This window comes from Molothrus ater, chromosome 6, assembly GCF_012460135.2.
Source record: "Molothrus ater isolate BHLD 08-10-18 breed brown headed cowbird chromosome 6, BPBGC_Mater_1.1, whole genome shotgun sequence".
Lineage (NCBI taxonomy): Eukaryota > Metazoa > Chordata > Aves > Passeriformes > Icteridae > Molothrus > Molothrus ater.
Window position 1 is genome coordinate 58349677 of NC_050483.2, and position 139887 is coordinate 58489563.

General features: G+C 45.4%; 2 protein-coding genes across 4 annotated transcripts; both read left to right on the top strand.

Moving 5' to 3' along the window:
• Nucleotides 1-3057: 3057 nt before the first annotated feature.
• Nucleotides 3058-121224, top strand: SLC35F4 (solute carrier family 35 member F4). 3 transcript variants are annotated; one of them, XM_036385001.2, is made up of 8 exons: nucleotides 3058-3259; nucleotides 97165-97353; nucleotides 101960-102257; nucleotides 109265-109484; nucleotides 116521-116646; nucleotides 117756-117948; nucleotides 119239-119328; nucleotides 120776-121224. In XM_036385001.2, exons 1-8 carry the CDS (start codon nucleotides 3157-3159, stop codon nucleotides 121015-121017), a joined length of 1461 nt encoding a protein of 486 aa, XP_036240894.1. In that variant the 5' UTR covers nucleotides 3058-3156; the 3' UTR covers nucleotides 121018-121224. The 3 variants fall into 3 exon arrangements, with proteins under 3 accessions (XP_036240894.1, XP_036240897.1, XP_036240895.1); XM_036385002.2 differs by lacking the exon at nucleotides 3058-3259 and adding an exon at nucleotides 85802-85937; XM_036385004.2 differs by lacking the exon at nucleotides 97165-97353 and having other exon boundaries at nucleotides 3061-3259.
• Nucleotides 121225-127162: 5938 nt separating this feature from the next.
• Nucleotides 127163-138997, top strand: CCDC198 (coiled-coil domain containing 198). Its single transcript, XM_036384290.1, has 6 exons — nucleotides 127163-127346; nucleotides 130946-131022; nucleotides 136297-136383; nucleotides 137409-137507; nucleotides 137922-138087; nucleotides 138789-138997. The coding sequence occupies exons 1-6, from the start codon at nucleotides 127163-127165 to the stop codon at nucleotides 138995-138997; spliced, it is 822 nt and encodes a 273-aa protein (XP_036240183.1).
• Nucleotides 138998-139887: the final 890 nt, after the last annotated feature.

The following is a 139887-nucleotide window of genomic DNA, read 5'->3' on the forward strand; positions in this document are numbered from 1 at the left end:
TTTTGAAAACACTGTGGCCAGTAATGGTATAAGGCTTTTTTTTTTTCTTTTAGAGAAAGACACTTCTTTGTGAAATCTGGTGGAAATTCACCCTGTACAATAAGCTACAGGTTAAATTGATTCTTTTAAAGCTCTTTTCTGGATCAACACTCAAATGTAAGTCAGAAAATGGTAAATACACAAACCTCTCTGCAAAATCACTTCAGCATATTTATGCAAATAGTGACTTTGATGGCCTTGTTAACTTGAAGAGAGGAAACAAATCCCCGTGTGCCCCTCACCATGTGTCTCTTTCTTGGTAATAAATGTAGTTAATACATCTTGCTCAGCAAGGTTTCCTCTGCACACCTTTAACTGTAACTTGCAGAAAGCCCAATTGCAGAGAAAGTAATTTGCTTGATCTTTCTGAAAAGAAAAATAGCATAGTATGAATTCAGAAACAATACAGAGCTGCAATTCATTATAATCTTTCAACCAGACAGAAGGTATCACTGTGCATCCATTGCACTGAGTGATGTTGGAAGGGAACCACAGGCAGGAGCAATTTCAAGAATGGCTTTGCTTGTATTATCATCTAGTGATGTTTAAACATGCACAGCATGTCCTTGAAAACCTAGGGATAAGAGGAGGAGAGGAGATGAAAAATTAAGCCTGAACTAAGGTGTTTGAAAAGCTTGAAGCTTAGAGTTGTTTCTGGGTGCATCAGTTTAACCTTCAAATGAACCAGCCATCTCTTTCCTTCTCTTCAAAGTAACACTTTTAAGTCCCAAAATTTGACTTTGAAGCTGAGATCAATGCTGGTAATGTTCTCATAACACCAACTCCCACTGGAGGTGAAATTGGGAAGGGGGGGACTTGTGGTTTGTTCAGAGATTCCACACAACACACCAGGCAAGTGATTTTTGCATCAACTGTGCTTCCCTAAGTAGGACAGGGAATTTTAATCCTGCAGAAGAGCTTAGAGCCTCACCAGCTCCAACTGACCCAGCACCTCTCAAAGCCAACTAATATCTGGTCTGGGTCTCAGTTGCTCTGTCCCATGGTCTGGGAAATTCTGGAGGGGTGAGGGCTGCTTATGGCACTCCACAGATTAGAAGTAAAAGCAAATATCAATTGGTGTAAATTTGCCATGCAGGGGTCTGTGCTTCTGTTGGACAAATACAAAAAAAAACTATACATTGAAAAGCATGAAAAGTCGCTGATCTTGTTTCATAGCTAGCTTAAAAGGGGATGGGGAAACTGTGAAATGAGCTGTGCCTTGAATTCCTGAGTTATTTTGGTGGTTTGATTTATGGCTGATTTGTAACTGCCCTTAGTATTAGCCAGCACCAGGGCAAGAGACAAGAAATCAAGATCAAAAGGGTATTTAATATTGCAAGTGCATTTTCATATCTGCATCCACACACCAGAAAACCTTGATCTTCAAAGCACTGTACAAACACTAACCAGCTAATGACTCCCTGAGCAAAGCCACAGCAAGGGCTATTTTTAATACATCTATTATTTGTTTGTGCTCATAAAAGGCAGTTTTGTGCCATCAGCTTATTTAGCCAAGCACAGAACAGAGAAAAACAAATGTGAGCAGAGGAAGAAGCAGAGGATATGGAATGTCTTCACTGGGTTCCTCATGTACCAGTTAATGAAAATGACTGGATGGAAAAGGAGTAAGTGAAGGTAAGTATGACACAGCCACTAAAAAAAAAAAAAGAAAAAGTGAGGTGATTTTTGGATAGAAATACATTTTAAAGGAAGAAAGGCTGGTTGCTAATGGTCCTTTCAGTCTAGCAGAGAGAAATGTGGCAAGGACCAGTGGCATGAAAAGTCAAGTAATTCAAAGCCTAATTGTAGCCAGAGACAGAATTAGCTTCTGGAATGAGTACCAAACCCAAATGGTGAATTTGTCACCTCTTTTTTTTTCCAAATGCAGGCAAGGATTTTGTGACGTTGCATGGAGAGATGTTAAAGCAGGTGTACAGCCTCTCTGGGTAGCTGAGGGCAGATATCCCTTTTCTTCTTGAGCTCTTCTGGTGTGGGATAGCAGAGCTGCCACCACTGAGGCAGCGTTTCCAAGTGACACAGAGAGAGATGGGCTCCTCTGGAGGGATGTGATAAAGGTGTCAGAGCAGAGGGCTGCAGCTCCTCTGACTTGGGGACAGGCTGGGAGAGCTGGAGCTGTCCAGCTTGGAGAAATGAAGCCTGGAACGACCTCAGAGCCCCTTCCAGGGCTAAAGGGACTCCAAGAGCGCTTGGCAGGGACTTTGGGCAAAGGCATGGACTGGCAGGACAAGGGGGAATGGCTTCAAACTGCCAGAGGGCTGGGCTAAATGGGATATTGGGAAGGAATTCCTCCCTGTGAGGGTGGGGAGGCCCTGGCACAAGGTGCCCAGAGAAGCTGTGGCTGCCCCTGGATCCCTGGAAATGTTCCAGGCCAGGTGGGACAGGGCTTGGAGCACCTTGGGATAGTGAAGGTGTCCCTGCCGTGGCAGGGGGTGGAACTGGATGAACTTGGAGCTCCTTCCCAACCCAAAGCATTCTGTGACACGCACAGCATGGAGTGGTGAAACCTCGTCCCCTCAGAGTCCGAATTAAAGGACTCTCTCCTTCCTCTGACACCTGTGTACAGCCCTCGGGGGGTCAGATCTGAGGGTCTGATCCTGCAGGAGCACTTCAGGACACCCTCGTGTCCCTCACAACCCGCAGCTCCCTGGGCAGCGCCGCCCGTGCCGGGGTGAGCCCGCTCAGCCCCCGGGGCTCTGGGGAATGACGGGGTGACAGCGGCGCTCACACAGCCACAGCGACCCAGCCGGGGCACCAGAGACCCCTGAGCGTGCCGGGGGCAGGATCCGACCCTCCGGCCCGCATCCCGCCCTGCCTGAGGCCCGGCGGAGCCGCTCGCTGCCTTCCGTGCCCTCAGCGGAGGGCGGGGGCCGCGCTGCGGAGCCCGTCCTGCACCAGGCGGCGGAGGCAGAGCGAGCGCCCCGCCGGCACCGCGAGCTGCGGCGGCCGCGCTCCTCCTCCCCCTCCTCCTCCTCCTCCTCCTCCTCCTGCTGCTCTCCTCCTCTCCTTCCTCCCCCTCCTCCTGCTCCTGCTGCTGCTCCTGCCCTCCCGGCTGCGCTCGCCGTCCCGCCCGGCCGCCCCGCGCGGCTCCTTCCCTCTATGGATGGGAAGGCAGCACCCAACGGCGTGGCCACCATCGAGGACAGGATCCTGCGCATCACCGGCTACTATGGATATTACCCGGGATACTCCAGCCAGAAAAGTAAGGCTCCCTCCAGCCTCTCCCGGCCCTTTAGGGGGGGTGTGTGTGTCGGCAGAGCCCTGAGGGTGCCATGCCCCCCCTAAGTGCTGCCCCATCCCTCGGGGTGAGTGTGGGGCACAGGACGCGGGGTGCCCGCGGTGCCCCGAGGGGACGCGGCGGCTCTGCGGCTGGAGACGGGGGCGGCGGCGCTTGGCCGCGGAACTTCGCGGCTCCCAGCCTCTCAGGGCTGGCGTTTTAGGGTTTATTTTTTATTTCTACCCCTCCCACCCTCATCCCCGCCGGGCTGGGGGGGGTTCGCTCTCCGCCTGCTCCGCGCCCGCCGCACCGGGAAAGTTTCGGTCCCGGTGGGTCCCCCCGGGCGGGCGCTTCGGCTCCTGAATTATTCATCTTCCTCTCGAAACGAGTGAGATTTTTCCAGAAAAGTGGGGAGTTACCGACCATGGGGTGCTCCTTCGTCCTTTATTGCCAGACACTTGTGGTTTAGGGGCTTGGTGTTGGTTCGGGGTCTTTCCTTTCTATGGAGCGCATTCTATTTATTTATTTCCCTTCAACGAAGAAGCAGAAAATAAAGCAGGTGGCCCTTGCAGAAATTCTCTAGTTTTTTTTTCTTTTGAAGTTTTTAATTAGGATCAGCAGGTTTCTAGCAGCTGGGAGAGCCTGAGAGGGTTTCTCTGGAATTCTGGCAGTCCCAGCGCTCTGTTTGATGGGGAAAGTTTGGCTAATGAAAGAAATCATTCATTTTTACCACCAAGGAAATGTGTGCAATCAGGTTTTATTGTATTAGTAGTTGCTTTGCAGTTGGCAAAACTATAACATGCCATAGTTTAATGAACAGAAGAGGAATTAAGGAATTAAGGCGAAGTGAGAGGCAAAATAAAGGAAAGGCAAGGAGCCCACTTGGGTGAGGTGAGCACTAAGGAGCAGACTTTGTTCTGCATATTCCCCTTGGAATACTCAGCTTTCCAGAACAGTGCAGTATTCTCCAGCTCCAATGCAATAATAAACCAAAACACTATTAATAAACTGCTAATATCAGAAAAACACATCTGCAGGCTTTTTATGGTGGAGGAAAGGCATGCATTGGAGCCACTTAATAAATAAAAATTTCTCTGTGCAATAATCAGCTGAAAAATCCAAGTCAAGCCCAGTGGTTTCATCCATCTGTTATCTGTGGCATGCTAACAGCTTGACAGGTGTTATGGGCATTTATCTGTTGAGGTCACTTGGTTTCTCTGCAGTCAGAGGAGTGGGGAAGAAGCTCTAAACAATCTGGAGGCACGGCTAAATGTCAGTCCAGGGATTAGTTAAGTCTGAGCCAGGTGGGACCTGTGTCCCAAATTCTGTAGTGGCTCCACAGTATCTCTACAGTGTGATTTACCAGAGAAGGGTGAGGATTCTGGCTTAATAGTTTGCTGCAAGTTTGCTTGGGTGGCAGAATGCAATTTTTCAGTCTGCAGCAACACTCCCAGTCTGCATCAAGTTAGAGATCTGAATCCAGCGTTGTCAATCCAAGTGCTCTGTGTGGTGCAGTGGGAATGGCAGCAGAGTGCTGCCTGGACAGAGAAAAGCTCTCTTAGACCAGGTTCTGCAGATGCTACAAACTGCATCTGCTTAAAAACTAGAAAAAGCATGCCAGGAGAGGCCAAGGCTTTCAGAAGTGCTGAGTCTTGGGATTTTACTGCAGGTCTCTTGGCCTTTTGTGCCTTTCTGGCTGGGTGCTGAGGCAAAACAAAATGATCAGTAGCTCATGTTTTGCTGTTTGAAGAAAATAAGCAACATTTGTGGTTGTCATGTTTAAAGAGGAAATCTGCAAGTGTGTAAATCAGAGGTATTCCAATACTTCAGTGCCTTTGGGTAAATGAAATACGTGAACCCCTTCTAAGTTGTGAGTGCTTTTTAAAGCAATCTCCTAAGTTTTGGAACCGTCATCATAATTTTTGGAGTGCTTGCAGTTGGCAGATGACTGCTTTATCCTTGTGGCTGTGTGGTTTGGGTTTATGAATGCCTCTACAAAGATGTTCTGGCCTTACCCAAGGTAGAACCAGGCATCATGAGCATACCTCCCCTGGCACTCAAGCAAGAGTCATTCTTGGAGTCCTGGCTTGGAGTTCTTACTCTGTTCCTGTGTCTTGGCCAACTTACTGCCTTTAAGAGGTGCTCTAAAGCTCTGTTGACTGACAGTTCTTGTGGTGGCTAATTGTTCACACAGATGCAGCACTGTAAACATGCAAGGTGGGCAGTTTGTAGCCCTAATTATGAATGGATTTGATATCTCAGTTTATTTCGGTGAGGGCGCAATTTTTGTCACCACTATCCAAACTCAGTTTTAGCTCAGGTGGACAATGTTGGTGGCACTCAGCATGCTCAGAATTCCAGGCAGGTTGTGTCCATACCCTCCCCAGAGCCAGAGGGGCCCTTTTCCTGTCAGTGCACGTGCAGTCACCTGCTTGTGCTTTGTCACCTTTGTCCTGGAGCCTGCCTGAGGAAGAGCTGTTGTCCCCAGGATGGCTTTGTGCTCTCTGCTTCTGAGCAGGGAGCTGGCCAGGCACCAGAGGGACAGGGGGACATGATTTGGGTGGTGACAGCCTGCTGATGGTCAGCACCTTCCCTGAGGCTCCTCTTTGTCCCCAGCAGGGGACAGAAGGATGCACTGAGGGAAGCTGAAGGCAGCAGTGGGTGGCTGCTGTTCTGCTCACTCTTGGGAGGTACCTGGAAGATGACAAGGAAAGCCCAAGGCTCTGTGAAATGTGCTGGTGATTTGCATCCCTCCTTCAGTGCATTCTGTTCCATGGTCTAACAGGAGATCATGCCATGGTTTCTGGCAGGGAAGGCTGAGGGCTGCTCACAAATGGCCATGAAATCTAAAGTTAAAGCACTGTGGTGTTCAAGAGCTGTTATCACAAAGAACTGCAGTATTTTCTAGTGACTTGTGCCTCATCATCCATATTTGAGTGCATTAACCTACTTCAGACTTGGGGTGTGCATGTGGTGATTCTTTTATTAATTTTAAGTCAGGCACTTTTATCATTTTATCTATCCTTTAAAAAGTTGCTCGAGAAGGAAAATACCTGTTTTATTTCTCTGTAAATCATCTGAATGAGCAGAAAAATGTATTTTGGTCTGGTATTGACATCTATGCCTATTGCAAAAATCCTATATCCTGCCTAACAAGAAAAAGATACAATTTTTTTCCTCCCCTCCACTCTGTGCTGAGATGGAAAGGGCTCTTCCTGATCCCATTCAACTTGTGCCTTGGGATTCATGGCTTGATCCCTCACTTCTTGCATTTTAAATGTGCAGACTCTGTATGAGGTATCTGGCTTTTGTGGGAAGGGAGCAGGGCTGTGTCTCTCTTCCATCCAATTTCTTTGGAATTCATCATTTCCAGGGCATGGTGCTGTTGTAGCTCAGATGCTCCATCCTCTGACCTGGGGCTGCAGGTGGTGCTCCCATGTGAGCTCCCCTTGTCTCCACGTTTCCATGTGTGCAACTTCATTTGGTCTGATGGAACTTTATCATCTACACAAACAGTGGGAGACTCTGTTCCCTCTCCTGACCTTTGCTGTGACTTCTCATTCTTCTCTGACTTTTCTGCTGGCAATAAAATATTGTTTAGAGTCTCCAGGGTCAAGAGTACGTATGGGGTTTGTTTTTTGTGGGTTTTGAGTTTTATTTTTTTGTTTTTCTTTCCTTTTTCTCCCATTCTTTCCAACTGCCACCCCATGTGCCTTTCATCTCAGTACTGAAACCTTTTTTACTTTCACACTACAAAGTTCCTCTCCTTCAAGTCTGTCCTAACACCTCTTCTGTGCCGTCCACTGAATTAAAACTGCTGCAGTCAAAGTTTCTCATCTCTGATCTTCATCAGCTTCACCAAATCAAGTTTCTGCCTGTGTTGTCTTTCTGATGGAGCCCTTTCCACAAAGCCTGATGTCTTGCAGGATGCTCTGCATTTCTGTAATGCTGCTTTCTCAGGAGCTGAGCAAGCACAGCACAACTTTACTGAAAATGCAGTGGTTCCTCACATGGACCATCACCTCCTCCTTTTCATCCTGCTTGGAGAGCTTCTCTTAACTTGTGGCTGGAGGCTTTGATTCCCACCCCTGCAGATTATGAACACCCACCTCCTTCAGGCACTTGCTGGACTTTTAAACGAGTTCTTTTGGACATTATCCCCTGCTGATTGGATCTCCCCTTCTCCTCTCCTTCAGGCCTGACCTGGGACCATGGAGTTGTGTAAGCTGCTGGGAGCAGAAGGTGCTGTCACGAGGCTGTGCAGCAGCAGGGCTGTGACACTGGGCTCACAGTGGGAGCCTGGGTGACACTGGGCTCACGGTGAGAGCCTGGGTGACACTGGGCTCACGGTGAGAGCCTGGGTGACACTGGGCTCACGGTGGGACACTGGGTGACACTGGGCTCACAGTGGGACACTGGGTGACACTGGGCTCACGGTGAGAGCCTGGGTGACACTGGGCTCACGGTGGGAGCCTGGGTGACACTGGGCTCACGGTGGGACACTGGGTGACACTGGGCTCACGGTGAGAGCCTGGGTGACACTGGGCTCACGGTGGGAGCCTGGGTGACACTGGGCTCCCAGTGAGAGCCTGGGTGACACTGGGCTCACGGTGAGAGCCTGGGTGGCACTGGGCTCATGGTGGGACACTGGGTGACACTGGGCTCACGGTGGGACACTGGGTGACACTGGGCTCACAGTGGGAGCCTGGGTGACACTGGGCTCACAGTGGGAGCCTGGGTGACACTGGGCTCACGGTGGGACACTGGGTGACACTGGGCTCACGGTGGGACACTGGGTGACACTGGGCTCACGGTGGGAGCCTGGGTGACACCGGGCTCACAGTGGGACACTGGGTGACACTGGGCTCACGGTGGGAGCCTGGGTGACACCGGGCTCACGGTGGGACACTGGGTGACCATGCCTCTGCTGGTGTCTGTCAGGGAGCTGGAGAGCCCTTCCAGCAGCGTGTGACCTTAGCAGTGCCTGGGGAGATGCTGGACCTGTCCTTGCCATGAGCACAGTGGCTGTCAGGAGCAAGCTGTGTGTTTTCCTGCTCCCTGCAGAACAGCTCTAGCAAAGGTCTGTGGTTTAATTTGGCAAGTTCAGCCTCAAGTCAGCAGTCTGAGCTTAAGCACCTACTTAAGTCTGAGCTTGCTCTAAGCCACGGGGCTTTGAGAATGCCTTCAAAGTTAAGTCCCTGCTTAATTGCTTTGCCTTAATAAGGCTGGGATTAAGGCATGCTGAGCCAGCATCGGTGGCTTGACAATTCAGCTCTTGCTCCCTGTGTGGAGGAAAAGGCTGTGGAGGGAAAAGCTACCTCTGAAGCATTGGAGAGAATTTTCTCCTGGTTATCACAGCAGCTGTGCCAGCAGCTCTGCTGCAGTACAAATCACATGGCAAACCCAGATCATCTCTCTGTGCTTACTGAGCACCCTGCCCTCCTGGTGCCTTGTCACTTCCAGCCAGAGGAACAAAGTCTCCCTCTGTTCACTGGAGGCACCCAGCTGCTCCTCCAGCATTCCCAGAGCCCTTGGTCAGGCACAGTGGGAGGCTGGGAAAGGGGAACTCCAGGAAAGGTGCTTGGAAATTTCTGCTGGATGAGGCTGGTTTTGTTGAGCTGAGTTTGAGGGGTCTGGGAGGGAGGAAGCAGTGTCTGAATCTCTGTGTGAGTTGGAGCCTCGGGGCTGTGTTGGCTTGTACCACTTGTGGCAGTGTCCCTGTGCCACCTGGTACCATTTGGGCTGCAGGGGCTCCAGATGCAAAGCTAGCCTGGAATGAGCTTTATTTCAAAGCCTTCCCTTTCCCCACTGGACAGGGGTTTTCCATAGGAGGGCTGTTCCCTGGGGGGTGTGCAGCAGTGAGGGCTGGATTGCAAATTTCCAATTTAACAATTTCCCCTCCCCAGCTCTGGGGCACAAGTGGGTATCATGGCACAGGATGCAGTCCTGTCATAGCTGCTTTTTCTCACAGACTTGTCTCTCTGGGTGAAAAAAAAAAGTATGGCTGTGTATCAGCACTGGTAGCAGTAACTTATGAAGTAATTTCTTTCATCAAAATAGATTTTATAAATACTCCTTTGCCGACTAATATTGGCAAGACCAGGTTTGTTTTCTTCAGTGGAATAGGGCCAGGCTTTGTGTGGGTTTCTGTTTGTGCTGGAAGGGGGTGGCCTGGCAGCCTTGCACTGGTAGCTGGAATAGGGGACCTCCCCCTCACCTGGGAACATCATTTGTTGTGGAAGTTGAGGGGTCTCATCACCTGGGAGGAAAGGAAACTGCTTCAGCCCTTCCCTCAGGGGCTGATTCATCCCCTTGGGGGCAAATCCCTGAGGAGCTCAGCTGTGAAACTGGGCATGGACACAGTTCTGGACATCTGTGGGCAGAAGGGATGAAGCCAAATTGGGAAGGACACTGTGATGAGCAGGGCAGTGAAGAGCACATCCTTGCAAGGGGAGCTGATAGAGCTGGGCCTTCCCACGCCAGGATGGGAACAGGGCCTGCTGCTCCAAACACATCTTGGGAGGATGAACAAGGAAATGTAGGAAAGAAGAGTTATTTAAACTGAAATTGCATGTTGGCACACAGGCAAATGGGTAGGAACAGGCCATGAATAAATTAAGGCTGGAAATTAGCAGAAGGTTGAGAGTAATGGCCAAAAATCTTGCACGGTCTTATGTATTTAAGTAAGAATTATTTCCCAAGCTCTAAAGATGCCTCATAAAGACATCTGCCAAGATTTTGAGAAAAATTACCCCTCTTTGGCAGGGAAAATTGAGACAGTAGGATGGGGGGAGTGATGCTAATTTGCCAGAGGTTGTTCAGAACAAGCCATAAGTTTGATGGAGTGATCTCTGCCTCCACTGGTGACTGCACAGCAAGCCTGGTGCTGTAGCTGGCCTGGTGCTAAAGGTGGAGGATGTGCTCTCTATAACTTGGTAGCTTTCTACATGTGCTCTCTGCCTGCTTTTGAGCTCTCCTGCCCTTCTGTGCTCATTCTGGGTCACCAGTGGTGATCCCAGGGCTCAGTGTTGGGCCCACTCCTGTTTAATGACTTTACTGATGATCTGGTTGAGGAGTCCAGTGTCCCTTCAGTTTAATAACTTTATTGATGATCTGGTTGAGGGGTCAGGTGTCCCTTCAGTTTAATAACTTCATTGATGATCTGGATGAGGAGTCCAGTGTCCCTTCAGTTTAATGACTTTACTGATGATCTGGATGAGGAGTCCAGTGTCCCTTCAGGTTAATAACTTTATTGATGACCTGGTTGAGGAGTCCAGTGTCCCTTCAGTTTAATGACTTTACTGATGATCTGGTTGAGGAGTCCAGTGTCCTTCAGTGAGTTTGTGGATGACACCAAGCTCTGTGGGAGTGTGGATCTGCTGGAGGGCAGGAGGGCTCTGCAGGGGGATCTGGCCAGGTGGATCCATGGGCTGAGGACAATTGTGAGAGTTTCAGGAAGAGCAGTTGCCAGGTCATGCACTCTGGCCACATGCACATGGGCCTCTGCAGCCCATGCAGAGCTACAGGCCGGGGCAGAGTGTTTGGAAAGTTGGAAGAGGAACTGATGCTGATAACAGAGGCTGGACATGAACCCAGGTGTGCCCAGGTGGACAAGAGGCCAGTGGCACCTGGCCTGGGTCAGCAGTAGTGTCCAGCAGGACCAGGGCAGTGACCATTCCCTGTGCTGGGCACTGCTGAGCCACACCTCGAGTGCTGTGTCCAGTTCTGGGACTCTCATGACAAGAAGGGCATTGAGGGGCTGGAGCATGTCCAGGGAAGGGAGCAGAACTGGGGAAGGGTATAAAGAATAAGTCATGTAAAGAGTGGCTGAGAAAGCTTGGGGGACTTGGCCTGGATAAAGGAGGCTCAGGGGAAAACTTCTCATTCTCAGAACTCCCTGACAGGACGATGCAGCTGAGGGGGGTCAGACTCTGACCAGGGATCAAGGGACAGGATGAGAGGAAATGGCCTGAAGCTGCACCATGGGAGGTTCAGGCTGGACAGCAGGAGGAATTTCTTCATGGAAAGGGTTGTTGAGCAATGGGATGGGCTGACCGTGGAGGTGGTGAAGTCGTGTGTCCAAGAAACAGCTGGAGGTGGCACTCAGTGCTCTGGTCTGGTTGACAAGATGGTGATTGCTCACAGGTTTGACTTGATCTCAGATGTCTTTTCCAGCCTCAGTGATTCTGTGATTGTCACAGAAAGTCTTCCTGGCTGCCTGGCCCTCTGAGTGTTGGCCAGGATGGTGGCACAGCTCCCACCCCCCTCCTGCCTCACCTGGTTCACCTGGGGTGGCTTTAACCTTGCTCAACATCATCATGGCTGCATGGAGCTGCACTTCCTTTTCTTGCTTTGCCTAAAAGTGTGGCTGCAGCTCACAGACCAGGGGGACATGACCTGGAGCTGCCATGAGCTCTTCTGGAGTGCACAGAAGGGATACCCCTCATTTTGATTGTCCTTCCAGCACTGTCTCCTTGACATTGCCTTCCCCATCTACTCAGGCAGGCAGCAGCATGTTTGGTCCTGGTTGAATGTGGTAAAATGATCCTGCCAAGTGGCAGATGGCTCTGGCAGACTTTTATCCCCCCAGTGCTTACATTCCTGTTTTTTAATAGCAGCTCTAAAGGTTTGCAATTATTTCTTCTGCACATTTGGAAATTGATGGGCTTTTGCTCAACTGCCTGCATGGGAATTCACCCATGAAAGTGCACTTACTGTTTGTGGAAGGATTGGTGGCAGGAATTTTTTCACATAAACCTGCTGCTGAATGATCACAGCAATGAATAATGAAAATACTTGCAAAAAAAAAGTCAGTGTCTCTTTGTGGCAAATGTGAGAGTAGGGTGGGGGGAACAAAAAGCAAAGTGCTTAACTGAGCGGTTAAATTATTTACCAAGTGGACCAGCTCTTACTTAGTGAGACTGAAAATTGTTTTTTCTTGTGGTGAGGTGAAGTGAGACTCCCTGGTGGCCAAAAGTTTGGGCTGTCCCTGTGCAGAGTGGCAGATTTCACTGTAGGGAGGTGGGAGCTGTGAGGTTTTGCTGAGCTAATGCCCAGGGTATGGCTTTCACAGAGCTGTAAGTGAGAGCAGTGAATTTATTCCAAGGCATGCAGGATGTGCTCAAGTGACAGGATTTGGTGTGTCTGCCACACAAAGACATTCCTGTTAGTCCTTTAAAAACATATTGATTCTTCCTAGACCTCCCTTGCAAATACTTTTGGTAAAATGGACTTGCCCTTTCCTGCATTCAGCTGGGCTGGATCAGGGGTAGTGAATGAGACAGTGAAAAAGGAGCCTCTGCTGTGCCTTTTGTGGAGAAAAGGAAAAAGAAGATGATTTGCTCCTGTCCTGGGGCAGAGGAGGAGGTTTTGGCTCCAGGGTGGAATATGATGTTTCCTGCTGTTTCTGGCAATCTGAAATCTGTTCCTTGTCTCAGAGCTGTCCAGTCTCTTTTGTCTGATAACAGAAGAGCTCCCATGCCTGTTTTGATTCTTGTTTAAGTTTCCAACTATGTTTTGGGGGGAGAGGAAGGGAGAGGCAAGCACCAGCATGGCAGCTCATGAGTCAGTAAAACTCCACTAAAACAGGTCTCCCAGATCCACTTTCAGACCAGTTTTAGTCCTGGCAGTGAACTCTCCATCCAGAGTCAGAAAGACATTGTAACTTGAGGCCAACTTGGTGACTCTTCCAGTTTTATTCCTTTTTGCTGCTTATGGCACTGAACGGCTTGAGCAATTTCCTGCTGAAGCAATATCCAGTACAGCTCCCCCTTTTCCAGTGGAGGCTGAGCCTTCTGGGGCATTTCTAGGGCTAACACACCTCTATTATTAATGGGGTAGTTGGCAACCTAATGAAAAGATATACTTTCCTGCTGGGGGCTGATTTTCCTAGGATTCCTGGGAACACAACTCTGCAGAGTCTTTCCAGGTAATGGGCATCATATCCCTGAAGGACAGCACTGGAATTACCTGTGCCTGTGTAAGATAAGCATGAAGCAGGGCTGGAACACACGTTCTCTGTCAGGGGAGAGAAAATTATTCCTCATGGTGTGATTTATATTCTGCATCTTGAAGTGAGATGGCAGAGTTGTTACGAAGCAGTGGACAAGTGCAGTCATTGCAACCCTTTTCTTTTGCATATCTGAATCCTGGAACTTTAAAATCTTTTCTTAGATGAATCTTGGCATGTGGAGTGTGCAGCCCAGGAATTGTGTGGGTGCAGATTGGGGTTTTTCTCTGCAGTGCCAGAAATAACCTGTTGTGTGATACGTTACAGGGGCTAGGATTTGTAGCAGCTTGTGTGCAAGTGGGATGCTTCAAAGTGCTTCACCAGAGGAAATTCTTCAGTGCTGACAGCATGGATAGAAGGAAGGTGAACTTTCTGTGGTGTTTCTGTACCATGGTTTGGACTTTTACCTGAGGGGGGTTGGTTCTGTGTGTGAGAAAGCTTTTGCCCAGTACTCAGAGGGGCTGCTAACACAAAGACCAGGTGGAAAATGATTGAACTTAGCATTTACCAGAGACATATTTGATGAAGTTTCCCAATTTCCTATCAATTTTTTCTTCTTTCCAGGCTAGGATGGAATGGAAAAAAAAAAAAAAAAAGTGAGGAATTAGATAAGAACACGAAATATTTCAAGAACATTTCTGCTGAGGAAAAAGAATCGAGGTCTGAAATGTAACTAAAGAAGTGCCACATTTCCCATGCATTGGAAAACAAGCCTTGGAGGAAGGAACAAAAGGCATTTTTCAGCTGAAAGACTGAGCTGAGCTGTTGTTGGTGTGCCAAGCCATATGTGTCCTGTCGAGGTGATTCATCCCTACAAGCCCTGCCTTCTGTCCCTCTTCTTGGGGGGCCCTGTGGCAGCAGGCACGGGCTTGGCTGTGCTTGTGCTCCACAAGGCAGGGAGCACTGGGCTGATCTCAGTGTGCAGGGGAGTGCTCAGCTATCCTCTGACCTCCTCATGGAGCTGTGTGTCCAGGAATACAAATTCCTATGTCCTTCTGCTCTAGGATGCAGCCCTGACTGGTTGTTCAAAGAGTCAGGAGTTGTCCCCCCTGCAGCAGGGGAAAGTGGTGAGGAGGCTGCTGAACTGGGTTTTCCAAGGCATCCTGTTTGTTTCAGTGCTGGAAAGGAGGTTAATTAGATGATATTAGGGCAACTTTATTTCTAGCTGGGGCTTGTGTAGTGTTTTTGTTCACTTCTGCTTTGAAGTGAATTCAGAGACTGTTTTGAGCATCCTGGTGGAGACAGGCGACCCCAGCTGTGGGTTCAGAGAAGGCAGCCAGCAGAAAAGGTGTCTGCATTTGGGCAGAATCAAGAGAGCTTCCTTAACCTTAGATATTCACACTGTGCACAGGTACAGCAGTGACTCCTCTGAGAACCAGAGGCTCTTGGGCAGACCTGGAATTACCACTGGAGTGTGAGTGTGAAGCTGCAGTGCTGTCAGATTTTGTGTGCCTGACTTGTATGCCTTGAAAATGTGCACCTTAATTATTATTGGTATAAAATATTTGTGCAGTTTAGTGAAGTTTTGAAGCACTTTGTGGAGGTAAGAGATTCATTCTATTTTGTTGCTTTAAGCAGGCAAAGAAAAGTGGGTGGTGCAGCTCCCAGATTTGCCCTTGGGTAGGGGAAGGGAGGGTAGAAGAAACCTGTCACTGTTGTTTTGCACATTATTAACAGATGTTGGCTCTGGTCTCTTATTTTAGCTGGATCTCAGGTTTTCTGTAGGAACAGGAGCTCAGCTGGCTGGGTTCAGATTTACTTTAGTTCCAAGGCTGCTCCCAGATGTGGGATGTTCACAGCTGGTGGTTTTGGTTTAGTTGCAGACAAAACTTAAGACCTTTTAAACAAGATTTTCTGACTTTGGAGAACAACATCAAGGTTCTGATCATTTTCAATGTCTTTCTTCTTCCTTTCCATGGTGAAGCAGTGTGACACCTGGAAAATGATCACCTTAGGGCAGGAGAATCCTCTGGTGCTTTAATGACTGTTGCCCTTCACGTCTTCCCTGTGGATGATGGATGGTGTGGGGCTGCCTAAAGCAAGTAATCCCATTCTGTTCATGATCCCCAAGTTTTTCTGTTTCCCTGCTTGGTACTGTGGACAGAAATTGTAGTTTAGAGCAGCCTGAGTTGCCAAATATCCTCCTTGCACACAAAGACAAGATTCATAGGACTTCATTTGAGGGTTACAGCCATCCTCTGTCATGTTCAGGTGTCTCTGAAAGCCAGCTGGAATTGCACAGTGCAGTTTGAACTGGCTGTGTAGACACTGGGTCTCCTGCTGTATTTATGCTTTCTCTGTGTATTTTGGTGACTTTAGCCACTCTCCATGGTCCTGATTTTCCTTTTCCTCTTAGCAGCCTCTCTTCTCTCCCTGTCTGTGGTGTTAGACTGGGCTGGTGGAAGGGATGATCTGAAAGGAAATGTATTTGGTGCCTTTGATGTGCAGAGCCTTTTATTTTTTCTTTATAGGCTATGAACAAAAATTGTGTCTGTGTATTCCCAAACTGAAGAATACATGATTGCTGTTCCAGCCTTCCTCAGAGAACAGGCTTTGACATCATTCATACTCTATAATTCATGGTATTTTTCTAGCAGTCTGTTAAGGTCTGCAGGAGAGTGAAAGGGATGATTTAGAAAGGCAAGAATTGTCCTGTGCCTTCGGGTAGGTCTGTGACCGAGCAGGCTCCTGCTCTTTGGAGTTGTCACTGGGTCTCTTTTATCATGGAATAATTTCTCCTTCTCTTTGGAGCTGCTACTGGGTCTCTCTTTTATCACAGAACCATTTTTTTAAGGATGATGTTGTTTTCCTTAATGTGAGCACTTGCTCCTTGTCAAACACATCCTCGTATGTCCCGTTAGGACTTTGCGCCTCGTTCCGGGGTGTTTTAAAAGCAGATTACAGAACGTCTTGTAACTCCTCAGCTGTTGGTTTTTTTAACCTGGTTTCTTAAGGAAACAAGGCTTATGTGAACACCATCTCTCCTTCCTACCCCTTTTTTCATCTAATTTTTGAATCTGTTGGTCAAATCCAAGTAAAATTACCAGGAATTAGAGAGCACAAAAGGCATGAAGCCCTGATGGACCTTATAAAAACACAGCTAGAAATAGGGAGCTCTTGGTTCTCAGTTCTAAATCTGTAGGATTACCTCCTTCCTGGAGATGAGATATGCTGCATACAATTTTTGGGGATCTTATTAAAGACACAATTTTTGGGGATCTTATTAAAGATCTAGTTAACATCCAGCTTCAGGCAGTGATCAACAGGAGAGGTTCAGGGAAGAAAATAATGGAGGTTCTTGGTGTGTTTCCATCCACCATTGATCTGTGCTTTGGGAAGTTCTTGGTGTTTGTCTATTTTAGTAGCTTTTGATTTTTGGCTGTTTCTTCCATGAGTTTGTAGGGATGTGGCTTTGTCCATTTTGCTGTTCTAGGATTTCTTTTCTCTGCTGCTGCTGGCTCTTTGGGTGTGGCCCTTCTGCCACACCCAAAGAGGAATGAGGGTGACTCCCATGAAATCTTGGAGGCAGATCCTTCCCACCCCTGATTCTGTGGAGAGAGGGGAGGGGAAAGAGAACAAAATGTTGGCCTGTTTACTGTGAATAAACATCCTGTGGAGCTAACACATGTTTTATTTCATAATTCCTCCCAGCACTGAGATAAGATACTATCCTGGGAGGAGAGAAATTTGCTTTGGACTCTTTGGCTGCTTCCTCAGGCTGTAGTGGGATGCCAGGAGCCTCACAGGGTACACCTGCCTTTGTTTGGGACTTTCAGGTGATGCAATGATGCCACAGGACAGTTTCAGGTTTTGATCTGAAATTCAGTGAATGAAAGATTATTTTGCAGAACCAAAGCTATTGGTAAAGATCTGTAGAGCAACACAGGCAATGGTTGTGAACACTTGGCAGTTTTAAAAAATGGAGAGAATAGAGTTGTTTTATCATGGTTACAGAAAATGTTATCAAATATTCATGATGATCATCTCCTCTTATTTGAAATAATAAATCCAAGGTCAGTTTTGCACTTGTAGAAAACTGGTGGCTGACTATTGGCTCCTTATTTCTTTGCTGGTGTAATGTAATGATAGTATTTAATATTTTATCTACTTTGCAAGGATGTTATTAGGCTCACAAGTATGTCATGGTGCCCAGAGAAGGAAAAGCTTCTGCCTCTTTCTCCTGCAGGTTAGGGATGGCTTCTGCAGACATTTCAGAGCCCAGGGAAAGAAAACATTGTGCTCAAGAGGGCTCATATAAGGCATAAAAGTTTGTTGATGAATATAATGTTCAGTGTAATGATGAGGTTTAAAACAGGCAATAAAGAAATGCCACCAGTTCTGTTTATTTTAAAGGGTAAGCCCTTAAGAATTGTTTTTACCACTCATGCCATCCATCGTGTTGCCAGTTGTGGCATTTGTGACCTGTGTTGCAAATTAGAGTTTGACATTGTGGTGACTGCACTGAACAAGGAAATATGCCCTAGGGGTTTAAAAATAGGATTTAAAGCACCCATCCCATGACAGCATTTTATTATTCTGCTGTATGTGTTGTTGTTATTTATTTGTTTTCCCCAAAACGAATGCAAGTTTCTAATATCACCATGTGGCGACAACGCGAAGCCTTTTCAGTCACTGCTGCTGCACAAAGTATTGTGAAGTCTGACATCCCTTTGAAGAGCTGTTCTTAGCCACAGCTGCTATTTTTATTTTTGAGTTGTTCTCTGTGGAATATTTTTTATTTTATCCTTGTGTGCCCTGAATTTCCGAAACATTTTCAAATCAATCGAGGTCTTTCCCTTTCCTGTGTTTTCCCCACTCTTATTAATTTTACTGGACTGTGCCTTCGAATATCTAGTTGAAGGTCTTTTTCCCTTGAACTCCAAGGAGTCTTTAGAGAAACATCTGCCAGAAGCGCTGACCTACAAAATCTATTAGGCTCTTCCCACTGGTGTGAATCTCATTTATGTAATGCTGCTGGATGGGACAGCTCTGCTCTGGAGCTGAAATCCAAAATTCAGTTTGGCTTTCAGGTGGCTGATACCGAGATGATGTTAAAGTGCTAAAGGTTGGATGTTAATTGGGATCATATGTGACTTATCATTTGTAATGTGGCAGAGAAGGATGTCAAAACCAGGGGAATTAATTATCCAAGAGAGAAATCATTTGGCCCTCCATTTCTGAGCAAAGCAATAATTAAATGTAAAATTAGTCTGGTTGATTAATCTTATTATAAACACAGAAATATAAACAGGTGATGGAGAGCATATCACTAGATGACTTGAAAATTTTCATAAATTATTTGATGATCTTTTGAGTTTGATGGTTGCAGGTATAACTGGCAACTTATTCACACTCTGTATATTCTTTATAAATGTGCTGATAATGGAAGTATCAGATAAAGTACCAGAAGTTTATCCCTTTGCCCTCTGAAAGGTCTTCAGGGGGTGGAGATGTGAAGGCATCTGCTCCATCAGAACATCAAAGTGGAAACAACAGAGGAAGTAAAATATCACGTGCCTGCAGTGGATCCGAGGAAAAGGGCAACCAGCCCGTGAATCTGAGTTTGCACTTGCCTGGCATGGACTTGTGAGATGAGCAGAGAAAGTTCTGAAACTTTCCTCTTCAATTTTGAGGATTTTGGGCATGGGGACATTTCACTCAAACTTTATCCCCACTGGATGAGTGAAGTTAAAGCAGAGCAGAGCCCATAATCTTCACTACATCAGGAGCAGTATATGGAGCTAATATCCAGCAGCTTGGAGCTGTGTGAGCAAGGAGCTGCTCAGAGCTGGAATAATTTGGAATGCAGCCTTTGGTCCAAATCCAGACCAAGTTTAACCTTTGCCTCAAGGCTGGTGAAAGGATGCCTTAATCCTACTGCCTCAGCACCTATTTTTAATGCTATGTGTGCTCCCATTTGATTTTGGAGGAAAGTTTTCCAATTCCCTCTGACTTCTTGGACAGTCATCATCTTTATCTTTTTGAAGAGACATTGGAAAGCTGTGAATCCCTTCAGTGCCATCCTCCTTGGCATTTCTGGAGTGGGCTGGGGGATGTGTCCCAGACACATTAATAAAGCTCCCCATCATGAAGTATCAGGAGGAGCTAACAGAATATTTATGCCTGCTTGTTCCCTGACCTTCCATAATTATTATGGATTATTCTATTACAGCAGAACATTTTAAAGTAATTGGGGAGATCAGATGCAAGTGTGAAGCCACAAAGGCTGTCCTGAATCTTGGCAAAATCATGGACAGGCATCCAAATTGTGAGTCAGTCTGCCCTGATCTTCCTTCTCAAGTGGGATGTTACCCAGGCTGAATAATGATTTGTCCCTCCAATGAGGTTACCTGGTGAAAAGTGGCAGAACCTGACTTGGTTCTTTGATATTTTTGCCATCAGTGCAGGTTCCAGAGTCAGGAGTTTTGACTGTCTACAGTGTTTGGGATTTGGCCACTTTTACAAAAATTGGTGCTCATTGGTGAGCTCTGTGGTGTGAGCAGTGATCATCTGGTAAGCAGATTGCAGAGCTGGCAGAGGTGTGGAGGAATAACTTGTCTTAGTGGGCAGGGTACCTGGATCATTCTCAGTGGATACATGTCTAATCCATCCTGAAAACTTCTGTGGTGGGGATTGCCCACCTTCCAGGCACTCTGTTCCACTGCTTCATTCATTGTGGTTTTCTCATGACTAAATCTTGCTCTAGTTCAGACCCAGTTCTTGTCCTAGTACCTTGTGACCGGTCTGCTCCCCTGCAGCAATATCTTACAGATCTCAGTAACTTTTTTTCTTGTTTTCCTTCATCTTTACTAAAAAAACCAAATTCCTCCACTCATTCTGTGTAGTCATTCTTTCTGGAAACTTGCTTCTTGTCTTTATCTTCTCAAGTCTCTGCAGTAGCCATCACCTTACTTAAAATTTCTTACTTCAAGTTGGACCCAGGTCTTCCTTCAGTTGAGATCTCACCTGTGCAGCCTTGCAGAGAAGAATTACTTCATATCCTTGATGTACAATGGATTGTAAATCTCATTTCTGTGTCTGAATTTTTGGCATCTGTGTAAAAGGTGATGCAGCTTCAGCTTGGGATTTCCTCTAAACTCCCAGTCCTCTTCTAGAAAACTGCAGTTGTTCCCTGAACTGTGTCTGTACAGCTGACTCTCCACTTAGGTGGGAATAACCTTTCACTTTTGCAAATAATTCTTTTTCCAGGTGATTTCTCCATGTTGTTAAAATAAATCCAGTTCTTTGTTCAATGTACTAGGAGCCTTCTTTAATATAACTTTAGGCATAATAATTAAGTTCCCTATTATGGAAATAAGAAATCTAAAAGTACCCTCAGTTAAAATCCTTTTGCCTGACAGGGACCCACTGATGGCAAGCCCAGGGTTGGCTCTTGAGCACTTATTTTCCTCCTGGTTAAATTGTCTCCCTGTCCTGTCATGCTGGGCAGTGTCAGGAGCTGTCCTGGCATCAAGATCTGTAATGTCTCCTGTCCTTCACTATTCACCAATCTGTTATTCTGTCATGGAAAGAAATGACATTACTCTGATGGGATTTAGTCTCAAGGAAGCTCTGACTGGCATTTTCCTGGTTTCCTTTTCATGTATCCTGCTTGATTATTTGGTCTGGTATTTTGATGGGAACAGAGGACATGGGCTGCTGGTTACATCTGACTGCTCCTGTTTATTTTCTATTCAAGTTTGTATTTTTCCACTCCTTTCCAATTTCTTTCTCCAACCTAGCATTGTCAAAGATGTTTTGGCAACCTGCTCTAGTGGAAGGTGTCCCTGCCCATGGTGGGAGGCTGGAACAATAGGGTCTTTCAGGTCCCTTCCAAACCACTTCTTTCTTTCTGTGAAGCTCCCTGTAACATTTTAAAGCTAAGTTTAAAAGTTCCATTGATTTCCCAAAACTGAGATGGGTGCTTTTGTACCAGACCAAATTGTTGATGTGAAATTCATCCCGGAGCTCCAGACAGGCCTTGGTTTGGTGCCACCTCATTACTTTTCAGGATTTACTGCTCCACAGAACAGTGGCTGCAGAGGCACATTAAAGATCCAATATTTCATTGCTCCATTAAGAATTAAAAACATATATGTTAAGGTAAAGTTATGCTTTTCCCTTGCATTTATGAGGAGATCAAGGCAAGAGCTGGGCAGATAATGAGACAAGATTCTTGGCCAAGTTATAATCAGTGACTTTGAAATGATCTTTGCAAGTTTGTTATCTTTCTTCCCAGCATTTTGCCAGTGCTTGGGAAGTGAAGTCATGTCAGCATATTGCTCACAGATGGTGACATTGTTAGATGTGGTGTATGGCAAGCAAAGGCTCAGGTACTTTTGGAGTTAGATTTAAATTCGTTGTAAACACTACCCCGACCTTGGCACAGGTTGAGAAATTCACCTACACAACAAATTACAAGAGACAAAAGGAATCAGGAAGGAGACATTATTTAAATTTAAATACCAGAAGAAATTTATTTAATGGTCCTGATAAAGAAGCACTGTGTAGTGTTGTGAGTGTTCAGGAGATTGTTTGAGATTGTCTAATCCAGGCCATCTTGCTTACTCCCTTTTGGTCTGTAGCCTTGGGAATTCAAGAATATCCATTCAACAGAAGATGGGCCCAGCAGCCAAACATCTCCCACTTCATCACTGCATGAAAATGCTGAGTTGGACCAAGAGCTGCAGCTGTGTCCATGGGAGGGCTGAACAGTGAAAGGGCTGGAATTCAAAACTAACCCCTAGCCCATGGCTGAAAATTCTGAATGATCTGTGATTAGGCTGTAAAGGAGAAGAACAGGGAGCAGTGACTCCTGGGGTTAGGTTAGAGCAGGCTGATGCCAGACCTACCTAGAAATGGTATCTAGGAGGAAGTGTCTCCCTGTGGAGAGAGGGAAGGACCCCTGAACAACTGAACTCTGCATTCTTGGCCACATTCCAAGGCCCAGCTGGATAGGCCATCATCACATTCCTTTCTGAAATTCATGAGGATTATTTCTTAAGCTCATAATCATCAATATGTTTCTTGTTAGTGTGACTCATTAATATTTTAAAGTATTTTCCCCCCCCCCAGTTCTTTGTAACTGAAGTGCTGCATTCTTGATGGCCTAACTTTGGCTTAAGCTTCCAAATCCTTGCACAGCTCAAAGGGAGATCAGGACTCCTCTGTGCTCCAGGCTCATTTTGCATGGTGTGGAGATGCTGCCTCAAATAAGCTGCCTGCTGACTTCTGTCTTCCCTAGAACCATGTATTTTTTTTTTCCATTGAGTCCCAAAGCTTGAGTTTTGCACGTTGGTGGTGACAAACCCTTTGTGACTTTGGTGTCTTGGGAGATGGAGAAGAAGCTGATGAAAAACAGAGTCCTGCTGTGGTTTAGAGAGAGGCTCTGATTCTGGCAGAGTTGTCTGTGGGTTGGCTATTCAGCTGTTAGTCTGGTTCTAGAGCTGAATTTCTGACTCAGGCAAAACCACTGACAGGAATGGCAATGTTGCCTGGTGTCAGGGCTGCAGAAGTAGCCCTTGGTCTATTCTTCCCCTCTGCTGCATTTTGTCTTGCTTGAATCTGCTTGCAAATTGACTGCACTTGCAGAAAGTGAGTTGATTTTGATCTTGGCCTGGACTTATTTATTCACCTATCATCCTGTGTTTGTTTCATTTGCCCTGTTCAATGGCCATTTCTGCAGATCTCACTTGCAGACTAGAAAGACTCAAGCTGGGAGAGCAGATCACTTGGGTGTGCTCAGGTTTTGTCTGCTGCTTTGTGGAGTGTGTTGAGTTCTTTGTAGAAAAGCAAACAGCTGACTAATAACTTTAAATGTTATATATTATTTCAAAGTGATTGCAGCACTGTTAATTTAGTGATCACAGGAAGACAGGATTGTTGTGTGAAATTAGAGAGGATTGTATCTCTGTTATTTTCTTTTATCTGAGAAAGCAGGAAAGCCTATTCTATTAGTTTTTTTTTCTAGAGCAGCAATATGTTCTTATCTTAAACATGCCATGTAACATAAATAATTAACCACAAGGATTAAAAATAGAAATAAATATAGGTTAGTAATCTTGTGTCTAGATGAATCCTCTCTCCATTTAAAAAAATACAGTGTTACACCAGTGTATGCCTTCTGTGAGATCAAAATTAGATCACTGAATATTTAGGTGCTCTGTCTGTGTTTGACAATTCTCATGTCTCGGTGCTTTTCAGAAGACTGCTGGAGTCTATTTATAGCACAGATTTTGAGCATCTGACACATAAGCTCCTGTGGACAGTCAGGTTAGTTTTTAGATGCAGGATACAGAGTTTGCCCAAGTTGAAAATGCTTTTTTTTAATATTGCCTTGTTAAGCTGTCACCTTCTCCTCCAGGCTGGGAAATGTGGCCATTTGTGAGCTTGGGATCAGTCTGAAGTAGCTGCTTATGAATAACTCCTTTACAGCATGGGAATTTATTTCAGGTTCACACTGATGTAATGGGATCAGAGCCTTGGGATACACAAACACTACAGAAACAGAGATCACTTTTAGAGTGCTTTGTGGTAACTTGGAGTTCAAATTGGCTTTGAGCAAAAATATCATTTGCTATCTGTGCAAGACAAGGGGAATTGTTTTAAACTAAGACAGGAAAGATTTGGATTAGATTTTAGGAAGAAATTCTTTACTCAGAGATTGCTGAGGCACAGGTTGCCCAGAGAAGCTGTGGCTGCCCCATCCCTGGAAGTGTTCCAGGCCAGCTTGGATGGGCCTTGGACCAGCCTGGGATAGTGGAAGGTGTCCCTGCCCATGGCAGGGGGACTGGAGCAAGATCATTAAAGTCCCTTCCAACCCAAACCATTCTGTGAATTCTTGAGAACTTGCAGATGAATCTCCTGGGGTGGCTAGTAGGGGAAATGAAATGTATTCTGCACTCTTCCAGCTCTGTGGAATCTTCTGTTAATGATTTTACTCCTCATTAATCTGACACACATTTAAGAAAACATGATAAATATCTAAATAAAAACAAGCTCTACATTTTCTCCTCTATGAGATTTCCCTGCTTGTCTGTCTGATCTAATTCATGCAGGTCTAATGCATCCAGATTTCCAAGTGTGTCTGCTTGGAAAGCATGTGGGAAAAGAAGTTTTGATAACTCTTGAAATGAGCCTTGTAGCTATCACTGAGGTCTTTCTGAATTTTCATGAGGACAGCTGTACCTTGGAACCACCTCTCAAGCAATTATCTTCTCTGGTAGTTTGGCTCCAGATGTCTCCTTCACATCTGAGCTTTGCGATGTGCCAAGGTGAGGAAAGTAAAAATTAAAAATGCCTTTGGTGTAAGCTCTGTTCAGCCTTTACCACTTTTGGTGCTCACCTGCACCAGTGAAAAAGAATCCTGCCTGGACTGGAATTTTCCTAGCAAGCTGTGAAGAACCTCCAGAGCCGCTGGGTTCTGCTGCCACCAGTGCCATGCTTAGATTCCAGTGGATTCCAGTGATGTTTGATCCAGGGAGCTCTTACCTGGTCAGGATTCCTTGTCTGGGTTTGTGTGGCAGCTGGATCAGCTGGGTCTGTGTAAGTGTTCCTAAAGTGTTCCACATCATCCTTGTGACTGACAGATATTTTTAAGGCCAGAAGGGACAATTAAGGTTAATCTGATCTCCTTTTATTTTTGTATCACCTTATATACAAATATCTATTATTATAAAGTCTAGCATTTGTTAGATAAACCAAGACACACATTGTAATATAATTTTAATGCAAATGTATTAAAACCATGGTGCAGCAGCCAATTTTTCTTGAAGCTATGAGAAATCCCTGGAGAATCTCTGGGTGTGGTTGGACTCAGTCTCTGGATCTTAGTGAGGGAATATGAAATTTTCTGCCTGAAGCTTGCTGTGAACTTGGACACCATGCTTAGCTCCCAGGCTCCCATGCTTGGACAGAAATTGGTCAGTTCCTGCTTGGGGAAAGTCATTGCAAGCTCAAAGTGAATATTTACAGATAGCAATCAATGGGAAAGGGAGGACAATTATTTTTAGTCGTGTAATTAAATGCAAAGTGTTTCCTAGTGTCCAGGCTTGTTCTAGCACCTCCTCCTTGGTGTGTTCCTGCAGTCAAGCAGAGCTTGCCCATAACTCACCCTCTTTTATCACTTACTTTTGACCATAGTTATGTGATTTAGTTGGGACTCTTATCTCTGAATGCAGTTTTGATTTCATATTCTAAATATAAAAAGGTACCAGCCTTCATGAGAAATTCTGGTTATCTTTGCACTGTAATTCATGAATAACAGTGGCAATTATTGGAGATCTTTCCCTTGGTTTTACCCAGTGAAAACCCACAGATTTTAATGGAATTGTTGGGGATTTGTCCTGGTGCAATTGAGAGAACTTGGCCCATGTGTTGCTTGTTTCTTCCTAAACACATCTTGTGTTTCAGTCAATGCATCTCATCCCAGAGCACAAAATCATTAAACCAGAAACTTAAAATCCTGCAAGACAATACAAGTTGGCTAATTTTAATTTTTAACTTCATTGACCTTGACCAATATAAGTTTTCCTGTTATCCTTGTTTACTTCAACTTTTCTTGACCTTAATCCTCTCCACTGTTTGTAGAAGGGATGGATGCTCATGAGGTCTGGGCCTTCAGCTAAAGTTGGAATGGTGATGGATGTCTGGCCATGGGAATGCAAAATCTCTGTCCATCGGGGTTTACACTAAAGTCTGATCACAGTAAATTAAAAAAAAAACCCAAAACAATAAAACCACACCAAAGATGAGAAGTTTTGAAGTTTTTCTTTGGCTGTTCTGCCTTTGATCAGTCTAAATCCAACCTTCTAAGAGGATTTCATCATATATTTTTGTCTGTTTTGCATACTGCATTGCACATCCATCCAGGATAAGAATAATGCAAGGATAACTGCAAGCATCCAGCTGTTTGTTTGTTGAAGAAATTATTCTTTGATATTGAATTAATTAATTCTTAATGCGGATCAGACTGATTTATATAAACACTTGGAAAGAAAGGACAGAGTGATGACAAAAAAAATTAACTGCTTATGAAAGAACTGAAAAAACAAGACAAAAATTCTTTATAATTTTTTAACACAGCAAGCTTTTTTTCCCAGCAAATATGAATTGTTTAGAAGTGTTATAAAGAGAACTGCATTTACTTCATGCTGTCTGATTAGAAGTTTTGGCCTTTCATATATTTCAGCTTGGTATGTTTGCCAAGCACTCTTATTACTTCAATCAATTTAAATTTGCAAGACTGATGATCCTGACAGAATCCATTGGCACATCATGTGATCCTGGAGGCTAAAAATACCATTCTCTATGGGGCTTGCTTATTTCATGCTTCAAAGCCTAAGAAATGTTCGTTTTAGGAGAGGAAAAAAAAATACAAAAAGAGGTTTGCACTTTGTGTGGTACCAATAACTTCTTGAAGGAAAAATACCCAGTGCTTTTCATGGAATGGTGCTTTTTTCATGGAATTGTGGGGATGTTCTGTTGTTGCAGCAGCGAGCTGTGAGTTGTTTTATGGAAATGCCTGGAGATTCCAGCTGGAGAGTGGGAGACAATGTCTGGGTAGAGAAAACATCCCCTCTGTTGGGGTGTGAGAGGGCTGAGAGTGGCAAGGAGATGGGGCACACTCCCAAACCTGCCTTCAGCAGGGACAGGAACAGGAGCAGCTCTCGTGTCTGTTTTCCTCAGTCCTTGCTGCCCAGCCTCACATCTTCATTCACTAAATGATGCTTCCCTGCCCCAGATGTGATGGCTAAGAGAGAGATACAAGAATTGCACTGAGTCTGCCCTGAACTGTGACTTTTTCATTTTAGAGAGGTTGGTTTAGGATCTCTGTGGGTCCATCCAGGTGTTTGCTTTGGCCTGTTTTGAGCTGATATGCCTCCACCATTCACTGTGTGTGTGTGTGCAAGCCAGTACCAGTGGGATGCTTGAATTCTGTCTGTAGAAATCTCTGTAAATTGCCTGTAAATCTATGAATTGTCCTCCTGTGCATGATACAAAATGCTGCTGAGAGCTTTCAAACCTCTCCTCTGTCTCCTAGCAGTCACTCAGAGCTGAGGAACCTGAAGAAACTCAGTGCTCTGTGGGCTTGCTCTGTTTGTTGCATTGGCATTAACCTTTGCAGCAGCTACAAGCTGCAATTACATCTCCTGAGAACCTCTGAAGTTGTTGCTGGAAGTGAAAATAACAGTGCTCCCCTTCAGCTGATTTAAAAGAGTGAAAAAGATCAACACCCTTGTCCTTCAAGTTGCTGCTTAGGAGGTTTGTTTGGGGAATTTTTGGTAATTTCTATTGAAGCAGGCTGTCCCTGGGAATGGCAGAAACTCCATCCTTGGCTTTCAGGGTTCAGCTGAGTAAAGCCATGGCTGACCTGATCTGGTGCTGGCCTTGGTACCACTTTGAGGAAGAGGTTGGTGGGAAGGGAGGAAATGTCTCCTTTCACTGTCATATTTTCTGAAAAATCCCTTTGCCAGGATTTCTTCTCCTGGGAAGATGAGAAGCCTCAGCTTCTCCATGTTTTGCTGCTCTGGAATGTGGTCTGGAGATTGTTTATCCAAACATGGGAATTGTTTTAACTTAATGACCAATCACAGCCAGCTGTGTCAAACTCTGAGTCAGTCATGGGTTTTTATTATTCATTCTTGTAAAACCTTCTGATGTATCCTTTCTTTAGCATAGTTTTAGTATAGCATTCTTTAATATAATATCATAATATAATAAATCAGCCTTCTAAGAATATGGAGTCAGATTCATCTATTCACCTCGTCCTGGGGACCCTTACAAACACCACAGTCTCCAACATTTCTATGCCCTCATTGCAGAACAGCTGCTTTTTATCCATGCCTGATTAACGAGCAGTGTTTAATTAATGCCCAGCACTCTGTGGCTTTCCAACAATATCTCTGCTGTTGAGAAACAGTGTTACTGTGTTGTGATGTTTTCTTCTTTGCTAATTTTCACCTGCTTCTCTCCACTCAGGGAGTTGGGCAGCAGGGCAGGAGAGATGTTACTTTATCCAGAATATATTCCAGGATCTGAAACATTTTTTCCTCTGTTCATCCTTCAAATACAGAGAGCTGAGCTTCAGTTGATTCTTCATGCTTGGAATATTTTCTTTACTTGTGTTATTCCTTATTCCACAAGTATTTGTGCCCTGTCCTGAGATGAGAAGTTGGAGCTAGGATGAGCTGTCATCTTTCAGCTTCACAGATCAGACCTCTCAGAGCTGTGTAATGTGGGAAAATTTGGGCTCTCATAACAAACCATAACAAACTTCTTGTAGCTTTTGATGGGCATTTCCATTTTGCCATTCTGGGCTGTTTTGTGACACTCGAGTGTTAACAGAACTTAAAGCTGGTGTGATAAAGCTGAGAAAGCTGGAGGTAAAGTCTGATGCAAATATCTGGAGGAGTACTTAGAAAATTGCTTTGTATAGTGAAGCATTTGACTCAGCATTGTCCTGGCAGGGACTTCAATTATCTGCAAGTGGTTGGAGTTTTCTAATGGGATGAACAAACACTCAAAGGAAGCGCTAAACAAAACTTTGCAGTCAGGGCAACAGCAGGTTCTCAGTCCTGGTCTCTTTGCTTTCAGAGGATTTTCTGTGCAAACAGCATCTCAGGGTTTCTGCAAAATCTGGGGATCATTTGCTTTTTGTATGTAAATGTGTTCTCATCATCCAAACAGCATGAGAATGAAAAAAGAATTTTTTTTAGATGGCCCGGGGAAAATCTTCCTTGAAAAGTCTAATAAGGATCAAATTAGTGCAAATAAGATTTGATTAGCTCCAGAAAGGGCAGTTTCATAGGACTAATCCTTGGTTTTTCTTTTTTTTTTCTCCCTTGAACTACTTACTCATCAGGCAAGGGTAAGATTCCTTTCATCTGCTGGAGGCAGGAGACAAACAAACTGATGTACTGAGCAATACACTGTCATCCTTGTCATCCTTCCTTCCATATCCATCTCTTTGCTGTGGAACAAAGTTAAAACCTCCTAACATTCCTTCAGGTCTGGCCCATGCTGATGAAGAATCCTGCTACAATAGGTGCAAAGGGTGCCAATTAAATCAAATGTTCAGCCTCCAGTGGGAGCATATTGACTCTCCATCTAAATATAAACACTTGTCAGATCTGTACTTTGGAGCTAAATATAAGCCTGAGCTTGCTCAAGAGACCGTGTCCGCTGCTCCCGTTGGAAACGTGCAAGCTGGGGTGAGGAGAAGGATCCTGTGTGATCTCCAGGGGTGGAGCAGGAATGTGCTGTGTGTGGGTGGATAATTCAAGGCTGGCATTCCTAAGCTGTCCAGTTCCAAGGAGTCTGGCATAACCTAGAAAGGGTTTTAGGTCAGCTGAATAAGGAACGAGGAGTGCTGGAGTTAGAGGCGTGTGTGGTGCTGTGTTATTTTTTGTTTGTTGTTCTGAAGTGTGTTTGGTACCATTGATAATGATCTGTCCCTGAAATCCTGTGTAGGATGAAATGGGACAAAGACAAGTGGATGGATTTTTTTGCAGAGCTTTGTCTTAGTTTATCAGTAAAGGGAGCTTTTCCTGTCTCTCTGGAGTCTGTTATTAGGTTTGTAAGGAGTCTTTGATGGTGAAAGAAGGAAGTATTGAGTGAAAGTAAACCATTCTTAATCCCAGCAGCAGAGCCTGCTCCTTCCTCGATAACCCAGACACAGCAACTGACTCAGAGAACCTGATAGAAATTCATGGGCTCAAATAACATTCTGGCAATTTGAAGCAGACCAAGTTCATCTTAAATTTACTTTTTCCCCTAAAAGATCAGCTTGGTGAGACGTGCCCTTCAGGGATAAGTTCCTCTAATCATAAATAAAACATGCGCTTTCCAAGGAAGGCAAGGGAAGGAAACAGAACTGAAAGATTCAGCAGTAAATTAAGACTATTACTTTGCTTTACTGTGGTACTTTTCTTAATAGTGCTGCTGTCAATTTTGGTTGATGCAGGCAAAGGTTCTGTTTTGATCTCTCCTCAGTCCCTTGAATTTTGCTTTGTACCAGCATGAAATGATTCAGGGTGTATTAAATAGATTTATTTCAGCTCCTAGTATTTAATTATGCTTTTGAAAGAAAGAAAAATTCAAATTTGGGATTAGATTGTCTGCTAGTTATAGTAAGTTCTCTTCCATCTATTACTGCAGCTGCTGAATTTCTGGCTCTCAAACATCTTTATTATAGAGCAAAAAAAAAGTCTGAGGCAGGAATCAATGCCTTACATAATCAATCCAGCTTCTGCAGTGAACTTCTTATGCTTTGGCTGGAATGCTAACAGAGTGTTTGTTTATCAAAGACGAGATTTTTTTGTCTTTAGGAAGAGTCTTTAACTGCTGAAGCAGATAATCTCCTGTAGGCTGTGGAGGAGATACTGAGGTCAGCACAAAGCGCTGTGATTTGCCCTGGCTGGTAAAAAACAGGCACATTTTCTGGAAAAAGCACATTTGGAGAAGCTGTTCTTGTCTTGTGATTAAATGAAATAAAAGATAGCATAAAAGGATTGCCTTGCTTTACCTTTTAGTGGGAACTTTGTGGTTCTCTTCAGAAGGAGATGACTTGGATGTGCAGTAACATACATTGATCCAAGATTTCTTCCATTGAGTTTGGTTTGGTGTTGAACATTGGAAAAATGGGAAGAAGACCTGAGCAGCAGTGACCAGTGGTGACAAACACACCCTCATGTCCTGGCTTTGATTTCAGGGACCATTTTCTTCCTGCTTTCCTCAGACCTGCTGTGCTGTTCTGTTGGATAGCAATAGCACAGGTTGAAAACAATTTCCCCTTGCTCCATTCCATGGACTTTGGCAGATTTTTCCTATCAATGTCAGCAGAGAATTGCTCCCAGGATCTCAGTCCTCAGGCTGTGTAGGCATTCCTGGTGATGGGAGCTTCCCAGTCTCTGCATCCAATCCTTTTGTGGAACTGCAAGTCTAAATCAGCAATTCCTCCTGAATTGGATTGCTTAATGGAATAAGCACTGCTATAATCCTAAGTAATCAGCAATATGCTGGTGTCTCAGGGGAGGAAAAAAAAAAAGAACCCATGAAATCATTTTTATTGAAACAGTAACGAAGTGGATTGCCTGGTGTGTGCATCTCTGGATTTGTCACATTGGGTTGGAGCAGAAGCTATTCTTTGTTCAGTGCTGAACTGTTTCATTTTAAGGAACAGCAAAATTATATCCATGTTTGATTACTTGGAGCTATAGTAATGGGGCAGGTGAGAGCACAATCCTCCTTTTACTCTAAGAAGGGTATTTTTTTCTCATACTTATTTCTCTGTCTTGTTGACACAACACCACAGCACAATAATCCCGGGTCTTCTTGGAACATTGAGTAATTTTGATCCTCAGATAATTCCACTAAATGCATTGCTGAAGCCTGGCTAATTTTGCAGAGGGTACCAGTGTTTCCCAGGGATGCATTCAGCAGGCTTTGCTCTGCTCCTGCTGCTCTAAAATGTGATTTGTAGCTTCCTGCTTTTAATTGATAATAAACCAGACGCACGTCCCATTTTGCTTGGGATCCTTTTTGTTGTATGATCAAGGGCCCAATGCTGCTGCCTGTGGAGAGTGAGATGTGCTGGTTTTAATGGACTGAAGGGTTCTGGTGCACTCCAAAATGTCTGAGGTGACTTCAGGACCATTCCATGCTCAGGAGTCATTCTTGTGCCCTGCAGACCTGATGCTCTTCTGGACCAGCTCAGTTTCTGATAAATTTTCCTGCAGTGGCTACTCAAGTCCAGGTCTGCTCTTGGAGTTTTTCTAGAGAAAATCAGAGCATCTCAACTTGAGGCCAGCACCAACTTTTTAGCCTTTCCCAACCTCTGCATTGAGGAGGAAGGAGCACAGGGACCAGCACCTTGCATAATTCAAGGAGAAAGAAGTGTCAGACAGAGACTGCAGATGTGTCTGCCCTCCAGGCAGGAGGAGTAGCTAAAGGTGCAGACTGATGAATGCTCTTGCACCCCAGCTTGGCACTTGTTGAGTCCCATTTACCCCCTTTGAGTAGGGCAGTGTCCAACTCTGCAGAGTGAAATCAGAGAATAATCAGCATGGAATGGTTTGGTCTGGAAGGGACCTTAAAACCCATCTGATTCCAGCCCCCCTGTCATGGGCAGGGACACCTCCCACCATCCCAGATTGCTCCAGGCCCCATCCAGCCTGGCCTTGGACACTTGCAGGGATGGGATATCCACTGCCAGGGATGACTGAGATTGAGCTTAATGATTCTCTTTCAAAGTTCCCTGCCAGCAAACCAGGGCATCCTTCACCTCTGACAGTTCTGGATGTTGTGGGATAGTTTTGCCCAAATAGCAGAGCCCGTGGGAGGGGTTTGGCATCTGTCCATGCTTCTTATTTATCTAAGTACTTGGAGTCAGCCCAAGGGGATTTAGAAATGGTTGTGCACTTGGTAGGCTTCTTCTTCCTAGACCACCTAAATGCTCCAGAGTTCTTCAGCTGATCTTGAGAATGAAATACTTCAGTTTTGGGTTTTGGGTATATGGTTGTGTTTGGAAAACTCATCAGACACAGCTCCTGTCGTTGTTTGGATTGGCAATCTTAACTCAAAGTCCCTCTGTTTCTTTGTGCCTGGTCCCATAGTGAATGTGAGGGTACAGTGAACTTCACTGTGAAACTCAGGAACGTGTTTTAGATATTTTAGATGAGCTGCTTATAGTGGTCACACCCTGCTTTTAGGTGGCAAAAAAAGTTAAAACTTGACCTCTTCTTTCAGCCTTAACTTACAGATGTGAAATCTAAATTTACCTGGATGTGTTTTCCTTTTTTTTTTTTTTTTTTGCCTGCATGTCCATATAAGACACACGGCTGAAACCAAGTTCAAATTATTACTTTTATTTTTCTTTGTATTTTTATTGGTAATGTTTCCTTAGTGCAAGAGCAGTCAGAAGCTGTCTCTGCTTGCTTGTGATCCATCACTGTTTGAAGGCCCTGCTTTGCTGCTGGAAGGTGTCCATGTTGTTGACTGAGTGCTACAACTTTCCCTCCTTTCCCAGCCTGTATCAGACATGCATTTTTATCAATATGTCCTGGGCAGAGAGCAGTGCAGTGTGAAGGGCAGACAGCTGAGGCAGGGCAGGTCTCTGATGGGAGCAGTGGATTTATCACATCAACACAGCTGGGAATTTTCCAGCTGACAGATGCCAGGAGATGGTGGCAGTTCATAGGAGGGATGGCATTCCTGTGGGAATGCTCCATCTGAAGTGACAAATGAGAGGCATCTTACACATCAAAGAAGAAATTCTGACCAAAGGGAATAACCCAAAACCATGGTGCTAGGGCTGTGCTGCTGGAGCTCAAGCCTTGTCATTTTTAGGAATTTAGGATATCAGGGTGGGTGGAATCCACCAGGAGAGCAGGGAGGTGCTGAAATGGGGATCACTGGAGTTGAGGAGACTTCATCACTGGGGACATTAAAAACTCAGCTGGGTGAGGCCCTGGGCTACCTGACCTACCTGTGATGTGGGGCCCTGGCCTGAGCAGGTTGGACAAGCACACGAGGTCCTCTCCAGCCTCAGTTACTCTGTCATGGCCACACTCCATCACCTGGACAGCTTGGAGGGCCCAGAGGGGAAGGCAGAAGCTCCATCATAAACTTGTGATGCTCTGACACATTCTGTGAGTTAAAAAGAATAAGTTTGATGCTCACACTGGGCCTGAAATTGTGAGAAATCTTTCCAAGAACTGTTTTATTGTGGGAAAGCACAGTGACCTGGAGGGGATGGAGTGTCCCTCCCAGCCTGGCAGCCCTTGGCAAGGCTTGTTTTCAGCAAATGCTGCAGTCTGTTTCTGGTTCAGCACGTGAGAATCACATCCCAGCTGCTGCAGAGTAAAATTTAAACACTTTGGGCCAGTCAGTATCAATTTCTGTGTCCTGTCAAGGTCACTCCAATGCCTTTGGCTGAGAGGAGATTGAAGATGTTCTTTGTGGCTGAGCCAAGTATGGGATATGTCCTACACCAGGAGAGGGTAACTGACACAATTTCTGTGCATGTTTTGGTTATTTCACATATGTGGGAGCAGAAACACATTGAGAGCAGTGATTACTGCTTCCACACATCAGGAGTGTTCCCTAAAATCCATGGAGCTGATTCAGCTGCTTGGAGGACTCTTCACTTCAGAGCCATAAGGGCTCAGAAGGGATGTCTGAGTGCTCCTGCCTTTATGGCACCAGGCTCGAGGTGGAAGTGGGCAGTAGGCACAGCCACTCCTCCTTGCATCATCCCTTGTCCAGGTTTGCAGCTGTCCTGGTGAAAAGCGTGTGGCTGTCCTCCAGAGAGGCCGTGTTGGACACCAGGCCATCCATCACAGCACAGCCTGGCAGCTCCTGAGGCTGCAGGGCTGTGAAAATCCATGCACAGGAGAACAAGCTGTTCCACTTCGGGCCTCTGAAGTGGGTTTGTGATGTCGGCACAAAAAGCCAGCTCTGTCCTGGAAACAATCTGCTCTTCTCAGCAAGGGGAGGTGCCAGGGCTGCCTTCTGCCACAGGGATGTTCAGGACAGCTGTTCCCTGTCTGCCCTGAGCAGTGGTTGATCCAGGTGGCCTTTCTGACCTGGAGGCCCTGTCCCTTTTCCTGCTGGAGGGCCCTGCTTGTAGCATTGAGTGGTTTTGGTTTTCTGTCTGAGGACTTTCCTTCATGGTGTTGTTTGCCTTTATATCATTTCCATCCCTGCCACGTTTGGGGTAAAATCAGGAGAAGCTTTTTCCCTGCTTCCCTTACAGTCAGTGCTGGTACTGTGAGGAGCCCAGGGGATGCTGAGAAAAACGAGACAGGATATAAAAATCCTGCACCTTTATGTAACACATCCCTCTTTCCCGTTCTGAGAGGAGATCACTGGTGTGCCTCATCTGAGGGGGAGAGGTTATCTGTGTTCTGCTCAGTGATGCTCTCTCCCCTTTTCCTTTACTCTGTATTTTCAGCACATTCCCCGTGGGGGTGATGCCAGCTTGTCTTGTGTCGTTCAGCACCATTTTACTGCCTCACATAACATGCAAACCCCACAGATGAATTAATGTCAGCAGGAAGCAAAACCAGCTGATGCTTTTGTTTGGAAACTGCTGTTTCTTTCCTTTAACCACCCAGAATTTGAATTCTGAAATACTGTCTCTCTCCTAGGAGCTGTAAATAAGGCAGCTCTGGGTTTTCTAGCCCTGCCTCTTTGAGGTACAGCACTCAGAGGGTGATGTGTTCATGTAAAAGGGTATCTCACCTCTGGTTTGCTGACTGATTTATGGTTGGCTTTGCAAGCCAAGCTCTACGTGGGTTATAAAGGCATGCAGTGGAAATTCATGGGGAAAGCAGCCTTTTGGAGCAGGTTAGAAATAAATGTCTTACAAACAGTAATGGTAGTTCCTACCTCAGCTGTAAAACCAGTGCCATAATTTAAAGGTATTAAAATTAAATAGGCTTATAAAGATGCATCTCTGTTGCACAGACCTTGCTTGCAGCTGCAGCAAGCAATGAAGGATCATTGTGGAGCCTTTGGCTCTGCTCTGGAGCTGAATTCACTGGGCACACACGTGGAATATGAAGGAATATACCCATCTCTCTCAAATCTGTGCTGTGTCATAGAGGTTCCTTTAGAATAAAAATGTGCTCTTTGATTTTGTGAGTACTTTGGTGGAAAGGGCACAGACCAACAGGCCAGAGAAGAAATTGTTGCAGTAGCATGCCTTACAAATCAATTTGTTGAGATGTGGAGTGGCTTTATGGCTCAGAGCAGGGCAAGGCAGCTCTCTGAATCGTTGTCAAGTTGCTGGAATAAAGTATCTACTTACGTGGGCAAAAGAGCTCATTGTGATGCTTGAATAGACTGTTATTTAAAGGCCCGTGAGTCTCATTCTATATAGAGCAACATTTCAAGGGGTAAAAAGACTAAATTTATATTGGTATTTTATTAAAATTTATGCTGGCACAGCAGCACTGGAGCTCCAGTGGAAGCTGAGCTGGCTCTTTCATTCAAAGTCGCAGTTCTGCCTGCTTTATAACTTAGTGAAAAATTACCTGTGGAGATGAGGTTTCATCCTGATCTCAGCCCACCAGGGTGTTTGGTCTTTTAAGTGCTTCATAACCACACTCTGCTGCTGTGGATGTTTAAATGATGGGGCTGGAGAAGGTGCTTTCCTGGTGAGGTTTTCTCTATATTTAGGGCTTGATGCTTTATTATCTTACTTAATTATTTCTTTGCTCTTACAGAGGCTGGGGACATGACTTCAGTGCTTCCTGTGGAAAAGCAAGGGAGCTCCTCAGCCTCTGTCCCACGTGGGAAGGGGCAGGAAGGCACACGGACAAAGAGAAGGATTTGCCTCCCCTGCACAGGCCAGCCAGCAAGAGAGCCCAAGGGCAGCTTGGCCAATTTGGTGCCCTGGCCCACACTCCTTCCTCAGTTAATTAGCTCCAGCTTGTATTCACAGGAAAGGCTGAAGTCATCTCTCTCATCTCCTGGCTCCAAAGCTGTCACTTGGCCTCTTGCCTTTGTGCTGGTGTCCCCTGTGACGTGCACAGCTCACACCAGAACAGGAACCCTTTAACACTCACCCCACATTGCTAAGGAAAAGGAAAAATAACACTATAACCCTCTCTGTACCTGGAATAAAGCTGAGCTCCGTTTGCTTCCATACAGTGCAGCTGGGGTTGCATTGCATCCATTGTGCATCCTTGTTCCTGCCACCTCTCTGCTCAGGGCTTTGTGTCTGCTGGATTTATGGCTGCAAGGGCCTCACTGAGGAACTGTTGTTAAAGTATTTTGGACAGACTGGGAGGAAATTTCACAGGATTGGGGTTTTTTTTTTAAGGGTATGGTGTGTTGTCTTTTGAAATTTGTTTCCATTTTTCCTTATTCTCGTGTGTTCAGACGAACTGAGCCCTGTGCCCTTTCCCTGAGGTGTTTTTGTTAGAAATGCTGGGATAATTTGTCCACAGCAGCCTTGGCCCAGGTGATGTCAGAGTTGGCTCAGTGAGGTGTCCTCAGAGACAGGAGCCACCTGTCTTCATTGTTCTTTTGATGTTGGAACGTGGCAAATTCCTGCTAGGAATGGCTGGCTGTGAGTCCCTATTGAAATTCTGGCCCAGTGCTACCTTGAAACCCTGCAGCAAGTGTTCATGTTAGGAAGAGATGTAGCCTGAAACAACCACCTGACTTCTGGTTCCAGAGCAAAGTCATTCCACAGGGTCTGGTAGAGATGTCCCTCACAGATGTTGATGCTTCAGGAGGATTTGCTTTCCCATCCCCTGACTTCCCTGTGTGGTTTCATCCTAATGGATGCCAAAGTCCTTGAAGCTTTGAAGTTCTTGAAGACACCTCTGAAGTCCTTGTCCCTTGTAATATGCCTTGCTAGATAGTTGCAATGTGCCTGCTGAAGGCCCTCCTGTAGTTTAATCCATGGAAAACCCTCTGCTTTGGCTCTTGGAGTCCCCCTTTCTGGGCCCAGCCCCATGTGGCTCATGTGTTTCACCTCAGGAATGTGGGATGTGGATGAGCAATCCTCCAATCTGAAGTGCCCCAGGACTCTCAAGGATGATGTGCATTCCATCAAAGGAGGGAAGCAGCTGCTGGTCAGTGGTGGTTAAGGAAGCAGGACTTGTGTGGGGTGAAAATGTCTTGGAAGTTCTTGAAAGATGAAGGCAGGAACAGCAATGCTGCAGTTCTGCCTTTCTTTGAGAGCTAGAATGTAGGTGTCCTCATTTTTTTTAGCTTGTGACTTTGTCATCCAGATATGGCCAAAAAGAGAGACTAAAATGAGCAACTTGTTCTCTTTTTTCCCCTCCACCATTGATGAACATATTAGCAAGGACTGTGACCTGAGACTAGAAAACATCTGGCTTCTCTCACTTGTTCTGTGCTTGCTTCTCAATAGGCAGAGAGGGAGGGTCTCCTGCAGGCTGCTTTTATGATGCTCAGGTGAATCCCCCTGGCAGGGCTGGTGTGCTGTGCTCTCAGCACTCCTGATCCCATGTTCTTCCCTGTTTTGCTCAGCATTGTCCTGCCCTGCAGTGGTTTTTGTGATTTGATTAAGAATGTGTCAAGGTGGTTACATTTGGGTTCTCTGTCTTTTCTCTGTTCATGTAAAGTCTCCCTTAGCTTCTCCCAGTGCTGTAGGAGCTGTGGGCTTTGTTCCCTTCCCACCTCTATTATTTAGGGCTTGGTACAGCAAAGCTCTTAAGCCCATAGTTTATTCTGAGCCTGCAGATGATTTCACTGAGAGCAGATTTTGGGTCTCTGTTCCAGTTTTTGTTGTGGTTATTTCAATGACAATCAGAGAGCTGAGATAAGACAGGGAGAACAGCAGACATGAGCTTGAGGTTTTTTAATTGCTCTCATCTCTGCAGCAAAGAAACCAGTGGAAAGATCCTGTGAAGTGATGCAGATACAGAGCAGATGCTCCAGCTGGGCTGGACTGGTTCCAGATCTGTGTCTTGATGAGAAATGTGCTCCTTGGATCTCACTGGCACTGGGGGGAAGGTTGGGGGGATGCTGGTGGTTCCACAGAGGGCCAGTGTCTCTGCTGCTGACAGGCCCAAAAGTGGCACTGCCAGTGAGCAGCTCCTTCTGTCAGTGCCCAGCAGCAGCTGAGATGCTCATGAAGCACCTGGCTACACCCAAGGTCTGTCTGCTTTGATGACTAAGCCATTACAAAGTATGTGGCAGAGAAATGCTGAGGAATTTTCTGCTTTGGAAGGGAATATTGTTGCTTGCTTGATTTGAAAGCCCATTTATGGCATCAGGTCAAAGGCAGTTGCTTCTGCTGCTTCCCAATTAGAAGACTTATTTATTGATGGATGACTGAGGTGAGGAAGTGAGAATTCTTGATGTATTTTTCCTCCTGGAAGAGCTGGCTTGCTGTCACAGTGGTCATTTCTCTTCTCCTCTGATGAGGTCCTTGTTTATCTCAGGAATGCCATGGCACTGCTGATCATTGTGGCTGTTTCACTGCTGTGGACATACCGTCTATCCAAACTGGCCTCTGCTCCTTCAGTGACTCATTTTCCTTCTGGAATGTTCTGAGGAGGTGCCATGAAGCAAATTCTGTATTTCTGACATTACAGATGAGGAACTGCGCTAAACTTCTCTTCTTCCTTTTCCATGTCTCCCTTACAGACACTTCCCGTTAGGTTAATTGGGTGAATCTGTGCAACAAAAAAATTTCTGAGTACCCCACATCAGCCATGTGGTGGAAATGCTGTGGAGGGAAGCATCAGGCTCATTTTTTTTGGCATCAGTGTCCAGGAGTATCAAGGGGTTCAAGAGTTCAGGGTTTTCAAGTCCTGGTGAGTCAGCACTGAGGAACACCTGAGCTTTCAAACGTGTGAAGGAAAGACAGGACAAATTGTTCTCTGGGACCCTTGTGGATAGGGCAAGAGGTATTTTGCCTTAAGCTAAATAAAAGATAAAAGAGAGTTTGGCTTTTTTTCTAGAGATACTTTCCCATGACTTGGTAGGGAAAAACATGTGGAGCAGTGGGACTGACTGAGGAGGAGACTGTGGGGTCTCCAGTGCTGGTGGCTGTGTGAACAGGATGGATCCTGCTTTATGGGAAGGCAGAGAGGGAAGGGAATGTTGTGGTGCATGTGGTAGCAGGCTCTGCAGTGCCCTTGTTTGATGATGAAGCACTGAGAGACTCTTGGATGAGAGAGGATGGAATGGGCCCAGGTAAATTTTAAAGGATTTGGTACCCAGGTGCTCAGAGGGACCCTGAACTCAACATCTGGGCTTAAAGGGATGGTTCTCATTGTAAGAAGGTTCTTGTGGAAAAAAACCCTGTTGCCCTGTTCTTCTAAGTTCTTCTAAGCCTTCTGATGTTTACATTCTTGTAATGAAGTTGCTCATGCACTTTAATGTAAACAATTACTGTTTTTACATGCCTCTCTGGAGGAGGAGAAATTTGATGGACTGTTAGTTTGTCCAGTGTCAGTGGAGAGGTGGCAATGTCATCCTCCAATCCACTGTCACTTTTGAAAGTCTGTAAATACTGGAGTCAGAAAATAAACTCCCCTTCTTACCTTGGAGTTCCAGTGTCCACATCATTTGTTTCATGTCCTATTGCAACAGAACCCAAAATTAAAACTCCTGAGATGACTTTTACTGCATTATCAGTCTGTGGCACTGAAACCCTGTGAGTCAGGCTGCAGGAGCTGAGCTTTGTGCTCCCACTTCACCCCACACAGGCTCTGGGTGCACTGTGCTGATTTAACTCCCTCAAACGGCAGAAAACAAACACAGAAAGAGGGGGTGGAGGGAAGGCACCACAAATATTCTCTTCGTTTCTTTCAGCTTTCCAAACTTGCAATTTTAAACACCATGAGCTGTGTGTGGAGTGGAGTTTGGGTGACTGGAGGCAAAACCAGGATTGCTCTGGAAGTAAGAGCAGGAGCAGGGACATGGAGATGAGAGACCTTTCCCAGCAATAGGCACAGTGCAAAATTCACCTCTAACTGTGCAAGTCAAGGGGGTCTCACAAGCACCTTGGAGCAGAATTTCAGCCTTCTAGAAACATGAAAGTTGCAGAGTTTTAATAAGAGTGCTGGCAGCAGTGTGGGGAGCAGGATTTACCTTAAGGAGAGCCATTAGGTGAGGATGGGAGGTGTGATTCATCCTGGAGCTGGTCACCATAAATTCCTTGGGAACAGCAGAGCTGCTGGTCAGGCAGGAGGGAGGGATGTGTCTCTTTGCTGCACTCAGCCTGGGATGGTGCCATCATCATCTCAACCTCTCTACAGCCAAGCTTTGATGGCAAAAAAAAAGAGTTAAAATCCTAAAGAAGCCTCTTGAGCATATGGGGGAAGGGTCTGGGGTTGAGCTCTTTGTTTATGGAAATGTGCCAGTATCTGTTCTGTGCTCACCTTCCCCTTCCTCTTGTTCAGGTAGGTTCACACTGCCCCATCTTTGCTGTACATTTTTGGCACTCCTGTGCTTGCACCCTGCCAGGCAAAGGATTTCTGTGGCTGACTAACAAGACAAAGCTGCCAGCCTCGGTGTTCAGCAAATGACCTCAGTTCTTAATCTTCTTTCCTGAAAATACCAGGTTGCTGTAGGAAATGTTACAGGGAAAATGCATCTGAGAAACTGCACCATGTTCTCATTGGATCCTGGCCTCAGGTGCATGAAAAATGCAAGAATTTCTCCCCTTGCTGTATATTAGTATGATTTCTTGGGAGGCAGTTGATACTGTGTTGGTGAGGTCTGGTTTTTCTTAGTAACTTTTGAACCCCATTGTTCCATTTGGAGCAAATTATACAGATCTTGGGGTTATTAGAATTCACAAATATTCAAACTGGAGTAACAGTTAATTATTAGTATTAAGATCCTATAAATTCCATTACAATACTGACTAATTTCCATGTCAATACTAACTAATTCTGTTATTTAGTACTGAAATTCAGAGAACTGATGCAAGAGGCCAGTGTGGAGAGGGAAATCCTGAACAGCCAGGCTTTGCTGGCTTTGCTGTTCTGGATCTGCTTATTTCCATGTAAGACAGCCAGGGGGACTCCAGCATGTCCAACACTGACTGGAAATCAAAGACAAAAAAAACCAAAAAAATCAAGGGAAGTTTTCAAGTGGATTTTGGTTTTGTGTGTCACCTTTTTTTTTTTTTTTGGGTGCACCAGAATTTTTCTTCCTCTTTTATTCAAATGAGGCAACATCTACCTATTTCTTAGATGCTGCCAGAACTGAAAGAAAAGTAATTTTTCATGCAATTCCACATGTGCTTCATGCTGCATGTCCCACATGAGATCTCTGAGCAGTTGTTGATGCTGATTAAAGCAAGTCCCCAGTTTGGCTGACAGCTAATCAATGAAGACTTGGCTAAACTTTCATTTGCAATGGGCCACCCTGGGGCTACAAACAAAACTGCAGACATGGATTTTTATCTCACATGTCCTGATATCCATCAGGTGCTGGGGGAGGCATCTGTCAGACAGACAGACATATACAGACACCCAAGCAGGTGTAGCAAGAAGGTTGGGCAGTAGGGAACAGGGATTTTCACCTTTGAAAAGGATGTGATTAAAGTTGCATTGGAGGTGCTGATGAGCTCTGGGCCCTGTGGGGTACTCAGATGCCTGTGGGGCACTGTTCCTAGAAAAAGAGTGGGGCTTTTGAATAGTCACAGTCCATCCTCAGGTAGGAAAATCTTGCAAATCTTGGAAAATCTTGCACAGGCAGTGCTGCAGCCCAGCTTGTGCCATATCCAGGTAGGGAGAGCTGATGTTACATCAGCTTACAGCCTCAGCTCTGTGTCCACAATGCTTCACTTATCCGCTTCTCCTTCCTGTGATCCTTGCCAAAGAGGGACTTGTGACCGTGGTGATAATTATATCTCTCTATATATGTCTTCATATTCTGCTCCTTGAAGTGTCTGAAAGCTTCCTCTTTGATGTGATTCTGCTCCCCAGAATACATTATACTTTCCCAAAACAAGTGCAGTGCTTGTTATAATTATTGCAGAAGTGCTGAGCATTTTCAAGTGCTTTTCATCATCCCCAAATGTGGAAATAGATGACTTGGCACTTTCTTTTTACTGCCAGCTGCTAAAGAGGCCAGTTCTGGACTGGGAGAACACAGTGAGTCCATTGCAGAGGAATGTCTGTGATGGTTGCACAGGACTGGGTTTGTGTAAGGGCTGGTACTGTGTAGGGCTGGAGGTTGGGGTTTATCCTCCTCCTTGTGTTAGACTTTAATGGGATTTTAATCTTTAACTTGCTTTCCAATTGTGCTCAGTTCTCAAGGGCAGGGGCTGGCACAGGGCCTCAAGTGTCTGGTGGAAGAAATGGTCTTTGTGCTGTCAGTCCCAGAATCACAGAATCACAAACTGGTTTGGGCTGAAAGGGACCTTAAAGACCATCCAGTCTAACCCCTTCTCACGGGCAAGGACACCTTCCACTATCCCAAGTCCTGTCCAACTTGTCCTTGAACATTCCAGAGATGTGGCAGCCACAGCTTTTCCAGGCAACCTGTGCCAGTGCCTCATTGGCCTCATTGTACAAAAAAATTCTTCCTAGTATCTAGTGTGAATCAGCCTGGTTTTGGTGTAAAACTTTACTAACTCTTTGGTGGAGTATGAAAAGTGCCCATTATATGGCTCTATGCAGATATTTACTACATGTATTATGTTGTATTGATTAGTAGTGCTGTATTAACATTTTAATAGTATGGTAAATGTAGTTTTGTAGGTAAAATGTAACTTTTGTAGTTAAAATAGAAACTATGTTTGTGGAATATTTTTTTAAAGAAAGGAATGAGGTACTTGCACCAGACAGCAGCCACAGGATGCCTAAATCTTTCACAGAAAAAGAATTTATTGCTCCATTATCAGAAGAAACAAATTTCTTCCTGCCTCATTCAGCCTTGATGATGCTGTCAGGATTCAGAGGAAGAAGCTGACACTGCCCAGACAGAATCCTGTGTTTGATGGAATTTCTGCATCATGGATGAGGTGTATGAATATGCAACAGGCTGCTGCTTTTAAGAATTAATCCTCTGTTAACGTGGGTCCTTTTTGGGGCTTATTTTGCCCAGAAAAGGTACCTGGATCATCTGTAACTCTTTGTTTTCATTGTCTCGTATTGTCCTAATCTCAATTGTTCAATTTTTTATTACTCTAATTATATTGCTATTTTTATAACCATTTTATTACTACTAAACTTTTAAAATTCTAAAAAAAAAGTGGTGTTTTTCACAGGAGCAAGCAAACCCCATGGTGAGGTGGGACCTGTGTGCTTTGTGCTGTACCAATAAAGGGCAGACTTTGTTTGACTGATGCTCTCTTAGCACTCCAAGTCTGTGTTAATATTCCAATTGCCCTTGTTGTCATCTTCACTATGGAGGAATTCCCACATTCTTATAACAGATATTTGCTTATTAATAGTTTTTATACCAGTGGGAACTAGCACTAATAGTGATCATGGAATTACTTAGGTTGGAAAATCCCTGCAAGATGATTGAATCCAACCTTTCCCCCAGCACTGCCAAGGCCACCACTGACGCCTGTCCCCAAGTGCCACATCCACATGGCTTTCAACTCCCTCCAGGGATGGTGATGCCACCACTGCCCTGGGCAGCCTGTTTCAGTGCCCTTTCAGTGAAGGAATTTTCCCTGATACCCAGTCTGAGCCACTCCTGGTGAAATTTGAGGTCCTGTCCCTGTTCCCTGGAGCAGAGCCTGACCCCCTCGGCTGTCCCCTCCTGTCAGGAGCTGTGCAGAGCCTCAGGGTCCCCCCTGAGCCTCCTTTGCTCCAGGCTGAGCCCCTGCCCAGCTCCCTCAGCCTCTCCTGGTGATCTGTCCTGGAGGTTTTAAACTGGAATAGCATCACCTCCAGTGACCAGTGTCACCCAGACCACACAGCTCAGCCCAGGGGTGCTCCCCTACCAAATACTGTCACCAGAGCTTTTTTCCAAAATATTCTTTAAAAGCTTGGCTTTCAGAATTGTACTCAAATTAGCCAGTGGCTGTCTACAGATGAATTTCCATCTCCAGAATGTTGCTCCTCTCCTCAATTTCTAACAAAAGCATTGAGAGCTACTTGCAAAAAGTCGATATTTCAAATTAAATCCCCAATAAAAATTCTCCAGAGAATTCAGCTCCCCAGACAGTTTAATTCAATTTGTTGTCCTTAGAAAGAAAGCATACAACCTATTATTTTTAGGGAATAGGACATAGATTTTGTTAAGCTGCAGAAACATATTATGAACACAATAAAGCCAGATAATTCTTTGCATACAATTAAAAAAAAAATCACTAAGCCTTCAATAAACTAATTAATCACTAAGGAAGACTCCTACTCTGAAACGAAGAAACTTCTCCATCTGTATTTGGTCTTTGCAGTTGAGTCACTTTAACTGAAGACATTTGTGGTTTGCTGGAGAAACTTCTCCTTCTGGATTAATACTACTTTTTAAAAATAACCCTGGCCCTTTGTAGCTGGAATTGCTTAAGTGTCAGATTTAATGATGATATATCAGTTTGGCTAATGAAAGCCAGTAGCTCTCCTAAAAGCAAGCTTTGCCTGCAGAAGATTTGCAGCTTCTTACAAAATGAATTTATCTCCAGTGAGGAATGTTGTGGAATGAGTGTGATGTTGTTGGCTGCTTTGGGATTCTCCAGGGGACAGAAAATCCTGTTTCACTTGCCAGCTTCAGCTTCTCTCCTGAGAATAATGGATGTTTTTACTACAGGATCAGTGATGTGGCATCAGTTGTGTCAGTCCCTTTCCCTTCTCTGATTTCACTGCTGCTGGATAAGAAGGTGGAGGTCAATTCTGACACATTCCTGCAGGGATTACAGGTGGTGGAATCTACTTGGTGTCAGGCATTTTCTTGTTCATTTCTGACAAGTTCAAAACAAGTCCATTTTGTTGTTAATAAGTTCTGGTTTGGCCTTTCACCCTTCCATCTTGTTCTGTACATTGCTGGCTGTTCATTCACAGATTTCAGACACAAGTTCCTATAATCCTCCTTTAGAACTCATTTTCTCAGGGTACCAGGCAGTCACTGAGGGTTGCTGTCATTTTGTGTGGGTGATGTTCATCTCATCCTCTTCTGAGTTTTGAACCTTTTGGATCATCCAGGAGGTTAAAGAGATCCAAACTCTTGCAATCTCTTTTGAATTAAAATTGAAAAGTAGTATTTTTGCTACTTCTGGGCATGCAGCAGGCAGGGTAAGGAAATAATTCCTCAGAAACTCTGGGAAAGTGTAGTATGAGCTCAACCCTTACTAGACATCAGAAGAAGAAGAAGAATCAGAAGAAGCAAAGAAGGACAAGGAGAAGGAGAAGGAGGAGGAGAAGAAGAAGGACAAAAAGAAGAAGGACGAGAAGAAGAAGGACAAGGAGAACAACAACAACCACAACAACAACCTTAGCCACTACTGCAATTCTAAAGTCTGAGTTTGCGTCATCTTGGATACCAAAGCTAAGTCATTGCAGGAGATAACACTGAAGAAACCAGGATTTCTAATGGAATCATCTCTGGTTTTCCAAAATTGTTTGTTTTATTCTGTCACAGTTATTTCCCTGTCAGTCCTGTGCTTCAGCTTGTTGTGGGTTGTATGCATGTGTACTGAGGAAATATGGAAAAGCAGATGGGTCATATCCTGCTTTCCTCCTCCCCTGTTAACTCATAAAATGCATATGTAGACCAAACATTCTTTTAATTTTTTCTTTACCTCCTCATCTATGTTTTATACTCTCAAGGTTGCATGTGGTTGTCTGGATCAAGAAGCTTTGCAAGAGCTGTTTGAGACCTGGGGAACAGCTCAGCCTGGGGCTGCTGAGGGCTGGAACTCAGGAGTTTTGTCTTGCAGAGCCACTGGGATGGCTGAGGGTCCAGGCCCTCAAAATAGGTCTCTTCCAGCTGGGAAGCAAGAGGTGGAAGTTCTGTCATGACTGGGTAGTAGACAGTGTCTGTGTGAACATCACTCAGCGCCTCAGAAATGGATTTTGGTGACTCAGAGGGAACAGCAGCACCACAGTTCTCAGATGTTCCCAGCAGGTACTTTGGTTTATATAAAATTTATTTTGTTCTCAGGCAGGGAGCTTGCTGCCCTGTCAGCTGCAGCAAGGAACAGCTCTCTGGTGGAAGTTCTGCTCTGGGCTCCCCACACAGGGTCCAGATGCTCCTCTTCTGCACAGAATCCAAACTAGTTTCTTGAGCCTTTGGGTGTGATTGCTACATGTGGTTCACAAAACCTGCCCCACCTGACCAAAGTAGGGTTCAAGTGTGGTGTATCTAATTTGGAAGAAAAGTGCAATGTGGGTTTGTGAGGGCATGGGTGACCATGGCAAATCGAAAGCCCAGAGCTGTCTGTCAGTGTTTCTGAGAAGGTGAGCATACAGGTGTGATATAAAGACTTGGTTCAGCACATGTGCTTAGATTTATCTGCATTTGAACAGTGTCTGCTGCCCTGTGCTCTGCTGCCCTGCTGAGGCTGGGGCTGCTGTGCTCTGAAGTGCTTTGCACGTCACCTCAGGCAGTGCAGGACCTGCTGCCTTCCTGCTGTGGGAATGTGCTCCAGTTTCATGCCCAGTGTATGAGCTGTGGCAGCTCTAAAAGAGTAATGCAGCTCCCCTGATGCTAAACATCTGTGGTTTGTGCAAAGAGACTGGATAAAGTGAAAATAATGTGTATTTAGAGTGGTTTGACCTTATACTGCCTTCCTTCTAGGAAGTCCAGCTGCAAATGCTGAAGTGCTCTCTGCTGGTACTTGCCAGCCAAGTATTTTTTGAGTGTAGCAGTGAGCAGCAACTTTCTCCTGACTCCCCAAATAAAACTGGTGGGGACCAGTGAAAAACACCACTGAAAATTCATATAGGCCTTACTGGAACCCTAGAAATACCCTGGTCATGTGGGCTAAAGGAACATGAAATTATGAAGGCATGGGGTGTAACTACAGCCTTCCAACATCCTCCTGCTCCTGGGACATGGCTGTGCTGCTCTGAGCCAGCTCCTACAAGGTTTCTCTACTGATCACAGGCTGTTCAGCAGGGCAGAGCCTCAGCTTAATCAAATAATCTTTGTTATATCTAGTATGATTGTCTATATCTGCCTATTTATAGCCTGGCGCCATGTGTGCCAGACACGTGTCCCAGATTGTGTCTGAGAGTGTATTTGATAATGGATTTACAATTGCTGGAAAGAAGTGTGGTGATGGGCACAGAATTCTGATGGCTCTGCCTCTGCTGTGCTGTGGTGCAGATCCCTGTTCCTTAAGGATGCTGTGGAAATTGCAGAGGTGCTGCAGCAGCAGTGAGAGCTGTGTCTGGGAGCTCCATGCCTTTACTTCCAGGGTGACCCTGGCTGGGTGGCCTGGAAGTGAGGAATGGGCTAGCAGTCATTTGAAGAGATTTTTGGGGAGGGTTTTGTAGAGGGATGATGAGTGTGGCTGGTCGATAAGGCTGTATAGGATATGGGGATACCAGGTGGGTCTGGATGGTGCAATCACACAGACATTGCTGCCTGGTTTGCAGTTCTCTATCACTTGTAATCATGAACAAAACCAAAGCTGGACTAAAGCAGAAGGTCCTGAATGAGATTCTGCTTTGTGTGAAAATCCACTCTGCAGGGTGGATTTTCCATTGGAATGGCTTTAAATGCAGAAGATTGTAAACACTGTAAAAAATCTCTGAAGTTTATTTCTGCCCTTCAGCTGTGAGGCTTGGAGTGATGCCCCATGACCCTCCTGCCTGCAGGCTCTGGGGCTTTTTGCTTAATGCAAACCTGATAGAAATATTGGCTGTTCATAAATTGTCATATTTTCTTGTCACCTCAGTTGGGACAGCTCATCTTCACAACAGATGTGGATAATTGGTGAGACGGCAGGCAAGTGCTCTGTGCTCATTGCATCCAAATTGAGAAAGGGAAGATTTACCTATAGAGAAGGAATAAATGATACATGGATTAATTGTTACCCCACTGCTTTCTGTTATTCTCAGCCACAGGTGGGAAACTTCAGCTGCATCTCATGTATGACCAGTTGAGCTCCTTCAGCTTGAAATGACAGGGAAAGAGCTTTACAAGAGGAATCACAGAACCACAGAATCCCAGAATATCCTTAGTTGTAAAGGTTTACTGAGTCCAACTCCTGGCCCTGCACAGACACCCCAACAATCCCACGCTGTGCCTGAAAGTGTTGTTCAAACACTCCTGGAGCTCTGGCAACCCTGGAGCTGTGGCCATTCCTTGGGAGCCTGGGCAGTGCCCAACCCTCCAGATCTCTTTTTCCTGGAGAGATGGAACTGTGGCAGAAGTGGAAGCAGTGTTTCTGCACTTATGTAGAAAAGGGATAAATCTGTAGAAGAACAAAGCATCATCTGTTCTCTTGCTGTGAGAACAGCTTGTTTTGACAGAGATCTGTCCCTTCACATGGGGGAGCTTTGTCAACAACGAACAAAAAAAAGGGAAGAAAAGTTCAAACTTCCTGCATAACCTACAATTCCCACTGGTCCCAAATAAAATGAGATGTAAGCACCTCTCTGACTTTAAATAGCACATGGGTAATCATTCCTCAGAGTCTGGTCATAGCATCAGTAAAACTGATTGGATTCAGGGAATTAAACAGAAGAACCAAATCTGTGCTGCTTTCATCTGCATTGGAGTGGCTGGGGAAGAAATCAATACTTGTTAGCTAAATAGGGACAATATTGTCAGTGCTGGAAGTTATTTTCCATTTTCTGTACTCTATTTAGAGCTTGAGAATGATCTCGAGTCCATCCAGCCAAGCCTTTGCAGGGGAGACAAGGGGTGATTTGGGGATTAAGGCTGAAAACAAGTCCGAGGTTTGGTTTCTGTTCTCTGCTGTTCCACACACTCCTTGTGTGACCTTGGGAATATTCTTAAGCTTTCTGCAAATATTAGGTAACATTTCTCCTCCCTCTTTCAGATGGGGAATGATTATGGGCTGACAGCTCTGTTGATGACCACATTCAGCTGAGTGTGTCTTCTTTGGTTCCTGGTGGGCTGGGATCTTTCTCAGCTCTGTTTGGAGGATGCTGTCTCCTCCTTCAGTGACTGGAGCTGCTCAATGAGCTTGCCACTGTTTATTCCCACAGGTTAAGCTGTGAAAACCCTTTTGTGACTCTGTTCTGCTCATGGCCAAGTGTCCTGTTGGAACCCTGGATGCTGAGAATTTCAGACTTTCTGTGCTGACAGACACTGAACCCCAAGAGAACACTGCATTGACCTGAGGCCATGGAGAAGGCTTCCAAAATTGAATGATAGAACTGGGATTGTGGGTGTGGAGTTTGGATAGAAGTGTGTAATACCACATGGTGGAAAACTTAAGAGTTTAAAGTTTTGGAATATAGTAATATATATAAAGCAAGGTTTTAGGGTGGAGGCTGGTCCTTCTTCTTCACTCTCTCCATGGGTTTGGTTGGTTTTGTGTAATTGGATAAAAAAACCTGCATTGCAGCCATGGGTGGTTGGTTATTGGGTTAAAAGTAAAAAATAATTTAGTTGTCATTTCTTAATTGGGGAGTTTATCCTTAAAAGGCCTTGTAGAAAGAGAGATGGGGCTCCATTTTTAGTTTGTTAGAGTGAAGTACTGTAAGAACTCAGGGTTTGTGAGACTGTGACATAGATAAGAACTAATAAACATCTGAGTCCCAACAAAAAATTCCATCTTGCCATTTAATCCCAACCTTGGCAGAGAAAAGAAGCAAAAGAATTGACAGCATCCCTGCATGTCCCTTTCTATAACTTTTCCATATGAACTCAACCCTCCTGGCAGCCTGGAAAGGGCTCTGCTATTTCTCTGTGCCAGCTGTAGTCTGTGCCACCTTAACTGGCTGAACACCTTTCAGTGATTTATGATAAATAGAAGTACTTTCAAGGGTTTGTGGCTTTTCTTCCCAGGTCCTGCCTGTGCTGACAGTGACCTTATCTACATTTAACTTTGCCTTCTGGATTCTTGAAGACAAGCATAGATTTAACAGTCCAAAATGAAAGATTAAGCCATGGTTTTAGCTAATCTTCATGCAGAGGAGGCTGCCTGCTCTTGCTTTCTGGGGTTGGAGAAATTCTATTATGCTGCAGCGTATCTCCAAGGAAGGATTTGAGTGATGATGTTAGCAGCCTATCTTACACTAATTTTTACACTTAATAGCACATGATAAGCCTGTTGTCTGCAGGGTAGCATTTTCTTCTCGACAAACGACTCCTGTCATTTGTTGTGCTGCAGCATGGAAACATTTTGCATTTTTCTCTCTCAGGAGTTTTAACTATCCCGTGTCTGCTGCTTGGTGCTTGTTTCCTATTTGAACCCAACATACACCTGAGGCAGAGCTGCTGCTAAGAGGTTTACAGGAACTTTATGGTCACAGAATTCTCCATGGACTTCTTGCAGTGCACCTGGTAGAGCTGTGAGGTCTCTGATCACCTGTCGGTTTTTTAGGACATTCTTTTTGGGTCTTCAATATGTCCCTTCTTACAAAGCATCCTGCCAAAATAATGCCCTTCAAAGACACTGAGCCCTTTCATTGACAGCCTCTTGAGGGCTTAGAGCTTCTGAAAGCTTTCAAACTGTGGCACTTCTGTACCTGCAGAATAATCTCATGCATTCCCCAAAAGACAGTCACAGTTAATCTCCTCTGAGGCCTCATTAGAGAATGCAGAGATTTTCTCTGTGGATTTACATCTTGGCCCTCCATCCTGGCAGCAAGGAGGTCCCTGTTCACTGTCATTCATCTTTCTGTCCTGCTCTTCTCTTGGAGTAATAGAATCACAGAATTGTTTAGGTTGGAGAAGACTTTTAAAATGGAGTCCAGCACTGCCAAGGCCACCACTGACCCTTGACCCCAAGTGCCACATCCATATGGCTTTGAGCACTTCCAGGCATGGTGGCCCCACCACTTCTCTGGGCAGCCTATTCCAGTGCCTGACCACCCTTCTGGCATTTTTGCTCCTTTCCAATTTCCCTCTTTTATTGTGTATTCTTCTTCCATGCCAATTTTACTGTTTCTCACCTGCCTTTGAGTGACTTTTTGTGGTATCTCTGCTTTTTCCTCCTTTTAAACTCTGGTATTTTCTCCCATCCTCACAAAGTACTATGAATCCTTTGTGCTGGCTTTTGCAATCACTCCCTGACTACATCCACAGTCATTGAGGCAGGCTTTGTAAAGCTGTCTTTTCCTTAAAGCCATTCCTGGGCCTGAAGTCTGCCATGTGGCACCCTTAAAACTTTTAAAAATCATTGCAGCAAAGCTCAGGACCATCTGCTCTGTTTTTACAGACAGACTGTAGGCAGACTGCTGTGTTGGCCAAAATGATGTGGTCATTAAATCACTGAGATGTTTCTCATTGTCAGGTTGAAGTTCTACCACTCCAGCCTAAAACCAAAGTCCTTTCAGTTCTGCATGGGCAGGCAAACCATCACTTGGCATTAATGGATTGATTAAATGTTCTGCTAAAGTGAAGCAAAGTGAAGCAAAGCCTACCCAAACTGGATCACCTTCTCTGCTGGAGCATCTTTTTCATGCCTGAGAGTTCTGTTAAGAAATCAGAGAGCCTGTGGAGGAGAGAAGGGTTTGGGGTGACCTAACTGTGGCCTTGCAGTGTCTGAAGGGAGCTGACAAGAAAGATGGAGAGAGCCTTTTTAGATGGGCCTGGAGTGATATCATATCTATGGGGGGATGGTTTCAAACTGAGAGTAGTCTTAGATAGATATTAGGATGAAATTCTTCACTCTGAGGTTGAAGGGGCCCTGGCACAGATTGCCCAGAGAAGCTGTGGCTGCCCCTGGATCCTTAGAGGTGTTCTAGGCAAGGCTGAACAGGGCTCTGAGCAAACCTGGGATAGTAGAAGGTGTCCCTGCCATGGCAGGGGGTTGGAACCTGGATGATCTTTGAGGTCTCCTTCAGCCCAAGCCATTCTGTGATCCTGTGATTTTGTGATACGATACTTCAGCTCGGTCTTGTGCGTTCAAAACCATCTGAATTTTTCCAGATTTGAGCCTTTTCACAAATCTTCTATTTGCCTTCCAGTGTTCATAAATTTAGTAGTAACTAAAGCAAAGTGCCATCAGGTACCTGGTGGAGCCTGTGCAGCAAGTTTATCCTGCCCTTGAAGGTTTGTGATTCCTGCTGACACCAAGAAGCCCTCTTTGTAGGCAAGGCAAGAACTGGGCAGCTGTTTCCACATTGGCAGCTGAGAAATTTCTTGTGCTTGAGTGTCATGAGGGCTGACAGCTTCCCCAGCAGCTTGAGCTGCTGCAGAGCTCCTGTGTAATTGCTTTCCAGAAATTGTACTCTGGAATTGAAACCTCTCTTCAGGAGAAGGTGGCTGCAGGCACTGCTGCTCCTGGGAATGGGTTCTGCTCTACTGAGCCAAGGTAGGCACTTACACCAGTGCCATGGAGAACTCCATTAACCTGGTGATTGAAAACCTGGCCAGAAAAATATGTTTTGTAGTCACAGCACAAGCCTTCACTTCTTTTAGCCTTGTCTTGAAGCTTTGACTGGTATCTTAACACTCCAGCAGAACTGGTTTCTAGGAAGTGTGTTACTGCCTTCCTCATTTTTTGCTGCTTTCAGCAAAACAGATGGATTTCAGTGTCTCTGTGGTAAAGCATTTGCTCTAGATTCCCCCTTCCCACTGACACTTTCACGGGTTCTTTGTCTCAGAGGAGGTAGATGAGTGAGCAGAAGTCCTCAGAGAGTTGTCAGAGGCCCTGCAAAAGCCCCTTGGCCCATCCTCCTCCTCAGAGCAGTGTTCAGGTGTCTCAGAGATGCACACCTGATGAGGTGCCCCAGCCAGGACACAGATCCAGCTGTTTTCCAGCTGAGATGGGCATTATGTGCTGCTCTCTTATTGTTTAAGGGCAGATTTTCAAACAGACTGGATTGATGCGTTGGCATCTGAGTGAAAGGTGCATGTTGGAAACTGAAGAGCTTTGGAGAGGTTGCCTGCTCTAATATTTATGGTTGTATCCAGACATCCAGACAGCCTGGGCTGCACTGGTGTGATAGTTTTTCTTATTGACTGAATAGGTCTTGTGGTCTTTCAGCAATTTAGGTGCAACTTGGGCCACATTTGGCTTTACTTACGCTGTTCAGTGAAGGGAGAAAACCACCCAGCTGCATCTTTGCTGTGGCAGCTGAGGAGCTTCTGCTCCCAGGGGATTTTCCTGCAGTCCTTGTCACAACTGGAATGGAGAAGCTGATCAGGGAAGTCCTTTCCTTTGCCAGATAAATTACAGCTCTGGGCATCATCAGCTGCCCACAGCTCCCAAGAGTATTCCCCAGAAAGTGCTGGAGCACTGGAATCTCCTGTTACTGACTGATGCTAAGGGAGGTCAGCAGCTTTCCCTCTGCTTCCACAGTTTGCTTGTGCCATGTGTAGGGAATTAGATTCCAGGCAGAGTTTTCAGGTGGATTTGTCCAAGTGTGTTGAATTTCTTTCCTTCCAGATGAGCTGTTCTTTCTTTCTTTCTGAAAATTGAGTTTTCCACACTATCAGAGGCTGTTTGGTTCAAAGCTGGAGGAGGTGAAGCACTCAGGGCTGCTTGGGCAGGACCTGCAGGCACTGGGTGTCTCTGTTGGGCTGGTGGGTGCTCCCTGAAGAACCACACCAGGTCACATAAATTAGAGCAGCCAATTAACTGCTGTTAATTGCTCTGGCTTAGGTCAGGCTGAGATCAGCTATGACTAGAGAATTGTGGAGCTGAGAACAGCTCTCTGATTTATGTTAAGGAGATTCTTCTGGAAGCAAAATTTATATTTTTTATGGATTTCTGAGACAGAACTATGCGAGGGCTCATTTCTTAGCAGTTTGTATTAAATCTGTTGTTGATGTTCTGGAGCTTAAATATGTTTCTATAAGTGGAAAAAAAAAAGGAGTAGTGTCTGTGTACTTCACAGATATGCTGAATATCAGCTATGATATGACAGCAGTAAGCACATCAAACTGTGGGCTACTGCCATCATTGGTATGCTGTGTGTGCAGAGGCTTTGTACATCTCTAGGCTTTGTGCCTGACAACTGCAAGGATGTTAATTATTATGCTATAATTCATCAGCTGAAGGATCTTGCAGCACTGTTATTAAGCCAAATTCCAAGGCCTTTGCTAGGTCATTAGGCAAAAACTAAGTAAAGAAGACTAATTAACTCCATTATTAATCAATGAATGAAATATGTTCTGAAGTTCTGTTTTCAAAAGGAAGGTACTGCTTAGGTGGAAAGGGAAGGAATTACATATAATAATTTAAACAGAAAAATAAATTTCCCTTCACACTTTAAATAATTTTGGAAAATAATTCTTTCTGCAGAGTCCTGTGAACCCAGGTCACTTCCTGATTTGAGGAGCTACTGGGCTTACAAGGAACAATGAGAATGGGCTGTAATTTTACCCAGTTAGGCAGGTCCTGTGATCTCTCCCCTTCCTCCTGTCCCATGGCTCTGCTGTGGTTTGTGCCTAAGGACCCTCTTTACTGCCCCAGTGTAGTCAAGGCATCACTTTTTCAGATTTCCCCATCCTTAGCTTGGGCTCAAAAAGCTTCTTGACCTTCTTGGCTTTGACTTCCAGGTCCTCAAGTTCACAACCTGTCTTGGATGAGACCCTGACCCCAAAATGAGCTGTGCAAGGAGTGCCCTTGGCCATCTGGACATTATCTGGTCCCGGGTATATGAGTGACCTTGTCAGCAGTCACTGAGTCACTCCTTCTCAAATCCCTGCATTTCTGTTATCCCAGAGTCCCTCTGCTCTCCCTGGCTCTCAGGATAGTTGTTTTTCTTCCTGGGCAGGTGACTGAACAGGGCCAGGCTGCTTTTCAGGAGTGATTTTCCCCACCAGTGCTGTGGCAGCAGCATGGTGTGACCCTTCAGCAGGTGCCAGATCCTCCTCACTGGAAGCACTGGGCAGCTCCCAGTTAACCTCCCCAGAGCTCACACTCAGCTCCTGAACCAAACCCAGCCCTGCTGGGCCCGTCCCTGCTGCCAGAGCTGTTTCCAGCTGCCTGAGCCCCCTCTAGGTTTAAATTCCTTTTTGGAATTGCCAGCTCAGTGGCTTCCCACAGGGACAGGAGATCAAATCTGGGAGCCCATCAGCTGAACAGCCTGTGGGGCTTCCAGGTTTGGTTTTTTTTTACTTGCTTTTGCATCAGTATCTGACAGGCTCAAATCCCAGGGTGCCAAAGAATTACAGCAAATATTTCCTCCCCTTTCTGTTGTGGTAGCACCTGGGAGGCCGTCTCTGAAATGTGAGGTGTGTTGTGCTGGGGCACCGTTCCTTCTGCGTGAATTTTAGACACAGCTCCTGCCCCAAGAGCATTCCATTCCAGCACACAGGGAGTGAATATATTTAGGAAAAAGTCGTGAGGGCAGAGGCAGACACTAAACAAAAGCCTGATGAGCTCCCTTCGGCTGCAGCCCGTGGTTTGTGCTGTGAGCAGGCTGCCAGCTCCTCAGACTGGCCTGACAGGGATGTGTTTTGTAGGCAAACCACGTCTGCCATCACCCCACCAAAGGAAGGGAAAGTTGGAGAAGGCTTTTGTTGCTTTTTTTATATATATATTTTTTTTCACATTACATAAGTACATAAGCTGCTAGGATCATTAGAAGGAACTTCTCTCCGTATTTCAAAACCAATCTCTTGTTTTGACATTCACAATCTGGCTCTTCCCTGGTGTTTTCATGGTACTGGTGTGGAAACAAGCAGCCTGCATTCCCTCCTTCTCCTTACGTGACTGGAAAAGAGAAGTTCAGGCATCTATTAAATTCCCATTGAGAGACAAGTGCTGAAGTGGGAGCTGCCTGAGGTTTCCTGCATCTTTCCTAATATTTATAGTTCAGTGATTTCAAGCATATAATCAAGTTTGTTGGGTGAGAAACACATTCCAGCCCATTCCTATTGCCATGGGACAGCCAGGGAGGGAAGCACTGGTGGGTGAGCAGAGAAGTGCAGGGAAGATGGAGCAGGGGACTGACAGTACTGAAGTGTCTATTTCTGGCTCATGCATATTATGGCACAGATATTTCCCAGAAGATGATGTGGCTTTTATTTGAAGGCAGCTCTTTCTGCTGACTCCAGGTGGAAAGGCTGGGTATTTGGGTTATGGCCTACATGTGCACATCATGTTCAGTGTGATGGGGGAAGGGGGCTCGGTCCATGGAGCCACAAAATATCCTGAACTGAAAGGGACCCACAAGGATCATCAAATCCAACTCCTGGCCCTGCACAGACACCCCACAATCCCACCCTGTGCCTGGAGCATTGTCCAAACGCTCCTGGAGCTCTGACAACTGCAAGGATGTCATCAGAAGTGACCTGAAACTCCTCCCCTGGGGCTGTGCCCGTTCCCTGGGGAGCCTGGGCAGAGCCCCACCACCCTCTGGGGGAGAACCTTTCCCTGGGCTTTGTGCAGGGCTGAATCCTGAGATCAGGGAATGGTTTTAAACTCTGAGAGGAGAGGTTTAGATTGGATGTAAGGAAGAAATTCCTGACTGTGAGGGTGCTGAGGCCCTGACACAGGGTGCCCAGAGAGGCTGTGGCTGCCCCATCCCTGGAAGTGCTCCAGGTCAGATGGAGCTTGGAGCAACCTGGTTTAGGTGAAGGTGTCCCTGCCCTTGGCTGGGGGCTTGGAACTGGATGGTCTTTAAAGTCCCTTCCAACCAGGCCATTCCACGATTTTATGATTGTATGATGGGGAGGTCACCTTGTCTTTTGCTCTGTGAAGAACACAGTCACTGGATCTCAGCTAAATGGAGGTTTGGGCTTTGCTGCCAGCAACTGTGGCCTCGCTGTGGTAATTCACTGCTGTTTAATTACAGTGGAGCTGTTCTGCCTTGGCTTTAGAGAGCTCTGTGCAGGCTGGAGGAATGCCATCATCTCTAGGTCTGCCTTGTACAAAGCTGGCCCATCAAATAGGGGCTTTTTGCAAAACCCAGAGCTGTCCCAGGCCTGCTGATGATCCCTTTTAAGATAACTTTTATCCCCGGGCAGCAGAGCAAGGCTGGGACACTGTGCTGAGGGCAGGGGGAGGTTTGTGCTGCAGGAGGCTCTGTGCTGTCTGAGGGTGTTGTGTTTTCTCTCCAGGTACCTTGTCTGCCACTCTGTGGCTGCTGTGTGACAGCAGAGATGCACCAAGCAGCCAGAGCCTGCTCAGGGGCTCTGCTCAGCAGTGCCAGGGTTGTCACTGTTTCCTCCTCAGAGTCACAGCCAGAGAGCAGAACAAGCTTTAACCTCTGCCCAGACAAGAGAGGTTCATGTTGTTCATGTCAACACTGTGTCAGCCCTGAGATCTGGCTTCAGCTTCAGATTTGTCAGGGAAAAACATTTGGAAGCTCATCATGGCCTGCCAAATAGGTTAGTGTTTTGTCCATCATGAGCAAATAGGCTGCAAGAAGCTGGGGGATGCACAGGGAGGAGTGGAGGACTGTGATCCAAAGCTCATGTTCTGCCAGTGTGAGCAGCACAGGGGAAGAGAAAAACTGTAGTAGAGAACATGGCTAACCTTGGTCAGCAATGATGTGCCTAAAGCTGAAATCCATCACTGTTACAGCCCTGCAGGAGCACAGAGAGAGCTAGAGGGAACCTAACAACTTTATGAGTAAGAAAATCCAGTTGCAGCAGCAAGGCTCAGTGCCCTGGCATGGTGCAGATGCGGTGTTTTTGTTCTTTTTAGCTCCTTTTTTTCTCTCTGCCCCAGCCTGCCTTCCTTTTTAAGGGCTCTGCTGACCTCTCCATGTGACCCTGGCTGTCTCTGCTCTCCATTGCCTGCTTAGGATGACTTGTCACAAAGTCCCCTCACACTGTCACCTCCACTGCTCTGAGCAGCCACATCCTTTCTGCTCATTTCTCAGATCTCTGCTCAAAAACCTCATCTCCTGTTGAGCCTCCAGACCTCCACAGCAAGTCTTAATACCCAAAGACAAACTCTTGAGATTGTGTCTCAGGGCTGAGCTGATGCTCTGCTTTGTGCCTCTGTTCTTACTGTCAGTGGGAAAAGAGGTGCTAGGCTGGGTGACTTCCACAGCAAGCAGCAATGTTTTAAAAAGTGAGTTTTCCTGAATGTTTTCACTCTCTATTTTCACTCTATTTCATCAGAAGTGACCTGAAACTCCTGCTTTTCATCAGGCACCCTGGGGAAGCCCTGCTATGAACTATTCCTTCTTCTTTGATGCAAAACACTGAATCAGAAAGAAAAAGTGTTTCCAGTTGGGGTTTTTTTTTGACCATGGCTAGCACAGTGGGGTGCTGGCTTGTCAGACACGTGGTATGTGATCATACAGTCTGTGTGCTTTGGAGTCTGGAGTTCATCTGGAGCAGCACAAAATCCTGTCCTGGGATGCTCTTGACTGTGCTGTGCATGAAAGGTGTTGGAGCAGAGACCTGTGGCTTTGGTCAGTTGTAGTGTTAGATACAAATCCTAATGGAAATCATGGCCATAATGAAAAAGAAAAGAAAAAAACCCACACTAGAGGGTCTTTTTCTTTTCTCTTTTTCAAACTGAAGCTGCATTTTTGGCCAGGATGCACAAGAACAAGGCCTGCACAGCACAGGGACACCCACGTGGAGCTATGACAGGTCTAAGTTTGCTAAAAGCAAACTCACACATGTCTCAGCTGGATAACCTGAGCAGGCTGGCCCTTGTTTCCAGGATGATCACCCTAAAATCTTCCTTCTTTTGTCTGCTAGAGTGAATGTTGTGGTAGATCATTCTACCACATGTGCTTGTCAGCCTGCTCTGCATATGCTTAGCTGTGCTTCCACAGATAGGAAAACAGGGAGAAAAGTATCAAAACAACTGGAAATGTTTCATGTTTGTTCATGATGCCTCATTTGAGTCTCTGGGACTGGTAAATAGGTGCTGAAGTCAAAGCACTCAGAGTGTGTTGGTGTGAGGAGCTCTGGCCAGTGCCCTCAGATTGCTGGAAGAGCAGGGCTCAAAGCTGTGCAGACTTTGAAAACATTGGCATCAAATCCTGCCAAGGAGGAAACTTTGTGAAATGAAGGGGAGGGGAAAAAGAGAGGAGGGAGATGGGGAAATGAGCTGTGACTGTGCAGCATGGCTGTCCTGGGACTGCTCCTGGTGGTCACCTCTCTGTGACCTGCCTGCTCCATCCCTTCCTTCCCAAACCCTTCCAGCTGCGTGATCCTCCTCTCCCTGCCCCTCCTCCCTCCAAACGCTTGAAACCTGAACTCCTCCTGCACTTCCCTGTCAGTTGTTGTTCATGTCAACTCAAAATATCTGCAAAAAGCCAAACGTGGAGCTCCTCCCTTCTGGTTCCCATCCCCCCTGGCACGAGGAGCCAAAAACCGTGGGAATGGTGTGTGGGGAGCTGCTCTCATCCTTCAGTCTACACTGAAGGCAGTTAAGCACTGAAATTAATAAACAGGAGGCTTTGAATAGACACCCCCCGCCCCCAGCTGCAGTGGTTTTTTCTTGTGGGAGCACTGATCCATAAAGTTTTGAGTGGAAGTTGATTTTAAAATGCATCCAGTTCTGGCTGCAGGCATCTGGCCCGGGGTGGAACAGGGAATAGCTCAGAGCTCTGTGCTGCCTCCTCCTGCCCTGGCTGTGGTGCCCAGAGCTGTGAGCCTCTGGAAGGGATGGATGCACTTGGAATGTGGGGCTGGGGCACAGATGGGTTTATTTTCCCATGGCCACAGGAGTGGAGCATCCTCATGATGGCTTTACAGGGAGCAGAGGACTGGACATGGGCAAGTTTTCAAACTGCCTGGTGATTTTGGGGTGTTGCTCTTTCAAGACTGTTCCTTTTTCAGAGTTTAAGTTCCATTATCTTCTGACTATCAGCCCCATTCAGCTTTCACAATGCACAGCTTCCAAATCAGCTGTTCTTTTTTTTTTTTTTTTTGGTTTTTTTTTTTTTTAAACAAAGCCTGGCTTAGGAAATGTCCCTTGAGACATCTGTGAAAGATTCTTGCTTGCAAAGCTACCTACTGATGTGCTCCTAATTATTGCAATCACATTATTTCAATGATGCCTCTAGTACAGAGGATTTTCTCTTATCTTTTCACATACAGGGTGTTTGTATTTGGATTTTCTTTGGAATTGGAAGTTGTGAGCAGAGTTTCTGGAGTCTTCTAGTGGGGTGTACTCCCTCTTGCTTTAATAAAGGGTGTATGGCCAAGGGAGAAGCAGTTTGTCTCTCTTGCCTGTCATGAGACACGCTGAGGGTCAGGATGGGACTTTTTAAGCCTTTACTGGGGTGTTGCTGCAATTGTCTTGTTCTTCTGGCAGTTATAAGTTTCACACTGATCTTTTAACTCCAAGTATCTTTTGGGGACTGACTAGAATAGTTTTGGGGGTGTTTTTGGTCTGGTTTGTTTCGGGTTTTTTTCCATTTCAGACATCAGGACAGGAGGAGGAAGAGAGGGCAGGTTTGTGATGAAGTCACTGGGCAGCAGCTGAGGCCTCAGCTCAGTTCTGGTTGCCTGCTGTGCTACATTGGCTGGCATTAAACCCAGATATTGGGGCCAAGTTCTAAAACCAGCAAGATGAATATTAGAGCAGCCATTGTTTTCAGTGGGGAAATGTTTTATTGATTTTTTTTCTTTTTCCATGGGGAGAAAACCTAAATAATTTAAAGCATCTCGGGCTGTGGTCTCGTTTTCCATTCTCTGTTAGCTGCTATTTCTGATGCCTGTTTAAAAAACATGTGAAGCATCACAGTTTCCTAACCTGGCACTGTTTCATGCACTCCTGATGCTTGCCTGGCTTAGAGATCAGTGAAGCAAATGAACCCAGAAGCTGAAATGCTTTTGAGCCAGGCCCCTGGAGCAGAGCAGGTCAGGACTGCTAGAGATGGTGGCTTTTAGAGGGCTTGTAAGCACCAGAGCTGCTTACTCTGGAGAACTGAAAGGAAAACAATAAACTTTGGCTTCTGAAATGCCAAAAAGTCAGCAAGAAACTGTTCACTCTGACTTTAGTTTAGATTGCTCAGAGCAGTGTTAAATAGAGGGTCAGTGTGCACATTAGTGGATTGGTGTAGGTGGTTAACATCATTCAGGAGCTGTATTTTCAAAAAGCAGCATCTCTGTGATGCTTTAGAACGTCACTGGTTCCTTGATCTCCAGGAGTCTGCTGGTGTTGAGTTCCTTCCCAAGGGACTGAGCTGGGACAGTGCTGGGCTGGTTTTGGCTTTGTCCATGGTGGATCTCAGAGCACTTCTCAGGAATCAATTATCTGATTTTCATAGGCCCCTGTGCAGCAGATAAAAGCCACATATCCCTCTGCCAGCTGAACTGTCCCAGCAGTGTGGCTGTCACAGGGTCTGTACATGAGACAATGAATGGTTTGAACCATTTCCTACTCAGGATCTGGTTTCCTGTGAGGACAGAGGAGTCTTTCATAGTGAGATATCCCTGTCAGTGCTGCAGCACCACAAGGTCCCTTCAAACCTTGATAATGAAAGGCAGAGTGAAGCTCCAGCCTCTGGTAACGAGCAGAGTGCTGCACTTTGATGTTTTCTGGGAAGAAATCAAACAAGAAGTTGGGTTGGCTCTGATATGAGCACAGATATATTGTGGGTGTGAGGAGAGGGGGAGGTTTATGCTGGATATCAGGAAAGGTTCTTCCCCCACAGGGTGCTGGGCACTGCCCAGGCTCCCCAGGGAATGGGCACAGCCCCGAGGCTGCCAGAGCTCCAGGAGTGTTTGGACAATGCTCCCAGGCACAGGGTGGGATTGCTGGGGGGTCTGGATTTGGGTTTGGTGATTCAGTGATCCTTGTGGGTCTCTTCCAACCCAGGATATTCTATGATTCTCTCTGTTGGGGACTGCTAGGATAACCTAATGGCTTTGTGGAAAGCACAGTGGCCAGGAAATAACAGTGTCTCTGGGAGCTGGCTGTGCATGGAAGGGGAGTCTCTGTGCTGGTAATCACATAAAAATGAGTGGGAGCAGGATTCCCTTCCAGACCTGATCCCAGAGGAGCTGTCTAGAGGAGCTCAGCTCCCTCCATGGCCCGCAGGCTCAGGGTGCCTCAGCAGGGCACTGTGAGCTGTCCTGTGTGACCCTTTCCACAGGCATTCTCTGGCCAGAGGAGTTTGGGTGGGCATAGCCAGGTGGCAAGAGAAACACTGGGTGAGTCTGGCTGCCAGAGCAGCCTGAGCACTGCGTGCAGGGGTGTCTTACATGCAGGAAAATCTGTCTTCAGGGTGTGTAAATATTGCTCAGGGTGTGTCCCTCCCTCGCTGTGAAAAACGCCAATTGCTTGGTTTTAAAATTTTAAAAGTTTAATAGTAATAAAATGGTTATAAAAATAGTAATACAATTAGAGTAATAATAATTTGGACAATTTGAATTAGGACAATATGAGACAATAGAAACAAAGAGTTACAGACAGTCTGGGTACCTTTTCTGGGCAGCACGAGCCCAAAAAAGGACCCATGTTAACAGAGGATTAACCCTTAAAAACAACAGCCTGTTGCATATTCATACACCTCATCCATGATGCAGAAATTCCATTCAAACACAGGATTCTGTCTGGTCAGTGTCAGCTTCTTCCTCTGAATCCTAACAGCGCCTTCGAGGCAGGAAGAATTTCGTTTCTTCTGATAATGGAGCAATAAATTCTATTTCTCTGAAAGATTCAGGTGTCCTGTGGCTGCTGTCTCGCTGTGAGTCCTTTCTTTAAAAAAAAGTATCCTACATAGCATAGTTTCTATTTTAACATTTTTTATAACCTAAAACACACACTTAAGAGAATTAATACAGCATAACTTTCTAACACAACACATATAATATTCATTTTAATATTTGCAAAAAAGCCAATCATAAAATACGCATTTTCCACACCCACCAATTAATTCACATGGAAACACCTTTTGGGCTCAGCTGAGCTACATTTGTCAAACTTTACCAGCCTATTTGTTCATTTAAGGGCTCCAGTTTCCCACCTGGGTTCTGCCCCCAAAACTCCCAGTGTACCCATTGCACACATCCATTTCAGTGGTCCTGGCAGCACAGCTGGAAATCCCTGCCCTGCTGCTGTTGGGAGCAGCTACATCCTGCCTGTGGGTGTGAGAGAATTAGCTCTAAATCTCATCATGCACACCTGGAGTGTAGCTTGGAGCACACAGGGATGCTGGAGCAGTCAGCAAAGCCTGGAAGTCCTGCTTGGTGGCAGATTTTGCACTGGTTGTGGTGGCCACTGGGAGCAGGACAGGAAGCAAAAGGCTTGAGCTGCAGTCAAGGCAGAGTTAGGTTATCTCTGCAGGGCAGTGAATCTCTCAAGCGCGTTGTGAAGTCACTTCAGGAGAGTTTAAATTGCAGGTCAAGCTCACATCATCCTCCTGCAAGGCTGAGTGGATCCTCTGCCAGAGAAATGGATTGAGTGACCTCTGGAGGTGTCTTGTCAGCCCTGTTTCATCATTCAGAGCTGTAGCTTTGAAGAACAACTTTTTCCTTTGGGAGGGGGTCCAATTACATGAAATTAGATTGCAGGCATTGCCCTCAAGGCCCTTAAAGGCTTAGTCTGGTTGTGGACTGCAGCAAGGATGGGTCACAAGAGAGGATTGTGAAGGGGGTTTAGTGGCTGAGCCTTTCAGCTCCATACTCTCAGCATTGGTGGCCACCACCAGGGATGTCCTGGAGAGCTGGCAGGCAGCAGAGGTGGGGTGAAATGTGTTTCTCCTCACTTTCATGGTGGTTTGTAGGATTTGAGGTCTCCTCTTGAAGCGAAATCTGTCACACTGGTATCATCACCATCGAAAAAATTTATCTCCCTAAAATGCTCATTTACTTTGGGGTCTTAGCCACATGTCACACTCAGTGGGCTGAATTTATCTGCCACATAGCTTTGCTCAAGTCATCCCACTAAATATTTCCCCAGGGCTGGCTCTCAGCCTTCAGCAAGGCTGCTCTAGGTGAGTTGTAGTTGTGTTGTTCCACTCTTTAGGTGTAAATCCAGCGTTTCTTACAAGTTCTGGCTCACACAATCTGTGTCTGTGATCAGCCGCAGAGGCAGACAACTTCCATGCAGTATTTTTAGTGGTTAAGTGACCAGTGAAAAAGCCTAAATCTGGAAATAATTAAACTTCTACTTTAATTTTCAATGTCAGCTGAATACTCAAGGGAATTTCAACATGATGTATGAATAATTAACACTAGCAGTTTAAAGCAGCTTTCTGGCTAAGACTAAGCACTATGCAAAGGAAGTAAAATAAAAACACCCTTTAAAATTTCCTAAAGGGAAAAGGAAAGGTAAATAATCACTTAACCTCCTGAGACTCTGGTCGAGTCTGAAACTTCCATTTAAATTACTCTGTCAATAATTTAATATTTTAATTGCCACAAAATCATGGAATTCAGTTACAATTCCCAGAGCAAATTGTGGCTGTGTCCCCCTGCTTGTGCTCCTCATATCCTTTCATGATTATACATTTTAAGGGCAGTGGCCCAACATGTTGTATGTGTGCCTGAAAAAATCTGGTTTAAAAGTGAAATCACAGTTTAAAAAATTTGATTTAAAAGCTGAAAGTAATATCCAGCTTTCCTGGAGGAGGAGTGTTGTCCCATTCTAGTATTTTTCTGAGCAGGCATCACTTGCTTCTGTTGTGCCATAGGGATGAAATTGATACACTGGGAGGGAGAGAGTTGGAGCTGGTGCTGCAGCTTTCCATCTTTGCCTCTTGATTTTGTATGATTCAGGTCTTGATTCTGCTCTCACCAGAACTCCTACTTGTCTTCTGTGCTCGAGTTCCTTTTCGAGCAAAACAAAAAGCACAGTTCTGCATTAAATACGTCACCAGGAGATTGTTCTGCTGTGCATGCTGATGATCATAAAGAAAATACTGAACAGATTTACTTTAACTCTCTGAAGAAATTCACTTCCAGGCTGAATGCCAGCATGAGAAATATTGGCTTAAAAAGGAGCAGTTTTGGAAGGTGATAAAGCCCTGGAAATAGGATGAAATTTCCAAATGCTCCAGAGCTATAACAAACAGCTTGTGGTAATAAAGAGCTGGCAAGGATAATCCCTGTTTGAGAAGAGATTCTGGAGGATGGAGCAAAATAAAGTCGCTTAATATCAGTTTAAAGTCTGGCCTTGTTTTTTTGTGGAGTCATAGAATAGTTTGTGTTCAAAGGGTTCTTAAAGAGCATTCCGTTCCAACCCCCTGCCATGGGGGTTGGACCTTCCTCTAGACCAGGATGCTCCAAAGGAGCAGAGTTCCTTACCTGTGTGGCCAGGTCATTCAAAGAGCTTCTTTTGATGGTGACTCACCTGGTTAATATCCATCAGAGTCAGTCTGCTCAGTGAAGAACAGCTCAGCCTATAAATCTCTTTTCTTTCTGTTGCTGCCTTTCAACGACAACATAATTCCATTTAATACATTCTGCTAACACTTGGTTAGTGCTCTAAACTGAGAGGAGATGGGCAAAAATGGATACAAATGCATCTTGGCAATGATTCAGCTGGATCTGAAGAGGAATATTAGAAGGGGACAGTGTGTGTGTGAAAAGCCTTACTGAAGGAGAGCCAGTGAAAATACACTGTTGTTGTGTAGCTGTGGTCAGGCAATCTGACAGCTCTGTGCTGCAAAAAGCAGGATAATTAGCACTTTTTCCTTCAAATAAGGGTGTTTTGGGTACCTTTGATTTCTCTCTCTCTCTGAATTTGTTCCTAGCTCTTAAAATATTGTTTTTAATTGCTCTTTTCTTTGCAATAATGAATAATTTAGGCTCATAACATGCAAGAAACGCTATTCTCCCAGACTGGTTTCAAATGTACTTTGCAAACCCAAACCCAGCCACTTCATCAGGTGCTGAATTACAGCAATATGTCACTGCAGACTCTTCCTGTCTTCCTGCAAGTATATCCAGATACAAATATATCCAGTGTCTCCCCCAGAGCACGCTGTGGGAAGCTGACTTCATCCCAGCTCCATTTGGCACTGCCTGGAGATGCTGATCCATGACCTTGTGATGCCTCAAGTTTTAGCTTTTCTATTTCTCAGATTCTGTGCTGCTTTAGTGTGTAATTCTGAGCTTCATATTAGGACATAGTAAGCTCTCTGCACAGAGTAGGGAGACAAAACAATTCCTTCTCTAGCTGGGGACCAAGCACAAATGATCCAAATCTCAGGCCCAAGAGCACAAACAAAGTGGGCTGAAGAGAGAAAAACAAGCAGGATGGGACTGCATGGGCTAAATTGGACAATTAACTTCAATAAGCAAATGGAACAGAACATAAAAGTGTGAGACCAGTCATTCATTTTGTGACCATTTTGGTTCATCTTGGGTGCAGCCCTGGCTGGGCTCTTGTGCTGCCCACGGTGGATCCACTGAGGCCTTTTAATAAACTCCTGCTTTATTCTTTAGCTCCATCTAGCCTCTGTTCTAGGTCAGCCTTCCCAAGGCTTCACTTGCAGCCTGGAGAGCACCTTGTGCAAGCAGGAGGCAAGAAAAACAGGAGAGTGCAGCTTGAGTTGGAGGCACTGCAGGTTTCCAGGGAATTTGTGGTGCAGGAGGGGTGTTTGTGCTCCGAGGTGAGGTGTCCAGGTGTCCAGGGGCAGAGAAGTGCCAGCCTGAGTGGCACAAGAGGGAGCTATGGACTCTCCTGAGATGCTGCAGGGTTCCCCCAGGCATGGAAAGACGTGTGGATGGGCAGGAGAAGGAACCTGGGAGCCCAGGAGCCTCTGGAGAGGCAGGCCAGGCATCTGCTGCGCTTGCACTTCCAGGGTGGTTTTGCTACTGGTTAACCCTCAGTGATCTGGAGAGGAAGTTGGAAGGGAAAACGTCTTCCCTGGAGAATGCAGATAAAGAATAATAGATGGTTAACACCTAGGCTTGATGATTTAGAGGCTTTTTCCGACCTAAATGATTCTGTGCTTGTTCCTGAGTCTGATGCCATTGTGGAGATATGAGTTAGATAAATTATTAGGAATTACACCTGCTTTTCTAGTGTTGAGCTTCACTGCTTGTAACTTCCTGTTTATTTTGAGTAGCACCTGGCTGTAACTCCATGTCATAAATAGGCAATCCTTTAAATTTTGCATTATGTGAAACTCTGTAAGCATCAGCTCCATCAGCAGAACTTCCTGGAGGCTTCAGATCAGCTGCTGGGTGAGTCCAGGGCTATCACCAGTGCTCGGAACTCTGCAGATTCCCAGTTTCCATATTCCCTGTCTCAGCCTCATTTTCTGGATAATAGCATTGCTCACATCATCAGGTGCTCTGGAGCTCTGCATCCCTTAGCCATTGGTCCATTCCCTGCTCTGTGTGTTCCACTGTGCTTCTTCACAAGTATCCAGTGTATTTTCACTGGAACAAAATTGCTGCTTTCCTTCCCCCTCTCTTCTTTAAAGCTTTTTCAAACACCTCTTGCATTTTTGTCCTCATTCTTGCCTTTCACCCCAGTTCCTGGGTGGATACTACGTGCTATACTTGATCCAGTCTGAGCTATAAATAAGAAGCAGTTTGTTGGAAAGTAAAATTAGCAGGCCAGATTTTCAACCACGCTTCTAAATCTGTGCCCAGGCACCTCAGAGTGTGCCTGTCCTCGTTTCCTGAGGTGCTGGATCCTGTTGTTACCCTTGATTTCAGTGGGGATTAGTGATGCTCAGGACTCCTGGAAATCAGGTCACTTTCATATTTGGGTCCTGGGCATGGATGGAAGAGCCTGATCTCCACAAGTGTGTTGTCAGTGGAGGGATCAAGGCATGGACAGGTTGGAATTTTGTTCCAGGTCAGAGCCTCACCAAGCAGCAGAGTGAGGTGAGGGATTTGGGGAGGGAGGTTCCTGTATGTAAGGGGTAACATGAAGTTCTCAATGGGTGACTGTGGAGTCACATCCCTGTGGTGACAAATTGCAAAGTTCTTGAATTCACAAATCACAAAATCCATCATTTCACTTTGAAATGTGGTCGCAGGCTGGAATTGTTACCCTGATCTGAACATTGCTGGAAGGGAATCATCTGCAGATCTGCTGCAGGAATGTTCTGGTGAGTTATGGCTGGAGGTAACCAAGAGCTTTGTCTCCCTGTACTGTTCCTGATGGACCATTACATGCTGCCAGCTCCATCCCCCTGCAGTCATTGCAAGTGTTGCTGTCCATGGGAGTACAACAAGGATTCAGTCAGAAGCCTAAGTGGGATTTTTTTAAAATAAGAATCTGGAATTTAGGCAAATGGAAAAACACAGCTGTGGGTACATCGTGGTGGCTCCTGGGTTAGTCTTCAGCTCCAATCAAATTGTCCAGCTGAGTGTGTAGCATTGAGTTAGCACACTAATGAGCACAACTAGAAATGCCCACAGAGAGAATTCCTGGTCTTTGATTTTTGACAAGCAATGAACTGGTGGAAATCAGAGCAGGGACAGTTTGGTTGTGCTCCTGAAAATGCACTCATCTGGGGGGTGCTGCTGTTCGTGTTTTAAGAGTGGGCATTACCCCAGTGATTAAGCTAATCGAAATTTCAATTTCCAGCCAGCACTGCACCAGTGCTAAGGGAAATACTTTAGAGGTGCAGATTTTCATATGGATTGTTTCCTGTTCCAGGGAGCTGCTCCCGTGCTGCAACACGGGAATGCTGTTGGAATGCTGCTGGAAATGCTGTTGGAAGCAGCAGCTCTGTTATTTTCCTTCCTGGGGTGGAGGAACTCAAGAATGCCACCCAAACCACTGCTGCTGGCCCAGCTGGGGACACGGGGAGCATGTGCCACTCTGTCTCTGCTGTGGCCAGTGCTATGTGTTAAAGCTCAGAGGGACTGGGTTGGTCTGGGAACTGGTTGGTCTTGGTTTGGTAAGACAGGAGTCTGCTGAGGAAGGCAGGAGCCTCCCCTGAAATGGAGAATGTAAACCCTCCCCACCCCTCTGAATTGCTATAAATTTTAAATTAAGGGGCTCTCAGGCAAAAAATAAGGGAGCAGGAATAACAGTTCTTTATTAGGGAAGAAAATAAAAAGATAAAATAAATAATGCAGTAAACCAAAACAGCACTGCCAGAGTCAGAACACAACCTGACACCCTGTGGGTCAGGGTGTTGGTAGCAGTCCCATTGGAATTGTGGCTCAGCCCTCCTGCAGTGTCAGGGGTGGTTCTGCTGGAGCAGGGGTCCTGTAGAAAAGGGTGTAGTCATCCCCTGAAGATCCAGTGGAAGAGAGGCAGCTGCTGCTCCTCTGGGAAATCCAGTGGAGAAGCTGTGCTGGTGTTCCAGAATCTCCAGATTATATCCAGGCAGGAATGCTTGGCTCCTCCCTCTGGGCTTACATCTCCCAATGGGATGCTGTAGTTCTTATCAGCCATGCAGTGACATTCCATGGCTGTTATCAGCAGGTGTCTCCCCAGAGGGAGGAGTGGTTGTGGAAGAGATAAGGAAAGCAGCCCACTGAACAGAAGACCACAGCCATCCAGATGGCAAATAGAATACAAATTGCTTGGCAGTCCAGGACAGGAGCCCTGCCTGGTGCTTTCCAGCCTGGTTTTGAGCCCTCAGCACACGCTGCTGAGCACCAAAGGATGGATTGCTCAGCAGCTCTGCAGCCTGCCCTCCCCTTCATGCTTCCAAGGCTGCTGAGCCAGGCAGGCGTTGGGAAATGGGCCAGGAAACAATTAATCTTTGCTAGTTCAGGAATTTCTAGAAACACAGGAGGATGATCATCAAAGAGTGTGGCCCTTGTGGCAACTTTACCCATGCCCTGGCAGCTCATGCAACAGAGCTGGAGGCGCATCATCATCATCAAGGGAGGTGCATCATGTGCTGGAGGTGCATCATGCATCATCAAGGGAGGTGATGGATTTGTTCTGCTGGAGTCTCCTTATGGGTTCATCTTGCTCTGGGATAGGTTGGGAAAAAGGGCTCTGCAAGTGGAAGAAGTGGCCAAATCTCACCAGAGTGCTGACATCACTTTTGCCTTTCAATTTGCTTTGTGCTTTAGGGAAAAACCCCCACGTGTGGCTTGCCTGGGAGCAGAATAAGAGGGAGCTGCAGCTGGAGCTGGAAGGGAAGGAAAGACAGAAGAGGGGCCAGTTTGATGGATGCTTGTTGACACTGCAAAGAGAAATACTTGCTTTACCTGCCACCATGAAAAATAGTTCTGGGCTTTTGACTGTGTTTTTGGCAGCTGTGCTTTTGTAATTAAATTCTGCCCCTGGTTAGGAAGGCACAGGTAGAGGATGATTAAAAGCCTCAGAGGATGTGGCTGCTGCATTTCTCTGTTTACAGCTGTGTTACCCAGGGCTCTGCTCTACAAAACCTGAACATACACAGAGTATCAAACAGAAAGAGTATCCAAAACAGGTTTTCTTTGTTAGCTCAAGAGCCTCCAACTTCTCATTCTGAGCCTCCTGTGTGCTCCTATGCCAAGAGAAGTACTTGGCATCCTGTTCCACTGCTCTGAGCTCTGCTGGAGGAAGAGCAGCTGCCTCACTCTGCACTTCCCAAGCCCTCTCCCAACACAGCTTTTCCCTCTTTGGGAACAGTGTTTACACAGCTACTTCAAGCAAGCAGGGATTACAGAGAAAGGAGGTTAAAGCTGAATTTGGCTTATGGGGTTTCTGAAAGCTTCCTCTGTTGCCAGCCCCCTCCTACTGCTCCTTCTGGGATCCTTCAGGGTGGATCTGGTCTGGTGAGGACCAGGAGTTCCTGAGCCTGGAACTCAGGAGCTTGTGCTCCTCTGGAAGGAATGAGGGCTGTGTTTCTTTATCAATTTCCAAACTTAGTTCATGGGCTGTGCATGCTCAGCCATTTCTTCTCCTGTTTTTCAGCTCCCCTCTTACCCCAACAAAACCACACAAGGTCATTTGGGGATCAATTTCAAAGCAATTTTCCTTTTCCCCATATCAGAGCCCAGCTGAGCATCACTCCTCAGTTCTGGGGTTACCTGATCCAGGCAAGGAAATCTCACAAGCTTAACAAGACCAAGGGCAAGATGCTGCACCTGGGTCAGAGCAATGCCCAGATCCTTCTATACTTTTATATGTTGCTTTTGTCATCCAGGAGAGTCATGTTAAACACAATGGAGAGGGCAGGGGTCAGGGGAACACATGGAACAGAGAAAGGATTGGTGAAAGAACAAGTGAAATGAAACCCTCTGCAATGTCCTTTTGCAGTAATTGATAAGTTAATGCTGAGTTGCTTCAAACCCCAGGAGAAGAGAGCTGGAGAAGCTCTCCTGGAACAGGATTCCTGAGAGCAGGCAAAACCATCCTGGGTGGTGTATCATGGAGTAAAACCAGCTCAAAATACCACTGGTGGGATAATCCCTGAGGGAAAACTGCTGTTCAAAACAGAGCATGGTGTGAGGGAGGTCTACCAGCTCCACTTGTAACAGAGCTGGAGCAGAACAGGGTGACTTGGAGATCCTCAGGGTAAGTTCATTGGGTATTCTGAATCATTAGAGCAGTTTTTGTGCCCACTGAAGACAGACCTGAGTTGCTGGGTGAGCTGCAAGCTGGGGAGGTTCAGATGAGCATGACACATGGAGATCTGTTTTTCCCTTTTTTCCTTTTTTTTTCCTTATTTCATGCTCTTGAAGTTTTGGTGGAGAGAATAAAAAGTGTGTTCAGTCTGACTGAGCCTGCCAGGAATCTGCATTTGTACCAAGTTCCTGCAGAGAGAGGCCTACAGGCATTTTACGTGCATGAAAAAACTAATGCAAGGTTTTCTTGCTGTCAGGACACATCTGTAGGAAGCAGAAGAGTCTGTGTGCTCTTCCAGGGCCTCTGCACCATATTCCTGCATTCCATTATCCCTGGAGCGCTCCTTTCTGACACCAGGGTGTAACCAGGTGGGGGGTTGGTTCCTTCTCCCACATAACAAGTGGCAGGACCAGAGGAAATGGCCTCAAATTGTCCCAAGGGATGTTTAGATTGGGTATTAGGAAAAAATTCTTCACTGAAGGGGTGGTCAGGATTTGGAATAGGCTGCCCAGGGCAGCAGTGGAATCACCATCCCTGAAAATGTTCAAAATACATGCAAAATCTCTGGACAGGGTTTAGTGGTGAGCACAGTGGCTCTGGGTTAATGGTTGGACTCCATGAGAGTTCTTATCCAACCCTAATGAATTTATTAAGTAATTTATTATTTCTGTTATTCTATGATTAATCATGATCCCCATGTCCCCCAGAGAGCACTTACTGGGAGGAGCCCTTTTGTGCACTGGATATCAAAAACATTTAATATCAAATATTTTGATATCAAATGTTGTGTGCTCTGACCTATTGCAAGGCTGGGGCAAAACATTGCCAGGCAGTCGTCAGGGGAAAGAAAAAAGGTATTTAAAAATTCTTTTCACTGACATGGATTTCAGGTGCTGAAAGATTTTGGAAAAAAGGGGCAAGCCCTCCTTAGGTGTTTAGAAATAAGAGCTGAGTGAGCAGCTCTGTCCCACAGGCTGTGGAAAGTTGTGTTTCCCCTGCTGAATCTCTCAGGGGCGTGTATTTGGCCTGCTCTGGCCAAACAGTCTCTGATAATCCATGACAATCAGGTACTGTGAGCAGAGGGGCAGGGGATGTAGGGGAACCCCCCTGGGTGCCACATTAATTGTTGGGGACTGAGTCCTGAGAGCACAGCTCATAATGAGAGATGGACTTTTCAACAATTCCACACAATCCTGCCACAGACTCTGATTTACCTCTGACAAGTTCAACCAGGGCCAGATCAATACTGTGCTCTGTGGCAGTAAATAGGCTTGATTTTAAGCATTGAGTAAGAATTTATTTCAGATTTAGGGTGGATTTTTAAAAGGGTAGAGTGCACTGGCCTTTAAAGGCTGTGGATGGCTGCTGGATCTTGCTGGTGCAGGTCTCAGCTCCTGCAAAGCCTTGCTCAGGGAGCCAGTGAAAGCAGGGGTACATCACTCCCTCTGATGCCTCAAGTTTTAGTTTTTCTATTTCTCAGATTCTCTACTGCTTTACTGTGTACTTCTGAGCTTCATATTATGGGATGGTGGGCTCTCTTCACAGAGCAGGGAGACAAAACAATTCCTGCTCTAGCTGGGCACCAAGGACAAATGATCCAGATCTCAGGCCCAAGAGCACAAACAACGTGGACTGAAGAGAGAAAAACAAGCAGGATGGGACTGCATGGGCTAAAGCTGGAATGGGACAATGAACTGCAAGATGCAAATGAAGCAGAACTTATAAAAGTGAGAGACCCTGTGCCTGGCTGTGCATTTTGTGACCATTTTGGTTCATCTTGGGTGCAGCCCTGGCTGGGCTCTTGTGCTGCCCAAGGTGGATCCACTGAGGCCTTTTAATAAACTCCTGCTTTATTCTTTAGCTCCATCCAGCCTCTGTTCTAGGTCAGCCTTCACAAGGCATCTCCCTGGGAACTGGGAGGAAGCAGGGAGCTTCTTACTGGGAGCAGTTTTACTTGGAACCACCTTGTTTGGAAGCACCAGTCAGTTCTGGGAGTGCCCTGAACCCCTGGGCAGACTTTTCATAAAAATACTTCCCATATCCACCAGGTAAAGCTGGTCTGACTGGGCTTCCACTGTCACTGTGGAGGTGTCCCTGCTTCCCCAGCCCAGGTGGGGATGGCTGTGGGGAGGGTGAGCTCTCCAAGTACCCCTGGAAGAGTTTTGTAGTGCATGGGGCTGCCAGTTCCTCTCTGGAAAAGAGACTTTTCAGGTACCCATAAAACTACATTACTAGGAGGTGTAATCATCCTCAAGAAATGCAGGATCTCTCCAGGAAAAGCCTGTTTCACTTTTACCACCCATTTTCTGATACAGTTTACAGAATGGGTTGGAATTAACTTTTTAAGACCATCCAGTTCCAAACCCCTGCCATGCCAGGGACACTTTCCACTGTCCCAAGGTGCTCTAAGCCCCATCCACCCTGGCCTTGGATGCTTCCAGGGATCCAGGGGCAGCCACAGCTTCTCTGGGCACCCTGTGCCAGGGTCTCACCCTCCTCACAGGGAGGAATTTCTTCTTAAAATCCAGTTGAAGTGTCCTCTCCTCACTCAGCTCGTTGTGTATGTTTAGAACAGAGCCCATGTCCCTCTCTCACACTGGCAAACCATCACCAGCCATGAGACAATGCCTGAGTCCTGTCTGCTCTCATCACATTGAGTCCATCCAGACACTTGGGTAATTGACCCAGGGAGGGTATGAGGAACCAGACTAATTATGGTGAATACTCAGCTTCAACATTTTCTTTGTGTCACGACTGTTTAATCCTCCCTTAATCCCCTAATGCTGCTCAGTGACTCTTCTTGTGTTATCTTTATTGTCTTGCTAATAAGATGTTGCACGTAGCAGAGATTTACACTGAAAGGTATTAAGGAGGATTATGTGAAGATTAGACAAGAAACATTCACAATTGGTTGGAGATTTCTGAGTACCCAAATTTTTAATTTCTATAGCGCAAGAATTTTACTGTTTTTTTTCCAATAATTCACAGAGAATTTCTTCTGGAAAATTCAGAAAGTTGCTACTGTTCAGAAGAATTCTCTTGAACTGCAGCACTGGTTATGTTCAGGCTGCTACTAGCTGTATTTATCATCTGGTTTTATTTGTTTTGTTTTTTTTCAAAAAGTGGATTTGAGGGGCAAAAAACGAGGGAGAATTAAATTATGAAGGGCAAAAAAAGAGGGGGAATTAAACTCACATGAGATCTCTCTCTGCTGGACCAGGTACACATGAGCATCCTCCCTACTGATGGACTTTGACACTCAGATCACAGATTTCAGAGGACTCTGTGGGTGCTGGAAAATGTTTTGTGCTGAGCCTTTATAACCACAATTATTCGACCTCCAGCGCTAAGGCCTGGCTGTGGAGGAGCAGGACTGATGTCTTGCAGCTGAGATTTTGGGCTCTTATTTCACCAGGAGTAAATTGATGTAGCTGGAGCAAAGGCACCTTTCAATTGGGTCAGCACCTAAAGTGGAAAATTAAAACACTTTTAAATAAAATAAGAGAAACCAGGGGGAGGTAGATTTTATGTTTAACTCTCAAGAGCTACTGGAAATTAATCTTACTGTAGGGCCTTAAACAGAACCAGCCACTGAATCAGGATTTGGTCACTTTTCCTTCAAAAGCTACAACTCTGCGTGTTCAGTGTCAGGCTGGGACACAGAGCTTGTGTCCTACCCTGTGAATCCCTGGTGCTCTGCCATAAAAGCCTTTCCCAAGACTTCACATTTCCCTCAAGAATCTTCTGTAATTGTCTGGTGCTGGTGGGTGTGAGGCTGTTTTGACTTTCAGGTATCCATTCCTTCCAAAGAAGACACACAAATAATGAATAATAAATGGTACTTGCTGACAGCTTTTCTAACATTTCCTTAACAGTGGTCTTGCATTCCCTGTTCTGCAGAGATTGGAAAACACCACCTGTGATGATTTGAATGCAGTGGTGGGATGCTTCTCTGGGAATTCTACAGAACATTCTAACACCCATTCTGAGCTCTCAGCAGGCTCCCTTCACCCTAGTTTTCCTTGTCAGCCCAGCTAATAATAGCTGGTCTTTATTATTAGCACCTCTTTGTTATTAGCTCCATGAATAGAGGTTGAGTCACCGAGTCACTGAGTGATTTAGGTTGGAAAATACCTCCAAGATCCTCCAGTCCAGCTGCTCCCCCAGCACTGCCAGCCCACCACCAACCCCTGTCCCCAAGTGCCACATCCACATGGCTTTGAAATCCCTCCAGGGATGGAGACTCCACCGATTCCCTGAGCAGCCTGTTGCCATGGCTGACTTTTGGAAAATGGACCTGCTCTGCCCCCCTGCTCTGAGCTCTTCAACTCCATCCATCCCAGGCAGCCTGGTCTGAAAATCTTCCAGCACTGGGAATTTTCTGCCTGACATCATCTCATGGAGTGCTTCACTGTGCTCCTTGTGGAACAGTTGACCTGCTGTCCCACTGAACTTCCCATTAATGCAGTCAAAGCCTCCTGGTCCTGGCCTTGTCTGCATGGATATGCCCAATGAATCCTTTCTTTTGGGCAGGAAAATACACACGAGGATGGCTGGAACCAGATGATCTTTAAGGTCCCTTTCAGCCCAAGCTGTTCTTTGATTTTCTGTCTCCTCTCTGTCTTGTTGAAGTTGTTTAACCCCACACACACATGTGGGGTTTTTTTTAAGACTTGTGATTGCTCTCATCCATTTTTGCATCTTTGCTGAAGCTTCAGGTCCTGCTTCAAAAGCTCTGGGAATTCTGCACCCAGCCTTTAAAATCAGAAGGGCTGGGAAATGGAATGCAGCAGCACTAACATGGCGACAAACTTCATCTCATGTTGTAATTTTCCTTAATAATTATTTATATTTCTTCATCCCAGAAACTTTCTGATGCCATGTGGAGTGGTAGGGGTTGCAGTGTTGGATAATGAAAGTTCCTATCCCTACCACAGAACCTGCCTAGACAGGAACGTGCTGGTGGCTAAATTTTGGGACTGGCCAGCCCTGGATTTCTAGCCTGCTATGCAATTCTGATTTATGGTATTGCAAGAAGCCCTAAGCCATCTCATTAACTGCTGGCTACCCAAAACACAGCAAATATGAGGAGTGATTTACTGCCACGCTGACATGCTCTACAGTCACGATGACAGGCACAAAATGGAAGTTTTCTCAACTCAAATGCTCTCTTGTGGTAAAGAAGAGGCACTTCATAATTGCAGAACCAGAAAATGGAGACAGCTTATTTCACTCCTGGCAGCTTTGTTAATAAAACATTGGGAAGGCAAATAATTACCTGACATGCAATTACATCCAAGCTGTTTTCCTTGGGAAAAAAAAACACAATAGAAGTGTTGGGCGTCTGATTTTATTATCCTGTCTGGAAAGGCTGCATTGGATATTTGGAATGGATACTCAATTTATGCTTTGTTGTTGAACAGACTGAGTGCTGGTTGTCTACTTGGGCTGTGTTTTACTGCCAGGGAGTTTCAGAGTGGCCAGGGTGAAGTAGGAACCTTTCTCCTAAACTCTTAAACGTGGAAAGAGTTTGAAATGCAGGTTGGGGAATGTCCAGATTTTGAGTTTATCAGAAGCTCGTGGCCTTACCCTGTTGCCAGCACTGCTTCTCAAATGATCAGATCACAGAACCAGAGAATGGGTTTGATTGGAAGGAACCTTAGAGGTCACCAAAATCCTCCCACCTCCAGCAGGAGGGGTGGGTTGTAGGGAGCTGGTGAGCTTTGCTTTCTCAAATGAGGTCTGTGCATGCTCCAGGTGAGATTTCTGTGTGTTCCCCATGAGTTTCTTGCTCTTCATGATTCCTGGTGAAGAGGAAGAAACTCATGGGGAGTTCACGACTTCACTACCCCTAATTTCAGTTTAGGGGCTGTGGGTAAAGCCCCTAAGCTGAAATTCATGATGGGGTACTAAACACATTTTGTCTTGGTGTTTCAGGATTAGGATTCATCCAGACTGGCAGAGCCTCTGAGGCCAGGTACAGTGTGTGCATAAAAAAAGTCCCTCTTGAAAGAAAAATTTCCTTTGTTGTTTTTCATCGAGCTAGTTTCCTTTCCTTCTGATTCTTCTGTAAATATGAATGAGTTTCTAGTCCTGGAGGTAACTGTTCAATATTTTTGTCAACCTGAAATTATCACAGAATGGTTTCGGTTGGAAGGGACATTAAAACTCACCTCATTCCAACCCCCTGCCATGGGCAGGGACACCTTCCACTATCACAGGTTGCTTGGGGTACATCATATTTTTTTTCTTGCAAAATATTGAAGATGCATCAAAGTTGATACATTTGCTGTTTCCATGAAACACTGCATGACTTTTATTAAAATTGAAGAATTGCTCTCCATGCCCACAATTAATATTTTTCCTTCCTTTAATTGCATTAAGAGTTTAATATTTCTTGCTGTATGATATTTCCATATTCCAGCAGAATAAAAAGCCTAAGAAGCTGCTTTTCCAGCTCTGGAGACATCATCATGTACTTGCTGATCCTTGTGGGTGGGTGGTTTATGTTTCAAAATTTGCATGATTAAGGAAAACCTGAGATTTATTTTAATTGAAAATGTAATCCTTGTGCTTCCCAGGAACACTCTGGTTGTCAGGTCTATAAAATCACTTAGTAAATAAAAATCTTCCCAAAAGCACCGTAGCAGAAGATGTTGCTGCTTCTAAGTCAGTTGAGTGCTTGTGGAGGGAGGGGGTGGGGGAATCAGATATTTTTGGGTTTCAGGGACATCTTCGTAGGCCCCGAGGAAGAGGGGAAGGAGCTGGGACTTCCATTAGGCTGAGACACCAACATGTGATGTGGTTGATGCAGTTGAAGATGTCTCTGCTCATTGCAGAGGGCTGAATTAAATGAGATTTAAAGGTCCCTCCCAACCCAAACCATTCTGTGACAGAGGACCTGGCCACTGGTAGTGATACATTAGGATTTTAGCTTTTATGTTTTTCGAATTCTGTACAGCATTACTCTAAACTCCACATGAAGTGTTAGTTACTGTTTTTCACATTTTGGTCGGACAAAACAATCCCTCTAGGCCTGAAATCCAAGGACACCCTCCAGCCTCAGGCCCCAGAAGTGTAAATAAAATTGAATTTGGCAGGGGGAGCAAACTGGGGGTGTATGACTTCATTACCTGAAGCTGTACTTGGAGGATTAACCCCTGATGTGTAAATGGATCAAACTTAAAATTGTCTGAAAAACTCGTGACCACTGCCCAGTTTGGGTGTAGCCCCTCAGAGGCTCTGACTGCCCAAGGTGTGCCTATTGAAGCCTTCAATAAATACCCACTTTATTCTCTTAATCTTGTCTAGCCTCCTTTCTAGGTGCCTTCTACTCCAAGGCATCAGTAGCCAAGGGACCACTGGCTGTGGGTGGTTGTTGGAATCCAAAATGCAAGGAAAACTCTACAGAAATTTGGGCCTGTTAAGCCAAAGCTTAGAATTAAACACAGGATTTGATCTGAGACCTTGGAAGAGGCTTCCAAACAAAGGTGCTGGAAGTGAGAATGTGGATTTACAGTTTAAAGCAGAGACACACGAAGAGGAGGAAAGTTTAGAGTTTTAGAGTTTAAGATACAGAAAAAATAAAAATAGTTACAAAGGTAAAACAAGGAGTTTAGAATGCAGCACTGTAGGTTTCTGTGCCATGACATGATTGGCTTAGAAAGCTTACAGTGTAGCATGAGTTCATAAGACAAAATATTTAAGGATTGGGTCAAAGACATAAATATCCTTGTTGGCAGTGTTTTATTGGGGAATAAGTCCTTAAAAGGTCTTGTAACTTAGGGTCTTGTGACCTTCTGAACCATGCAGTGAAGATGTGAGCCGAGCTCACCCTTCCTGCCCATGTAGGAGATAAGAAAATAAATCACATCATCTAAAAAACTCAGAGGTCCCATCTGTAACTCCTTCAAAATTCCTTCCAAAATCCCCATAGGTGGTCTGAGTGTTTTGGACTGGTTTCAGTGGTGTGGAAGCTGCTGTCTTGCAGCACCCCTGCACATCTTCACATTGTCAGCTTGAAGTGGACATTTAGCTGGTGCTGTTTATCTTATTTCCAGGACTTGCCTGCTAGGGAAGGCTAAAAATAGATCACATTGTGTTTTTCTGTTACAAAATCAGGGTATTAAAGAGTGAGTTCTTGGGCTGATTCACTGAAAATAGCAACTCATGTTAATGTCAGCCAGAGATCAGTGTACAAACATGCAGCTCCCAAGGGCATTAAAATGGCTTCAGGTTTAGTAGGTATTCCTTACAGTCATTAGGTGAGATTTTAGAGAGTTACTCTACTTCTTGGCATTTGCAAAATACAGGAAATTCTGGTTAAAGTCCAGTTTTGCCTCAATGAACAAAACATAAAACATATGATAATGTAGAGTGCCTTCAATGTGAACATTCTCAATTAATTGACACCTGCTTATGCGGGGTCACTTTTGGATCTGGTTTAGCATCTTTGGTGCCATGATTGTGGCACACAATGGTGGGGCAGGAGAACCCTCCCCTGCCTGGCAATCAAATGCTTTGCTGATATTCTCAATGCTGAGCAGGGATATCCAAGAGTTTTTAAGCCAGTGAGAGTTCAGACAAAGGACTTGAGAGTTTGATTCTTTAAAATCCATATAACATGACTGGGCACAACAGAGAGGTGAAGGGTTCTTTTCTCTGCGAGCCTTGGAAGTTGTTTTGGATTGAGTTGTTCAAGAAGCATTTGCTGCATGTTTCTGATTTTGTTAGAAGCAAGTAAAAGTTCAAACTGAAGTCTTGACTTCACTGTACATGAAAATTCCTTTGTAGGATACATCTGTTTTGATCTCAGTTTGACTGTTAGTCTCTTCTGCATCTTGCATCTAATTTGTATTCCAGAGGGATAAAATGAACTTGATAATGGCCTTTTAGCTTGTCATCTTAAAACACAGGCTCAGCCTGGAAGAGCCAATAAAAGTCTTGTTTATGAGAGTCTTACAGTCTAGTGATTGGGAATGGACTGATCTGCTGGCTGCAGGGACATATGCAAAGTGGATTTTAGATGGATCTTGCAGCTAGAGGTGTTCAAAACTAGCAAACAGCACAGTTTTGGATCTGAGTGCTACTCTAAAATCAGTTAAAGTCAAAGAAACACTTTATCAGGCATTCTCACTCTGTGCTTCCCATTGGGAGCATCTGCCCTTCCCAGGGTATCTAAAAGCCATATGAGCAGGTGGGAGCAAGTCACATTACTGCCATCACAGGCAGGGGGAAGAAGTGGGTGCCTTTAGAGTTGCTAATACCAGGTTATAAAACACCTGTAAGAGAGGAGGCTGTGAGTTGTCTCCTAACCCTACCACTTTCTCACCACTCACTTTATAAAGATGTTAGTATAGCTGGTTCAAACTTTGGTATCCAAAGTCCAATGAGATGGATCCCATTATCAACATGGAAATTCATTGTTCCAGGTCCTTATGCATCTGTTTTCCTTTAGCTGTGATGATCTGCCCTCCTTGGGTATGTTACACCACACCTGTCATCCTCTCTGGATCAGAAAACCTATGGTTGCCTGGAGCTCAACTCCAGCTGTGATTGCAGCTTCAGTGAGAAGAGTAAATAACCTTTACTTGTGCAGCAGGTCCCTGAAATATGTATGAGTAGTAACTCATGCCAGCAGAGTGGGGCAAGCCAAGGAGCAGAGTGAGTTTGGATAGCATCAGCCCCTCTGTGGTGGCAGCGTGCAAGGCTCGTTAGTGGATGTGATTCAGCACTCCCCAGCCCTGACTCTGCTGCCAGGGCTGGTTTGCTGTCTGGTTAGTGAGTCAGCAAGCTTGCAGCTTCACCCTGCCCTCGTCTGGATGAATATTTACTGAGCCCAGGGACACAGAGTGCTGCAGGGAGGGTGGGGAGAAGCAAACGGGCTCTGGCATGAGGAATCTGTGCTGAGACACGCTGTGGTGGGCTCAGTGTTGGCCAATTCACGCCTTATTCACTCATTTCCTTTCCTAATAGTGCTGGTGCTGGTCTGTTTCCAGAGTTTAGTGAGTGCCCCATCAGTTTTTGCCTTAACTGGGAGCAGGTGTGGAGGGTGCAAGCCTGCAGCCTGGGTTATCTTTTACACTGCTGTGATTGTGATTCACACTGCAGGCTTCCTTGACAAATAGGGAATCCTGAGGGAGAGTAATTTGGTATGTAGATTGATGATAGAATAATTTAGATTGGAAAACACTTCTGAGATCATTGAGTCCAACCATTCCCCCAGTAGTGCCAAGCTCATCACTAACCCATGTCCTCAGGTGTCAGAGCCACACATCTTTCAAATCCCTCCAGGGATGGGGACTCAGTCATTGTCCTGGGCAGCCTGGTCCAGGGCTTGACAAGTCTTTCCATGAAGAAATCTGCCTCCCTAATATCCAATCTAAACCTCCTCTGGCTTAACTTGAGGTCATCCCCTCTTGTCCTGTCTCTTGTTCCCTGGGAACAAAACCCAGCCTCCCCTGGCTGCACCCTCCTGTCAGGGAATTGTGCAGAGCCAGAAGGTGCCCCCTGAGCCTCCTTTTCTCCAGACTGTTCTCCCCCAGCTCCCTCAGCTGCTTCTCCTCAGACTTGTGCTGTTATTATTTATTGTTTATTATGAGGAGCATCACCCTGAGAATAAGAAAACTTAAAACATGTTCCAGGCTGAAAGCACAGAACTTGAAGCAAAGAAGAACATATGAAGAACTGTTGTAAAGGTACCTGGAAACTTAGTTTGGTTTTGAATTTTGGAGGGAAACCCCCATATTTTCCCACTCTGGTGCCTTGCATGAACTCGAGGTGAGTGAGGTGGCACAGGCCTGTGGATTTTATGTTGACTTGTAGTATGGCAGTAGTTACTTGGGGTAACTGTTCTGCCATCCTGGTAAGTCAGCCATCACATTTAACTTGTGGATGTATTGGAGAGAGGGACAGAGCTTCCTCCTCTCTCTTCCACTCCATATTATTTTACTCTTTTCTTCAGCACACGTAGAGCAGAGATGGAGAGCACAGAGGAAGGAGCAGAAATGTAGGAGCAGAAATAGATGGCCAAAGCTCACTCTTGTGTGGCCTGAGAACTGATGCTTATCAAACTGCAATCTTTGATGGAAGTTCTAAGTACCAATTCCACAGTTTTAAAACTGTGGAAGTACCAATTCCACAGTTTTAAAACTGCTTAGTTTTAAGCAGTTTTGTATCTTCTTTATTTCTTGTGCAACTGTTTTAGGAAGCAGAGATGGCTGGGGGGAGGTCCTGAAAGATTGCTTTGAGGAGCTGAATTTGGCTTCTGCCTTAGTGTTGAAACAATGGCTGAATCTCCTTGGAATAAAAAAAGGCAGCAACTCTTAGATTCAGTCACGTTCTGTTGTTAGTGCTGAAATTGTCTGGAAGAAGTGTCTGGAATTGCCTGACATTGTCTCATGCATTTCATCCTCACCATTGTTAAGGTTCATTAATGATTCCATTATAAACCCCTATTTGCAGAAATGGCTTTCTAAAAGCAATCTCTGTGTTATATTATTATGTTGTTTATATTATATAAATGCTCAAGGACTAGACATGTATTAATAGGGAGCCTTGTGATTGTGGAGCCAGCAATTACTTGACTGGTGATTACTCCATCACAAACTCTGCTGACTCTCAGCACTTCGGACAGGAGAATAAAATTCCCTCTGCAAATTGGGAAGATAATTTCCTTTGGAATGGTGGTTGTTACACAGTGCTGGAAATCCTCTGAATGCAGATAAGCAGTTAAAGCCAGTTAGCTCAAGGCAGTGCAGTTGATGCTTTGGAATAGACTGTCATGGTGGAGAGCCTTGTGAGTCACCAGGGATATAATGAAGATGCTGAAGGAGATCTCCAAGCCTTTCAGAGAACAGGATGTGCTGGGTGACAAACCAGACAGCTGCAACCATTTCTCTTCCCTGTACTCCTTCCATGATGTGTCCCACTGGGTGGGATGGCTGTGGGAGTGGGATGAGGTACTTTGTCCCTCCTGTCCATAGGGTGGGATGGCTGTGGGAGTGGGATGAGGTACTTTGTCCCTCCTTTCCATAGGGTTAATCACTGTCTCTTGCCTACTGTGTCACTGTGCCCCAAGAGGAAAGTGAGGCCACTCAGTCCCCAAAGAGGGACAAGAGAGCAGCTTTACAGGAATGTTCAGGGCAAGATCAAGGGATCATGTCCTGGTGGGTTGCTCCAAGGACCCAAGAATCCCCTCCTACCCCTCTGGGTACAGAGGAGTCACAGGCTGCCTCTTCCATGAGGATGCCACAGGACAGTTCTCCCCACGTGCCATCCTCTGCTGTGGCTGCATCCTGAGGATGATTCCAGCTGGGACTCTTCTTCCTTCCCTCTCCTCCCTGAGGGTTAGGGAAGGGACCAGTCCTTGCACACACACCCCAACCACAACATATTATTGTCTAAATCCTGTGAGATTCCAGCATGGTGCTTGAGGAAGCCCAAGATGGAGAATTCTAACCCAGCTATTCTTCATCCTTTTCAAACCACTTTAGTTTTCCCTAGAGCCAGTGGCTTCTCCCTCTTTGGTGGGATAGTGAGGAAAGGAGGACCAAGCCCTGGACTGAGAATCTCCACTCTCAGCTGCTGTCAAAAGCACAAGGACTACAGATAAAAGGGCTACTACCCTTAAAAATTCATCAACTTTGCCAGCAGATTCTGGGAGAGCTAAGCTGCCTTTCTGGTCGTTCCTTTTTTGTTTCCCATTGTTCCTATAGCAAACACTTGAATATAAATGGTAAATTCTTGGATAAAACTTGATAGTTGATCTCTTGGTGAAGAGCTCTGGAGCCAGGGCTCTTTAGAAGTGTCAGTAACCACTTCCTGGCAAAGGAAGCTCCCAGCACAGTGCTGGTTGCACAAGGGGATGAGATCTTCTAAGAGTTCCAGAAGTTGTGTGGGTTGACACCGCTTCGCTCAGTGAAACTTCTCCATTGCTCCAAGTGAACAACTTCCAAAAATATTAATAGTAATAATAAGGAAGTAGAAGAGAGAGAAGGTGTCAGGGAAAGAAGACCTAACATGTCCTGACTGTCTCAAGGGAAGTGAGGAAGAAATGTAGACCAGCCATAGCCTATATATATATTTTTATATATATATATATATATATATTTCTGTATCTGTGTATCTGTCTAGGTTGTGACAATTTTTGTAGGGTGTTAGAAGAGCCTCCTGCAGTACCACTGCTTTATTATCAGACACAGACCTGGATGTCACCTGTTCTTTTGCCCAAGGCATTCCTGATTTAGCATCTCTATAGGAGTACCATTATTCAAAGTTTACTTAAAATAATTACTATAATCATCCGTATATTGTCACAGTGTAAGGAACCAGAAAATTGCATTGCATAATTCCCTCGCAGTTGTCTGAGAAATCTTCAGTCTGTGCTGTGTTGCCAGCACAGCGCAGAGATTTGATGTGAAATCCCAATTTCCTGCAAAGGGGCTGCCGCGGTTTCGAGTCCGCGAGGCGCCGCCGCTGATACATTTATATTTTATCTGCCGCGCTCCACAATTGAATGAAAGAGAAGTGTTGGCAGGGGTCAAGCATTGTTTGAACGTGTTGCAAATGGTTTCCCAGGGAAACAGCAAATCAGTACTCGTAGGCTCCTGCAGCATCTCCAGAACAACATCCAGCCACCAGCCATAGCCCCGTGTTTGCTGTAGTACTCGGGACCAGGGGCGATGCACAGTGAGCCAGAGTGAGCGCCTGAGCAGGAGAGCAGTTCCAGAGGATGAAGAAACATTCGGCAAGAGTGGCACCGCTACCATCTTACAGTGTTTCCGAGTTAAATTCGCCTGTGCCAGACGGTAAATGCTTTTTTTTCCCCCCTGTAAAATCTCATCCTAGGCAGGAGTTCACTCCGCATGCTCCTCCTGCTCCATTCCGTGCAGAGTAACAGGAATATTATGTGTGTGTGTGTGTTTTTAAAGTAATGCTCAGATAGCATTTTTAACACTTTAATATCATCTGGGATAAGTGCCAGTTAAATTTCTGTTGCCTGTGTTCAACTGTTGTGTGAATGATTCTTGGTGAAGAAACTGATGTTGAAACATGAACAACGGATAAAGTTGTTGTACTTCAATTCTGGCTTTTAAAATGATGTGACATTAGGTCCGTGTAATGTTATTGGCTTTTCTGGAGTATTTTACTGTGGTGCTCTAGATTTATTGGTTTTGCTGTGAAGACAGAGGCACCAACTTTTTTTGTGCTTGCAGTCCCTCAGCTCAGCTTAGCAGTTGTCCCCTTAAACTGCTTTTTCTCCCCTGGTTTTCAGAAGTGTCAGCTCTTAAGCAATTCTTTAAGACAGAAAAACCACAGAAATACAGAAACCAGAAAGATAGAAACTGGGAATTCTTTTGTATGCTCTTTATCAGACATGAGAACCTAATTCCTTTAAGAGTGCCCATCAACTTCACATCACACCTCAGAGTCACTGGGAACGTGGTGATGTTGTCCAGCAGGAGATTTCACTGCCCTGATAGTGAAACAAATAAAAGTCAGTGTGCTGAAAATGTACGTGCTGTATAACTCAGAGGTCAAAAGGGAAAGCTTCCTTAAAAACAGTCCTGATGTTCAGGTTTGAGTTTTTGACTTAAATGTCTGTAGAAATCTCAGACTTTAACTGCACCATTTGAGTTTATAATCCTCAGTGTCAGATGTTCCAAAGAGCTGCCTGGTACTTCCCCAAGTTGTTTGTTGTGCCAGAAATGAGCAGTTTTCCCACCAGGTGTGTGTGGTGAGGACACTGGAGCTGTAAAACTGCAAGGTGTGTGCTCTGTCTCTGGCTTGAGCCAACCAGCAATGAAAATGTAATTCCTTTTTGTGAGTTGAATTCATCCAGGAGCAAAACAAAGCCAGAGCCACGGTCCAGTGCTGGTCAGCAGAGCGTGACCTTCGATCTACCTGGCTCAGGCTGCCTTCAATTACAGACAGGGCTGGGGTTTGATAGACCAGGCAGGAGTTTGTGTTGTTTTTCTCAGAATTTTGTGTGTGATATTTAGAATTCTGCAGGCTTGGTAGTTACCTAGTGTTTCTTCCTTGAGGGGAAAAAGCCTTAAGGAAAGTTGGAGGAGCTGAGTGCTTATTGCTGGTGCACAGCACCGGGCTTTAGGATGTGTGATATTGTGATTCACACCCTCACCTGCTTTTTTAGGAGCAGTGTTACGGCCAGGTGAGCCGGCTGTGCTGGTAAAATGGGGTGATTTGCTGCTCTTTATTTCCTGAGGGCTCAGACCAGGCTTGTGTCACGCTTGGAGGGGAATGCAGAGCATGAAAAGTTGTCCCTGCCTCACAGGGCTCCAAGACAAGCTGTGGCTGCCTTCATCTTCAGCAGTCCAGCTGCTGCCAGGTGCCTCTGTTAGACCTGTGTTAACATTCTGCCCATCCTGGGCAGCAGCAGCAGCAGTGCCAAAACTGCACTGCCTGGTTCCTGAGGGAGGGAAAATCCAGTCTTCATAGGAAGAAAGAGCAATAGACTGGAAATGACTATATGACAGCACTTGTCATACCCAACAGGCTGCAAATGGAAAGGTTCTTGCTCAGGATGGACCTGGCCAAGCTGAATTAATACTGAACCCATACATTAAATGTGTGTGCAGCCAGTTTTTACAGATCAGCCAAGATCATTTAGCATGAATTCCCAAAGAATCCTAATGGGATGGGGCAGCCAGCTTCCCAAAAGCACTGCATCTGACCCCCCTTTCTTTCCCAAGCATGAGAGGGCACATGGAAGAGATTCCAGAGCAGCTTGGGCTGTGGGGCTGTGTGCTGGGAGGAGAGCAGGGGAGCAGTGGGCTCTGGATGAGCACTTTTCACACAGTTCAGCTTTGTGGCTTCCTGGATCCCTCCTGATAAAACCACAGGAGCTGCTGACTCCTGGAGAGTGGAGTGAAATCCAGGCAAGAAGACTCCTTTGGTAGGGAAGGTGCACTCAGTGCTTGGAGATGAGTGGTCCAAAGTGCTGCTGCTCATGTGGAGGGAAATGGTGCAGAGAGCTGCTCAGGGTGGTGGGACGTGGGGTGAGTGGGAGGATGTGAGGTGTGTGCCAAGCTGGCACCACAGCCACCAAATCCTTTTGAGAACATCTCTTCACCTCAGCCTGGCCAGCCCCCACTCCCCAGAATCAGCCAGGTGTGTGGCATGGACACTGCTTGGAATGTCCATCCCACCTATCCCAAAAATGCCATCATGGACAGGCAGGGATGAGACCTGCCAGAGCTGTTACCTCAAGGGCAGTGGAGAAAACACATGGAAGTATCTCCTGGGATTGCAAAATGCAGCAATACAGCGATAAATCCCAGCTGCTTACCTGGAAAATGTTCTTTTCCAGGCTCTAAAGCTCTAAGTCAGGCAAGGGAATTGAAGCATGTGCTCAGTGCACTGCAGAGCTGCCATGGCCTGAGTCTGAGGCAGGCAGCCTTGGACTCATCCATATCCATCCAAATGTGAGCCTTGGTAAGTACTGAGAAATCTGGGAGAGCTGGGCACCTGCAGCAGGTGATTCACCTCCCAGGACTGGTATCTGAGGGAGCTGGCACGATTCACTCCCCAGAGGCACCCAGCAGAGGCAGCAGTTTGTGTAGGAAATGAATACAAACCCAAATCCAGAGTGCTGCTGAGTGTCCATCAGTGGCACAGCTGCTCTTTTGGGTCTTGGGACATCCATGAGCCAGCCTGGATTTATGGCTGTGTTTCTTGAAAGTAGAAGCTGTATTGTGATTATTTATTAATGAGGTACATATGAGTGATATCTGGACTGTGGTGGGTGTAAATTCCTTTCACAACAACTTCACATCAAAGCAGCCTCGTGGCTTTCATTGAAGCTGCTCTTGAGTTACAGCAGTGAAAGTAAAAGTGAGAGTTTAACTGGGAGTGTCTGTTCATTTTTGGAAACGTCACCAAATTCTAGAAATGACAAGATTAATTTTCAGAGGACTTTTTTAAAATAGATTGTTAACCTTTTGGTTTGGAGTGGACTGTATAAATTGCAAAACAATTGGAAGCACATCTGATATAATTCATTACAAGATTTATAGCAGAGGGAGTTTTTATGGGATGGTGTGCAGCTTTGAGTCAAATTATTTGTGTTTATCTTGCTCAGTCAGTGCTGGAGTGGTGGGAAGATGGTCTGATCCTGAGATTGGCTTGAATTAATGTTGGATCAGGTATATCTGGGGAGAGGGAAAAAAAGTTCTGTAGTCTGATGTAGCAAAGGATATCCCTTTGAATGTGTGAGTCCCAAAGGTCTCACTCAGAAGTTGTCACTGAGTGCTCTCAGAGGAGTGTTTCTGTAAGCAAAAACTTAAAATAAAGTCCTGGAAGGAGACAAAGGTCTTAAATTCTGGTGTTGTTCCCCTCTTTGCCTGGGAAAATTTCTGTGCTGAAGGAGGAGATGTCCATCCCCTCCCCACAGGAGGTCAGTCTGCTCTGCCTCCAGAGATGTCGTGGTTAATTCTGAGATTTCAACACACCATTTGTTTTTCAATGTTTTTCGTTGTTTATCAATGTTTTCTGGCAGCAGAATGCAGTCCAAAACATTCCGCTCCAAATGGATGTTCTAAATATTTTTTTTTTGGTAGGTCATTGTGTGTTGTAGAAGTTTTGATTTCAACAGATAAAAATCATTCTTCATTTGCAGCACTCCCTTCTGCATACCTTCAAACTCGAAGTATGCTGTCATGCCCAGTAACTTTCAAATATGAGTAGCCACTGTGTTTCAAAATGCATATTCCAGCTGCCAGTCCCACACAGATGTTCTCAAATAAAGCCTCTTTCCCAGGATCTGCTCTGACACTCCCACACTGGTGCTGGTGTGTTATTTTTGGTGTCAAGTCAATGAAATACCTTGTCCAAGCTTTTTAAAAAAGGCAGTGATACATTTGTTCGAGTCAGGCTGAAATGAGAAAAAATATTTCCATGTTTTTAACTATATTTTCAATAAAATGTAGATGGAGTAAAGATTTGAGAAGGAATTTGGGGTTTTTCTACTAATTGTTTTTATATGTTTTGAGGAAAGGCCTTGATCTAGAGCGATACAAACAGTAGCCACTTACTTCAGAAAAATAGAATTTGAGAAGTCCTCTAGAGTGGCCTTTGGGCTCCAGGGCTCTGGAAAAGGCAGTCCACAGCTTGCCTACATCCTGTAGCATGTTCACATCCTTCCTGCTAAGGTCTTTTTCTGGTTTTATGGTTGTTTTTTAGCAGCTGCAGGTATTGCTCAGCAGGGTTGTTGCAGCCTGGATCCACTTGGTGCTGCTGTCCTTGGTCAGGGGCTTTAGGACACAACACTGAGTGCAGACCATGCACAGCACATTGGCTGGTTGGCACAAGAGCTTCCACCTCAGAGCAGGTTCTTCAGCACAAGAACATGTGGCTGATGTGCAGAAAAATGCATTTAGAGGCTTGCATTTAGCAGGGTTGCACATAGAGGCATCAAACTTGGAGCAATTGATGAGAGAAGCCCCATCTCAGAGACTGTGGGGGTCTGGGGATGTGTGAGGAGATGCCTTTGTGCAACTTATTTAGCTATTTCCACTTATAAACTATTCCCCACTTATATTTCCCACTTATAAGTGGGAAATCAACTATTTCCTACTTATAAAAGCCAAGGAGATGCAGGTCTGGGAGGGATTATTTTGACTGTCTAACTTGGATTCCCTCCCCTTACAAATAGGCTGGAACAGCTCCTCTGGAAGGGTTTTGAGGTGCAAGATGTAAAGTGGCACATCCCTTGATCAGGCACTAAGTGAATTAAAGGATGTGAAATTTAAGTTTTCTTTGTTAATTTTATTGCAAGGATGGGAGGACACGTGGAAGTTGTTGAGATTCCTGGTTGTAAGCAAAGTTGCTGTCTGCTGATCTGGAGTGAGGGCTGTGTACAGACACTGAAGAGATAATTGGCAGAAATTGCTGATGGATGTCACTTGTAAACCACAACAAAAACATCTACTTTTTCTGCTTTCTGCTCTTGACAATAGTTAATCATAGTACAAGAGAAATGCTGTACGCCATCACTGAGTCACTTGTTTTTCATTATAATCTGAAAATCTTTTCCCCTAGGATAAAAAAAAAAAAAAAAAAAACAAAAAAACCTGTAACCTTCTCATCCCCTTCAAACATGAAAACTTCCAGAACAAGCAAATAATAAATGAACAAGGCATCACTCTGAACAGACATCTGTGCATTACTAATACACAGAGACCATTGCAGTGTTTAAATGGAGAACATTATCTCCAAATGCCTGAGACATGCTGAAAGGAATTTTCTTCACAGAACAAGAACTGCTTATTCCTCAAACCTGTGTAGCATGCTGCCAGCAGAGCATGTGTGCTTGTTTTCTTGATTTTGCTGGGCTTTAGTGAAATGTAATCATGACTTCACATCCCTGGTCACATTGATGGTTGTAAACACATTAAAAGTCGGGGAGTTAGTCAGTGTGTGTGCCCAGACCACTGGGCTGGTTGTACTGGTGTGCTGTGGGTTTACACCAGTGCAGTGAAGGGCACAATTTGATTTTACAGGCAGTAGCTGGGATAAAATAAGCCATGGACCTAAGTCACTGAGGATTGATGGTGTTGCATACCCTGCTACCAGCTGTGTGCTAACAGTAGCAAACAATGCAATTAAAGCTGTGGCTAATCCAACCTAATGAGGTTTTCTTGTAAAATGGACAGAAGCAGCTCTCTTCACCTCTCCCAACAGCAGCACCACTCAACACCCTTTCCATGTGCATCCCTGGCTGCAAAACTCACATCATCTTCTCCTTGCTGTGCATCAGTAAGGGCAGAATTTCACTGGGGGAGCTTCCTGCCCTCCCCTGCTCATAGCACAGGCTGTGGGAACACTGGGGCTCCTGGGGTGTGAGCAGGTCCTCACTGGGGTGGGTGCTGCTCCTGCAGGTACCACTGCAGGGAAAAAGGAACGTTGGTAATGGAATTCTTTCTCCAGGGCCCAATTTAGCAGGAATGTTCAGCTGACGTGTTTTCCACACCACAGCAGAACCACTCCTGCCTCCATCCATCTGTCAAAGCCCAGCAATGTGGCACTGCAATGGAGGCATCCTTTTGTCAGCACAGAGACAATGAGAAATCAGGGGCTGAGATTTTGAGGGCACAGTAAAATAAGAATATTTTAATTCTGAATGAGTAAGAGGCAGATTGTAGATGCCTTGAGTGGCCTTTTGGCAAAGCTGCTCTCTCTCCTGATTGTGGTGGTAGCTAGAGGTGAGCAGTGCTCTGCAGGGCTTTGGGAGTATCACACACAGAAATTGTTCAGCTCATTCCCATCACCTATTTAAGCATCGATTTCATTGTGTAATCAAATAAAGAGAATGTGTTTTGGCACACCCCATCAAGCCAGATGTTGCTGTCTCTAAATGAGCCAGCACTTCGTGTCAGTAATGCGGTGTCGTGCATGCACAGATGGCTTTTGGAAGGGAATTCAGTTACCTGCTTGAGAGGTTCTAAATTTCCATCAGGGCAGTTGGATAAAAAAGAAGAGAAAAGGACACAGTCTAAGATGATCTGGCCATAGAATTTAGTTCCCAGAGTGCATTTTTGTGTAGCATTGATTATTTAACTGGCGATCCATTTGATGCAGGGCAGAGGGAACAGCGCGAAGCTGTGTCAGGGGAGGTTCAGGTTGGATGTTATAAAAGGTTCTTCATGCAGAGCGTGGTTGAGAAGTGGTCCCAGCACCAAGCCTGACAGAGCTCAAGGAGCACTGGGACAATGCTCTCAGGCACGGGGTGGGGTTCCTGGGGCTGTCCTGTGCAAGGCCAGGACTGGGACTCCATCATCCTTGCAGGTCCCTTCCAGCTCTGGATATTCCATGATCCTCTTTAGTAGTAGCTGTGAGACCATGGTTCAAATGAAATTGTATGGGTTGGTTCTTATTATTCCAAGCACTGCTGTCACATGCTAAAGGTGTCAAATACTTGAAGATGATCTGAAGAGAGTTGGTTTTGAACCTCAGAGTGTAATCCTTCTCTCCAAGGCCCCTGGAAAATAGCAAAGGGATTTTTCTAGCCAAGGTGAGGACACATTTTCTCATTGTGTGAGCTGCATCTGGAAACCTGGACATGAGCAGAAAGCCACAAATCATGGCTTGCATCTTTCAGAGGGGCTAGGGAGCTGTGCATTGTTTACAGGTGGTGGTGAAAATGCTTCTGAGGAGCAGCACGTGCTTGTTCTTCCTGGCTTGAGTGGACATGACGGCAGCAGATGGAGCCACCTCCTCCCACAGCTGGGACTCAGAATGGTGTTAAAGAACATGGAAAGGCTGGACTTGAGTGATATTAATCACATGGTTTAGGCTAGTCACAAGCATAATTACCTTGCTAAATCAAAGTACACTGGGATATGCGTATAATAATTAATGCAAGATGGGGACAGACTTTGTTAGAGTCATGTGGAAAGCCACGTGTTCCCCTTGCTGGTTTCTCTTTGGTCTCCATATGTAGAGAAATGGCCTTACTTCTTAAGCTATAAAGCATATGCATTTGCAGGGTGAGGAAATAGATCTGCTGAAACAGATTAAGAAACTGAGTAATTGTAAAAAAAAGTAATTGTAAAAAATTTTACAATTACTAAAGCAATAATAAAAAAATTGAGAAAGAGCATGGATTTTTTTTACCCAATAATGAAAAATAATCCAGGTGGACTTGGCGTATTAAGATGTATTGGATACAATAGTGTGAGGTACTTTCCATTTCTCCCTTTCTTCTATGGTCAATCCTATTGGGAGGGTCTTGCTTTGACACTCAGTTACAACCTCCAAGGAACACTTCCAGCAGCAAGATCTGACAGTCTGGCAAGGTTTTTCTTATTTGTTTTTTCCCAGTCTCTCCCAGTAGCACACTCTTAAGACAGCAAATGATGCCCAAAATGTAGTTTTGTTCTCAGCCTGTGATTCATCCCTGCTAAAGCCACAAACTGTGTAAGAACGTTGGCAGCTCTGCTCAGGGTGGTTGTTCAGGACCAGGTTGGATGAGGCTTTGAGCACCCTGGTCAGGTGGAAAATGTCCCTATCCATGGCAAGGGGTTGGAACTGGATGTTCTTAAGTTCCTTTCCAACCCAGACCATTCTATGATTCTGTTACTCTCTGTATGGAAGTTCAGTGGAAATGCTGCTCTGATCCCTCCAAGTTTGGAGGGACTTAGCAGATCCCTGCTCCGCAGCTGAGAGTTGTGGAGTGAGACAGAGAACCAGAGTTCCATGGGCTCTGCCTTCCCTTCCTCTCCTACAGGACACCACTGCCCACCTGGGAGGTTTCACTGCTCAGCTGTGCAGATGCTGATTTGTCGTCCCTGCTGCTGGCTCCAGGTTTGGAAAGTGAGCCCAGCATTTATCTCTTCACCTCTCCTATCAACAGATATCCTGAAAATATGTTCAGATTGAGCAGCATTAGGTGTCCCAGGCTTTCTAGCTGTAACAATGAAATGTTGATAAATGGCTGCGCTGTCTGATTGCTTCAGGTCTAAGGGAAGAGGAATTCAGTAAATCAAGCAGTGACTTTCAGTTTAATGTAATCTCTTGAATTACAGTTTTGGTCTCACCTGCTGGGTTTGTCAATGCACAGGAGAAGATTCATGCCTCTCTGTTGTACCAGATACAAATAACTCAGAGCTCCTTTTGCACGTGAGGAAAAATAGGCTTCCATCAAATTTTGGTTGCATTTCACCTGCTAGACTTCTGCTGAGTATAATGTGAAACTTGTTCTGAAATTAATCTGAATTGAGACATAATATGTGTCTTTCAACATAATGAAATCTCTTTTAATGATGAATATCAAAATGAGGAGTGATGAGGAGCCAGCCACCTCAGTGGCTTCTTCTCCAAGGACAGGCAGCTGGCAAACACTGAAAATAAAACCTCTTTAAGTTGTGGACCTGAAATCTCAGAAATGCCTTTTTGAACATTTCGCCCCCAGAGTAGTGATTGGCTTAACCTCATGGAGGCTGGGAAAAATTTTCAGATGACAAATGAAGGTTTAACTCATAAGAGTAACTTGCAAGATGTTTACTAAATCTTATAAAGTAGGTGGTGTTATTCTTGTTTGACCAGTGGGAGAGGTAGCTCTTGGACTTTTGAAATAAGTGGAACAAAGTCATGCAGGGAGTTGCGTGGCTGCTAGATCGTTCTTTTCTCCATTAAAAAGTAAATTTGTGAAGGTGAGCGGCTTTTTAAAGGTGTGAAAACATCCTGTAGGCTCTAGAAAGCTCTTTAGAAAGTAATGCTCGTCAAAAATTGAGGAGAGGCAATACAGTACTTTGCTTAGCTTGCTTCTCATCATGTAGGTCTTAATTTTTCAAAGTGGGTTTGTGGGTCTGCTGTCATAGAGTGTGGGCTGTTTACTGCATTGATTGGATTTGTAGAACTTTATCATCAGTTGGATTCTAAACTTGGGTGCCCCCCTTGAGTCAGGGTTCCCTCATAATGGACGGAGAAGAAAGGGAAGAGCATCTTGAGAAAGACCATCTGGAGGGGGTCAGCTGCTGGTTGAGTCACTTTTCTACTTGGTAGGTAAAAATAAACCTTGCAGGCTCTAAATAGGCTGAGGGATTTTTTTTTTTCTGTATAATTCCATATTTTATACATCGGTCTTTATTAGACTTGGTGAACCCAACACACCTTTAAGTCCATGGAAGATTGCATGAACCCACTGGCAAGAGTCCTGTCTCAATTCTTGAGTCTTGGATACAGCCCTTGCTTTGGAATATACTTCCAAGTATATTCCAAAGTACATTCCAAGTACAGTAGTTGAGTTTGATGTGTTTTGCTCAAAGTGCACTGGAATGGGTCGTGTTGCAACAAAAAATGTTCCCTTCTGGGATTTCTGCCACAATTGTTACACATGTGGCACCTTACACGTGGGCTTTGTGTCTATTTTTGTATTCTTTTCAATATGAAGTAGTTGAGATTATCATGTTAAATCCTTCCAAGTCACAGCAAGGTCAGTGGCTGCTCTGGGTGTGGGTATCTTCCACAAATTTAGGTGAGATGGTCACCAGTTGAAGTGGCAGCTGCAAAACAAGCACTGGGTGATCTCAGCTGGCCATGAACACACATTTATATCTGCCAGAATGGCCTGTCATCCTGACTTTCTGCTGGACAAGAAGACTCTCTTGTGCTGCTCATGTGTTGACCTCTTACAGAGACACCTTCAATAAATTTGGAAGTCCTTGTACAATCGATCACCAGTCACACTGATGGATTCCAGCACTGCACTCCTTGTGTTGATTCCTGATTCTTAATCCGGCCTTTCATGCTCTTACTCATTAAATATGGTGTCCTACTCACTGGAAAATTTCTCATCTGGTAGCACTGGTGTTTCTGGGACCTGGGGCTTCTCTGCCACCTCATGCCTCTGTCCAGCCTCCGTGTGAAATGTCTCATCTTGGAGTTGTCTGCACATAGCAGAGGAAGAAAAAGCAACTTCTGTGAAGATGTGGAGATTCTGATTTGGTGTTTGTAAATGCTTAAAATCATCATCTTCAGTCCTGTAGCAGAAATCTTCATCCAAAAGACCTGTGAGTGACCATGGCTTCATTCCATACGAGAGTCTCAGGGATCATTCTGGAGGATGGAAAGAGGAAGCTCTCCTCTAGAGGGGCTCCCAGCACTGAGGGAGGCAGTGGTTCCTCAGCCCTCCTTCCCACCCTGAGGGGGAGTGGTGAGCTCTCCTCTGGCCTGATTCAGTGCCAGTGCTCAGGAAGGGCCCCACGTGAGTACAAATTCCTTTGATGTGCAGGCCCTGTGGACACGGAGCCGTGGGGCTGAGAATACACTGCAGCATGGGGCTCTCGTTTCTTCAGGGGGAAGACTGGTTTTCATGCAGCACCTTTTTATCTGTAAGGGGGGAGAGAGTTAAGTATTTATTTACTCACTTATTTGCTTTATCCTGAGCAGAGCTGAAACCTGCATTTTCTGCCGTGCGCTTCCTTTTGTATGCATTTCACTGCCAGCCTGTTTGAAAGCCCCGCGTTCCTCCGGGGACTTTCCAGACAAAACTGATGCAAAACTCTTTCTTCTCAGGTGCCTCACGATCATCTGTCATCCAATGCAAGCCAGGAGGCAACTGCCCCAGCAGACACAGAGGCATGACTAGGCAGCTCTCCCCTCTATCTGTTGCTGAAGATTCTGCTGCTCCCATTCTTGAGCTGCAGAATCGAAGTCCCTCGGGAATCTGTCGGCACAGCAGAGTCGAGAGGCAGAGCAGATCAGGTAGGAACCCACAGCCACACTCCTGGCTCTTCCCTCTGTCTCTGCAGAGATGGGGCAGGGCCCGAGCATGCTGAGGTTTGGTTTGCCCCGTGCAGGTCCTTCCCGAGCCCGGGGGTGAGCGGGAAGGTCTCGGGACTTCTGCTGGTCAGGATGACCCTGAGATGTGTTAGAAAGTCTCTTTTCCCAGCCCAGCAGTTGAAGAAGGAGTCAGAACTCTTCTGGTCTCATTCTCAAGGTTGTTTATTGTTTCTTATCTATAACATTCTTTCTCTGGCCTGCTGAGGTCCGTTCAGCAGGTCAGACAGAGGCACTCTGGTGTTATCTTTTTATACTAAAAACTACGTGTACTTTATTTACCACAACTTCCCAATACCCATCACCTGTGTTAGACAGTGAGCTTCTACTCTAAACCAATCCAAAAGTGCCAGCATCACAGCAGAAGATGGAGGCCAAGAAGAAGAAGGAGAAAGGCTGGACACGCCCAGATCCCTCCATCTTGCCTCCTGAACCCCCATTCTAAAAGCCCCAAAAATCTATTTTTCACCCTGTGACAAACTAATTATTATTCTACTTAGACTTTCGTGGCTTGCAGATCCTCATATAAGGTTGGTAATTTTTTCCATGGGTTGTAATCAAAATCACAGGTGTCTTGGGCTCTGTGCCAAGGTCTCTGAGCCCCGTGGCAGGGCTTTGAGCAATCCAGGGCAGCCAGAGGGATGTCCTGAATTCCAGCAGGAAGGTGGCACAGACGGGAGGAGAAGCCTGGGATTCACAGGTACACGACGTGCGTGAGGCGCCCGGCACAGCGCGAGGCGTGGAGGATCCTCAGAGCTGGTTAACCCCAACACACGGTTAGGTTTCACAGAGTGGTTGTGTCTCCTCAGCTTCAGCCTGGCCACATGCCAGAACCCTTAGGAGTTCCGTCTCAAAGACAGTGATGACCTCAGCTCACGCCCACAGATGGTCTGATGAAGAGGAAGAGAAGGAGCAGCAGGTGGAAGGATTTCTAGGGAAGACCATCACAGCTCAGATCAACAGTCAGCTTCACTGCAGAACTTCACTGCAGAAGTTTAGCTCAAATGAACCTGTAGGTGTGGTGAACACTGACCTCTTCACCGTGGTGGCCATCCAGCAGCTGCAGGGATGGGATGGGAGCAGTTGCAATGTGCAGCCACAGGCTTGTGAGTCTGCTAAACCACTCTGTTGAGGAGGAGAGACTTTAAATGAGTGAAATAATTTAACTGTCTGATCTTTTCGGAAGGAAACTATTTAATTGCCTGAGTTCTTTGGAAGACTGCCTGTGTAGATACTGTGAGCAAAAAGGGGAGGAAGAAGAGTTTGGATCTCCCTTGCACTCTGGACCTGGGGAAGCTGAACCTTCCTCTTGTCACTGTATCTCTGATGGCAGCAAGAGTCACCCATTTCCTCCTTGTGTTGGAAAACAGAGGGATCTTGTGCTCCAGGAGTACTCTCTTGATGGAAGGCCTCAGAAGAGTATTGGAGGTGATCATTGCTGCCAGGAGCTGATGCAGCATCTTGCAGTTAAGATCAAATCTAATCATAGCTAAGAAATCAGAAAACCAAATTTCATTTTTCCAGATATCAGGCTGAAATAACTGTGCATGGTGGCACTAAGGTACATCCAAAATCAGAATCCATCTTCTCCAAGAAAGGGCTCTAGGCCACTTGAGTAGTGTCTGGACATCAAACTCTTCTAAACACTTACTTTGCATTTATTAATTTCCCTTTTGATCCTGATCTTCCTATCCTTATCAGAGAAGTCTAACTACAACTGACCCAGTAGGTAAGCAGATACAAAGAATGTAATTTTCTAGGGTCTAGTTGCCAAAAATAGCCAGAAGAGTTCTGATGAAAAGCTGTAGGCTTTGATTTTCCTCATCTCACTCCTCTGAACGCTGCAAGCAAAAGGCTCTTCTGTGACCATCTTGTCAGTAAGAACTGCACTGTGGCCAAGGGACCATGCAGGGCTGTTTCTGCCTACTGCCTTCCACACAGTTTGCCATTGGCCAGTGACATCTCCCTGTGTCACCTGCAGTGTGATCTGCATTCTTACCTGTTCTTTCACCTTGGTTTCTGTGCTCTTCCCAGGATAAGTCTCTTGGTTTGTTCCAGTCCCATCCAAATGCAGACCCCAAGGATTTCTGCTACCTTGCCAGTTGTAACATACTGTCTCCCAGCCACTTTGGCTGATCAGTTTGTTTTCTCCTCATTATCATTTGGCTGATCAGTTTGGCTGATCAATTTGTTTTCTCCTCACTATCATTTGGTGTCTAAACACAAGTGCTTGCTCCATGACTTGGAAATCCCTAAACCTCTGTAATAGGAACCATGTGCCTGCTCACCCTGTGGCTCACCCCCATCATTATTTTGAAATCTATTTCTTATTTTGTCCTTTTGATTCTTTGGCCAGGAATTAGGTGTGCACATCCCTTGGATTTTGAAAGCAGCTGTCAAGCTGCTCTGTCACGGGGAATCAATCACAATTTCACTTAAGTTAATTGCAAATATCTGGTCTAGAGTTAAGTGCCTCCAGTGAGCTTAGATGTAGATAGATGTAGATATATGAGGATGGAATCAGCTCCCCTCTCACCATGCCTTTCCATTATCATTAAATATAAAGGGGCCCCAGACAACATGTTCATCCTGAACACACAGTTATTTGCTAACTACATCACAAGGAATGAATCCCACTGATTAAAAACTTACAGCAGCTCCCCACTGTGCATTTATTCAGGCTAAAACTTACACAGGTCTTTAAATCCAAGGTAGGTCTTGCAACAAGTGTGTGTTTCTGTGCCTTTCCCTGATACTCAGACCTGGGACTGTAACATCCAAATCAAATGCTGATGGTGGTGTCATGCATAATGACACCAATTGCATCATTATTGTGTAATTGGAAAATAAAAAGCATGGCTAAAAGTGCTTTATTCTTCTATCATTGTGTGATTATTTTAAGTGGTAGCTGGAAAAGGACTAATTGCATGGTAGTTTTACTTGGCAGGAAGACCTGCAAGTTGATGCTACTATAATATATTCTTTTTAAGCCATTCTAACTTGCAAATAAACTGTAATTTACCTTTCAATAGATGTCAGTCATTATTAGTACCATAAAAATATCTACTTTCTCTCAGCAGCCAAGGAGAATGCTAAAAGGATGCTTGCCTTTTCAGACCCGTGGCTGATTATCCTCTGCATGTTTTTAATAAACCTGTAATTTTATTTAAATTCTTGATTCATCACTAAACAATGGAGCCACTGAATACAGATTATTTTTAGGGAAAAAACACATCACACAATTGCAACTGCAAAAAGCTCCATGTCCTAGTTAGGAAAATTCTTGATTCCAAATCAAGAATAGCAAATCAATAGCATTTCCTGCTATGATAAATCTTTTTTTTATGTGTAATATTTATTTACAGTAATAGCTTGGAACCCCAGTTCGACATTTCTTTATGGCTAATGTAGCAAAACCAATAATATGAAAGGAAATTATACCTGATTGTGAAAGAATACCTCTGTCACGTAAAAGCTGGCTATAGGGCAGTGTATGCTCTCACTCAGTGCATCTGTAACTTCTCTCAAAATCATATTGTTTCTACTGTACATCACATCATGTATTAATGTGGCTGATAATTGATGGGAGTAGTTAAGAATAGCTTCAGGCCATGATTTTTAGAAGATATTCCTGTTTCTTCTCCCAGACTGTGTTGAGGTCAGACAGGGTGAATGGTTGGAGCTCAGTGCTGCCCTGTGGGCTCCCAGGACAGCAGTGTTAGTGCTCCTTGTTTTCAGCAGGGATCTAGGAGAGCAAAGGAGGGATCATGGGTTGCATCTCTGGGAGATCTGTCTGGAGAGCAAGGCACCAGTCAGTGAGATTAAATTCTCCCCACTTGTGTTAGGAAATGTGCACTTAGGTCTGAAAACCCCTGGAAAAAACCAAAACCACTGTGCTGAAGTGGGAAATGCCAACTCTCCTGTTGCTCCTTGTTGATGTGCAGAGGTTTTATTTCTAGCCATGCCAAGCTTCACTTTTGTCCAGTTTCCTTTGTTAACTTCAGAAATGTAAGTACACCAACCTGACTGCAAAAAGCCTTTCTCTGCTTGGGTACATAAAGCCAAACTATTTCTTTCCACCCCAGCTTGTAAATAAAAGTGGTTGTGGAATTAAAGTGTTGAGGAATAAGAACTTGGTGCTGTCTCCAGACCTGCAGGCTCAGAGAGCTCTTGTGTTGCACACATGCACAGTAATTTGCCTCTGTAACATTTTATTCTGGAGGTTTGCTGGCAGAGGGAATGAAGGGCTGATAAAGCAAATAGTGACAACAGCTTATTTGTAATGCTGTTACCTCAGCCCTCACTGTTGTGTTTGTGTTTGGTTCTGCCTCCTTGAAGTGACAGAGTTGGTATTATTAAAATACTTTTGTGCAGGATTTCAGTATTTGTGGGACATAGAGGAGCTATAGGGAGAAGTCAAGGGACGATTTGTGACTTGGACAGAATTGGAGGTTTTGCCAAGAATTATTCTGAATGCATTCATTACATGTACAACTCTTTTTCTATTCTTCCTTTTGTTTTTCTCTTTCAGGAGAAGAAGGAACACAGACGCACACAGAGAGCAGCAGCCAAGAAGCTGAAGGACAGACACGATGCCAGTCTTGCACATCCACATTTCTCAAGCTAATCTGGAGATTCCTGATCATTTTGTCCGTCTCTTCCTCCTGGGTTGGGACCACACAGTTTGTCAAAATCACTTTTGAGACCTTTGACTGTCCCTTTTTCATGACTTGGTTCTCAACAAACTGGAACATTATGATTTTTCCCATTTATTATTCCGGGCACCTTGCAACTGCACAGGAAAAGCAGTCTCCAATCAAAAAATTCAGGTAGGCTTTATCGTGGCAGTATCCCTTTAAAAAACCTAATTCCTGAGGGCTGAGATCACTGCTGTGCTCAGTTCCTCCCCTGGTGTCAGAATAAAGGTCATGCTGCAGAAAACCTCATTCATAAATAGCTCACAGGAGGCTGACAGATGAGTGATGTGTGCTGAATAAACGGGTACCTGATTGTTAAAGGGCTTTTTTAATGAGTTGAAAAGGTCAATAATCTGCTTATAATCTTGCTGTTATGTTGTCTAATATCTCTATATTTTGTGTTCTTGCCTGGATCAGGCCATTGATGAATCTGTCCTGGTCCATTTATGATAGAATAGCAGTGTTGGGTACAACCAAACCAGCTCCTAGCTGGGCAGAAAGATGCTCAGAGACGAGGAGGTGATTTCCATGGGGAAGACCATGGCTTGTTCTCCGTGCTGAGCAAGTACAGCAGAATGCAAATTGCCCTCTCCTCCTGCTGGAAATGTATAAATCCCTTTTCAGTAGCCCCTGAGAAGTCAGAGAAATACAAGGTTAAGGGGGAACCCAAAGAAATCATCCAGTCCAACCACCAGTGCTGCAGCTGAGCTTCACCTTGGGCAGTTCTGAGGAAAACCACATCTAATCTGTCTGCAGGGCTTGGAGGTACCTCACATTCTGTGGCAATTGATTTCACAGCTCCTCCTCCACTTCTGTTATTCCACTGATCTGACAGTGACATGGGAGCTGCTTTAAAGGACAGGACAAAACTCAGCTCACCAAGAGACACCACACCTTGCCCAGGGAGGGAAGGGATTCACAGGGTCATTCTGGGCTGAGATCCAGTTCTGTTCTTTCAGTGCAGGTTTGCTTGGAAAAGAACCTGCCTGACTCCAGCAGAATTGTCAAAATTCCAGCAGGAATTACCCAGTGTGGGGCCCATCCCTGGCTCCTGCTGTCCCTGAACACACAGGAATCCCATTTGTGACTGTATGGCTGGAGTGCAGCAGGGCCAAACTCTTCCCTCAGCTGCTTTTTGCCAGGATCTGGGATGTAATTTGGCCCTAAATTATCATTTCTGTCAAATCAGTGTGACTGAAATTGAACAGTTGCACTTAATTAAGTGCTTCTCTGCAAACCCTGGTGCTTTGTCTGTTAATGATGCTTCATTCAGATTTCTGCTGGAGTGTTTGTGAGAACATGAACAGTGTCAGCTTGGCTTCTGCATGTGGGGTGAAGTAATAACAATTGCACAGCAGATAAGGAAGAAGATGAGAAGAAATATCCCTGCAGATAAATCCCCTGCAGTTGGTTCATTCATTATATCTCTATCAGAGCAACGTTTTTGGGCAATGCATAAAAAATTCCTGTGCTTAAATAATTTATATATTTCCCCAGCTGTTAAGAATTGAGCTTTTAAAGTTGAGGACACTGTCTTAGATGCCACAGGAATTTCTGCAGTGAATGTGTGGACTCAGGAATAGTGTTAGAGGTGATGGGAATCTTCCCAGAGTATTTCTTATTCCAGATATGTCATGAACTCACGTCCCAAGGAGGAGGTAACTGCTGGTAAATAATGATTTCATCAGGGAGAGAAACTACTTGCTCAGTGCTGTGTTACAACTTGACTGTCCAAACTCTTACAAATTGGATAAGGGATGAGCATCTCCTCAGGATGAGCTCTCTATTTTTTGGGGACCTAAAGGATTGAAAATATGTAGTTTTAACTTGTAGACAGATTGAATTTGATCTTTGGAGGTAATTTCACCCAACCTGTTCAGGGGTGTTTTCAAACCTGCACTAATTGTTTGTGTATTTTCTTGATTTGCATTCTTGATATTGTTCCTGTTATGAGGTTTTTTATTACATTTTGTAAGATTTCTTGCTGCTTCATTTGCCTGTTTTATTCCTGTGCAGTAGCTAATTCTTGTCAATAAACCCATTTGCAGCAGTTCCAGGCTTTCCTTGGAGACCAGAGGTGATTTATCTCTATGTTTCTGGAGGATGTAGTTACTCTCCAGGAGCTTTAAAGACAATCAGGCATTTTGTCCAGCAGATACTCCCAGTGGATCTGAACAAACAATATCTGTGACATCTTGGCAGAGATCAGTGATCCTGGAAGTGACTTGCAGAGTGCTGCCCCAGGCTGGCAAAGCTGCAGAGAGCCACTGCTCCTTTAATAAATTCCGCTTGGAACCACAGGAGTCTCAATCCTCAACTTTAGATTGGCTTTCTGGAAAGTTTAGGCTGCTCAGTACCTAAAGGAGCTGCAAGAGAGGTGGATTTTTGACAAGGACAGGGAATGGCTTCAGACTGAGAAAGGGTAGGTTTAGATTAAATATTGAAAATAAATTCTTGACTTTGAGGGTGTGAGGCCCTGGCACAGGGTGCCCAGAGAAGCTGTGGCTGCCCCTGGACCCCTGAAGTGTTCCAGGCCAGGCTGGATGGGGCTTGGAGAAACCTGGGATAGTGGAAAGTGTCCCTGCCCATGGCAGAGTGTTGGAACTGGATGGGCTTTAAGGTCTCTTTCAACCCAAACCACTGTAGCTTTCTATTATTATAATATTTGAGATTACAGATTGTGTGTTTCCTACTTTTCACACTTTAGCTTAGAGATTCAATCTTGTGGTCTGAGAAAATAACTCATGGTTATGACCTCACTGCTGCATTTATCTGAACTGTCTTGGTTGTCTTGAGGCAGAAGACAGCTCTTGGTATCCCCTCAGTATTGTAAATAAAAGCTATGTCCCTCATAAAGAGCTTGAAACTCCTTGTATTAGTGCTGGATAAGATGATCTGAAGTTCAGGAGGCTCAGAAATAGGAAATTTAACCCTCCGAGCATTTACCACAGCAGAAGACACTGCACAGACTCGACTTAGGAGCCTGATGCAGTTGTGCTGTGCAATAGGTGGGTGAAATTTTCAATGTCAGTACATTTTGCCTCCCCATCTGACACCTTGGCTTCTCAAGGACAAGCACTGTGACACTGAGCAGCTTCCTGCCAGGATCCACCCATGGTGTGAGAGCTGAGATTGGAGCTGCAGCTCTTGCCAGCCTGAGGCACTGGCCAGGGGAAGCATTGGTATGTGCAGGTTTAATGTGAACAAAACACACTGGGAAGAGTTGGATTTCTTGGATAAGGAGAAGTGAGCATCCCCTGAAGTGCAGACTGAGCCATGGGTTGGTATTTGTGTGTATGAAACTGTCACTGCAGGTTTGTCACCCACAGTGCTGTCCCTCTGCTGCAGCAGCAGCTCAGTGCAGCTCCCTCAGCCACCTGTGGAACAGCAAACCCAGAGCTGCTCTGCTGAGGTTTTTCAGAGGGAACATCAGGAACAATCCATCCCCATGGGCCCTTCCTGTGGGACACAGCATTCCTGAGCCAGGCTCTGCAGGATCCCCTTTCCCTTTGCTGCAGCTCTCCAGCAGACAAACTGAGCTGGTCAGGCCCTTTCTGCTGGCTCAGATTCAGCCAGTGCTGGGGACACAACTCACCAGGGAGCTCAACCACACTCAGTTTGGTGCCTGCCACCTTGTCTTGGTTTGGAAAGACAGGAGTCTGCTGAGGAAGGCAGGAGCCTCCCCTGAGATGGAAAATGTAAACCCCCTCCCACCGAATTGTTATAAATTTTAAATTAAGGGGCTCTCAGGCAAAAAATATGGGAGCAGGAATAACAGTTCTTTATTAGAGAAGAAAATAAAAATATAAAATGAACAATGCAGTGAATCAAAACAACACTGACAGAGTCAGAACACAACCTGACACCCTGTAGGTCAGGGTGTTGGCAGCAGTGCCATTGGAATTGTGGCTGCAGCCCTCCTGCAGTGTCAGGGGTGGTTCTGCTGGAGCAGGGATCCTGTAGAAAAGGGTGCAGTCTCTTCCTCTGAAGATCCAGGGGAAGAAGAGGCAGCTGCTGTTCCTGTGGGGAATCCAGTGGAGAAAGCCATGCTGGTGTTCCAGAACCTCCAGATTATATCCAGGCAGGAATGCTTGGCTCCTCCCTCTGGGCTCACATCTCTCAATGGGATGCTGTAGCTCTTATCAGCCATGCAGTGACATTCCATGGCTGTTATCAGCAGGTGTCCCCTCCTGAGGGAGGAGTGGTTGTGGAAGAGATAAGGAAAACAGCCCACTGAACAGAAGATGGCAAATAGAATACAAATTGCTTGGCAATCCAGGACACCCCTGCAGTGGAGCAGGGAGGTATTTTATTGCTGCAGATGCCATCATTTAGGCAGATGCACTGAATTTGTGCTCCCAGAAGGGGCTGCTGTGTCATTTGCTGCCCTCACGTCACTGGGGCCTTGCCAAGTGCTAATCCAGGTGATGTCACTGCATTCATTCCCTGTGTTCCTGTGCCCCAGGTCTCTGCCTGTTTGCTGTTTTCCTCTGTGAGCTACTAAAAACCAGCTGCTGGATTTCACTCCAGAGGAGGGAACAAACCCATTCCTGTGCAGGGCCTGGCAGCAGAATAACTGAGAGGGCACAGAGCTGTTCAGTGGGTGCCAGAGGCAAAGCTGCACGACTGCCCTGAGGTGCTGTAATTCCTGAGAGCATGGCACACTGCCCAGAGCTGAGGACTACCTGCAAGGAAAAAGAGTTATTTGTGTTAGAGGGCAGGTTTTAAATAGACTTCTTGTGCATTTGGAAATAGTTTGTGTCGTAGTTTCAGGGTCAGCTGTCCCTAGATGTGTCTGTGCCTCTAAGGCAGCAGCCTGCAGCATTATTTGTGTGGGGAGGGTTCCATGGAGCCCCCTCTCCTAAGCCCAGGGTTTTAATCACTGTCATGTCTGAAAACTCCTGCAAGTTTAATTTTAGTTGCATGTCAAAAAGGCTGAGTTAACCACTGAGCCACCAGCCCTCAGAAAGCCTCAGGCAATCTGACTGGGAAAATAAAGTATTCTCCCAATCTCCTCACTGACTGAGCATTATTCATGGAGCTCTCCTAGGCACAGGGGTGAATTCATCAAGTTTCTGCCTCACTCAGCCTGACCCTGTCAGAGACTTTGTTGTATTTTCTTCGCTGAGAGTTGAGGAACCTCCAGCCCCTGTTTTGTCTGGTCACTGCTGTGTGTGATGGAGGCCCTTTCACCTGCTTAAATAGCCCATATAATTTTATATATATATATATATATATATATATATATATATATATATATATATATATATATATATGGCCTAATAATAAGTATAAGTATAAGTATAATAATATATAGTATAATAGTATATTATATTTTAATATAATATGTTACTATATGATGTATTTTATAGATTTTATATATTATATTGATTATAGATCTATTATATTTTTTATATATATATACAGATATATATATAAAATAAAGGTAATCTCCTATATCTGCATGCCAAGGAACACTGATGTGCTGCCAGTGAGTCCCTTCTCCCACAAGGAGAAAACTTGTCACCTCTAACTCCTGTTGAAATCAGAGTTACAAAAGCCTGCAAAGTTAGGCATTGATTTATTTGCTTCACTGAGTGTTTGCTTTCCATCTCAGATAAATGATGCACGCCAGTAGCTGTTCTTTTTTGTATTTTAAACATTTTTATCCTGATCTTTGGTGAACAGGACTCCTGAGAGTGTTGAGGTCAACTAGAGTGAAGCAGATAATTAGCAGATCCACCAGCCTGAGTACACAGAGTTTGAGAATGGAATTTATTTTTATCAGAAATGATTGCTTTGTACACGAGGCTGCCTTAGTGGCATCAAGAAATGAGTGGTTATTAAGCTGAATCATAAAACCATTTAAGTTAAGATGTAGCTGATCTCACTTATTACATAGATGTTATTATTCTGATTTCCTCAAAATGAAAGTGATAGTTTCCAATCTTAAGAGGAAAAAAACTGCAATGTCTTTAACAGCAAAATTCCCAAGAAATAGTAAAAATGTTTAAGGGGCCCTGAAAACAATTTTGTCTTCCAAATCAGGATAGTTATCAGACCACCCCCACCACCCCCAAATAACAAACATTTTTGCCATCACATTGCAGCTCAATCTTTGAAGTTGCTAATTAGTTCTGCATAATGAGTGTTTTAGCAATCTTCCAGACACAGAGCAGTTTGGAGCCTGAGGGCATTTGGATTATTCCCTCCATGTCCCTTTCCTTGGAAGGATGTGCTGCAGGTTGAGGATGCCTTTGTTCACCCCACTGCTTTTTGGGGTCACATGTGGGACCTCCCGTGTTTTAAGCAGTGCCAGGGTGCCTGCCATGCCAAGAAGTGAAGCACACTGGGAATATCTTCAGGAATGCCTTCAACCAAGAGTGCAGACAGTGGAGTTGCTAAAAAACATCCTTCCCACTTTGGGATTCCTGAAATCCCAAGAAGCAAACGGCTCGCTGGAGCTGTGTGGGACACAGTGTTTGGGTATCTGGGGGTTCTGTTTGCAATTTAATTCTCAAGGAGGTGTCTCCTAGAAAACACAGCTTTTCACTGTACAATAAAACGAAGCTGTTAAATACCTTCCCCTCCCTTTCCCTTCCTTCTCTCACACTCCTGTGTGCCTGGCTCACTCCCACTGCCTGGTGGCTCCCTTCCCCACCACTCTGTGTCTGGCAGTCTCTTTGAGTATCTTTAGGCAATTCTTAAAGCTTCCTTGGCCATACATAAAAATATATTTCAGCAAGAATGAAAACAGGGCTTGGAGCAATGCAAGAAAAGAAGAAAATTGGCAAGCTGCAGAGAAAAAATGGTGATTCTAATCCCTGTGCTCATGGCCTTGAAGGCAGAGTCTGGGAGCTGTCAGAGCATTATAGATAACCTTCATTTCTGTGTGTGAGTCCCTGGATTATTGTTGCACAGAGTGTGATTATTCCAGGTAAGTCGCATCTTTTCTTCTTCCAAAATTGCTGCTTTAAGAAGATTGTGCCTTGTTTTCCCTGTGTGAATTCAATAATGGATTCTCCTGGGCATGTGGAGTAGTTAGGAAAAGCAGGATAAAAGCCTAATGAATGTTTGTTGTGCTGCAGTGAATGCTAAGGAAAACCCTGGCTGAGACTGAAACTCTTTTCTTTCCGTAGGGAATGCAGTCGGATTTTTGGTGAAGATGGTCTGACGCTGAAACTCTTTCTTAAAAGGACTGCTCCCTTTTCTATTCTGTGGACTTTGACTAACTACCTGTATTTACTGGCTTTAAAGAAGCTCACAGCCACAGACGTCTCTGCCCTGTTCTGTTGTAACAAAGCTTTTGTCTTCTTGCTTTCTTGGATTGTGCTCAAAGACAGGTTCATGGGAGCAAGGGTATGAACGCGCCTCCTTTTCCACTCTCTCATGTTTTCATAATTGCACTTTAACCCATCAGCCATGGTGCTGCCACAGCACTGCTGCACTGGGGCACCATGAAAGCCTTTCTCAATGAATTTTGTTAGAGATCAGTTAGAGACCTCAGAACTTCAGAGGGAGTTCAGGAGGGGAATTTCAAGGAGCTATTACAGCCAAGTGTAACGTGATGACTTACAATAGAAGAACTTCCGTTTTCATACAAACCTGTTCTTGTGGTGGTGTTCACAGGGGTCTCAGGATAAGGGAAGAGACAAGAATCTTGACTCTTTGTTTCAGAAGGTTGATTTATTATTTTATGATATATGTATTATATTAAAACTATACTAAAAGAATAGAGGAAAGGATTTCATCTGAAGGCTTGAAAGGAAAACAATGGAATGATAACTTGTGACTCTCAGAGAGTCCAAGCCAGCTGACTGTGATTGGCCATTAATTAGAAACAACCAACATGGACCAATCAAAGATGCACCTGTTGCATTCCACAGCAGCAGATAATTATTGTTTTTCTTTTCCTCTGAGGCTTCTCAGCTTCTCAGGAGAAAAAATCCTAATGAAAGGATTTTTCATAAAATGTGTCTGTGACATATTCTGTCTTGGCATTTTGAGCTGAAATTTTGTTAATTTTATTTTAAACTTAGTGGTGAATGCTTAGGTTCTAACCAAAGCAGTTTTATTCCTTGTTTGGATAGACAGATGTTTGTAATGTGTGATGTATATTTCTTGTGCTACCCTGTCACTTTTTACACACAAATTTACATGCGCATGTGTCAAAATTGCTTTAAAATTAACACAGGTCTCTTCTGTGGAGGTGCGTTTTGCACTGAAGTGTTTAAAAACTCACTGGCAGTAAAATGGACCCTGCAAAAATTTAAAACAGAACTTGAACAAAATGTTGTGCCCCTGGATCTGGGGAAAGCAAACTTGTGTAATTTTCCATGCACACATCTGCCACATGCAGCAATTTAAACTGTTGGCTTCACACCTTGGATGAGGAGTAGTGGGGATTTCTGCCAGTTCATTGGTGCAGATTCCCCTCTGAAATGGCTCAAGGTCGTGTTGGGCACAGTCCTGACTTAATTATTGAAAACCTTGAACTTCATTAGGCACTGGTTGGGGCCAGGTGTGGTGGCTGTGACCAGAAGGGACCAGCAGCAGCTGGATTTAAGTTCCATGGAAAGCATGGTGGATCAGGACACTCATCCAAGTCAGTTTGGTTTTTGAAAATGGGCACAGCAGCTTTTTCTTTTTTTTTTCTTTCTTCTTTTGGTTTTTTTTTTTTTTTTTTGGTTAATAATGTGATAGGTTCAGAAATGAAAGCACAAGACATCCTGTTGTACAGGTATCTCATCTGGCTTTTGGAGCAGCCACCAGGACACTGAGCAGAGCACTGTGCTTGCCAGGCTGAGGAGGTGAGCCAGTGCTTGAAGGTAAAGCCAGACTACCTGGAGATCTATTTCCTACACAGCTGAAAATACAGAAAGATCAGGTGAATGTGACCCTCCCTCAGCCCTGACTGACTCAAAGAATAAACAGGGTGTAAACCCTCAGTTCTCTACAGAAATAACAGCAACCATAACTAACGCCCTCCACCCCTTGATCATCTGAAGAAATTGAACATTTTGTACCCTTTAAGTTAATTTTCATCTCAAAGCAGCATCTTTCTGGCAGAGCAAGCATAGCTCTTGTGTTCTCCTAGCCTGCTCTGTTTAAGAAACCTAGAAATAAAAGCTGTTTTCAGTTATTATTTATTTTTCAGTGACTAAAGAAAGGTTGCCATGAATATGCATTAGTATGAATTCTGTAAACACCATGGGGTTCACAGAGAAAAAACCTGGAGGGAAAACTGAGCAGCAAATCCTGCACATAAACTGGATTTCGCTGCTCACTGGCAGAGCCTGGATGCCCATTGCTGGAGAGGTAATTCACAGTGTTTTCCAGCAGCTCTCCTGACAGAATAACACTTAATTATGTTAATAACCACGTTCTCCAGTGTTGGAGAGCTAAAGTACAGCAGGGCAGCACAGACCCAGCTTTTTGTGCCTGAATGCCTCAGGAGAGCAGCAGAATTGGGTTATTTGGGCAGTGAGGACAGGAAAAGAAATGAAGGTCTAATCCTCTACCTTGAGCCATGTTTTTATGGAAAAAATCTGAACCCAGGAGCTCAGCCAGCTTTTCCAAGGAGCTCAGCTCAGCTCAGCCCCAGAGCTCCGGAGCCATCGGGCACATCTGGGTGACATTGAGGTGGGGATTCAGAGTTCACAGAATTCACAGAATTCACAGAATCACTGGGTTGGAAGAGACCTTAAGGAACATGGAGTCCAACCCAGCCCCAACAGCTCAACTCAACCCTGGCACCCAGTGCCACGTCCAGGCTTTGTTAAACACACCCAGGCATGGGGACTCCACCACCTCCCTGGGCAGCCATTCCAGAACTTTCTCACCCTTTTTGTTAAGAACTTTTCCCTGCTATCCAACCTGTATTTCCCTTGGTGCAGCTTGAGGCTGTGTGCTCTGGCTGTGTCAGTGCTGCTGGAGAAAGAGCCCAGCCCCAGCTGAGCACAGGCACCTTTCAGGAGCTGTGAGAGTGATGGGGGCAGCCCTGAGTCTCCTTTTCTCCAGGCTGAGCACCCCCAGCTCCCTCAGGGCTTCCTCACAGGGTTTGTGTTCCAAGTGCTTGGGACAGCAGTGGCTCTGCAGTGAATTCCCAGCCCCCTGTCAGCCCAGTGTGGCTGCAGCAATCCCCAAACTGGCCACGGATGCCCACGGGCATGTGGGACCTGCCTGACATCCCTGGGATCCCCTGGCACCCTCCCTGCACACCTGAAAGCAGCTGCCAGCCAGGCTGCAGGGCTGGATTTTTAGATACCACATCTAAAGACAAACCTGTCTTGCTGCCCACCCATTCCACCATTGTGGAATGGCACAGTCCCACCCGTGGGGGCCCTGCAAAAGGCTGCACACAGAAGTTTCAGCTGCTGTGGCTGTGTTTGAGGCACCAGAGTTGTGTGCTCTGCAGGGAGAGCCTCGTGCCATCAGTGGTGAAGCTGTAGCACCCACCCGAGAGAGAAAAGCACCAGGGGAGGTTTGGGTTGGGTGTCAGGAAAGATTTCTTTACAGAAAGGGTGGTCAGGAGGTGAACAGGCTGCCCAGAGGAGAGGTGGAGTCACCATTCCTGGAAGTGTTCAGGAAATGTGTAGATGTGGTGCTTTGGGATATAGTTTAGGGTGGATCTGGCAGTGTGAGGTGAAGGGCTGGACTCAGTGAAGTCTTTTCCAACCTTAACAATTCTCTGGTTCTATTTATCTATAAAGTAGTGCAGGTAGAGCTCAGGTACCTTGAAGTACCTCCTGCCCTGGGCAAGGACACACAAAAACCATCCCTGCCTGCACCCCGGCCTTTGCTTGGACACTTCTGAACATCTCTCTCTCAAATTAATAACACATCCATGTTACACTTTGGGAAGTCCAGACAGCTTTGGCTCAAAGCAAGCACAAATACTTTAAAAACTTTACATATTTGAGTAGTTCTGCTGGCTTTTGCTGCTTAGTTTTAGACACATGCTTATATGTTTGCATGTTTAAGCCCTTGATTGGGCTTCAGTGTGGAGTTGAATCCATGTTTTTTAGGTAGGTGCAGAGTAGTCTGGGGACATTTTCTCCCCTGAAAATGTTGACTTCAGCCTGGAGAGAGGTTTCTTCCCCATCCTTGAAGGTGTTCAGGTTGGAGGGGCTTGGAGCAACCTGGCCTAGTGGAAGGTGTCCCTGCCATGGCAGGGTGTTGGATCTGGATGATCTTTTAAGTTCTCTTCCAACCCAAACCATTCTGTGATTCTTTACACATCATTTTCTGCTGTGCTCCACACAGGAAAAAAAAATGTTTCTGATAAACTGTTGGTTGGTCTTGCTCTCTTTCAGAGAAAAAAGGAAAAAAACGAGGCAAGCTAATTTCATTCCTTACCTAGGAGGCTCCAAAAGAAAGTTACTACACTCTTCTATTAATTAAAAGCCTCATTTAATGAGCTGACAGCCACCTTTGCTTCCCTGTGACCTTGCAGAGCAGCCTGCAGATGTGAGCTCAGGTTTCTAAAGCCAGCCTAAAGCCTGAGGCAGGCACAGGTCAGCTGTGCTGATGCCCTGGTATGGAATATGCAGGAGGAGCCTTGAGCATGAAATTTAAATAATGTTTTTGCTGTTTCCAGTCTCAGGAGGTGTTGATGCTCCACATGTGTCCATCATTTTAGTTGTTTCAGGGGGGAAAAAAGTGCTTGGCTTTATAAATAATTGATTAAATTAGGGATCTGGCTCTCTAAATTTGGTTTAGACAGACTGGGAGTGAGTTTTTCATGATAGGAAGAAAGGGGATGATGGATCTACTCATTTTCACTGACACAAGGAAAGGAGTGAGCAGTGGGGGCACCAAGAGTTAAATCTCCATCCTTGCCCTTGGAAGGAGGGCATCACTACATTCTGGACTCTTCTGTTTTGCCTTCTGAGACTGACACATTGCTGGAAATCCTCCAGCTGGCAGCTGAAATCCTCAATTTCTGTGCAGGGCAGGATGTGAAGGGCAGCCAGGCAGGGCAGGGGGGTTCTGCACTCCCAGAGGAGAGGTAATGGACATCTGAGGAATCCTGCATTGCTTCCAGGCTGGGACTTCTGTGGTGTCTCCCAGGATGGCCCCACTGCTGGAATGTGTTATCCTAGGGAGGAAAAGGGGGAAACCTCCTGGTGCCCTCTTGCTAAAGCCCTGCCAGATCTCATCACACCACTGGGAGACTGGGGGGACTCCAGCCCACGGGTCTTGGTTTGAACAGAAAGGTGTCTGCTTAAGGAAGGCAGCAGCCTCCCCTGAAATGGAAAATGTTAACCCCCTCCCTCCAAATTACTATGATTTTGAAATTAAAAGGCTCTCAGGCAAAGATATGGGAATAGGAATAACAGTTCTTTATTAGGAAAAAAAAAAAAACAAACACCACCAAAAAAAACCCCAAATCTAATTGTACAAAAAACTCAAAAAACTATTGCCAGAGTCAGACCATGCCCTGTCCCCTGTGTGTCAGGGTGGTGGCACAGCCCCATCCCATGGGGGCTCAGCCCTCCTGCAGTGCCAGCTGTGGCTCTGCTGGAGCAGGGATCCTGCACAAGGGGGGAGTTTTCCTCTGCAGCTCCAGGGCTGCTGGAGATGGGCCTGGGCTCCCTCTGGCAATGCAGGGCAGCAGAAGCTGCTCCTCTGGCAATGCACTGGGCAAAGGCTGCTGTGCTGCCCCAGCACCTCAGATTGTATCCAGGTAGGAATGCTTGGCTCCTCCCCTGGGCGCAGCATCTCCCCATGGGATGATGGGATTGGATCAGCCCTGCAGGGACACTCAGTGGCCATGGACAGCAGAGATCTCCTGGAGGGAGGATTGGCTCTGGAGAGATAAAGAAAAAACTGCCCCATGAGCAGAGGATAACTGCCCCAGCTCTGACAGATGACTGTAGAATGCCCCCATTTCGCACCTAAGGCACCACAGCACTGGGGAATCTGGATTTCAGCTCCATTTCATGGTGAATTTGGAGTATCAGTGGTACCCTCAGGTTTTCCTGACCTGTGTCCTGGAGTTGGGGTATTTTACATGGAAGTAAGGTGGGACACAGACTTGCAGTGGGGTTTGTGGCTTTGGCACAGCCACTGCCATGTGAGGGGGCACCTGTGTGCCTCAAGGACTGGTGAAATAGGGCTGATGGTGAGGGGCAAGGAGTCACAGCTGCAGCCAGGAGATGAGTTTTCCTGGGAAGATGTTGGCCTGGATGTCTATGGGATTTAGGAGCACTGACATTTTTATCTGGAGCCTCACAGACTGGCCCTGCCCTGGGAGGTGATTCTGGGTTCCCCATTGTCCCCTGTGTGGGAACAGCTTCACCTGAGTCAGCTGTGTGTCCCTTGAAACATGGTTTTGCTCTGCTGACTGGCTCTGCTGAAGTTATTTTGTGGGATTTTTTTGTGCTTGTTGCCTCAGTCTGGCTCACATCTGCCTGGGGTGAGTGTCAGTGATTTTCTGGGACTCTTGGCAAAACTGTGAGCTCTGAAAGGCTGTTTTACATGAGGGCACATGTTTGGATCGAGATGGAGTCTTTGAAGTCTGTGAGCTGAAGCTTAGTTTTATCCAGGACTAAATGTTTCTTAGATGAAGTTCATTGAGGTTTTCAAGAGGCAAAGTGCCCATATCACATTGGTGTTGGCTCAGGAGATGTGCACTGGCTCAGGAAACACTCAGTGGAAGTTGGGTATTCAGTGCCTTTGAAATTCACACCCCACATTTACCTGCTGAGGGCAATTAGGTGCAGAGGGGGAGTTTTTTAAAGAATAAAACACTTTGGGCTCCCTTCCACTTCCTTAAGGTCTTGGAGTCAGGATTTCAGATGTGGTGTAGTTAATGATTCCTGTTCTTTTTCTTTGAAGCTCCTTAAATGCTCTCTCTGAGATTTTCAAATGAGGCCAAAAACCTAAGCACAGATGTAAAGCTTCATGAAGAAATTTGGTCGTGTCTGTCCAAAAAAAGCTGTTAGGGCACAGCCAAAACAGCTGGAAGAGCTCCCTGTGGTATCCTGGTATTCCAAAATACAGGGCTCATTCCCCTGGACTAATTTCCAGGCTGTTTGGCCACCTAAAGTTTGCATTTCAAGTCAAATTGGTGGCTTTGCTAAATATTTCTTTTGTTCTACAGGAGAGCATGATACCTTAAGATTTCTTGATCTTGCAGTTGCCTCTCCAATGTGGATGTTTAGCTGACAAAATCCATAATGATGGATGTTCTGTCAGTAGGCCCCAGTGCTGTAGATCCACATCCCTGTCAGTGCACACACTTTCATTTTGCTTTACATCTCTCCCACGATCTTTCCTATTTAAGGGAAAACAAGAAAGCTCCAAGTCAGAGCAAGTGGGTGATGATGCTCTTGAGAAGCCCCTCCCAGTGATGATCTCAGCTTTACACTGCTTTGCTTTGTCTGTGCAGATAGTGGCAGCAATAATGGCAATCACAGGAATTGTGATGATGGCATATGCAGATGGTTTCCAGGGTGATTCAATTATCGGGGTGGCCTACGCTGTGGGATCAGCCTCCACCTCTGCACTGTATAAGGTAGGTCACAACTGTTTGTTGGCACTCCTAAATTCATTCACATTAAAAAGACACAAATACAAAGAGAGTGGCTGTAAAATAAATGTTTTGTTGTGTTCCTCGCTCCTGCGTCACTCACGTTGTGACAATGTCAGGAAATCTGCCGTCAGGGTAATTAGTTGTCATCTGCCAATTACCCAGAATGGCTTTTCTTGATGAGCCTTTAATGAAATCTCCACTGCCACGCCAGGAGGAGTTTAAGATCATTTTTAAATCATGGCAACAAGAGTTTATCAACACTTTTCAAGGGGGCTCTCCATGTGCAGCAGGGAGGAGAGCCAGGGTGGACAACTCATCCTCATCCCAGGTCTGCCCTGCAGCCCCCTGGCACAGGCTGGGCTCAGAGCCCTGGTGTGAGCCTGGCACAGGCCGTTCATAGGGGACCCTTCTGCTTGCAAGAAGTGGCTGCTCTGGAGGCTGAGGGCTGGGAAAGGCAGGGATTCTGTCTCAGGAGCAGGTTGGGCTGAGCATGGCTGTGTTTGTTTTCAGCTGCGTGTGTCGAGTTTGGAATGGATTGTGGTGGGATCAGAAGCTGCACTTGCAGCTTTAGACTTTGCTCATGTCACTCAAAAATTTGTTGTGGCCTTTCAAAAGTCACTCAAAGGCCATGAATTGAAGCTCATAGAGGACAGGTTCTCACAGAGTGAGCCCTTCCAGGCTGGTTTTCCTCTCACAGCAGGGTCATGCTGTAGAAGTCACTGGAGCCTCTTCCCAAACCCCAGCATTGCCACACACAGCCCAAATCCTCTACAATTACTGCATGAATGGTGTGTCCTTGAGTTCTTGGTTTATTCTTGGTTTTTCCTGGGTTCTTCTACACTTGCTCCTGGTGGCATTTTGTGTAAAGCTTTGTTATACAGACTTAGCCATCCCCGTGGTAAAGACACAGAGCTAAAACCCAGGAAAGGGCAGAAATCCCACAAAAGATCCCCTTGCAAGACTCTTGTGAGGGAAAAGGGCTGGGCTGTGGCAAGTTGGCCCTTGCTGCACTCTCCCCAAGGGAATGGAGTGCTTCCATGACAGCCATGGAATCTAAACCCCTCCTCTCTCTCCTCTCCTCTCCTCTGTAGGTTTTGTTCAAAATGTTTCTTGGGAGTGCAAACTTTGGGGAAGCAGCTCATTTCGTGTCCACCCTGGGCTTCTTCAACTTCATCTTCATCTCCATCACCCCCATCATCCTCTACTTCACAAAAGTGGAGTACTGGTACCCCTTCTCTGCTGTGCCATGGGGTTACCTGTGTGGAGTAGCTGGCCTCTGGTTAGGTAAGTGAGAAAACTATTTATTTATTTATTTTTCTAGCTCTTCACCCCTCCAACCCTTTATAAAATTGGCCTTGGCACAATTTTCCCCCTGTCCCCTTAAGCAGCAAAGCTCTCTCACAGATTAATTCTGGTCCCTGTGCAAACTGGTGCTCCTTAGAAATGATTCTATTTTTCCTTACACTTCATGAAACATTGCTATTAATTGAGATATGGTTAATAATTGATAGGTAAGCATAGTTATAATTAATAATAATTAATAATTAACAGTAATAGCAGGGAGTAAACATGAAGCAGCACTACTAATTGCCCATTTTTTTCATCCCTACCATAGTTCCACACCAATGCCCCTGTCTCTGGCACAGTTTGGCTGCTGTAAATCCCATTTCAAGGGGCTGCATGTTCCCAGGCAGCTCCTGGGGGATGTTTGTGCCCTGACAGGAGCACCCCCAGTGCTGGGCACCTTTCTGGGGGTGCTGCAGGCTCTGGGCAGGGCTCACATAAGGCTCCCTCTTTCTGAGCCAGAATTGCCAGCAAAATATCTGTTAGATTCAGCCCCAGGGCGTTTTAATTTCCACATATAACAACCTCCTTTCCTTTGGTAAAGTCTCTTTTATTCCATAATTGAAGAGGTTTTTGTCTCACTAGTGTTTATTAAATGGAAGCAAAGAGAATGTCATTGCCAATCCCATCCTGAGCTGTGGCCAGGCTGAGCTGCTGGGAGCTCCTTGAGCTGCTCCAACCACAGCTGCAGCTGCCCTGTGAGCTCCTGGGGGACCAAAATTAGGGATAATTTATCACCCAAGTGTAGAAACCCAACCTCATGCAGGGGACTCAGCAGCAGGACTGAGTTGTGGATGATCAAAAACTTAAGTTTGTTTTTAATCTTTGAAGGAAAAGTTTAACTTAAGCAATCTTTAAGGTATTTCTTAATCTTTCAAAGAAATTGGAGCTCTCTGGGAGTGTTGTTGTGTAACAAAAAAAAACTCCAAAACAACAAAAGACCAGGTTTTTTGTACCTGATTAAAGCCTGTGCAAAGCCATGAAATATGATAACCTCAGTATTATGGTTTGTGAAAGGCCATTCAGCCCTCCCTTTTCCCCCATGAAGAATTTCCTATAATTTCACACTCATATAGAGAAAAACAAAATCAATCACTTTGTGACAACTCCCTCGTTGTGGTGTGGATACTTCATATCACATATTGTATCTGGAGGGTCTAGGTGGAGGAGAAATGCCTCACTCTGGTGTTTTCCCCGTTTTCATGGGTTATTTTCTCTGTTTTTCCCTAGCTTTCAACATCCTGGTTAACGTTGGGGTGGTGCTGACCTACCCCATCCTGATCTCCATCGGCACCGTGCTCAGCGTCCCTGGAAATGCAGGTACCAGTGCCACAGCTGCTGCTGCTGCTGCTGCCAAAATGAGCCCAGGGGAACTCAGAAAGCAGTTTATTGCTTAAATAATTTGTTGGGTGGAAATTTAGTCCACAGTCCTGCCTTGAAGAACCTCTGCTCTTGAACAGCTCTCTGCCCTTCAGTCTCAGCCTCGTCGCTCTTGGGGTTTTGAGCACAGAAAAGATCTGGTTTGGGGGAATGTGGCTGTGAAGCCGTGCCTGTGGGAGGCTGCCTGAGGCTCAGGTGGGCTGTGGGGGCTGCTGTGGAGCTGGGAGGATGGGCCTGGAGGCACCTGGAGCTCTCTGGTCCATGTGCTGCTCTCTCCCCATGCCTGGTTCCTGTGCTCTCTGCTGATGCAGCCTGTTGAGGATAAAGGGTTACCATAAAGTGCTTTCTGTCTCAGAAATCACAGAATCACAGGGTCATTAAGGCTGGAAAAGACCTCCAAGATGATCAAGTTCAACCTTCAACCAAATATCCCTGTGCTCACTAAACCATGAAGTGCCATGTCCACTCATTTTTTGCACTTTGAGGGATGGGGACTCCACCACTGCCCTGGGCAGCCTGTGCCTGTGCCTTGCCAGTCTTTCAGAGAAGAATTTTTTCTGAATATCCAATCTGTCCCAACTTGGGGTTCTCCTGTCCCTTGTTCCCTGGGAGCAAAGTCTGAGCCCCACCTTATTGTATTTGGATTCCCCCCAGATGAAGGAAGGAATGATGAATCTGCCCCCCATGTTCTCAGAAGGCTCATTTATTATTTTAAGATACTGTATTATATTAAAGAATACTGGACTAAACTATACTAATGAATACAGAAAGGATACTTACAGAATGCTAAAAAGATAATGAAAATTTGTGACTCTCTTCAGAGTCCTGACACAGCTTGGCACTGATTGGCCATTGAGTCAAAACACTCACACTAGAAACTCACGAAACAACCACCTGTGGGTAAACAATCTCCAAACACATTCCACATGAGCACAACACAGGAGAAGCAAATGAGATAATTATGGTTTTCTTTTTTTCTTTGAGGCTTCTCAGCTTCCCAGGAGAAAAATCCTGGGTGAAGGGGATTTTTCCCCAGAGAATGTAAATGCCACAGCACCTGGGGCTGCACTCTCTTCTTTCAGAGAGCAAGAAGGTCCCCCCTGAGCCTCCTTTTCTCCAGGCTGAGCCCCCTTCACCATGGAACTCTTGAGGTTTAACCCAGCCCCTCCAGGCTTCCTCAGAGCCTGCACAGGGTGGTGAGGACAGAGGAGCTGTGGCACCTCCAGCACTGCACTGTCAGATCAAAGCTCAGGGAGATCTGAGAGCCCCACGGCCAATGGCACACCCAGAGTGTGACAAAGGGTCACAGGGACGTTCCAGGCTGCTCCTGGTGCCATCCTCCACCCTGCTGCTGTTCTGATCCTGTGGTTCTTTCCTCTCCTCCCAGCCGTGGACCTGTTGAAGCACAAAATGATCTTCAGCGTGGTGCGGCTGGGGGCCACCATCATCATCTGCATGGGGTTCCTGCTCATGCTGCTGCCCGAGGAGTGGGACGAGATCACCCTGAGGTTCATCAACAGCCTGAAGGAGAAGAAGAGCGAGGATCACTCCGAGGACATCACAGAATCCAGCGTGCACACGAGGAGCAGGAGCAGAGCCAACGGGACAGTGTCCATCCCGCTGGCGTAGGGCTGGAGGAGTCTCCCTGCAGGCAGATGTATATTCTGTGAATATAGCTTAACTTTCCTCACCACCTGTATGCTTCAAAAAACGTCATCTAACCTGAGCAGGGGGTGAACTGTAAGATAAGAGAAGTACATCTATAATAAATGTTTACATTTATACACTTAATGAGGAACGGGTGTAAATAACTGCAATAAAATCTTTTGTAATAAACAGGTGTTTGAGTTTGTGTCTTTCTCAGCTGGTGAGTTTAAAATGTGGATCAAGTTTACATCGTTTATCTCTCTTTGCTGGCAGAGGTAGAGCTATTTTGGAAGATACAAATCTTGGATATTTCCAGGTAAATCTCAAAATTTAACATCTTGACTTGCTTTCAATGAAGTGCCCTTTCAGCCAGGTAGCAGTTTTGGAAAAGCATTGCAAACCTCTCCTGGCATTTTGGAGAATTTATTTCTGATGTTCACATTGATATTCCCAATTATTATCAGAATAAATATTCCATGATGTGCAGAACATGAAGCCTCTCCTCCCACACCACACTGAGCTGTGCCTCCTTCCAAAATCACCTTTCTAGAAGTGCTGGAATTTGAGTGCCTTTAGTAAAGCAAAAAATAGCTTTATTTACCTTGTTTTTTTTCCAGAAAAGCTGCACTCCCAGCTGAGCTGCAAGAGTTTCAGGAGAGATGGAACACCTGGGTTGTCACTGTCCCTGGGAAATGCCATTTCCTATTTTCTAGAGCATTGGGACAAATGAATATTTTTCTTAACCTCCACTGTGGAAAAGTCTTTCAAAAGCCAAGGCAAACCAACCAACCTCCCAATCCCTTCCCTAGGCCTGCTGCTGAGTCATTTAGGCTGGTTTACAGCATTCCTGGGATTGACCACTGTCTTTATTTGAGAGCACTTGACTGGCAGGCAAACTTTTTTTTTCAGGAAGAATAAAACCAACTAAAAAGTAGTTAGGGGTGTTTTTGATGGTATTTCTGCCAGTGGGAAAAAAAATCATGTAGATAATAATTTATTTGACACTTCTATTGGATGTTTTTTAAATCTTTTAATGTTCATGTCTAAACTGTTCCTTGCAGCCAGCAGAGCAGAAAAAACATTTGTGTGTATTTAAAAAAAAACCCCACAAACTTGGGCTCTTTCATCAAATGGCTGTAGAATTAGGGCTGCAAAAACCAACCCAATCAGCTGTTCCCTGTGCCCTAAACCCAGAGAGAGGTGTAAGGTTTGCATGCACACACAAGCCTCTTACAGCTCCAGGTCTGCTGCTTTTGAGAGGAGACAGACAATATTCCAAAAATGTTAATTATAACGATACTGATGGGCTGAAAGCACCCAGCACATGGCAGCTTGGCCTCTCCCCACAGTTTTTGAGCTGATACACTCATTTGCATTGCTAGATAGTTTTGGGAATTCAGAGTTTTACTGAAATTTTAGCTCCTGCCAAACTGAACACATGGGGAAAACAAAACTTTCAGCGTGCACTGATGAGTACTTCTTGGCAAGCAGCCTCATGGCAGCGTCTTCAGGACTGGGACTGGATCCTTCAAGGAACCTCATTGAGAATTCTGCAGGGAAAATCCTGTGAAATCCCATGGTTTGAGTCAGCTTTCCCCTGCTTAAGACATTCCATGGCCAGGGGCACAGGGTGTTAGAAACACTGTGATCCATCGAGGAAGGCTTGAGGAGAGCACCCCTGCTTTGGCTTGATGTTCATAGATTGATTCAGGTTGCAATATTCAGATGTGTGAATTCTTTGCTTTTTGCCAAGGTTGGGATTAAATGGCCAGACAGTATTTCCTGTTGGGGCTCAGATGTTTATTAGTTCTTATCTATGTCACAGTCTCACAAACCCTGAGTTCTACAGCACTTCACTCTAACAAACTAAAAATGGAGCCCATCTCTCTCTCTACAGAGCCTTTTAAGGATAAACTGTCTAATTAAGAAATTACACTTAAATTAATTTTACTTTTAACCCAATAATCAACCACCTGTGGCTGCAATGTGGACTTTTTTATTTACAACTACACAAAACCACCCAAACCCATGGAGAAGAAGCTGAAGAAGGACCAGCCTCCACCCTAAACCCTCCATCTTAGCTTTATATATATTGCTATATTCTAAAACCTTAATCTCTAAGGTTTCCACCCTGTGATATCACACACTTCTATTCAAACTCCACACCCACAATCCCAGTGCTATCATTCGATTTTGGAATCCTTCTCCACAGCCTCAGGTCAAATGCAGTGTTCTCTTGGGGGTCAGTACCTGTCAGCACAGAAAGTCTGAAATTCTCAGCAACCAGGGTTCCAACAGAATGGTTCTTAAAGATTTTCCAGTCCCATCCCCCTGCCATGGCAGCAACCTTCCACTATCCCAGGTTGCTCCAAGCCCCATCCAACCTGGCCTGGAACACTTCCAGGGATCCAGGGCAGTCACAGCTTCTGTGGGCAGTCTGCTCCCAGATGTTTTCCAGGGGTGCTCATCCCCCTCAGCCGTGCCTTAACCCCCTTCCTCCACCCTCTGCCCAACCTCCAGTTCAAATTCCTCATTAAGCATGGACATAATGATTTTTCCTGGAGTGCAGCTCAGCCTTTCAGCTGGAGAAAACCCCACCAAACCCAAGAGATCAGACAGCAAACAGAGGCTCTTAGGCCTGATGCTGTTGGTGATCCATCAGAGGAACAGCAAACCAATAATCACCCCCATCAAGGGGTTGGACATCAGCACCTCCACTGCTGTGGGTGTCTCTGGCAGCCCCTTCTGCCCTCCCCACCAATGTGAGGCTCCATTTCTGTGGCACTGCCTCCCAAGGAAAATGCCACTTTTGATCCAGCAGCTGCCTTATCAGATTCTCCTTATCACTGGAAGGAGAACAGAACGTGTCAGTTTGTCCAACCTCCTGTATCCACAGGAGCTGCAGAGCCTGCAATTATGGCAAACAGATATCACAAAACATCCATCTTTTGGGGAATTCAAACATATCCATGTATCACTAGACACCTTTTCAGGTGCAGGTTTTGCCTCCTGGCAAGCAGGAGAAACAGCCAAGCCTGTTTGCCATCACTTTTTGAAGGCATTTGCTTCACTGGGTGGGCCTCCAGAAATAAAAACAATATTCCAGCCTACACAGGGAAAAAAGGAGCCACATTTTAATGGACTGGGGTGTTTGTCACACCTTTGGCATTCCATGGCAATCACTGAGAGAACACATCACACTTTGGAATCCTCCCTGCCAAGGTGACACTCAGGGCAAGCATCTGTGATTGCTTTTGATGAAAAAAATGCATGACTCAGTTTTGCTTGTTCAGAGGTGTTTGGCAAAGCACTCTGAATGGTCATTGTTATTTATCTGCTCTTGCATTTCCTTCCTCTAAGAATCCTGGAAGTGAATACGTGCTCTAATATGTGAAACAAAATATTTGTTATTTCTCTGCTGTAAAACCTTATGCAAACATGAAAGGTAATGATAAAAACTATCATTATCAACATCCTTTAAGGCTGATCCTTCTATTTTTCTATTCTGGAGCATCCCCAGCAGTGCCTGCCTTCTCTGGGCAGTGTTATCAGCACCACCCTGTCCCCAGCCTGGGCTGAGATCAATGTCCCCTGCCAAAAGGAGCAGAGGGAGGAAGGAGCTGTGTTCCTTGACCTCACACATGTGTAACAACAACCTTTATCAGCCACGGCAGTTTGTGCCCCAGCCAGGGATGTTTTCCTCTCTTTGCTGATCCATTTGTTCACACTGTCACTGCCTGAACGTGCTGCAAGCAGGATAAACACCAGCCTGCATTGCTGGGCTTGTTTCTGCTTCACTCACTGGGGATTGGCAGAAAAGCCCAGGCGTTATTTTGGCAAAAATCCACCCCTCCCACTTTCCATCTCCTCCTTTGCCCACGTTTTTTTGTGATTTAAAATTCATTTTTTGAGGAGAAGCTTTAAGGCAGAGGTGATCCCCTGCTGCAGTTGGGTGTTTGAGTGGTTCCCTATTGTATCTGCATTGGAAGGAGTGATGAATCTGACTCCATGTTCTCAAAAGGCTAATTTATTATTTTATAATATATATTAAAGTATATAAATTTATATTAAAGTATATATATTTAATATATAATAGATGATATATATTAATATATATTTTTGTAATTATTTTATAATATTATATTAAAGATTACTATACTATACTAAAGAATACAGAAAGGACACCTACTAAAATGCTAAAAAGTTAATAATGAAAACTCCTGACTCTTTCCAGAGTCTCAACACAGCTTGGCACTGATTGGCCAAAGAGTGAAAACAACTCACAGCAGAACCCAATGAAACAATCACCTGTGGGTAAACAATCTCCAAACACATTCCACATGGGCACAACACAGGAGAAGCAAATGAGATAAGAATTGTTTTCCTTTTCTCTGAGGCTTCTCAGCTTCCCAGGAGAAAACTCCTGGGAGAAGGGATTTTTCCAGAGAATGTGAATGCCACAGTTCCCCTTGGTTCACCTTTGCCCTGTGTGAAGGGGGGTGACAAACTCTGCCCTGAGTTGTGGCACTGCCCTGCCCTGGAGCTTTCCCAGTATCTTCCTTAAACCAAGGGCATCAGAGCACTGAGCAGTCAATGATTTCATTTTTTCATTTTGACTGCAATAAATTTGCTTAAAAATCCAATTCTAGCGGGATCATCATCACTTACAAGTTCCAGCTGAGTTTTTAAAGCAGTAAATGACATGGGAGAAAGGGATAAAATTCTTCCAGCTCTCCTGGCAGGGACTGTGGGCTGTCCCTAAAGGCACTGTATGGGACCAAAGCTCCTCCAGCCCCATGGTTCTACAGCACAGTACTCAGGAATTTCACTGAACTTCACAGATAGACAAAATAAAATAACATTTTACATCAAATATCCTCAAATTCAAGAGAAGGATGAGCATCCCTGACCAGGATCTCAGCTGGCCCCAGTGACCTGCAGCAAGGGCATCCTCCTGCAGCTCCCCCTCACCCCAAACCTCCAGCTGCTGCTCTTGGGCTCTTTGCTTTACAGAGTAAAACTCTCTGAGAAGGGAACATGGGCAGGAGAGAGGACTGGGGAGTGTGGGGAGCCTGTCAGGATTTTGACAGCAGCTGGGTAAAACACCAGATAAAGCACCATGGGCTTGAACATCCACGTGGGTTTCCAGTGCTCCCACACATCCATCACTGCATTTAATTAATTATTTTCCCAAGCTGCTTAACAGGAATGACCTGTTCTCAGCTGGCGGGGGGGAAGGTAATTAAAATAAAAAGGGAAAATAGACAGTGAGCATTGAAAAACTCTGGGGGGAATCAGGGCCTTGATTTTACATTTTCATTTGAAAAGAAGAAGGGAAAATAAAAATACAGACCAGGCTGCTCTGCTCCCTCATGCCCTTGTGTGACCTGGGAAAAGCAAAGTCCTGAGAGATGTTGGTGCTTTGTGGCTGAAAACATGAACTGGTTGGGATCTTCCAGGGATGAATGTTTTCTTCTGGGTGCAACCTGGTCTAATGGAAAATATCCCTGCCCATGGCAGGGGGATGGAACCAGAAGATCTTTAAGGTCCTTTCCAACCCAAACCCTATTACGATCCTATGCTTCTATGAACTATCAAATATGACTCACTTTTACCAATATTCTCAGTTAGTTTTGTCCTAAAGCTGCTTTTTTTTCCAGCAGTGTCCTCAGCCAGCAGCAGCAAAGGTGGGGGAAGCTCCTGGGCCAGGCTTTATTCCCGGGCCAGGCTTATTCCCGGCCAGGCTTTATTCCCAGGCTGCTTCTCCCACGGAGGATGGGAGACACTTTAACCCTTCTGGAGCTCCAGGGATTGAATTTCCTTCCAGAACCTGAAGATTTAGCACAAAAGCTGCTTAAGAAATACCTGCAGGCCAGCTGAGGTGGTGGCCCTGGCTGGAAATCTCTTGTAGGTAAAAACCAAAGTTTCTCCAGGCCTTGGCACTGGCTCCAGAGCTCCTCTTCCTGCAGGGGAATGGCTTGGGATGGGTCAATGTTTAACCAAGTTGGGAAGGACGTCAGTGGGAGCTGGCAGGGCCCTGGGTGGCTCCCAGAGATCCCTCTCCATGCTCAGGGAGGATGGTGCCTGAGGGCTTTCCCTGCTCCCCTCAGAGCCCTGCCTCTGCAGGATGGGCCTGAGCTCCTCCAGGGTGACCAGGGTGGCCCCAGTGCCCGCCCAGGGGGATGGGCCCGCGCTGGGTGCCCTGCGGGGGCTGCCCACAGAGCCAGGCCGGGCCCCAGCCTGGGCACAGCCACTATTCCAGCTGGAACTGCCTCCTCTGAGGGAGACCTGGTACGGGAGAGCCTCTGCAGGTGAGGGGGCACTGCTGGGACCTTGTTGGCACCTGGGGTCACCGGGGCTGAGGCTTTGCTGGCTGCTCTGGGGGTGGGTGCGGGGGGGGCGGTGCTGCCTCAGCTGCTTTGTGCCATTTTCAGTGAGAAGAAAATGCCAACAGCTTGTTTTTAAAATTTTAAAAGTTTAATAGTAATAAAATGGTTATAAGAATAGCAATATCATTAGAGTAATAATAATTTGGACAGTTTGAATTAGGACAGTATGAGACAATAGAGACAAAGAGTTAAAGACAGTCTGAGTACCTTTTCTGGGCAGCACGAGCCTGAAAAAGGCCCCACATTAACAGAGGATTAACCCTTAAAAACAACAGCCTGTTGCATATTCATACACCTCATACATGATGCATAAATTCCATTCAAACACAGGATTCTGTCTGGTCAGTGTCAGCTCCTTCCTCTGAATCCTGACAGCGTCCTTCAGGGCTGAGCAAGGCAGGAAGAAGTTCATTTCTCTGATAATGGAGCAATAAATTCTCTTTCTCTGAAAGATTCAGGTGTCCTGTGGCTGCTATCTCAGTGCGAGTCCTTTATTTAGAAAAAAAGTATCCTACATAGCATAGTTTCTATTTTAACCTTATGTGATAACCTAAAACTATATTTAACACACTACTTAAGAAAATTAATACAGCATAGACTTTCTAACATAACACATCTACTATTCATTTTAATATTTGCCAAAAGCCAATCATAAAATACACATTTTTCACAGCAGGATGTTTCAGCTTTGGGAAAACTTATTTTTCCCCTTCCACTGTTTTGGAAAGTGTCTCACTCAGCAGAGCCCAGCTCCTTGCTCTCATCAGACCCCCCTGGGAACAGCCCAGCATCCCCCTGGCACCCCCCTGTGACCCCATCCCAGCCCTGTCCTGCCCACCTGCCAGGCACAGCTCTGCCCTGATCAGCATCAGACCCTGGCCAGGTAAAGCTCAGCACTGGAATCAATGACGAATTTCCAGGAGCAGAGGAAGGCAGACAGCCTGGCTGTGCTTCCCTGCGAGCAGCCTCTAAACTCCATCCACTCCCAAATCCTTCTCAGAGTCCTGCATCCATCTGGAAGAGGAGGTGCAGCTCTCCACAAGGAGCTGGATGCTGACAAATGCTTCCCACAGCTCTCAGGGGAGTGTGAGGAGAAACATCCATGAAAACCAGGGGGGTGTGAGAAAGGGCGAGGCAGAGGGAGGAGGATCTGCACCCCCAGCACCCCCTCCCTGCTTTTCCATTCCCAAAAATCAATTTCTGACCCACACCAAGAGGTGTTAAGCACTGCTGCTTCACCAGAGGCTGGATATTTCCTCCTGGATCATTCATTGGGTGGCATCAGGAGGCAGTGAAAGCAAATGAACCTCTGGAGTGATAGCAGAGACATTCCCAGAACTGAGGTTTTGGGGAGAATACAAATCAGGTCTTGCTGTAGAAAAGCAGGTTTTAAATACTCCACGAGAGCAAGAACAACCAAATGTTCCTGTTCTGGGAAATTATCACCGAGCATTTAACAAATGCTTGTTAAAAAAGGCGTATTTTATTAAAAAATTAATAAATGCAATCTTCCATTACTTTCCATTTTCAGAAACAAGATGAGTATGCTCAGGAGGACTTGAGTGAAGTATTAGCTCGAGCTGCTGTCTAAATAAGCAGAGCCTCCCAGAGAACTGGTTTTATTTGGTTTGTGAGGGTTCAGCTTGGCTTATTTGAAACCCAGATTCCCCCAGAGGGGAGGATCTGCTGCTGTTGAAGTGCAGGAGTGAAAAACAGGAGAACAGGAGCTACAACAGGAGAACAGGAGCCACAAGGATGCTTTGAGCTGGGCTTTGGTGATTTGGGGACATCCAGCCCCCAGTCCCCAGTTCTGTATCTGCAGAGGATAAGGACAAATGTCCTGCAGGCCCCATGCATGGATAGGATGGGAGGGAAAAATTCAAAACAACCCCAAACACAAGCCATCAAACCTCATTAGGGAGAAATAACTTCCTCAAAGCCCTGCCCTTCACCTGGACAAGCTTCTCCTAAGGCACAGCCACCTCCCTGTGCTGTGTCCCTGTTGCCATCTCCATGGGCCACCTCCTTCCCTGTTCCTTTCCCCTCAGAAACTCCCTGGGCACCCACTGCCTGCAGATAGAGGCAGTAACTCCCTTTTTCTCTAACAAGCTGCTGTTCCACCAGGTGCTCCCTGCAGATGAGGTTTGTCTCCAGAGGAGCCTCCTGTGCTGGAAATTTTCCCCTCAGGCACCAATTCCTGCATGTGTGGAGCAGCCAGAGCTTCACTCCATGGTTAAACATTGCCAGGGCTCTGCAAAACATTTACCTGATGGAGGAGTCACCATCTCCCATATCCCAGCACCTCACAGGAGGAAGAAATTCCTCCCTCTGAGGGTGGTGGGGCACTGGCACAGGGTGCCCAGAGAAGCTGTGGCTGCCCCTGGACCCCTGGCAGTGCCCAGGTGTTCCAAAAACAGGGCTTGGAGCAACCTGGGATAGTGGAAAGTGACCCTGGGATTGTGGAAATTATGAAAAAAAATGATCTTTAGGGTCACTTCCAACCCAAACCATTCCATGATCCTATGGTTGTCTCCTCTCTCTTTCCCAAGAGCCCAACCTGGGATCTTCCCTGAGGTTCAAAGAAGTGCCCCATAAACTGACCTCCAAAATACTGCTTTTCTTGTTAAATATGACTAAAATTTGATTAAATTTGACATAAAAAAAAGATTAAATTTGACATCAGCTAATGTTCTTCCTGCACTTCATCCCCAACTCTCCTCTGCTCAGCCACACCTCACTGAGCTCCATGTGTAAAATGTCATTTGGGTGCACCAGGACAGTCTGTTGGGGTGAAAAAGGTGGGATAAACAGATAAAATGTTGTGTGAAAGAAATACTTCCTGCACATGCAAGTATTTATTTGTGCAAGAAAAGAACAAAAGGGGCAGTGGTGTCCAGCTGAGAGCACCAGCACAGAACAGACCTGAGCCCAGATGCTGTCCAGGCCTCAGAGAAAGCCCTGCCCTAATAACTAATAGGGATCACTGGTGTGTGACACGTTCTTCTGGGCTGAGTTCAGGGTCTGGGAGTGCACCCAGCCCTTCCCTCCTGCTGCTGCTGCAGCCCAGCCCTGCCACAGGCAGCAAATCAGCAGAGGTATTGCTCAGTCCCACCAAAAAATAACAATGATCAGGTGCTGAGCAGTAGGAAAAGACCCAAACTGCTGCCTGGGCCTGACTTTAACAGGGCAGGCAGCAGAGATCAGGGATTGCTTGGCCAGCTGGTGGTTACAGGGATGAGAAGAATCCTTTGCCCACCCAAATCCCAGGGGCTGGGAGAGGCCACAGGAGACACAAGGATGGTGATGGTCACATTTAGAAGCATGAGTGGCTGTAGAGGTTTTGTTAGAAATCACAGGCACACCCACTTTACTTCTGCAGCCAATAGAATATTCCATGTGTCACTGGAATACACAGCCAGGGACTTCAGTGGGACATGCCAAGCAAAAAACAGGGCACAAAGCTATTGCTGAGTGCACCTGATCACCCAAAACCAACTTCATCCATTTCTTCAACCTTTAAGGGCCCCTCTCTTGGAACACCTTGCCAGGACAGGATGGGACCAGCATCATCAAGCAGCACCCACCTCGAAGGCCTCAGGTAAGGCAAATTGAAATATTTGTCTCCTCAAGCCAGGTCTCACAAGCTCTTGGAGATCTATTTCACACCTAAGATAGCTCAGCTACCTCAGAAGGCATAAAATCAGCAGGATGGCTTCTGTGGTAGTGTTGGAAATAAAAAAGTGTTAATAAAAGGCAAAATAACCAAACTCTTTAAGAGAAAAACTGAGCCAGGTGCAAGAGGTTCTTGCTCTTGGTAAAACACTTCACAAAAGTGATTTGTTTCTTTGTTCTCTTCTTTTTTTAGTAAATTGCTCAGGTGGGACTTTTTGGCTCTTGTCTAATGAGGTGAAGTCCCCCAAGTCCTATGAGGTGGCTTTTTCACTGAGGAGAGAAACTTCTGGGGTTTTTTCTTTTTTAAGGAGACAAAGGATGGTTTTGTCACTCCATCAACAGGGGGGCACATTCCAACATCGAGTGTGGAACCTCCCTGGGAGCTGCTCTGATGGACCCCTCCCCGTGGGCTTTTTGGGCACAGGGACACTGTCACAGCACCAGGGGGGGAAGAAAATACCCTACAGCAAATAAATACCCTACAGCAAATAAACACCCTACAGCAAACAAATACCCTACAGCAAACAAATACCCTACAGCAAATAAACACCCTACAGCAAATAAATACCCTACAGCAAATACCCTACAGCAAATAAATACCCTACAGCAAATAAATACCCTAGAGCAAACACCCTACAGCAGCACAAAGGGGAAGCCCTGCTTTTGGGTGATCACTTGTGTGCTCTGGAGACACCCAGCAAGGACAAGTGTCCCAGGGTGGGACACGGGGCCACCTCTGCTGGGATGTCCCACTCCTGCCCAAAACTCAAACCCCACGGCTCTACCTGACCTAACAGCCAAGATTTGCCTCCACACAAGGGCTACCCAGACATAACTAAAGCTCAGAAATACCCTCAAATCTGTATTTCTCTCCACTGTATTTTGTGGTGATTGTGAGGGTCCCCAGGATGAGGTGAGAGATAAGAATTTGACTCCATGTTCTCAGAAGGCTGATTTATTATGATATGATATACTAAAACTGTACTAAGGAAAGAGGATACATCAGAAGGCTTCACAAGAGTGATAATGAAAGCTCCTGACTCCTCAGTCTGACACAGCTGATGGTGATTGGTCATTAATTAAAACCAATTCACATGGAACCAATCAAAGATGCACCTGTTGGTAAATGATCTCCAGACCACAACCCAAGCAATCAGATAATTCTTGTTTTCATTCTTTTCTGAGGCTTCTCAGCTTCCCAGGAGAAGAAATCCTGGCAAATGGATTTTTCAGAAAATAGTATGGTGAGAGTACTTGGCACTGGTGAGGTTACAGCTCAAATCCAGTGTTCATCCATGGGCATTTCTTCCTAATATCCAACCTGAATCTGCTTGGAGCCACCTGGTCTAGTGAAAAGGGTCCCTGCTCATGACAGGGTTGGTCCTTAAAGTCCCTCCCAACCCAAAAATTTCAGGTTTCCATGATCCTGTGAACAGTAAACCCACTGGAGCAAGGATTCTTTGCTTGAGACCTCCTTGCTGTGATTATGATCTTTTAAATGTAATAAAGAACAGAAGAGCCAGCAAATGGGGACACTTAAACCTGCTCCCCTCAGGGCTGTGGCTCTGGGTGACACTGGTGGCTTCAGAGCTCAGAGGTTGCCACCAGCTATGGGATAACTTGTCCCTGGGTCTGGTGGGATGCTGCAACGGTGGCATCTGAACTGAGCCCTGAAAACACCCTGAAAACTCTGAAAAATGCCAATCACTTGTTTTTAAAATTTTAAAAGTTTAATAGTAATAAAATGGTTACAAAAATAGCAATGTAATTAGAGTAATAATAATTTGGACAATTTGGATTAGGACAATACGAGACAATAGAGACAAAGTTATGGACAGTCTGGGTACCTCTTTCTGGGCAAAATAAACCCTAAAAAGGACACATATTAACAGAGGATTAACCCTTAAAAACAACAGCCTGTTGCATATTCATACACCTCATGCATGATGCATAAATTCCATTCAAACACAGGATTCTGTCTGGGCAGTGTCAGCTCCTTCCTCTGAATCCTGATGGCATCGTCCTGCCTGAGTGAGGCAGGAAGAAGTTCATTTCTCCTGATAATAGAGCAATAAATTCTCTTTCTCTGAAAGATTCAGGTGTCCTGTGGCTGCTATCTCAGTGTGAGTCCTTTCTTTAGAAAAAAGTGTCTTACATAGCATAGTTTCTATTTTAACATTTTGTTACAACCTAAAACTATACTTAACACACTACTTAAGAAAATTAATACAGCATCACTTTCTATCACAACACGTGTAATAGTCATTTCAATATTTGCAAGAAGCCAATAATACAAAATGCATTTTTCACAAAACCTGTCATATGGAATCATAGTTTCCTTCGGAAACCTCTGACCAGCACGGAATTTTTAATTATTGATTTTATTTCCATCCACCGTGTGTTATTGAGATACTCATTGTTAACACTCACCCCAGGACACAGACTCTGTCAGTCCTACCCTGTTCTGCTGCTGCTGCTCCTAGGGAGTGTTCCCAGCTCCAGCAAAAGCCTTTTCCCTGTGGGAATACTCTCAAAGGCAGAGGAGCAGGATGATGTGGCCTTCTCAAGGACTTGGAGCATCTTGGTCAGAGAATATTTCCAGACAAAAGCCTGTTCACAAAAACTAAAGGGAAAAGTCAATTTTCCAGCCTGGGACAGAGTTTTACCCAGTCTGGGGTTTTTTGGCTTGCCCAGCAGGGCAGGGTGATGGGCTGGGGGGGTGGGAGGTTTTCTGCCTCCATCCACCCTGCGCTGGTGGCCCCAGTGCCTTCCTGGGGTGATGCCAGCCCGGAGCACGGCTTGTGGTGGCACATGCTGCCATCTAGTGCCACCTTCCAGCTTCGTGTTTGGCTTTTTGGGGGGTTTTTGATGCTAAGAGATGTGCACTCTCATATTTTCTGAAAAATCCCTTTGCCAGTATTTCTTCTCCTGGGAAGCTGAGAAACCTCAGAGAAAAATGAAAAAAATATCATCTGATTGCTTCTCCTGTTGTTGTTTCACTCTTTGGAATGTGGTTTGGAGATTGTTTATCCAACAGGTGAATGTTTGATTGGGTTCATGTGAATTGTTTTTACTTAATGGCCAGTCACCAGCAGCTGTGTCAGACTGAGGAGTCAGTCACGAGTTTTCATTATCATTCTTGGTAACCTTCTGTCTGTATCTTTTCTCTATTCTTTAGTATAATATATAATATAATATAATATAATATAATATAATATAATATAATATAATATAATATAATATAATATAATATAATATAATATAATATAATATAATATAATATAATATAATATATCAGCCTTCTAAGAACATGGAATCAGACTCATCTCTTCACCTCGTCCTGGGGACCCTGCAGATATCACACTTGGCACTGGGGACTAGTGGGGAATTCTTTTCATGACACTGATTTTCCCTCCTGCATTTTTACACAGATTCAAAATGACAGCTCAGGATTCAGAAGCAGTTCAGTGCAGACATGGCCCTTTTGAGTTGTAACTTTTTTTTTTTGTTAGGGTTGGGATTAAATGTGTGAGATGGTGTTTTTTGTTTGGATTTAGATGTTTATTAGTTTTTATTTATATTATAGTTTTATAAATTGTGAGTTTTATAGTATTTTATTTTAATAAATTTTAAAAATGGAGTTGTATCTGTTTTTTATAAGGTTTTTAAGGATAAATTGTTTAATGAAGAAATGGCACTTAAATTATTTTCATTTTTAACAATAACTAATTATTTGTGATTTGTAATGTGGACTTTTACATTTAATTATATAATATTACTTACACTTATGAAGAAGGTGAAGAAGAAGGACTAATTTTTGTTATAAAATTTTTATCTTGTTTGATATATATTTTAAATAATATATAATATATAATATATATTAATAATATAGTCAATATATAATATATTAAATAATAAATAATAAATATAATATTACTATATTATATTTATTATTTCATACTTAATATATAAATATGAAATAATAAATATAATATAGTAATACTTAATCAAATAGATTCAATGTAAAATAATAAATAATATATAAATATTATTTTAATCAATATTTTAATATATATTTTGAAACTTTAGACCCTAGGTTTTCTACTATGTAATATTATACACTTTTATTTAAACTATATACTCATAATCTTAGGTATATTTTTTAATTTTGGAAATCTTCTCCATGGCCTCACGTCAAATGCAGAGTTCTTTTGGGGGTCAGTTGCTGTTAGGACAGAAAATCTCAAATGCTCTGTGCAACCAGGCTTCCAACATGTCCCCATTTATTGGCCACTTGTTCATAATCAAGGAGTTAATTGTGTCCCAAATAAAATATAAGTCATAAAAATATAATTTTTATTAAGCTGTACTGAGCTCCCCTCCTAGGAGGGAACTCCAAGTGGAATCACCAGCCCTGGGAGTGTTCCAAAATCGTGTGGATGTGGCACTGGGGACATGGTTTGGTGCTGGACCTGGCAGTGCTGGGATAATGGTTGGGCCTGATGGTCTGAAGGGTTTTTTCCATGGACACCAAGCCATTGAATGACCCAGCAACACCTCAGAGCTTGGCATGACTTAAGGAGGCTCCTTGAGATAAAAATCCATGCTCAGAGCAGCCTGTAGAGCAGGGCTCTGCCTGTTTTCACCTGCCACCAGAAAAGGAACTTTGTGCCTGTACTTCTGCACAGTTCTGCAGAGAGAGGCCTTATTTATTTAGGCCAATAAGAGGTCTTATTTATTTAGGCCAATAAGAGGTTCTTATTTAGGCTGGACAGAGGGAATGGTGCGCCAAGTCTCCTCTCATTGGGATCTGCCCTTTGATGACCTGATAGGATTTTTAAGATGATTAAATTATACACACTCAGCTTTGCCATGAAGCAATCTGAGCTGTGGTTTTGCTTCACTCTGGTCTTGGATGGAGCTGTGGGCATTGTTGGGGATCAAGGAGAAATACCTGCAGGGTTGGAATTACTGTCAAACTGGGGCTTTGCTGCCTGTGCTGAAATGCAAAAGGTTTCCCCAGTTTTGCCACTCCTGAAGGACCAAATGGTGCTCATCTCCCTGAGATGCCAAACTCCTCCCTGTATCCCAAGCAGCTGGGCCAGAATTGGAGCTGGAGGAACGTCAAAGTAGTTTCATATCCTGTTTTATGATCCTGTGGAATGAGCAATGCTAAATGTTATAAATACTGGACTTGCAGAGGCTTGAACCTGCCATCCCTCCCCAAGCAATCACTCCTGCGAAGCCCTGGAGTCAGCCAGCAGTGGCTGCAAGCCCAAAACCAAAGGTAAGTGCATGAGTTTGTGCCCTTCCCCAGGTCATTCCTGGCTGCAGGCTCCTTTCCCTCCCCCTTGGGCACCCTGAAGGGCAGAAGTTGGTGTTTAACCCCTGGCTGTGCTCCTGTCCCTGGCTGAGCCCAGGACACTGAGCTGAAATGCTGCCATGTGGGTGAGAGGATCCAAAATAAGGGGAAAGCTTCCTGATCTCCAGCATGACAGTTCCCTGGATGAGATGGACCTGCTGAGCCAGGATATTTAACATTTTAGAGGCTAAAAGTATGAGAGGCATGTGTTTAAATGAGTTATTTGAGCACCCATCACTTGCAGTTGGTGGGGAGAAGGGAGAGACCTCCTCGCTCTCCCTGACAGGAATTTGGAGCCAGGTGGGGCTCAGGCTCCTCCCAGGGAACAAGGAATGAGAGGAAGTGGCCTCAACTTGTGCTAGGAGAAGTTTAGATTGGATTTGAGGGAAAATTCCTTTGCTGAAAGCATTGTCAAGCATTGAACAGGCTGCCCAGGGCAGTGGTGGAGTCACCATCCCTGGAGAGATTTCAAAGCCGTGTGGATGTGACACTTGGGGACATGGGTCAGTGGTGGCCTTGGCAGTGCTGGGAGGACAGCTGGACTCCATGATCTTAGATACCTTTTCCAACCTTAACAATTCCATAAGTCTGGTTTAAAGGCTGCAAACACTGTGTGCCACAAACAGCCCCTGCAGCCCCAAATATTCAAATGCCGTTCTTCCCTTTGGATCATGAGATTATCTTGGAGAACCAGCTCCAGGCAGTAACACCTGGGGGGACAGAAGCACGAATACATCGTTTTAATGAAGTTTTTTCCCCTCCTGCCCCTGAGCTGTGGGATAAACTGCAAACACAGTGGAAATCTGTGCTGAATTCCTGCAAGTTGGCAACACCAGGAGATGCTGGCTGGATTTATCTAGGAGTGCCCGAGGGGTTTGTGAGCTGGTGGCTCTTCCTTTCTCTTTCAGAAAGTGCAGGTGTATTTATTTGCATCTTTAAATACCTTGTAGGTGCTGGAGAAGAGGGGGCAAAGCCTGAATCTCCTCCCTGGCAGGAGGCAGCACTTGCACAAGCTTCAGATGCTGGACTTGACCCGCAAGCGACGAGAGGTAATGCCAAGGTGGATTTGGGGAGGGGATGGGGGTCTCTCTCCCATGGACCAGGAGGCTTCAGACCTTTTGCTAGGAATAGGAAATGAAGCTTTCCCTGAGTCTTAGGCCGAGGGCTGGTGGGGAGCATCCCCAGGCCCCTGTGATCAGCAATTACCTGTGATTTTTCCAACGCTGTGCCCTCATTTGGCCGTGACTCACAGAGAAACCAAAAAATCCCTGTCCCAGTCCTGTCCTGTCATGTACCCAGTCTGGCAGATTCCATTTGCTCGGGTTAAACTGCTCGACTGTGCAATTATTTCCAGGGCCAACGCCCTAACGCTGTGCCACGTCGAGCTATTAAAGCACATTAAAGCACATTAAAACACATTCGCGCCTCTGCTGCTTGTGTTGACAACTCATTTGCAAACCCAGGCGGAGCTGAAGAGGAATCTCCACAGGGAGGCGAAAATCAATAAGCAAAACATCAAGGAATTCAGCCCCAAGGATGTCCTTGACACTCCCCAGAGGGGTGACAGCACCAGCAGCCCGGACCCCATCCCTGCTGGGCACAATCAGCGTCTTCCTGAAGACGACCCTGGTAAGTGGAATAATTTTCCAAGGCGATGCAAAACTCACCCGCCCTCCTAAATGTCATCAGAGAAATTTCCCTGTGCAAGATTCTTCCACTGCTCCACCTCCTGCAGTGATGAGAAGCAGGTTCAGGGGGGAAGGGGCTGTGTTTGCAGGACAAAGCACTGGAATGCTCCAGAGAGCTCTCTGGGGTAAATGTGACACTCACTGAGGCTGATCACTTTTTAGGTTTAGGGTTTTTTCCCCACTGTCCCTACAGAAGTGGATCTCAGCTACCTCTGCATCCTGACCTGTCCAAGGGATGAGCCCTGTCCAGCTTTGCCTGCAGGTGAAAACCTTTGGCACAGGCTGGGAATGTGGAAGGCTGGAAGTGCTTAAATCAGTGAAAAACTCACTGAAGGTGCAATTCCACCAGGAGCAAGGGGAACAAACCTGGCTTCCTATTCCCTTGTGGCTCTCCACCTCAGCTCTCTTCCCCTTGGGGATAAAGCCATATTGCCAGACTCTGTAATTTCACCAAACATCATCCTGAGTGTGTTACACCTCCCCTGCCCCAGACATGGGCTCTGGTCTTACAGGGAGCTCTCAGGATTTTCCTTACCTGCTGTCCACAGCCATTCCCAGCTCAGCTCCAGGTGACTGAGCAGCTCTGCAGCTGATATTATATTTTTGATATTTTATGATATTTTATTTTTTTCTCTCCCCCAGGACTCTGCAGGGCTGAACCCTCTCCAGACAGGAGGGGGAAGGTTGACCTGTGGTTCTGCAGGGAGCCACGGACCAGGGATCTGTTCTGGGACTCCTCCAGCACAGACTCAGAGGAGTGGGAAGAGAGGATTCACCACAAACCCACACTCGTGAGGACCAAGACAGAGAGAATTTCCCTCTTTGATGACTTCTTTGACAGGGATTTCTAGTGGCATGTGCCAAAGAAACAAGCCCCAGCTCTGGAGGGGCTGGGATCCCCCCAGCTGGATGGGCTGGGGCTGGAGACAGTGAGTGTGGAGGAGTGAGGAGAAGATAGGAAAAGGCAGATATGTCACAGACATCTTTTCACTAAAAATCCTTTCTTAGGATTTTTTTCCTTCTGAGGAGCTGAGGCCTCAGAAACAAAATGTAAGCAATGGTTATCTGCTGCTGGGGAATGCATCAGGTGGATCTGTGATTGGCCCATCTTGGATGTTTATAATTAAGGGCCAATCAAGGCTGAGTTATCTCAGAGTCAGAGAGAGCTGCCTTTTGTTATCATTCTTCTTATACTATTCTTAGTTTAGCTTAGTTAGCTTCTGAGGAAACCTGTCCTTCTATTTCTTTTTAGTATAGTTGACTCCATGTTCAGAAGGCTTAGTTTATTATTTTATGATATATCATAAAATAATCAACTAAGCCTTCTGAACATGGAGTCAACATTCTCGTCTCTTCCCTCATCCAAGAACCCCTATGACCACTGTCACACAGATATTTCTAGTTAAAAAATACAATTTTGAGCTGAAGGGGGCATTGCAGTCAAGTTCTGTACCTGTCCCAGATGCCATCCTTGTTCTAGACCACAGTCCCCTGATTTCTAAACCAGGGGTGTAATTGTGGCTTCTGAAAGCATTTTATTGTAGAATCAGAATGGTTTGCTTTGGAAGGGACCTTAAATATCATCTAATTCCAATCTGTAAGTGCTGGAAGTGGAATTTCTGTGAGTGTGGGCCAGTGGAAAGGACATCTGGAAATGAGGAGCTCACTGATGTGGGGTGAACAAAAACCCTCTGGGTTGTGTGGCTGAATCAAAATTATTGGGGAATAAAGCCTTGGATGG

Excerpts from the sequence above, each read along its gene's own strand:
- SLC35F4 (XM_036385001.2), top strand. The coding sequence starts at position 3,157 with ATGGATGGGAAGGCAGCACCCAACGGCGTGGCCACCATCGAGGACAGG. Across the intron at positions 97,354-101,959 it reads CGAGAGGCAGAGCAGATCAG|GAGAAGAAGGAACACAGACG; the intron begins GTAGGAACCCAC and ends TTTCTCTTTCAG. Across the intron at positions 102,258-109,264 it reads TCTCCAATCAAAAAATTCAG|GGAATGCAGTCGGATTTTTG; the intron begins GTAGGCTTTATC and ends TTCTTTCCGTAG.
- CCDC198 (XM_036384290.1), top strand. The coding sequence starts at position 127,163 with ATGGGCCTGAGCTCCTCCAGGGTGACCAGGGTGGCCCCAGTGCCCGCC. Across the intron at positions 131,023-136,296 it reads ACCCACCTCGAAGGCCTCAG|AGGCTTGAACCTGCCATCCC; the intron begins GTAAGGCAAATT and ends CTGGACTTGCAG. Across the intron at positions 137,508-137,921 it reads TGACCCGCAAGCGACGAGAG|GCGGAGCTGAAGAGGAATCT; the intron begins GTAATGCCAAGG and ends TTGCAAACCCAG.